This window comes from Leuciscus leuciscus (assembly GCF_965113295.1).
Source record: "Leuciscus leuciscus genome assembly, chromosome: 2".
In the NCBI taxonomy this organism is placed as follows: domain Eukaryota; kingdom Metazoa; phylum Chordata; class Actinopteri; order Cypriniformes; family Leuciscidae; genus Leuciscus; species Leuciscus leuciscus.
In genome coordinates this window covers 31,978,875-32,123,053 of record NC_138726.1, presented here as the reverse complement: position 1 = coordinate 32,123,053, position 144,179 = coordinate 31,978,875, and the positions used below count along the sequence as shown (strand labels likewise).

At 38.8% G+C, this 144,179-nt stretch overlaps 1 protein-coding gene and 1 long non-coding RNA gene across 2 annotated transcripts; both read left to right on the top strand.

Moving 5' to 3' along the window:
• The first annotated feature begins 32,067 nt into the window (after positions 1–32,067).
• Positions 32,068–98,386, top strand: adamts18 (ADAM metallopeptidase with thrombospondin type 1 motif, 18). Its single transcript, XM_082162115.1, has 23 exons — positions 32,068–32,393; positions 32,481–32,553; positions 33,744–34,063; positions 59,328–59,598; positions 59,946–60,145; positions 60,257–60,340; positions 61,042–61,201; positions 61,810–61,915; positions 62,637–62,774; positions 63,115–63,268; positions 64,340–64,435; positions 64,946–65,094; positions 70,711–70,883; positions 73,649–73,779; positions 73,939–74,062; positions 76,549–76,796; positions 81,203–81,323; positions 81,945–82,071; positions 89,928–90,132; positions 91,963–92,157; positions 93,015–93,263; positions 93,360–93,525; positions 95,650–98,386. Exons 1-23 carry the CDS (start codon positions 32,280–32,282, stop codon positions 95,766–95,768), a joined length of 3,723 nt encoding a protein of 1,240 aa, XP_082018241.1. The 5' UTR covers positions 32,068–32,279; the 3' UTR covers positions 95,769–98,386.
• Positions 98,387–129,223: 30,837 nt separating this feature from the next.
• On the top strand, positions 129,224–131,339 carry LOC309493127. Its single transcript, XR_014203807.1, has 2 exons — positions 129,224–129,876; positions 130,870–131,339. It is a non-coding gene; the product is annotated as an uncharacterized lncRNA (long non-coding RNA).
• The last annotated feature ends 12,840 nt before the right edge of the window (positions 131,340–144,179 follow it).

The following is a 144,179-nucleotide window of genomic DNA, read 5'->3' as shown; positions in this document are numbered from 1 at the left end:
TTATCAACTTATGATTTCATTTTCTTCTTGAGATCACATCATCTCTTTGCGCATGTACATAATTAGGAGGACACTTTGAGGACGAAGTCTGCTGTCAAATACCCTATCTGAATTCAGAATAGCATAAAATACGTCTCTTCCTTTGAAAGTTATTAACTAGCAGAGCTACTCCAGCCACTTTATTAACCCCTTTTGTCACAAATCAAATGTTTTTTATAGGTCAAACTGGACACAGTTTTGGAACAATTACAGCATTTGTGTGAATAGTTGCAATATGGATAAAAAAATGGAAGCTTGTGTAAATAGCAGATGTGGTACTGGAAAATGTAATCTGGCAATTTTACTGCAATTTAAATGGATAGTCCATCCAAAATTATATTATAATTCTGTCATCATTTACTCACCCTTATGTCATTCCAAACCGGTTTGACTTTAATTTCTGTAGAACACAAAGGAAGATATTTTGAAGAATTTTGGCCATCGACTTTGATGTCCGTTGACTTCCAACACTGAGACATTTTTCAAAATTTCACAAAAAAAAATTTGATGAAAAAGTCATGTTTGTACTAGTAAATGATGACAGAATATAAATTTTTGGGAGAAATATCCCTTAAATGAGTTTTGACTGCGGAAGTGGCAGTTGAAAGACACTGGAAAGTGTGACACTGGAGCTGGAGCATCTGGTGAGCTGTGTAAAGCTATTTCACCAGAAAACATGATGCTTCAGTAAATATAAATATATTGTTGCAACACACAATTTGCACACACTTTCTTGTACAGTTTTTGTTCTGTTTACTCTGTAGATGTTTATTCTTATTCTCTTCTTGTATATAATATATGTAAGTGCTCAGAGCTCCTGCAAGCCAAAATAAATTCCTTGTGTATGTGAGTACACTTAGCCAATAAAGCTCTTTCTGAATCTTATTCAGATTATTTTGCATTGCAAAGTGGAATGTGTATTTTCCTGTACTTATGCTGTATCTTAAAAAAACCCAAGCTTACTTGAGTGATGCTTACAGATACTGTTCCATCCAGACACACCAGATGTTAATTCATTAAGGTTGCAGATTCAAGAATTAGAGCTCAGGTATCTCACTGACACCATTCTGTTTCCTCCCAACATAGTGTCATCCAATTCTGCCAATCACTGCTTAAGGACTCCTTAGAGGAGCCAATGAATGTTTTGCCACCACAAGACTTGTCTTCTTTCAGGATGCTTATGATCTCTGACCCTTGCTCCATAAAGCGAGCCCCTATCAGCATGTTTTTAAATCTGACAGTGACAACAAGAAGAAAAGAATGTTTACACAGCACACTGTGCACCCATGGGCATATTGAGGAATTTTCACTAGCTGTATGGGATATAATAATATCAGATTTCAGCACTCTAAATCAGTTTTTTTTTTGATCTTCTGCATCATTACTGCAGTCTTCAGTGTCCCATGATCATTCAGAAATCATTCTAATATGCTGATTTGGTGCTCAAGAAACATTTCTGATTATCAATGCTTAACATTTATTCAACTTTTGTCAATCAAATAAAATATTCACGATAAATATGATTTCTGACCGTTCTTGAGAAAAATTGTGCATTATTTTAAACATATATTAATCTCCTTCCTACACAATTTAACAGTCCTAATAATAATACATTTTGAGAAAAAAACAATTCTCTTAAATGTTTCGTGAACCCTCTAGCACCCCCTTGTGGCCCCCTAGTTTGAAAACCACTGCTCTAAATAACAGAAAACATCAATGTCTCCATTTATTTTACAAACCGCTTGTCCTATGCAGGGTCTCTGTAATAGAAAGCATCTTGCTGAGAATATGATGAAATATTAATCCGCATGGCATGATTTCCATATGGTTGTTTGAACCTTAAACTATGATTCTCTTCTGTTGTTTGTGGGGGTGAGTGTTTGTGTGGGTGTATGTAGGTAACCCTTAGCCCCCGGTGTGGCCTCTAATCGATCACGTCTGTTCCTGCCCTTTCATCTGCCGCTTGGCTAGGCTTGACTGGGCACGTGGGCTTTGCAGAGTTCATCCAAACCGAAGCCCTGACTCAGCAAGTGACCAGAGGGCAGGGAATGCGAGGCTGGGAAAGAGCTTTACATTGCGGGATAGAGCCTCAGGATGCACAGACCTGGAGTCTGTGGCTGCCAGCAACCCTGCAACACTGAGGCACTGTTCAGACTCTCCAGGATACTTCTGATTTCTTTGACTGGCTCAGATTTTTAAACCACGATCAGTCTCAGTGAAGCAGGGATGTGTATTAAGGCGTTTCGGAAAAGTTGTTTCCATTATTTGAGAAATTTAAGTCAATATTTGGCTTTGACACTAATGACTCTCATTTGAAAACACTAATGTGGTAAATGGATAAAGGTCGCCTCTATCCGTTAGACTGAGAGACGGTGGAAAGTGAGCTGGCCTGTGCTCTCTCTCACAGTTAGAGGTGTGGTGCAGTACTGTATGTGGCTGGATGGAGGTGGTGGTGTAAACCAGAGCTCCATACTACGGATTCTGTCTGTTACTGGTTCTGCATTCCCCCCTGATTATTCTAAAACCCATCACTCAATTTGGGAAGGATCTCCATTCTTACTCTCATTTGTTTTCTCAACAGCTGTTCCTATAGAGGCCTAATATGAATAAACCTTGCCTTTCTTCTTCACCACTGGCCTAAAACTTTGTGCGTGTATTAATCTTTAAACATTAAAATAGTTGTTGGATGTTATGGCCCAAGATGCTAATAAGTGCCACAATCATACATAGGACAAGCAGTTAAGAGAGTGGACGGATGGATTTATAATAAAATCCTAAAATGTAAAGTGCCCTTTATTTCAAGCTGGCACAAACCTCATATGCGAAACCTCATGCAAGTTTTCAAAAATTACCAATAAGACCACATAATATTCTGAAATGTCATTCTGATATTTTGTATGATGTCATTCAGTGAGCAAGTTATATGGTGGATTAGTATTGATTATAATTTTACTAATTATGTTAATCTGTTGAAAAATGCATAAACGTGTCCTGCTATTTCCCCCGTAATTTATACGCTCATTCTTTACATTGTCTTTACACATTCTTTACAAGCCTTAATGTCCTGATTATTAACAATCAATGTTCATAACAACATGATATCTGAAAATATATAGTCAATTTGATTGAGAACATAATAAAATAAATAAGCTTTGAGGATAAGCCACATATTCAATACTGTAAACGTCATTTTACGGTTGCCTACAAGTAACACAGTATTCGTCGGCTGCATGTAAATATTTACAGAGTATAAGATGATGTCATGTCTCGAGTCCCTTGTTCAAAATGCTGATTGTCTCTGCAGGGAGCAGCAGACGTGGTACAACTCCAGGACTGCACGGCCATATCAAAACAGAGTCACTGCTCATTCTGACCAATCAGGGCGGAAAATTGGAGACAAGGGGCCTACGTGGACTTCTAAAGCTGGACCAACAAACAGCAACCCACACATAGTGTTTCCTTTGCCTAAGAGCCCTTTCAAATGTCCTCACAGATTACACTAACAATCCCTACTGAAACAGATCATTGGGAAACAAATGTCATCCCATCAAAATTATTATTCATGAAGGTGGGGAACGATGGGATATATATGGCTGTTTTCATCATGCCGCTGGGAGGTCTAGTGTGGGACAAACTGCCATGGTAAAGGGAATGACAACTAGTTCTACCTTTAGTTTAGAACAACAAAATAACACAACTAAAGGAATAATCTGGGTTCAGTAGAGTTCAGTTCATGTTAAAGGAATAGTACACCCAAAAATGAAAACTCTGTCATCATTTATTCACCCTCAAGTTGTTCCAAACCTGTATAAATTTCTTTATTCTGCTGAACATAAAATATTATATTTTGAAGAATATGGGTAGCCAAACAGTTGATGAGCCCTTTTGACTTCTATTGACATCTATTTGACAAAATAAAAATAAAAAATAAAAATACTATGGAAGTCAATGGGGCTCATCAACTGTTTGGTCACCGACATTCTTCAAAATATCTTACTTTGTGTTTAGCAGAAGACAGAAATTCATAAAGGTTTGGAACAACCTGATGGTGAGTAAATTATGACAGAATTTTCATTTTTGGGTGCACTAACCCTTTAAACTTAAGCTTGACAGCACTGTGGCCTAATATTGTGGCACAATCAATTTGGGTTATAGTGAGTTAAAGTTAAAATGTCACATGAAATGGAAATTCACGCTATTCTGTAAATTCATGCTATTGACCTTATTGTAAATGATAATTGTCATCCATGTATATCATTTTTTTGACATTTTGCCTTCATCAAATCAACAACTGATGCATCGAACCAAGTCTCTGCCCGTACATTTTTTCTCTTTTTCGAAAAATCTGTTTCAATCAGATGTACCTCAAAATACGGAAGAAAAGACCTGCCAAGACTGTTTCAATAGTAGGCTATAGCCACAAGAAGTAGACAATATGCATGTTAAAAGAGATTGCTTATTAAACTTTTCTGTGTAAGGGTATGTGCCTACAACCTTGATTTTTGCAAGGGACAAGTCAGATTTTTTTTTTTGTGGTTATCAACATTATGCCACACATGCAGCTGATTGAGCTTAACTTGTGTTGAAATTAAATATATTTAAACAAAATAAAAAGATTTGCAATCACTTACTTTAATCTTCACTGAGAACTTTGACTGTAAGAAAAGTACCCCCCCCCTCCTAAATCTTCATTTCCCAGTATTTTCACAAGGAATGATTGAGGTTGCACAGTCAAGAAAACGAATGCTTGATTAGCTCAGCTGTGGGTTTGCTCTGTGACAGACAGTGGATAATGGGTATTTACAGTACTGCAGACAAACATGTCTGAGCGTGCGGCTGAATTGTGCTCGGTCTCCCGCAGTGAATGTGTTTTAACGAGGAACAAATCGTCTGTGGATTTCTTAATTGATGACTCTTATATTTACAGAAATGTATTTCCACTGCTCTTCAGGCTCATTTCAATGTGAAAACAAGATGTGAAGTTTGAGATGCTCTGAGGGTGGAGAGTTTTCAGGACGTATCAGTGTGTTTTGAAAGATCTGCTTCAACACTTCTGTTTAGACAAGAGGGATAAAGGCTTTCAGTGAGAGAAATGAAGCTGATGACAGAGTAATTTACAGCATGTGAGCCAGAGAACCAGTTGCAATCTTCGATGAGGGGAAGGATTTATTGTTGATCTCATGTGCTATTGCGTTAAAAACACCCCTAAAACACAAAAACCGTGCCAGGTGAAATGCCATTATACCCAAAGCTCCTGAAAATTGCAGAAGCAAAATAAACATGCCTGATTTATCACCTGAGAGGAAAGAGCTCACTCTACACGCTGTAGAACAAAGTTGAACAAAACAAAGCCACATTGCTCCTGATGTTTATCTCCTGCTGACTGGTGCAGTGCTGAATGTCTTGATCTGTTTAATTCATTACGTGAGCCTCAGAAGTCACACACCCTGTAGATCAAAAGATTGCAAAGTGAATCAACTATTGTGTAAAAATGTGCTATTGTATGTTTGGAGTTATGTATGCTGCCGCGACGTGTGTGTGCTAACTTTAAAAATGCTGACTGTGTTTATACAAACAAAATCTCATCATATTCAGGGCTCAAAATTAACTTTTTTACTTGGTAGCACTGGTGCTCCCAACTTCAAAAAGTTAGGTGCACCAGCAAAAATTTAGGAGCACCACAACTACAAATTATATATTAACAGATTTCATTTCACTGGGGCTTTACACATCCTGTGGCCAAGATTTGAAATTTGGTCTTCTGGCTCTATATCATCTCACCCCGATGATATTGGCACATGATTTGTCATTTGCAAATCAATATTTTAGGTCGCACAGATTAAATTTCAGGAGCATATGTGACCAAAATGGTCGCAATTTCGAGCCTTGATATTTGTTCTAGTATATGACTTTAGATTTTCTCACATGCATTAACAAAAATGTGCTTTTAATCAGATTTTAAACCACCTGTTTGGATCGGTCTGGTACAAAGTCGTATTTCATGTGTTTCTTCCTGTTCAGACTATAAAAAAGTCTTGCTTTCTGCCTGAACAAGGCCTAAAATGTGCTTGAATTATTTGATAAGAGCCAGATTATGATACCTTTTGAAAGCTATTCGTTAGTGTCAGGGACCAAGCAGTTAAGCAAGAAAAGTCACAAGGGAAATTCAAAAATAAGGGTTTTTATTTCCCAACAATAATGACAACAAAATAAAAAAAGTTTTGGGCCCCAAAAAAAAAAATCTAATAAACAGACAGTAACTAAAGCTCTGAACATAAAAAGACTCAAAAATACAACTGACTTCCTACAAAAGAAACAGGGACTTATATATTGGCTGATCAGACCAATTTTGACACACAGGGGAAGACTAACAACAACACTACTACATAAACTACAAATAACAGCAAAATCTACCTAAAACTTATTCCAAAAGGAATGTACTTTTACTTAACCTTAACTCAACAAAAGTACTCAATATAATATAAATCTAAACCCCAAAATATCTAAGGAGAGAATGAGCTAACCCCCCCGGACATAACAAACAATGGTAGTGTCCAATTAGGCCATCTCCCCTATAAAGCTGCTCCTGCTCCAAGCGCCACCCCTTTAAGCCAGCCGACTTCCTGGATCTCTCCCGGGTGTGGAATCCAACACTGGTAAGCTCAGAAACAAATTATTATACAAACAGAATGACAATCCAAAAGTAACTAATGTTGCGCGCTCCCAAAAATATACTTCTGTATGGTCAACTAAATAAAGTATAATGTATGTGAAATGAACTACGTGTCCTGTGAGTTATTTGTAAATAAATATTTGCAACAAATATATAATGTGTATGGAACAAACGTATATAAACTAATCCTAAAGAAAAACAGCATCAACTCAGGAAAAATATAAGTGCATGAAGTTACCGCTCTTGAACTGGTTGTGAGGCCATGGCTGTGGCCATCACACATCCCCCCCCTTCAGAGCTGCTGCTGGGCCAGCGAGAGAGGTAGTCTGCAGTGGTGTTGAACTTGCCAGGGATGTACTGAACTGTAAACCGGAACGGCTGCATGGCCAGATACCACCTGGTAATCCGCCCATTGGTATATTTCATCCTCTCCAGCCACTGCAGTGCCTTGTGGTCAGACTCTAAGATAAACTCTCTGCCCATCAGGTAATACTTGAAAGAGTCCAGGGCCCATTTAACTGCCAAGGCCTCCTTTTCCACTGTTGAATAGCGGACCTCTCTGGGTAGAAGTTTCCGACTGATATATGCCACAGGATGTCGTTCCTCCTTAGGTCCCTGTAGAAGCACCGCCCCCACACCCCTCTCAGAGGCATCAGTCTGTAATATAAACAGTTTCTCAAAGTTTGGACTATGTAAAACAGGGCTTTTACTCAGAGATTTTTGAATGTCCTTGAAAGCTGCCACTGCCTCCCCCGTCCACTTGACCTGGTTGGGACATCTTGAGCCCGTCTTATCCGTTAGTAGAGCCGCCCTGGCCGAGAAGTTGGGGATGAACCGATGGTAGAAACCAGCCATCCCCAGGAAAGATCTTAGCTGCTTCCTGGTCTGTGGGAGAGGACATGACTCAATTGCATGGATCTTTCGAACCTGAGGTTTAATTAACCCACCTCCAATGGTGAAACCCAGATACTCAGTTTCCTTCTTGGCCAGGGCACATTTAGCTGGATTAATTGTCAAGCCGGCATAACGTAGGCGGTTAAAGACCACTTTAAGATGCTCCACATGTTCCTCCCACGTTGTGCTGTAGATGACAATATCATCAAGGTATGCACAAGAAAACTCAGACAATCCATAGAGAACCTGGTCCATTAATCTTTGAAACACTGCTGGAGCCCCATGCAGCCCAAATGGTAACACCGTAAACTGAAAAAGCCCCCAGAGTGTTCGGAAGGCTGTCAGTTCCTGAGACTGCTGGGTTAGGGGCACTTGCCAGTAACCCTTACAGAGGTCAATGGTGGTTAGATACTTTGCTTTTCCAAGGCGGTCAATGAGATCATCAATTCGTGGGGTGGGGTAAGAGTCAAACTTTGAAATTGAGTTTAGATACCTGAAGTCGATACAAAACCTTATTGTCCCATCCTTCTTCGGAACCAGCACCACGGGATTGCACCACTCACTCTTAGATCGCTGAATTATCCCCAGAGACAGCATAAGGTCAACTTCCTTCTTCAGGGACACCAGGAGGCGCTCTGGTATCCTGTAACTCATCCGTCTCACGGTTGCATCAGGTTTTAATACAATGTCATGTTCAACCAGGTTTGTGCGCCCTGGATATTCTTGAAATATGTCTGAGTGAAGTAGAGTTTGTACCTGAGACTGCTGATCCTTTGACAGATGGCTTACATCAAGCTCTGTGGACACTGGCAAGGGCAGATACTGGTCATCTGCCTCCTCCTCTTCCTTTACGGCCTGAATCAGGAACACCTCAGCTCTTGGGACCCACTCCTTAAGGAGGTTCACATGAAGCACCCGGCTAGAACGCTGATGCCCTGGAGTGGAGACCTGATAGGTGGTGGGCCCCAACTTTTTCTGCACCTCAAAGGGCCCCTGCCATTTTGCAAGGAGCTTACTGTCACTGGTAGGCAACATAACCAAGACTTTCTGGCCCGGTTGAAAGCCTCGCTGTCGAGCTGACTTGTCATACCAAGTCTTTTGGTGCTTTTGGGCTTCCAGCATGTGTGTCTGGGCTAGTTCCCCCATTCGCTGCAGTTTCTCTCTCATCTGGACAACATATGAGATTACATTAATGGTCCCTTCCTTCTTCTGATCTCCTCCCCAAGTGTCCCTCAATAAGGCCAGAGGACCCCTCACCTCATGACCATAGAGTAATTCAAAAGGGGAAAAACCCGTGGAAGCCTGAGGTACCTCCCTATATGCAAAGAGGAGGTAGGGGAGCCAGTGATCCCAGTCAGATCCAGTCTCATTCACAAACTTACGGAGCATTTGCTTGAGGGTCTGATTGAACCGCTCTGTCAGCCCATCTGTTTGCGGGTGGTAGGGCGTAGTGCGCACCCTCTTTATGCCAAGGAGTTGGTAAACCTGTTTCAAAAGTTCAGACATGAAATTAGTGCCTTGGTCCGTTAAAATCTCACAAGGGAAACCAACTCTTGAGAAAAATTGCACCAAGGAAAAAGCCACAGTTTTTGCTTTAACTGATTTCAATGGGAAGACTTCTGGATATTTGGTTGCATAGTCGGTTACTACCAACATGAAGCGATTTCCTGTTTTACTTTTCTCCACCGGACCAACAATGTCCATGCCAAGACGCTCAAAGGGGATACTTGTAACTGGGAGAGGTTGAAGTGGAGCTTTGGAGGGACTTTTCATTGATGTCTTTTGGCACTGAGAGCAGCTTCTACAGAACTGGGCAACATCAATTTGCAAACCTGGCCAGTAGAAATGGCGCTTAATGCGAGCTGTGGTCTTATGTTTCCCTAAGTGGCCCGCCCAGGGAATGGAGTGACCCAAGTTAAGTACTATTTCACGGGCCACCTGTGGGACCACTAGCTGCTTCACCTGGCCATTCTGATGGTAAAGAACACCGTTCTGTAGGACGTACTCATTTTGCTCACCATTAGTATTAGTCTCCTGCTTCCTTCCTCGTGCTCTCTGCAAAAGGGTAGACAAGGTTGGATCATTTTCCTGCATTTGCATTATATCTGTAGGTATTTGAAAACCCAGAGACATGTCTGGAGCAGCCTCAGCTGATGATCGTCCACCTGCTTAGCTTGTGCTCTCGTGACCACATTACAACTTTGCACCGGCTTTATCAAGTCATAGAGTACTGGCAGATCTTCACCCAAAACTACAGGGAAAGGTAAGTGATCCGCCACTGCCACATTTAACAGATACATCTGTCCCTCTATCTCCAGATAAATATCAGCAGTGGGGTAATGCTTCTCATCACCATGTACACAGCAAATAGGGACCGGCTCAATGGTACAGATAGCATTAGCTGGTACATATTTTCTCTGTACAAGGGTCTGAGTACTGCCAGTGTCAATCAGGGCTCTAAGGTTTTCCCCATTGATTTTAACCCAAGTCATTTTCATGGTGTGATTACCTTTGGGTTCAGGGTTAGCACTCTGGCGTGGAATAAAACACATTTGGGTCAGCTTGGCTGGATTCTTCGGGCACATTGGTTTAACGTGACCTTCCTGTCCACACAAGTAGCAAATGGGCGTTCTATTAGGAGCTCTAGGTGGTGTATATTGGTTCTCCCTCATGGGGGGCTTACCCACTCCTGGCGCCGGCCTCTGTTGGTACTGAGGGGATATGGGCCTATGGCCGTCCCTACCAGCTTTCCCACCCATACTACTCCATGGCTGGCCCTTTTTCCGGGCAGCAACAAACACATCAGCAAGTGTAGCAACTTCAGCAGCAGATTTCGGCCCATGCTCCTTTACCCAAACCTGAAGCTCAGGGGACAGCATTCTCAAGAATTGTTCCATGATCAGGATTTCACTAATTTCATTAAGTGTTTTACCTTGCGGTTGAATCCATTTTACATACAGCTCTTTAAGCCTCACATACAGCTCCTTGGGGCTTTCCTCAGGTTCCACATAGAGAGATCTGAACCTCTGCCTGTAGGTCTCAGGGTTAATATCATATTTTTTCAGGATTGCTGTTTTCACTTTATCATATTCGTGAGCATCATCTACATCCATATGCACATAGGCTCCTCTGGCCTTACCCATCAACAATGGGAGGAGACGAAAAACCCAGTCCACTTTTGGCCACTGCAATTCTCTCAAAGGTAATTAGAAAATGTTCAACATCATCATTTTCTGTACATTTTTCCAGTCTAGGCTCATGAAAAGGTCGAGACTGACCTGCTGAAGACATGGTGGGGTGGATCGACTCTATAGAGGGTGAGGCTTGGGCTTTTGGATGACCCCCATTCAAATCATAGTCCTCAGAAGGATCTGGCACTGTGGAAGCAGGCTCTGGTACTGGAGATGTGCGAACCTCTATCTCCTGCTGCAGAAGGCGAAACTGATGCTGTAGTGCTTTGAACTGGTACTCCTGGCGGTTAGCTTCCTCTCTCAATTTTGCTTCCCTGGTCTCCTGTTGACCCATAAATGACCGCATGATCCCAGCCAGGTCACTCAGCGTTGGCTCTCTGCCATCTTCATCCTCACCACCTGATGCTCCCTTTAGTGCTTCTCCCTCCATTGCGTCCTCACCTTCCACCCGGTGTCCTCTCTCTATATGGGTTGACTCAGTCTTCTTATTCCCTGTCTGGCCGCCTCTTGTCACTCTCCCTCCTCGCATGCTTCACCAGAATAAAAAAAAAAAAAAAACTTGCACTCCTCAACTGGATAGTCCCACCGCTGCCACCATAAGTCAGGGACCAAGCAGTTAAGCAAGAGAAGTCACAAGGGAAATTCAAAAATAAGGGTTTTTATTTCCCAACAATAATGACAACAAAATAAAAATAAAGTTTTGGGCCCCAAAAAAAAATCAAATAAACAGAAAGTAACTAAAGCTCTGAACATAAAAAGACTCAAAAATACAACTGACTTCCTACAAAAGAAACAGGGACTTATATATTGGCTGATCAGACCAATTTTGACACACAGGGGAAGACTAACAACAACACTACTACATAAACTACAAATAACAGCAAAATCTACCTAAAACTTATTCCAAAAGGAATGTACTTTTACTTAACCTTAACTCAACAAAAGTACTCAATATAATATAAATCTAAACCCCAAAATATCTAAGGAGAGAATGAGCTAACCCCCCCGGACATAACAAACAATGGTAGTGTCCAATTAGGCCATCTCCCCTATAAAGCTGCTCCTGCTCCAAGCGCCACCCCTTTAAGCCAGCCGACTTCCTGGATCTCTCCCGGGTGTGGAATTCAACACTGGTAAGCTCAGAAACAAATTATTATACAAACAGAATGACAATCCAAAAGTAACTAATGTTGCGCGCTCCCAAAAATATACTTCTGTATGGTCAACTAAATAAAGTATAATGTATGTGAAATGAACTACGTGTCCTGTGAGTTATTTGTAACTAAATAAATATTTGCAACAAATATATAATGTGTATGGAACAAACGTATATAAACTAATCCTAAAGAAAAACAGCATCAACTCAGGAAAAATATAAGTGCATGAAGTTACCGCTCTTGAACTGGTTGTGAGGCCATGGCTGTGGCCATCACAGTTAGCATTCCCATTCATCTTAATGCTGTTTTTTTCTTATGTCCTGCTTTATTCATCTAGGCTCATGTAGTTACAAAATCTACCAACAGGGGCTAACTGGGTCATGCTAACCAGCCATACTTTGACCCCCTGGTCATGAAAAAATTAAATAAATAAATAGCGAAGTTTTACATCTTCCTATTGAGTATCTTATCCACAAGAAAATTACATTGTTCTGTCAGACCTGGGTTTTTTTATTCTCTTGAAAGAGTGCAGAGAGGATGTTCATGACACACCTTGGGGGAAATGAAGACCTCCTTCACACCACTTTTGGCTCACTAAAACCCAGGCGTATATGAGAAGTGAACAAACGACCTTTGTTTCCAATGCTTAGTTGAGTTTTTAAAAGGGAAACACTGTGTCTGTTGTTAGGGGGAGGTTGGCAGAGACCAACCGGAAAAATCAAGAGAAGAAAAAACTGAGTAAAGTTGGTGCAGGTGCTGTGGAGTTATGAAACTATCACCTCAGAAGACTGCACCTGAAATCTCAGGCTCTCGTCATCGAGTCGGTACAGTGCTCTCTCTCCACTGAGCATTGTGGTCAGCAACACTTCATCCTCCAACTTGTAGAACTTGGATAACAATTTCATAGTTTCAGCATGGAGCGCTGGCCCAAGGGAAGCCCACTTTTATTTGAGCAGAGCTACATTTTCAGTAAAAAAGACAAAAGCTTAATTCACCTAAAATCAATAGCAACTTTTAAAATAAAATATGTATTTAATTTATATATATTTATATATTGAAATATTAATATTTATTATATAATACTAATATATTTTAATACTAATATTACATATATAAATATAAATAGACTTATTACATTATAGGATTGTCCATTGCAGGGACTGAAATATACAGTACAGTGACACTTAATATTCAGCAATTTTATTGATTTGACTGCACTGACACTATTAGGCCGCTGTACGTGAGCTGTATCGTTCAGTTTCGTTCCGACAAACGGGGCACTAATTTTTCTTTTGCTCAATATGTTCAACGTTAATAAAAGGTATCCAAGCAAAAAGTTCTCCACGCATTATCCTGCAGTTAATGAGAAATTGTAATTTATTGGCGCACTATATTGACTGCGTATTGAGACATGTAAAACTGTTGAGCTAGATTTTCAACCAATCAGCATCGAAAATGTAAGTAGGTCACAGCCGAAATCAAGCCAATATCACTACGCACATGCAAACATGGAGGAGGACGTAAGCAGCGCATCTTCATCTGATAGCGGCGATCAAGCTCGATTAACACCCGTAAAGTGTATTCTTCATGTCGGAAAAGATGGTGGGAAAGGTCCGCAGCCCTTTACTGAAGTCCGATGGGAAAAAATCAAGCATAGGAATGGCTCAAAACGTCGGACACTACGGAGCTAACGTTAGCTATTGCTAATAAACATGTTGCCCTCCTGGACAAACCGGTCTCTGATGTCCCAACAACTAACGTTACGGGTTTCACCCGGCCTGCTATCGGCGTTTTATAGACGCTTGACTTGTGTGTATGTGTGTGATGGGTAGGTTTAGGGGTCGGGTTAGTGTGTGTGTGTGTGTGTGAGAGAGAGATAGGCCGCTGTCGGTAGCCTAAAAGAGGCCTAGAAATAGGGTTTCGTCCCACCAAGTGGGGCACTATCTACTTTTTTAACATCAGAAATATATAACGTTAGAGATTCCTTAGGAAAAAGTTCTCCACACACAACCTTGCAGTTTTTGATAAAAATGATGCTAAAGGTGCCCATTTAAAAAAAAAGGGAAAACATAGGGAATTTTGCACTTTCAAACCTGTTTATCATATAAACCCAAAAATGCCGAATTACCACTTGAAGTACAAAATAAAACAGTTTGAAATGTGTGATACATGAAGTTGCTATCTAGGGACAGTAAACATGATAAGATTATCAAGAAAACTTCTACTGTAGCATTAACATCCGAATTACTTCTCATGTTCCAATTCAAAGGTAATATTTGAGGTAAAATCTGAATAACAAATAGAATTAAGCCAAAATATAATAACAGAGCTGCCAACTCTCACGCATTCACCGTGAGACTCACGCAATTTACACTTTACACACGCTCTCACGCCACACATCCATTTTCTCACGCACAGAAAAATCGCGAAGCAAAGAGGACACGGAGACCGACAGACTTGACAGAGCAGGTTAGTTATGATATGGAAAAAATCTCAGCTCTCAGATTCTGTCAATTTTATTACGAAATTCAAACAATAAATACCGTTTTGGTGTTTGTAATTGATCCCTAGCGGCACGAGACCCGATCATCTCTACTAGCTAATAGTAAATAAACACGAATGAACAATGTTGAAAGAAACAGTACAGCTTACCGAAATGTATATTCTTCATACATAATATCGATCAATCAATCAAACAAAGGGGTCAATAAAACAGCTGGAGAACAATTATGTCACATAACATTTACCTCAGGAAAGCCATTTAATGACCATAATATAGGCACGTTAGTTGGCTAGAAAAAGTATTTTGCTAAATATGTGTACTATATTACATATTTATTATATTTGTACTTATATCATTAAATAAAGTTGTTATTATAATAAAAAATATTTAATCTGAGTTATTTTTTACCTTAAATAATACTACCAGCTGATAGGGCTGTCTGTATGTAGCCTATGTATATTTTTTTTTTCTTGAGAAAAATTAACCTATCTTGTGTACCTAATATTTATTCAAATGAGTCAATATTAAATCAAATCACAAGAATTGAATTGAAATCGTGAAATTTGTTTCAAGAAATTTGTAAAAAAAAAAAAAAAACCCTAGCTTACCAGAAATTGTACCATATAAACATTGTAACATGTTGTCACTAAACCTAATACAATTCAGTTTAGTTACTAAAATGTTTTGACAATCACAATACACTTATTGTGATGCAAGTTTTTTTTGCAAAAAAATCCTATGCTTGATTTTTTCCCATCGGACTTCAGTAAAGGGCTGCGGACCTTTCCCACCATCTTTTCCGACATGAAGAATACACTTTACGGGTGTTAATCGAGCTTGATCGCCGCTATCAGATGAAGATGCGCTGCTTACGTCCTCCTCCATGTTTACATGTGCGTAGTGATATTGGCTTGATTTCGGCTGTGACCTACTTACATTTTCGATGCTGATTGGTTGAAAATCGAGCTCAACAGTTTTACATGTCTCAATACGCAGTCAATATAGTGCGCCAATAAATTACAATTTCTCATTAACTGCAGGATAATGCGTGGAGAACTTTTTGCTTGGATACCTTTTATTAACGTTGAACATATTGAGCAAAAGAAAAATTAGTGCCCCGTTTGTCGGAACGAAACCCTATTTCTAGGCCTCTTTTAGGCTACCGACAGCGGCCTATATTGAATGAGAACTGATCTGACCTGGACAATGACATCACTGTTTTCTACAGAATTGCTTTATAGATAAAATTAACTAATTTAATAATAGATGATCTTTACAATGGAACTGAATCAACACGGAACTGACTTCAGCTGAACAATGACACTATTTTCTTTTTGAGCTGCTGTACAGCCCAAATGAACTCTGTTTGCATCATTGAATCACTTAAAGCTGCTTTGAAACAATCCATATTGTATAAAGCACTATATAAATGAAGGTGACTTGAACTTTCTATTCATAAAAGAATCCTTAAGAACGTTTTACCATAAAAAAAATAAAAAGATTAAGCAGTACAACTGTTTTCAATATTGATAATAATAAGGAAAGTTTCTTAAACACCAAATCAGAACAAACCAGGGTAATGGCTGCTGAAAATTCAGCTTTCACATTCCAGGAATAAAAAAAACGGTAGTGTATGAAAGGTTCTGTGCATGAGCGTTCTTGGGCTTCAGAACCTTGGTGGATCTTTCCAGTGCTTAGTGTTCCTGTTTCAGATAATTGAGGTTGGTGAATTGCTCCTTGCAATTGGATTTTGAAACCCATAGCTGGAACTTTAGGCTCAAACAGGCCTTCCAACTCTCACAACTCCCTCCTTTATTTACTCTTTTTTAACTTAGTATGGCCTCTACATATCCTCTATCATCTGAAATGTTCTTATTTATTGTTACTGTAAGTGCCCTTTTGGGTTTACATTTACTTTTACATTTAATCATTTAGCAGACACTTTTATCCAAAGCAACTTACAAATAAGGAGAGCAGAGAGAAGCAATCAAACTGACAATAGGATAACAATATAAAGTGCAGTGACCAGTCCCCAGTTAGTCCAGCACCGTACATGTAGCAAATATATATATATTTTTAGATAGATATAGAATAGTAAGTGTTAGTATTAATGGGTCAAGTGTTGCCAAAAAAGATGCGTCTTCAGCCTTTTCTTGAAAATGGCTAAAGACTCAGCAGTACAGGTTGAGTAGGCAAGTCATTCCACTAGCAGGGAACAGTCGAGGTGAAGATCGGTGAAAGTGATTTTGTGCCTCTTTGAGATGGAACCACAAGGTGCCGTTCACTTGCAATAACACAAACTTCTGGATGGCACGTATAGGTCAGGAGTAATGAGTTTAGGAATAGGGGTGCCAGTGGTTGTTATGTAGGCAAACATCAGTGCCTTGAATGTGATGCGAGCGACAATTGGCAACCGGTGCAATTTTGTGAGGAGAGGAGTGACATGTGCTCTCTTCGGCTCATTAAAGACCACTCTAGCTGCAGCATTCTGGATCAGTTGCAGAGGTTTGACAGTGCAAACTGGAAGGCCTGCCAAGAGATCATTACAATAGTCCAGTCTGGATAGAACAAGAGCTTGGACAAGGAGTTGTGTAGAATACTCCGATACGAAGGGCCTGATCCTCCTAATGTTGTATAAGGCAAATCTGCAGGGCTGGGCAGTTCTGTCAATGTGGTCTGTGAAGTTCAACTGGTCATCAATCACAACTCCAAGGTTTCTGGGTGTCCTGGATGGAGTTATGGTTGACGAACCAAGCTGAATGGAGAAGTTGTAATGGAGTGTTGGGTTGGCTGAGACCACAAGCAGTTCTGTCTTCACAAGGTTTGGTTGAAGGTCCTTCATCCAGCAAGAAATGTCTGTCAGGCAGGCTGAGATGCGAGCAGCTAGCGCCGGATCATCTGGCTGGAATGAGAGATTGAGTTGTGTGTTATCAGCATAGTAGTGATAGGAAAAAACATGTTTCTGAATGACAGATCCTAGTGATGACATTTAGATGGAGAAGAGAAGTGGTCCAAGCACTGAGCCCTGAGGCATCCCTGTAGCTAGATGTTGCGACTTAGACACCTCACTCCTCCATGACACCCTAAATGACCTGCCTGAGAGGTAAGACTTGAACCATTGGAGTGCGGTTCCTGAGATGCCCTTTGTCTTGAGGGTTGACTGGAGGATTTAGTAAGTGGTTAACTGTGTCAAAAGCAGCAGACAGATCCAGCAATATCCAGGTTTGAATGTAAAAAAAACAATAAGTGTAGGATAAAATGTTCAGATGGGCCTCTGTTTTAAGTGACATTTGTTCAGAAATGTCTGAAATATGTCTTTTCATAAATTTCCCATTTGCAAAAACTCTCTGACTGAGATTCTGCAAATTACACATAGACACCCAGTTAAAACAGAGTAAAACCTATTGATTAGAGTGTAATTCTGTTCCTCACAGATTCATGTCAGATTAAAGATGGCATCTATTGTGACTAAAGGGTCCTGCAGCCAGGCCAGTCTCTGGACATAAGCCCTAAAATACTCAACCCCTCTTCAATAATATCTTAAAGTACATGTTCCTTTAAGTAAATAATTATAATACAGCTCCCAAATGACATGTTTTTTTTCCTGCTTTGTGGTGGATAAGCAGAATGTTTAAAGAAACATCAAAGGCAATCACTCCACCCATAGACAAGGCACACCACAAAGTAGAGAAATTATCATAATCAGGGATGAAACTTTTCCTATAGAACAATTCTAAAAATACCTCATACCATAAAAGTTTTCCCTTCAGTTTTCTACCTCATGATGTTTACCCTCTAACTTTGGAAATGCTGACATTTTGAGCCCAGACATTGACCAGAAAGAGAGATTTAAAGTGTGTCCTGCCAGTGTGGTGAAAGAGTTAGGCACCCTGAGGTCTGTCACGTCCTCCTGGGTGAGGCACTGACATTTGCCACAGCCGGCTCACTGAGGTTTTATAGATCAACATTTTTAATTTAGTTTTTATTGCTATTTATTTTTCAGTCTTTCTTTCCAGTTTAGTTCTTTTTTTTGTTGTAAATTTTACATTTTAATATATTGTAAAATATAATTTATTCCTGTGATAGCAAAGCTGAATTTTCAGCAGCCATTACTCCAGTCTTCAGTGTCACAATAACAATGGCACAAAAAATGTATACCTCAAATGCACTATAAGCCGCTTTGGATAAAAGCATGTCAAATGCATAAATGTAAAAAAAAAAAAACCTTTTTATGATTTATATCCTGTTATTCACATGTTTCTCAACTACATTGTTGCGATTATGATAGTTTGCATCTGTGTTACATAGACCGCAGTGGTTATTGCACAAACACACACATGAGTATGTATAATCGGGTAAAGCCGATTTGGGTTTGGTCATATTAATCATTTCTATCTGGGAGGTGAAGCTGCTGTATTTGATACAGAGAGCTCAAGCATTGCTCTGTCTGTAGACACACAGCACTAATGAGTGACAGGCAGCTCCCAAAAACACAAAGCCCTGCTTATCCTCTTTAAGGCATAAATCCAAATTCATTTGAGTAATCCCTGGCAAATATTCCCCACAGACCTCATGATCATCAGAGCTTCCGTAGTGATTTCTGGGAGAAAGCCGATGTGTTAGATCTGACCCCACGCCCAACACATGCTGATAGACAAAAGGGGAAAAAGTCACACATCAGATGTATTTGCACAATTAAAACACATGGGTGAAAGTGAGCTCATGCCATTGCCCATTTCAATGGAAAGACTTTCTCCACATGAACCTTTGGTGTGTGTTTGTGTTTATACAGACGTGTGGGAAGTAAATTATCCTGTCTGCTGTCTCCGAAGTGTGTGTGTTTTCTTTGCTTTATTAAGCTTTACAGCCCATAAACCTATAGTTCTCTAGGAGTGCTGGGCTTTGATGGGGTGCTGTTAATTTTCCCTGCTCTCCCTCACTGTTGTGCAGGACTGTGAAATGCCGGTAAAATGACTGGGTTAAGACCTCTCTAATAAAAGCCATTACGTGGCTTGTGAGAACCGGCATGTGATTTACTTTTGGGGTCAGTTTTTTCACTCCTGTTTTCATAGGTATCTGCATGACTGTCCGCTTTGGATGTGTATATTTTGTTCTGAGACATGTATCGTATTTATTTCAGCCAAAGATCAGTGGAAATAAAACACAAAGTGGATGGCTGGATGGTAATTTATAGCTTCGTAAATATAGCAGCAGATCATGATGTGGTCCAGAGGGCACTGTGGAGCCAAGCTGTTGACAGTGAGCGATTGAATTTGCTCTACCCTCCCATTATTCAAAAATGTAGCCTCGCTACATCCCGTGCGCTCTATCAGCTCTGCCTCTACACTTCGGGTCTGTGCTGATGTGGCACGACTGTGTTAGAGAGTCTGCACTCTTTCCAGGCAACATGAGCAACGAGGAGTTTATGACTGTAAACGTTGGCGAAGTCCAATTAATATGAAAGAACATGTAGTGTCATAAACTATTCATTTTCTTAACGTCTCTTAAATCAGCTCATTTTTCATAGTTGACTCCAAATAAAGCTTACTTCAGAATTAATATATCATGGCAAACAAGCTGAAGATTAGCAGCCAAGCAATCAGACAATGTATTAATTGATGAGCGGTTTCCACAGCGCAGGGGAGCCATAACATGGGGAAGGCTGGGAAATTTTAAGGGCCCTTTACAGGCAGTTGGGCCAGCATAACCTTCAACTTTTTCCTACATGATTTTGTGATTTAAACGGCCAGTTTGTGCAAGAAAGCTAAAATGAAGACTATTCCTTTCCTATACGTGATAAGAGCGATCTAATGTGTGGGCTCCCTCTTAAGATGTTTAAGCCCGCACTTCAGACTCATAACACTCCAGCAGGTACTGACAAAGTCAAAATTAAGATATCCGAAGCAGAAAGAGAAACAGGAGAGAGAGGGAGTAACTTGAGCATTGTTACAGCTGAGTTATACGATTTTGTATATATGTTATTTTTTTATTTCGAAAGTCGGTTTCTTTTGCATTACTTTAATACCACTCCACAATCACAAACTCACAGTCACATGCACAACAATCACTTAAGGTTTTTTAAAGGTAATTTATGTTTTGTTTGATCAATATTAGGACTAAAAGAAAATACAGTTATTCATCCACTGTTTATGTTCATGCTTATTCATAATTATAATATTTATTAAAAAAAATTACAGGTTGGACTTACAATAAAACAGGGGCCCAAAATCAAGCACCCGGGCTTCAGCATACTGAACAATCTCCTCCATTGACGTTCTTTTAATAAGAATAGCTTCTGGTAACCCTGTTACATTTTTCTGAGCAGTACCTACATTTTTAATTGTGAGTGTATTTGAGTAAATTTGCTTATAGTTAACTTACATAATGTAACCTCAACCTGGATAATCTACTGACTGCTCTGTACTTTTTTTTCTGCCCATCAACTGAGTCTATGAATTACTCACATGTCCACCTCAGACAAGAATGAAGTAATGCCCTTTTATTCACTAATATAAAGGCTCTCAATGAGAAGAAAAAGGAAGAGGAAAAAAATAGGTCATACAATTTCATTGTAAGATGGGTAACTGGAGCTCTTCACAAAGTCATTGCCAACTTTTTCCTTTATTCGCACACACAAAAATATAAACTTGAATGGCTGATTGTGGTTAACAGCGGTGGCTTTGCTATTGATGGAGCCCTGCTAGCTGTCTCCCATTCACAACTGAGACCATGTCACAACGTGTCCCGTCACGCCTGTCTTGTGCCTCCAAATGTCAATGAAAGTTAAATATTTATCTGCCTAGTCCCTGTTACAGTAACCATATTGTTTAAGAGCATGACTGACTTTTGTATTTTAATGTGGAAGAATCTCTGCACTGTGCATCCTCTGTGGTGGTTTCACTGTGTCAAGGGAGACAGGATGTCAAATCTTCAATGCTTCAGTATGTTGAACTTCAATGGATCCTATGTATTATATATGTTATTATAAATGTTATATATGTTGCTGATATATTAAGTAACTTAAAGGGGTGGTTGATTATGATTTCACTTTTCTAACTTTAGTTAGTGTGTAATGTTGCTGTTTGAGCATAAACAACATCTGCAAAGTTACGACGCTCAAAGTTCAAAGCAAAGGGAGCTTTTCTTTTACAGAAATCACTTTTTAAAGGATAATTCTGGTATTTAACACCTTGAGTCTATTTGTTATGGATGAACTAGAGTGGTGGACACAGAAATTTTGACGATGGGTCCTGTCTCGACTTTTTGACCGCTTTTGACCGCTTCAGAGTGGCTGTCTATGGACATGCACGAACATGTCCTTAAAACAACCCTTAACGTTCGTTTTCAAAACTGTGCAACTCACTGAGTGGTTAGTGGTGTTCGTTCATGATTAAAAACAAGAATATGCTAATCAATGACTTGAAGATAGTTAACTCCAAATCAGCTACATAAATGTATCAACAAACCATTCAGAAACGTTGTCACTTCTTCTTGAGTCTCTTCATCATTGTCCAACTTCGGTTTGAACATAAAAGGCAGAACAGTTTCTGACATTTTAGTGCATGTCTGCAAGCTGGTAACACACAAGCTCTTGAAGCTCCGCTGTCTGAGGCGGCAGCAGCAGCTCATTTGCATTTAAAGGGAGACACACAAAACGACGCGTTTTTGCTCACCCTCAAAAAGGGACAATTTTAACATGCTATAAAACATTATCTGTGGAGTATTTTGAGCTAAAGCTTCACATACAGGGGACATCAGAGACTTATTTTAAATCTTGTAAATTCACACATACTGCATGTGGTGGTGCTCATATGAACAGGTTACTGCATTCACACTGAGAATGTAAACTGTGCTGTGTTGCATTCCAGAAGCATCCCGTTTAACAAAATGCAGACGGATATGTAGTTACTCACTCATAAAGACAGTGGCTACATCTAAAATCGCATACTCTCTGTGTAGGTGCTTCTTTTGAATAAGTAATTACTTTGCGACTGTTATTATAGTAAGAATGTGTATGTGTGTAGTGATGTTAATTTAGACATTTGTTATATTGTCATTGTTGTGTGACTTGCAAGTGTCGGTTGTGTTGCTTCACTTTTATTGCAGCTCCTCTCCAGTGGCTTCATGGGATAGTAAAGGGTCCATTGGATCTTCACTTCAGAATCTCACTAGAAGTGAATCAGTGTTGTTGAATAAATTGTTTAAATTAATGATTCAATGACTTATTAATCAAAACCATCACTTGTTTTGTTTCTAAGTGAAAAAGTGTTGTTGAACAAATCTGTTGAATGAATGATTCAGTGACTCTGTCATAAAGACCATGGCTGCTTCCTAAAGCTGAAAAATGCTGCCTCCGCAGGCCACATTCAGGCACTGTCCCAATGTTTCGTGAGGTGCAACGAATCATTTAAATTAAATTTAAATTCATTTAAAAGGCCTGCATGCGACCAAAAACGTATGCAGCTGACTTGCTGCCTTATCAGGCAATGATTTTGTAGGCAGTGTTTGCATATGAAGGTACAAAATAGAGTGAGCATTGGTGATAACTAAGCAAATATTTAATTACTACAATAGTAATGTCTCGCTAGAAATGACATCAGAAGTGAAAAATATTGGTCAAAAACATACATTTACACAAACTGATCAGCAATTGCAACTTTCAGACACGATCTTTATTTTTTTAGCTGAACTGTCACAGAATGGAAAGCACAGGATTGTGGGATATCAAAGGGAGCAAAGGATACATCTATGCTGCCTTCAAAAAACGATCAGATAAAGGTATCTCAGGAGACAGGAAGTGAAGCTAATATTGGATTTGGATGTGCCTTGATACCTTCCGACCTTGGAATATGTCCTCTGAAGGAAGTATTTTTAAGTTTCTGAACGCAGCTGTTTTGTTCCTAATTGAATCAGTGTTGTTAAATTAACAGGACAGTCACTTGTCGCAACCTACTGGTGTAGCAATTTAACCTGCAGAAAGACTCACTAAAAACCAATGCCTATCTGGATTGAACAAACAGAGAAGTGAAGTGATGCAGTGCAGTGCTGTTGGATATTTTATCCATTAAATATATGGAATATATCAACATGCTTCAACATACTTCTGTTATGCCTACATGTAATTTACTCTCTAACAAAGACAAAACAGAAATGTCCTCTGTAAAAAGGTGCAGACTCAGTGGCTGTTTGAGCAGAGAGTTTCTTTGCGCCGAGGACAGGCATTGACGACTGTGAATGGGTCAGAGTGAATTGGCCTCCTGTTGATGCCCGGAGACGTCTCTTTAGCCTCTCTACATGAGAAGAAAGCCAGAGTGCCACTCGGCCCACAGCTAATACTGCCTGCGGCTATTTGCAAGACCCCATGTGAATGTGAGAAAACAGAGGTGGCAGGGGGCTAATTTGACAAAGTTAAAGCAAATCATCTTAGAGAGTGAAAGGAGCAAGTAAGACAAAAATGTGTGTCTGTCTGTGTGTTTTCATACTATTGACGGGCCGGCCAGCAGGGGGCTACATTGGGAATTCCCAAAGCATGCTGAAACACATCCCCTCCTTTTTCAGTCTCTTTAACCTCAGTTCTGATCACCAGCAATCTTCACACTTTTATGCTCTTTTCTCATTCATTCTCTCCAACTCTCATTTGTGAGAAAACTCTCAACAGATTTCTTCCTCTGAAATGAGGCCTTCCATTGGTGGTAAAATCACATTGCCAATTTGAGTCATGTAAAGGTAAAGTCTTGAATCCTAGCAGGCCTGATAATTACTTCAAATTTATTGGCTTCAATTTAGCCAGATCAAATAAAAATAAATAAATATGGTAAAGTCCTCATTTGTTCCTAAATCTAAAACTCACTGTCCAACATGGGAACTTTAACTCTGATTAACCTTGTACATAGACAGTCAACCAACTCTTACAATGTCCATAACAGAATTCACATACCACAAACCTTTTGGCAGCAGGACATGTGTCATAAATAATGTTTATAGATGGACATTATTTTGCAATCTCCTCTTAATAAAATCTAAAGTGAAATGTATGGGGTTTAAAAGGACATTACACTGGAGAAACGGTAAGCCATCAAGTAGACATGCAACACAAACCGGACGTTTTGTGACGAAAGACAATTAGCATAAGTCTGTTATTAAACCATATGTGAGGCCTTTCTGGCTGAAATGGAATATAAAAGAAAAAATATTGCTGCAGAATAATATACACACCACTATGACGTTTGCCATTTAGAGACGTGGTCAGTCTCCCAGTGAGAAGTTTATTCAGTCTATATTCATGGGTCCACTGACAGCTCATGGAACATCGGGTATTAATTGTTGTTGTTGAACTTGTGATTCATCATGATTGTAAAATAATGCAAGTGTTCTTTCTGATGACCACATGTGTGTGTGTGTGTGTGTGTGTGTGTGTGTGTGTGTGTGTGTGTGTGTGTGTACAGGTTTAACCTACATCTACTTAACCTAACTTCTGAACCTGAACTTTCAGATTTAAACTTGCAATAATATAATATAATATAATATAATATAATATAATATAATATAATATAATATAATATAATATAATATAATATAATATAATTAGCATTCCACAATACTCAATGGAGCTTTAGAACCTGGTAAGATGGATAAATATTGAGTTGTGTTATCTGTTGTGTTGGAAATTCTAATGAAAATCTAAATTTTTGAAAATCACACTTACTTCATTCCAACTTGTCAAGCTATAAACTCAGCAGATGAAAGAGGGACTCCAATAGTTCATTCGATTCCAGAAAGACGCTTCTGTCGTGGATAAGTGTCTTTCCCATTGTTTATTTATCCAGTAATTTTAATGTTCATCTCCGCTCACCTCTCTTATTCTTAACCTCTAGAATGGCTCCCTCAGCAGCCTGCTCGGGGCTGAGATGGGCACTGCCTCCTGGTGTGTTCAAAGGCGAGCATTATCCTCTAGAGGGGTGTAGGTTACAGTGCCATTCACTTTATGGGTGGTCAAAGGGTCAGATGTACATGTAACCACATAGGAGATAAATCTTTAAGTGGCAAGCCCAGGGTCAGAAAAGTTGTGATGTATGAGGCAAAGTGGGGATGATATCAGATCCACTGCTCTCACGGACCACCACGACCCGGACACTCAGTTCATTTGTGACTTATTTAAACTGTGTATGCATTGCCTTGAAATCAGAGCTCAGTGATACAAAACAATGAGATGCTCTTAGTATAAAGACCCAGATGAACTTAAACACTCAGAAACCCAATGTCTCTGTGGCATTGATATAATTTGTATGTCAAGATCATATATGACAAGTAAACCATTCTACATCATATATTTTATGTTTTGTTTCTGAATTATTATGCATTCTAATGTGTAATCTAGTGTAAGTAGTTTTACACACCTGAAAAAAATTCTTGAGTTAAAAACATGTTTTTAGATGTGCATTCATTTACACTAATTCAATGAATAGGTTGCAACAGTTAGGCTTCGCATGTAAAAATCCCATTCCTTTTCTATTTAGAGTTTTTACCAATAACTCATAAACCTTTAAAGATAGACCTACTTTGAGCTCTGGTGTTGTTAATGCTGTAAATATTAAAATCGGGACTGTTCATTCCCTCTGGTTTCTAGCCCCATTGTAAATTATTAATTTGTGCATGCTAAACCTAAAGTAAAAAAATGTTTTTCTTCATAAGAATTTAAGTTATTATAAAGGTAATAACTTGCTCTTCCTCTGAAATGAGGCCATGCAGACTATAATGTTATCAAACAGCCAAATCACTAATTATTTATAATTTTTTCATTAAATCACATCCTGCCTGCATGGTGTGTAACACCATTTTCCTCATCCAGTCAATTATCGATAGTTAAAATTAAGTCCCATCATACATATTTTCCTGCTTAGTGGGACTGTAGCTCATTTCCCTAATTAAAGTGTTGTACCTTTTTCTTTTTGTTTGATTTTCAGATCCTTTTTGGCTTTAAATGAAAGTTTGTAATGTTGTGATTCACCTCAGGGTTGGTTGCTTTAGTTCATAGTTTAGAACTCTTTATCAACTCTTTAAGTTAGTTTAGAACTTATTAACTTATATTATTTAATATGTTTTTATTTAAATCCCTATGGACATAAAAAACTGGGTGTTATATTATCCCTCACTTTAATCCAATTGTTCACTATTTTCTTTTTTCTTCATTTTCAATAAAGGCTGATGATATCTGATGCATTACATAACTTTCTCAGATCCACGCTATAAAATGATGATTTATAAATTACAGAGTTTTATACTACAGTATATCTACTTGACACGTCAGTCTGTTTGAGTAAACTGAGTAAAAATTGAGTAAAATGAGCCATAAGCACTGTATCTTTATCTTGATTATTGTATTTGGAGTGTCCTTGGTGCCACTCCTTATCCCCCGGCTCTCTTTGGTAATTGTGGTAAGTCAAGAAAGAGGCTTCAGAACAAACTTCTGTCTGTTCCTCTAACCTCCTCACTCCTGCAATTTTTATATTTCCACACATGAGGGAAAAAAATAACCCAAACAACAATATTTAGGCTACAATTACGGGAGAGTTAAATTCTATGTCTGACAGCGAATGAAGGATGATGGTTTCGTATGGTCAAACACGCCACTCAGAAGATTCTTCGTGCGCAGACCGCTAAACTAAAAATACATTGGGTCTGATCTGTTTGCTCACTGCAAACAAGAACACAATGGAGACTTGCTGTGAGGTTTACTCTAACTCACTTCAACAAGCATAAATCAGATGCTAATAGGATGTGGAGTTTTTACTGCTTGAGTAGTTTTGTGAGCTTTCATGTACAACAGTAAACATTGATGTTTTAAAGGTTGTGAGCACAGGAACAAATTAAACGAAAGCATGTAGATATGCTCAGTAGGTCTGTCACAGTGAGTATTTGATAGAACAGAGTGATAATCCTTTAAAGAAGAATCGGCAGACTCCCAGGAGCCTCGTCTCCCACAAATGATCTTTCTCTTACCTAAAGCCTGCAGGGCTAAAGCCCACCTGTGGTGATACCTTTCACAGGTACAGTAGCCTACATTCTTTTTCTGTGGATCGGAAGAGAAAGCAGGGTTGTCATATAGAGCGTGTATTTTGTTATCAAACGTTTATTTTTCTTTCTTGTGTTGAACACAAAAGAAGATATATTTTGAAGAATGATGGTAACCAGACAGTTGACGGTAGCCATTGACTTCCATAGTAGGAAAGAAATACTAAGTCATTGGCTCTGGTCTTATTGTGAATGATTCATCTGTGCATGATCTAAAAAAAAAAAAAAGTTTGTCTTTGTAATCTTTAAGATAAGTAATAATTAGCTATTTCTCTGTAAAGACTTTCCTTTTCCGGTGAAATCACTAGCCGCGTTTCCATTACCTTTCAAATTGCGCAAACTAAGCGTTGGAATTGAAAATGCGCCCAATGGAAACACGTAAATTTAGCAAAAACTCCCATATATCGCAAAAACGTTTTTTTCACTCGCATTAGGTGTTTTTTTCAGGCAATTCAAAAAAGGGATATTTCGCAAAACTTCAAAGGAAACAGTTTTTTTTTTTGCATTTACTGGTTACCTGGCCTACGTAAAAGTCGATCATTCTTTAAAGATGACGTGGTATGTTTGGACAGAGGACGAGACAGAGTTCTTCATTAAACTCATAAAAGACAAAATAATTATGGGAATATTGGACTCATATGTGTCATTCCCAAGTATAAGGGGCTTTCCTTGCCATTAATGCTTGGATAACACGCCTACATCTCCTTCAAATAATAATAATAGCTAGTGCAGTGGTTGGTATATATGTAAACCTACCAACATCCATTGCAACGATTTTTAGAATGACTTCTCGCGAGAGGAGAACATATTTTAGTCGCATCACATCGGTTTCCTCAATCAATCAATCAATCAATCAATTATTGATGGTTAAAATTAAGTCTCATACATATTTTCTTGCTTAATTTCCTGTCTGCTTTTCACTTACTTATACAGTAAAGGTAAATAAAATATTTTTAGTACTATATAGGATATATTCAAAAAAGTCCATCATGGAAATGAGACATTACGGTTTTATGGGTCATCACTGATGGCTTTTAAAAGGGAATGGAGGAGGGGGCTTTATCCCAGATTAAGCAGTCATTAACTGCAGTCTTATCAGATGTTAAGGCATTGTTTAATACATATCTGAGTCTTTTTCTTTTGCCCCCTACACCACACAGACTTAAACATATGTGTGTAGGTCTACACACTCTATATTACAAAACAGAGCAGCTACACATATACAAACCTCTCTCCCATGTATTTGTATTTATATGAATGTATTTATATGAGCATTTGACCCTTGTCTAGAGCCCTGTCATGTTGATAGTATTGGAGTTATTTATTTTTATTGCCCTGAACTTCAAGGAGCTTCACTGACGATGTCAAGCTGTTTTTTCTTAAACTAGGCTGCTTCTCAGTGCTAACATCATGAAATGTGCTTGATCATTTATTGAGTGCTGACACGGTTTTGAAGTCTAAATTCTCAGGCCAGGTACACAATATCAGGGAATAAACAGACAGTAAACAACATTAAACAGACAATAAACAGCCACATCAGCGCCAATTTAACCATTATTTGACCCATAACACACGTGGACACAAGCTCTGATCTCTAGTTAACCCTTTAAAATACAAACACTGATAGCTTTTAGAATTTATTATGAATACATACGTATGTAGCCATATTTGCCATGATGTCTTTGAGAATGCAAGTTGGAAGTTTCCCGAGGCCTTCAAGTCATGAGATAACAGATATCAGGGATGTTCTCCAGGGTATGAGCTCAAGTCAAAAGGTCAGGTTTGAAAGGCAGTTATTTCCTAGACTACTTGGAGTTTCAGTGACATAGTCAAATAAATAGTGGCTGCAGCCGCCACTCAAAGGTGTATAGATTCTTGTCATGGATTAAGATTTATGACCTCTCCAGTCAACATCCTAGTCTGGATTCCATTTACTTCCCCCACATAGACTTCATTATGGATTTAAACATTTTGTTGTTGTTGCAGAGCTGAATGGAAATTGGTCCATTCAAGTAGGTTGTGACTTCCACAATTTAGAAGATCTATAGGTTTATGTCCTCCAAAGCAAATTGAATGAGTGTTCTCAAAACTGAAGTTACCAAATACATGTCCATGAGCTGTGCTGTGTTATTCTGCCTAAATTAATTGAAACCCTTAGATCATCATTATTTGTAGATGTGTTTCGACTGACCGTCAGACATTATGGTTCCAGTTTTGCATTCTGTGTTCTAAACGCAGTACGGGGTAGGCTAAATTAGGAGCAGATATGGGCAACCCTGACCTGGCATAGTTCTCCCCAGCTGGAGCCGGTGCTGGAAAAGCCATTTCTCTATAACATGCAAACAAATATAAAACAAATGGTGTACAATCATGTAAAGAGAGGGGGGAACAAATGTTAGCAAATATGAGGTCAGAGGCTGAGTTATGACCTCACTGCCTATTGCATTACGTTAAATTGCGAAAGTTGCTTTAAACGAGAATATGTGCCAATCTTTTGCACAAAGCAAATCTGAACTGATGAAGAAACAGGTTTAAGAGTCATTTCATTTACTCCAGAAGTTTTTACTGGCAAGTATTGTATCTGCGCCCCTCTAAGCTTTAACTGCTCATTGGTTGGTTGTGTGACTGATTTCTGGACAGACATCTATGAGTGAGCCTTTTGACAATTTTGGACACTCCATTTAACATACTGTATAAATAAACCAATATGCAAGTAAATACCATATGGCTTTATGGTATGTTTTTGCATGTTGAGCAATAGTATCTGTGCCCACTCCATTCAGTGGAGTTAGGGCACAGTTTTAAAACCAGAGAGAGAAGTGTTGGCACACAAACATATTGTAAATAACAACACTGTAGTCAAAGCAAAACCATCTTCCTTTGGGGTTTGATGCATTTGGCTTTGACAAGCTGAACCCCCAGCCAACATTTACTAAAACATCTGACAACACTCTTTCTGAGGACTTTTCAAAACGAGGCTGGAAACTAATGGATTGTAAAGCACAATTAAACTCACTGGATGATTCTTTTCACATGGAGACTTTCTTTGAGCTACTTGTCATATGGTTGATATTGTGTAGAGGTAGATAATCTTGGCCTCCTCTGTTAATTAGAGGCAAAATCAGAAACCATAGAAATAAATAAATAAATAAATAAATATCAAACTACTTTTAATCCACCTCTTATGACGTCTTGAGTTGATCTTTATGCTTTGGCTGAACTTTAATTTTAAACTTTTATATGATTCATAAAAAATTAGTATGAAAATCAAGTAGTTTTATGAGATCCTTTAATAAACCAGTAAAGAGGGAAAACAATCAGACAAATGAGAGTGTTCAAGTCGACCCAAACGATAGAGCTCTTGTCTTAATAATATTTTGGAGTCGTTGTGTACTAACAGCTGCCCTCTATTTGGTCATCATATAAGGCTGGTAATCAAGAACCAGTTTTTATCCATACCTGGTTAAATCTTTGAAGTGTGATTGCCCAACAAACGAGTCGGATCTTTTGGAATGATTTTTTACTTTTTGAAAATGCTTTATTGAATGAAAACGAACAATAAGTGTCGTCCGATTTCTGAAAAATGATTCTAAAGTGCAGATTCTTTTTTGTGAATCAAAAACACATAGGAATCTGTCAAAGGGTTCACTGAATTAATCTGACTCATTTATTGAATGTCATTACTTTGAAATGACAAAAAACATATTGTGTTATGTTGTAGGTTACTTATAAACTTGGGACTTTTGTTGTTTATTTGTTTCATTTAACGTTTAGGGCCAATGGATTACTACATGCACGGTATTTCAAAGTAACTACAATCTACACCTATAATAAATTCTCTATAGATCAGTGGTGTAAGCATATTGAAAGAATTGTAGCATACTAAATTTATTTCTAATTTATGTCATTTGACAACAGACTACTTTTTTACTCAAAAGTTGCCAAGTAAGAAGAGTTTATCAATATACAACTAAGGTCATCTAGGTCACAACTAGGTCATCAGGAGATCTTGTTTGCACAGTGTTGAAAAAAGCCTGAATAGATGCAGTAGATGAGCTTTCGCAGTTTTTAGGTTGAAGAACACTCTACAATAATAACTAAAACAAACTGCTGTACAAATGTAACCTACGTGTTAAATATCAGCTGAGCGCTTGCAGAATAGATGACAGTACAGTTTTAGGAACAAGACCTGACGTGAAAGCGCTTCATTATACAGTACAGCGTACATTATCATAAATCATCCCGCAGCCCATTCACAACTCTTCAGTTTCACATTGAACACATAAACTCTTTCGACAGCGTGTGTTTACTTGCTCGGACCGTTCATTTAGAGGGAGTGCTGTGAACATGCTTCCCATTTCAATGAACTCTGTGCTCTTTTTATGGACGGTCGGACAGTGAGGAGCGCCGATGCGCCGAATCACCCGCAGATGGTCGTCGCTGATTGGTGGAAATTTTAACCCCCACCCTTTCCCCATCAGCCGGTGCCATTATTGTCGTATAGTGTACCCCCCCACCCCCCACACGCGCGCGCACACACACACCAGCCGACTGTCAACGCTCAGCAGTTCTCTGTGTACCTGCGCTCGCAAACAGAGGCGGTGCGCGTTACCCAAATGGACCCTTTGGATTTTACTTGAGGAACGACTGAAACAGGGCAGTTTAAACAATTAGCAATGTCTCTATATTGCATTGCATGGATTTACGGATCGTTCCTTTCGCCGTTTTTAAAGAGGTAACAGTTAAGGTGCATGCATGCCAAAATGGATTGCCTTTTCCTTTTGCTTTGGAGTTTACAAGTCCCTCTGGTGAACAGCACATCAGTGAGATTACTGGCGAGTGTGTCTTTTGGGAACTTCATTAAGGCAGGTGACACACTGATAATTAATTATTTACTATATATACTGTACTCATTGTCATTTAGCAAGTTAATTGTGGTGAGCTGTTTGCAGGCTCTGCAGTTCTGTTGCTTCCACTCTGTGACATCGCTCTCATTTACCGGCGACACCGGCGGCCTCTATCAAGGTTCGTGTGTTTACGTACTGCAATTTATTATTGTATTTCTATTCTTTATAATTATGACATGGCAATGATTGATGCCGATGGCGCTCTTGCACTCTGGTTGAGCCGAAAATCCTTACCTGTCCTTATTGGATATACCTGTACAGCTAAATATATAAATACGCGGAAGCATGCTACATAGATTCGGGGAATTAGGGGGTTTACAACATAAATATACTCCCAAGATGTGAGTTTCCTGTGCCGGTGCACGCGTAGGCTACTGTATGTGTGGGCGCATTAAAGGGATTCCCTCATCTCTTATCTGCCCCGTAGGAGCTAGTCACTGAGAGTTTGTCTTTTTAATTAAGATTTACACAACCAGTGGAAAGTTTGGAAACACTTCCTCGTGAGATTATGGTTAATGCTTGACATTAGTTTTGTATATAAATTGTGGCTACATATAACGTTAATTTATAGCCTCTTCATAATTTTCACAGCTTGCACAGGCTACAAAGGGTATTGAAATACTTGTAAGGCTCAAAAAAAAAAAAAAAAAAAAAGCAGAAATATAGTTAGGCTATTATGTATAGCAACATAAAAGTGTAAACAGTGATATACAGATTTTGAGTCAGGAGGTCATTTTACAATTTTAATTTTTTTTAATGGATAAGTTGGACCAGATAGGGAAAGTAAATAAGCCAACAAGTGTTGACAAGACCCCATGAAATGGTTTGACAAATGCAGCTTTCTTACCGGTATTGTATTTCGTTAACAAAGAACGGTGGGACATGAAAGGGCTTATCCCTTAAAGAATAATGATAAAAAATTAATAACCATTAGAATTCCTAGTCTTTGGCAGGTGGTATGGGAGTGACAGTATCATTAGAGATCATTTCATCGGACATAAATGTGTAGTGCAGGATGAGTCATCAGTGTTTTTGCTCTAATTTTCCTGGAAGAGAAAGACTGTACATTTTTAAAGTGTATATCTGGTAAAATTGTCAGCTTTTGGGAGTGTACTAGCATAGAAATAACCACAAAGACAATAGACATGGAATCAAAGCCACAAAACAACCTGTCCTAATTCCTGATGGACAGAAAACTGTTGCTGACATTACAATATCAAGTTATATTAGTAAGACTAATGCTATAATTAACTGGTAATGGATTGGTATTGAGTCAGATGATTTAAACTGTGTTTGTCCCACACACAGATTACGATTTTGCCACACCAGTGCAAGTGGACTCACTTGGAGGCTACATTTCCCATGATGTGTCAAGACATGAACGAAGCAGGAGGTCCCTGTTAGGAGCTGGCGGTTTGGTGCACTATCATGTCTCTGCATTTGGCAAGGAATTGCATTTAGACTTGCAGCCATCCCATGTGCTGGCAGAGGGGTTTACCATACAGACACTGGGTGCAGAGGGCATCAACACAGCGACCCTTGACCCTTCTATTCATAACTGCCTCTATCAGGGTTCCATACGAAACCATTCTGAATCCTCTGTGGCTATATCCACCTGCACAGGTCTGGTAAGTGTCTCCTTTTACACTCAAAGATTACAAAGATTCACTGATTCCAAAACTGAATGAGCTACAATGTCTACTAGTTTTAGAGGAAGCTATGAGGCATCCTATGGAGCCTTCCTAAATTAAATAGAACCTCATAAGTGACTGATTTGAAATGCTTTACATGGGCAGCAATTTCTGTGCTCAAACATTTCTGAACATTTCACCAAACAAATGTTTTGGTAAGAATATTGGGTTTGAAATTATTTGATAAATTGTTTTCAGCATTGAATGATATAAGTATTTTTTTTTAAATCAAACTTTCTTCTGCAATGTTCACCATCTTGGATTTTTTTTTTTGTGATCCTCTGGGATTCTCTTGCAGAGCTGCCTTTGAATTTGGTCAAAACATATCTTAAGAGGCAGAATAATAGAGTGGTGCAGGTTAGACGTCACTTTGTAGGCCAATCGGCAGTTAGCATCATACTTGTTCCCTAAAGAAAAACCCAATGGGATTTTTCCATAGGCTTTTGGATTATCACAATAAAACAAACTCTGTGATCATCAAAAGTTTATGATACTTACACGTTTTGTCCATCGAGATAATTATCACAGATGAACACAACTTTGATACATTTTGAAGCCTAAATGCAGTTGCCAGAAATAAAAAGACTAATAACGAGATTGCCTCTGTAGTCCCATTTAGCCACTTGTTAGCAACCGCCTTTTTCAAGACACCTAACAGCTTCAAAAAATCACGAGTGGGATAATACTGATGTATTTTTTGTCACAGAATAAAACATGGAAGTGTCTTGAGCTTGTGTTCACCACAGACCTCTTTGGAAGCCTCTTGGAAGCCATTTAACAAAAACCAATTGACTCCGAGATGATGGAACAGGACGTGCTAAAATGCTAACTCGTTTCCACGTTTTGGCCTACAAAGTGATGTATTACTTGACCTTTATATTAAGCTGCTAACAAGCTTTGTGTCTTGTGCATGCTTAGACACTGCACTGCCATCTACTGACGTGGATCAGTGTCTCTGAGTTTTGTCAATTACACTGAGACAGGGAGTTTAAGAGAGCGGTCTGCACAATGATGAATTCGCTGGGGAATACAAAAGAAGCAACTTGAGCATCACAACCCAGTCGTCAAATGTTTACCTTTTTTTTTTGTCTTTGTCAGTCTTTCTGTTTCATGGCTTTAGACCTTTTTTGCTTCTTCGTCTGTACAGATATTAATTAAACCGTGATCTCTGCTGGTAAAAGACAATGATAAGTGTGTTCCATTGTCTAATTTAGATATTTTTTTATTTTGCAGCAAAAAACTTTTTAAAATTAGCACGGAACTGCTGAATGCGTTGACTATGAATTTAGCTCACTGATATTTATAAAAAAGGTAATCTGTGCTGCTCCATTGTTGCTTTACTCATTAAGTATATGTTCTTAAGTAGCTGCCAATGTCAAGTAGCAAGTATGCAAACATATTTGAGTTATGGTTAGTGAGGTACATATTGTGACTGCTGGAGCTTCTCAGAAAAAAAGGTACAAAGGTGGTCACTGTGGCGGTACCTTTTCAAAAGGTACACCTTTGTACCTAAAGAGTGCATATTAGTCCCTCAAAGGTACATATTGGTACCAAAAGTGTACATATTAGTACCTAAATGGTACATATTAGAACCCTTTTGAAGGGTAATGTCCCAGTGACAGCTTTTGTTCCTTTTTTTCTGAGAGTGTATGGTGTTTCACTGAGTGAAAAGTGTTGTATATAGTGTGCATGAAGAGCTTAGTAAAACAGGTTCACTGGAGCACTGAAGTATGACGTAAACCAAAGTAGAGACATGGCTTGTGTGGGATGGAGCATTGAGCTTTGCTTGACGTATCTCACGTCTCACCTTGGGTTGTGGGCTACTGTAAAATCATCCCCAGAGTTCTGCTGAAGGACTCTGCCTTCACTCCCTGCTCTTTTGTTCTGTGTTTGCCCTGCTTTCCTGTCTCCCTTGTTCTCTACAATTAAAGACAGAGTGAGGTTTCAGGCGCATGGCTGGCAGCGCTAATCTTTGCATTGTCCTTTTCATTAGTGGTAGCTTCTCCACTATAAAACAGCAGTGACCCATTCTTTTAAAACTGTGTGACAACACAATGTGATTTGGGAGCAATTGCATCTGAATAGACTGCAGGGACTCTTTGATCTACTCCCCCTTTCTTTTGAAGCTCTTTTTTTGAATGATGGCCCGAGCTCTAGGTGATTCTCTTGACGGTCTTAAAGGTGCCCCTATTTCAGATATACAGGGCGCCAAACAAGACCTGTGTGTCCCTTCAGATTTTGTGCTTAAATGTACAGAAGAAAAAGGAAATGGTTGAGAAAAAAGGGGTCTCTCACTCTGTCACTCTGCCTCTTTCACTCTCCCTTTCTTTGTTGGATTGAAAAAGAACGAGTCACAGAAGACTTTAACCCTTCCATGTCATCTCCGCTTGATGAGGAGCTTTGGATTAACTACAAATGAGAACCCATTCATCCCTCTGCTGATCCGCAGCAACCCCTTGTGCTGTGAAAGGCTAAGGAGGCAGTTGCTTAGAGGAAAAGAGGTTTTGTGTGGCGAGAATGCCAGTCCAAAAGTAAAATCAATGCTTATCTGGTTGAGAACCCCCACAGTCGAAACATTCAGAGGTAATGCCGTTCATTAGGTTACTGAGTTGATGAAAGCCTGATTTGCTTGTACTAGTCCTCTTGCTTGCTGTTAAACAGTGCATAACATAGCAGATGGACAGGGATTCTGTTGTTAAATGAAGAACAGGCGGTCCCAGCTTTTAAGTCAGGAACAGAGGGATTTACTAAATCCTGGTTCATTTAAAGTTTTTAATTACGGAGCGCTCTTCAATTGCTGTTATCACTTGCTTCAAATGGATTGTGTGGCCTCAGATTTGATGATATGATCAAACATCGTCCATCCATCCTTTAAACAACAGTCTGCTTCAGTTTTTAAAAGCGGATTAGCAGGTGGAGCTTCTGAAATGGTGCTCTGCTACTTCCTGTTCAGAGGTCAGAACTTCTACCAGATCATGCTTCAGGGTCACATGGTTGAGCAAGTTCAGAGTTGCTTTTCCAGCCTAGGCATAGACAAATCCACATCCTCAGGCTTTCCTTGGGTCACTGTTCCATATGGCTGGTGACAGGTTCAAGCCCATCCCCCTTTCTAGACGTGTTTTGGCTGGCCGGGCCACCATGCCGTCCAGAACTAGTTTAAGGATCACAATGAAAGACTTCGAGATCTTTCACAATACTGTTCAACTTGCATTTTTTATGGATGAACTATTCTGGCAGTGCTGCTATATTTAGTTATGATTTGTTTGACACATGGGCACTCTTTTCTGGCTAGTCCAGTTTAACATATCCTTAGACCTGTCAGATCAAGTTAAAGCAGGTAATGAGACAGTAGACTTGACATGTTCTTATCTGTTTATGTTAATTGGCACCATTGTTTGCAATTAGCATGTTAACAACAATTAGCATGTTAGCCAGCGCTGCTGGGTAGGAAGACAATAGGTTGACTATAGCCTTAGGTTACAGTTGTTGACATTGTGAATCAATTAATTATCTCAGTCAACATACATGGATGGAAAACTTCCCCTTTATCATGATGTACAACTTGATAGAGATGCTGTTTGCTGATGTTTGTTGTTTGTTTGATTAAAACACACCCTAACGAACGTTAGTGCGGTTCATTTGAATAAGTATGAGCACTGCCATCCGAACCCTGGTGCACACCAAACATGGGGACAGAGACCGGTTCGAAGGAAACATGAATGCAACATGGACCAAAGACGTGTAAACGAACCAAAAAAGGGAAGATGAGACCCTAAAAAGGACAGAATTCTCACGCATACCTGTTTTTTCTCATAGTCGTGATGTTGCCCATTACATTTCGCGACAGTGAATTAATGTGTAATTAATTGTGAATGTATCCCTATGCCTTAGGTTCAGTATCTTTAGGTTTGGTGTTAAAAAGGGCAATGTGAAGGCTAAACGGACCAGGACCAGAGGTCGCATTAACCGAAAATGTTACGCCATTGACGGAATTTTTTTTGCAGTGACGGAAAAATCTGAAGGCCATCCATCATTTTGACAGATTACACTGAGAGTGATCTATTGTAACTTGCAACTATACAATTTTTTGGGGGCAAAATCCAGTATGGGACGTGTGTGCCATAGTTATGCACACTTACTAGACCATTTAATTCTAACGTTTAATGCTAAGGAGGATTCTAGCCTATAAGCATAAGAAGGATTGGACTAGGAAGGACGCAGTCTCGGTAGGATGCATCCTTCTGTTTGAGAAGCACCTGAGAAGTCTGTCCAAGCCGATGCATTTGATTACACACAGGCGAGCACCCAGTTTAAAGGGATAGTTCACTTTGAAATTAATTTTTGGTATGTTTTAGCTTACCTCAAGGGCATCCAAGATGTAGGTGTCTTTTTTTCCGCAGTAGTTTCAATTGAGATATTTTTAGGTCAAACCGTTCTTGTCTGTCAGTCATATAATGCAGGTCTATGGTCATTATCTCAAAGAGCATGCACAGAGTCCAAATTAAAACAATTCCCCGTCATCCAAATTAAACAATTCCCCATCGTAAGTACACATTGATGGCCTAAGACACGAAACGAGCGGTTTGTGTGAGAAAACGAACAGTATTTATATCGTTTTTACCTCTTGAACACAGCCATGTCGAAGTGATCTGATCTGACGTGTACGCAGACTGGTGCATAGATATATACACTAGATGTCGCCTTAAAGACATTCGTTCCAATGAACTGCCGTAGACAAGGCGACTTCTAGTGTGTATATATCTATGCACCAGACCTGCATTATATGACTGACAGACAAGAACGGTTTGACCTAAAAATATCAAAATTGAAACTACTGCGGAAAAAAAGACACCTACATCTTGGATGCCCTTGAGGTAAGCTAAAACATACCAAAAAATTATTTCAAAGTGAACTATCCCTTTATCCCTTTAATAATATTTATACTTACATAATTAAGTTTCTAATCCAGTTAGTTTTGTTTTAAATGGTGGCTGTCACAAAAACTTGACGGATTCATTCAAAAATACATTAAATATTTAATTTAAAAAATATTATGTAATATGGTACATATACAGTATTTAGCAAAATGCTCCTCTCTACATTTTTCTTGCTGATTATCAAGTTTATGGTCAACTAATGATTTTTGTAAGGTATAATGTTACGTGACATTGTTTGCAACACTGAATTAGCGATTACATGAGAATACGGATTTAGGTCAACTGTACTGTATCTTTCAACATATTTTCTGATGTTCATTCTTGTTTATTTAGTTCCGAAACGTAGTAAAGAGGAAGGGATGATAGCGTTCATATCACGATCCGCGACAACTGTTCAAGATAAAAACTGATGCAGTGACGCATAGTCTTTGTTCAACTTACTTTTCATAATATAAATAAATGCATAGCCTATATCCTTGTCCTGTAAGTTTGTGAATAAAAATTAAAATGTGAACAGAAACTGAAGCTATTAAATGTCTTATTATCATTAAAATATGAAAATTAAAAGTTAATAATAATTATGACGGAATTTTTACGATCTTGTACACCAAACTGACAGACGGTGCGAAAGTCTAACACAACTTTTTTTTTTGCTCCGGACCAAACAAACCAAGCGAACTGAACTACAAGTGTGAACACACCTTTAGAGATGAACCCAAACTTTTTGTGATAAGGCCAGAAATGTGAAAGTAGGCATGGAGTGTTTTTCAGAGTCTATCAAGCAGACAACTGAGTATAGTTAATTATCCTCCTAGTCTTTTGAATGGTTTGCAAGCAGGTCTTTGTAGGACAGGGGACTCACTAAATTTGCCCTTCACTGAATTCAGCTCTTTCCAAACATGTCCAATCATGCTGAACTTAGACATGACCTTTCCCAAGTCCCAAGTTATATGAGTAACTTATTCAAGCATACTTATTTAAAATGATCTGTTACTCATTTTGAATTAATCAAATTAATGTAAAGCCTTCATAAATGTATTGGTTGATCAGTTGATGTGACATTCAATGAGCAGTTGATGTGACATTCAATGTAAATTCATGTAAATCATACCTTTTGTGTAAACTGTGCAAATGAGTAAAAACAAATGGAAAACTGAATCAATTGTGCACAAGTTATATAAGATCTGATTTTTGCTAAACATGTTTCCCCAGTTTCCCCAAAAGGGGGGTGGGGGGGATGTTTCATGAAGTCTTTTTGGATGGTAAAGTGCTCTTTTATCTTTTATGGACAGCCCGGCCAATAGTCCAACCTCGTGGGTGCTAGACTGTCTGTGAATGTGTGAGGTGTGTGTGTGAATTGCTGCTGAAGCACTTCAGCTGTGTTTATTCAGTACCAGACCTGCTGGTTCAAGCTGATGCGCTAACGTGTGGGATTGCACTTAGGGACAGTTGTGATGCTAATTCACTCTGACTGGAAAGGAGGCAAGCTGTCAGTGTGCTCAAAGCTTGGATATACTGCAGTGAGAGTAGAGCACCGGGCCATTCAAACATCAATGGAAGAGAGAGGCTGGGAATTACCATACACAGACTCCGAGAGCAGATCTGTAGTGCTTGTCTGACTCAGGAAATTGTAAATGCTTTGGGGTTTCCATTAGACATGTTTGTTGTCATGATTGGTACTTATGGATTCTGCCAAAATGGTCGCTGTTTGGGGTCTCCCAGTTTAAGCCCCTTTTCCGGGCATCATAATTATATATTGAGATACTTGATTGTTTTGAAATTGATTACACATAAAAAAGTAAGATCCTTGTGTCATTATTTTTTAAATATATCATTACTTCATGTAAAGGTCATGCAGGTCATGTAAATCAGAGGTTTTTAAACTGTGGTCTGAGCCCGGGTAATTTAGGGCTACATTTCTGAAAATAAATAAATGTTTGAGTCCAAATACGTAAATCAAGAGATTAATCATGATTGTTAACCATAGATATACATACATAGATTCATCATTAGTAGCCGTTTCTATGGAAGTAAAATAATGCCAAATGTTTTTGAAACAAAAAGCCTGTTGAATTGCACTACTTGAAAAAAATATGCATTGCATTAACCATGCTTGCATTTTAATGCATTGTATTTTTAGGGCTTGCATTTTTATGGGCTGAAATTCAGCATGTTTGAATATTTAAGCAGTGCATATTTCAATTCAAAACATCTCAAACAAATTTTTATTATAAAAAATTCAATAATCCATATTCACCTTTCATATTTCACTTCCAAAATATTCAAACTGTTTAAAAATACAACCTATAATATTCAACAGGCAATTTTCTTTCTCTTTGCAAATTCGCTTCCACAAATTCAGTGGTTCAAATTCGACAGAAAATTCTACGTTGACATCCAGGAAAAGCAGTAGATTGCCGAGCATACTCTCCATCTGCTGTTAGTCGACCTCACCAGCAGATGGTGCAAAAACGCGTGTTGTTGACGAAGACAGAGCACCAGTTAGAGCAAGCCATTCATTCATAAAACTCATTTACAGCAATGTAAGTGTATTTGTGATTATTATGACGGCTGTTTTATGTTAAATTCAGTGTCTTCATGGTTACTTTTCCTGTGTAGCCTACATGCATCTTTCTCTACCGTGAACGAAATTATAATGTTATGCCCCCGATGCGGATGTATGGATCCAATGTTACATTTTAGGTTGACATATATTTCTCTTGGTTGTTTAGTGGCCTTAACTTTATATTGCGGCGATACTCAATATACCTCAATACTTCAGGATTCCCCTGCTGGACATATAAAAAGCTTAACGTAGCTTAATGGACTACTACAGTGATATAAAAAAACAAACTCGCATTGGACATTGGACATTCGCACATTTAGGGACCGTCTCTAAAATGACATACGACTTTGGTATACACGTTTCTAACTTCAATAGCATTTGAATAGAACGACTTACAGTCATAAAACCAACTGTAAAGTGTTCATGTAGTGTCAGGCATAATGCACACCCTTTAGATTTGCGATATTTATTCAAATAAATTGAAGTTTGCTATTGAAGTTAGAAACGTGTATGCCAATGTTGTATGCATCTTTAGAGACGGTCCCTAAATGTGCGAATGTCCAGCCAATTTTACATTTAGGCTACATTTAGTCATTTAGCAGACGCTTTTATCCAAAGCGACTTACAGTTAAACTAAACTAACAATAGGACTACAATATTCAAGTGCTATGACTCTTCCCAGTTTAATCTAATGCAGTACATGTAGGCATATATATATATATATATATATATATATAGAGAGAGAGAGAGAGAGAGAGAGAGAGAGAGAGAGAGTTGCAATGTATATACTTATTTGTACATCTAGCAGTACATATAATATTTTTCAGATAATTTTTTTCTCAAGGCTTTAGAACAATGACAAAATAAAATGAAATTATTGTACATTTAACTATTTTGTTTTTATAGTATCACATTTACAGTTTTCTCACACAGTATAAAAGTGTGTTCACATTAGTGAAATTTTATGGGCAAAAAAGGTCCATTGTCAATTGTCAGTAGTGTAGCATATACACATAATGGGTCTCATTCATGAAACATTTGTAAATATTTGAGTAAATATGTGAGTGATTTGCGTGTAAAGAGACATTCCCGAAAATTCTTCTCCTGATTCACAAATACTTCGTAAACGTCAGATTTGATAGTGAAATGTGTGTGTGGGTTAATGAATTCCAATCAGTCGTAAATGGGACGCGCGCGTGCACGCTCATTCTCAATTACCATAAATCCCGCCCATTAAAACCGACTGACAACTATATATGGGCATCATATTATGACACGAAACGAAGGATTTCAACATGTCTTCTCAAAAGCGAATGAAGAAGAGAAATTTCTCAGATGCAGAAATTGAAGTTTTATTATCAGAAGTTCATTCAAAATGCCACATTTTATTTTCAAGCGTACATAGTGGCGTATCAGGTCCTAAAAAAAAGGATTTTTTAGATAATAATGCTTTTACCTAAATGCTTTAGGTAAAAATGCATGGCAGCATATTACAGATGCAGTTAACGGAGTTTCATCTGTTAATCGAACAGTCCCAGAAGTGAAAAGAAAATGGTTCGACATGAAGCTTGACTGCAACACTTGTGACTTGCGGAAAAAAATAAATAAATGAATAAACAGCTTGAATATAAAAACAAAACAAAAAAAGACTTGCGCGGACTTGTGTTCCGTTTGCAGATGCTATTACTGGCTCTCGTAATAAAAGTAAAAAGAAAAACCGTATGTAATTACTATATATAATATTTTTTCAAAATGCTGTGTAAATATGTAACTGATTAAGGTGAATTAAAATGCAGCCTTATTAATGAGCAAAACGTTCGGATGTTAAACGCACTATTTACGCGTGGCTGGGAGCAGGTGTAGATTTCTTTCGTACCAACTAACATTTGGAAAATACGAACATTTTAATGAATCCGAAAATTTACGCCAGAACCACTTTACACACGATTTACACAAAAATTCGTTCTGCTCGTGTTTCATGAATGAGACCCAATACACATATACACATAGTGTAGCACATCTCACACAAAAGTCACTTTCAAACCAAGCTGATTTCTGTTGGTCCAAGCGTGAGCAACTTGGACCCGTTGCAAAATCTTTCGCCATCACACAAAATTCATGTTTGCATGCATTCCTATTGAAATTACTGGATTTTGCCCTCAAAATTTGCTGAACAACAGTAAACGTGGCTTAAAAATATACACTCAAAAAAAATTACATGATTTAATTAATAGTAAAATTCCATCAAATTGATTTGAATAATCCTTACGTAGTTTAATTGAATAACTGATTAAGGATTGTGCATTTGACAGCATTTGTGTCGTGATGTATCATATCATGAAGTATTTAGCGATACCATACACATATCTCTACCGGGGCATGCCTGGGACCAGTCTGGGATTCTTCCTGCCACTATTTTACTCAGTCCCTTGAATTAACCACTCTGAGTCTGCTAGTTGAGAGTCAAATGCTCTGCACCATGGGAGACAATGCTCAGGTGACGTGGTGGACATTTACACTTGTCTGAGTTTTGGGAGGGCAGACAGACAAATTGAAACCAGAGTGAATATATGCTGGGCTTCTTTGTAGTTACAAATGTTCCTCACTCCCCCTTTCATAATTCATGGGGTGTTATGCCATGTTAGCACTATAGAAGTTGCCAGGGGCTATTCCCTGGTGGTCTGTGTGGTGACAGTGATGTAGAGGCTACTTGGGGATGTGAGAGAGAGAGAGAGAGAGAGAGAGAGAGAGAGAGAGAGAGAGAGAGAGAGAGAGAGAGAGAGAGAGAGAGAGAGAGAGAGAGAGAGAGAGAGAGAGAGAGAGAGAGAGAGAGAGAGAGAGAGAGAGAGAGAGACTGACTTTTGGGAGAAAGTAAGGGAGGGGAAAGGCATGCTGTTCCTGTAATAGCTCTTGTTCTCACTCACTTGAAGACCTAAAACTAATGGGCAGTGGTAAAGTGGCTGTCACACCAGCGCTAAGAAGCCATAAATATTATAAGGAATCCCATATCTACTGCCTTGGACCATTTGGGACTGGCATTTTAAAATTCTCATGTCTCCATTGAGGTTTAATTATGTTAGTCAAGCTCATGCATCTTTCTGTGAGTAATAGGGTTATGAAAGGACACCTTTTTGTCATTGACAACTTAGCTGTGCGATATCTGTGGCATGGGCAGTGCTTCATCTTTTTAGTCACTTCTCTTGTTTGGTTTATTTATGTTTACCCACTAGACCAGCTTTCATTGTGGTTTTACTCTAGCTTGCTTAATAGATCTTAGTCAGGGTGGCACCATATTTAATTTCTGTCATATTTAAAAAAAAATAAAAATAAACATTCAGCAGACAAAAACTCCATAATACAAATTTTTTGAGTCTGTATTGAAAATTATGGGATATAGTACCTTTACACAGTACATACCATTGTAATAACTCCAAGTCTATTCCTACGACTGTAACCCTGAAGAGGGAACGAAACGCTGCGTCGATTGACGCTGAGGGAACGTGTGATGCGTGATGACGTCTTGAAGCACATGTGAAATCAATCCAATGGTGTGGCGGAACTTCAGAGGCAGGCAATGTCACAAACCAGGAAACTATAAAGCCTGACCAAATCAAAGCAGCGATAGCTTCGTAAAAGTCTGAAGTAAGTCACTGACAGGCACGTAGGAGATATGACAAGGTGACGCAGTGTCTCGTTCCCTCTTCAGGGACCCGAGGTTACAGTCGTAACTGACCTGTCCCTATGAGCTGGGCCCCCTCAGAGGCCAAGCCCACAGGTTCCACAGTTCTGGACGGGGGTGAACAATCGAGCCCTCTGCTTGGGATAGAAGGTCCCTCCTGACGGGTAACCCCAGAGGAGGCCCGTCAAGGAGAGACACTAGATCGGGGAACCATACTCGGCCCGGCCACTGCGGGGCTACAATAAGATGGCAAATTTGGTCCCTGCGAACTTTCTTCAGAACTCCCGGGAGCAGAGCTCCCTTCGGCAACGTTTGTACCATGGCATCTAGTCCCAGGGGAGCTGGATGCGTGAGGGAGAACCAGAGTGGACAGTGAGATGTCTCTCGAGACGCAAACAGATCCACTTGCGCCTGGCCGAACACCCTCCTTATCTGCTCCACCACCTCGGGGTGGAGCCTCCATTCCCCGGGCCCCCAACCCCTGCCTCGACAGGATGTCTGCTTCTATATTCTGGGACCACAGGAGGATTTGGTGGATGATTTAAATAGGCGACCACCTATGTATTGTCTATGCGGACAAGCACATGATGGCCCCTGAGGTCTGTGAGGAAATTCTTTAGAGCAAGAAATACAGCCAACATCTCCAGGCGGTTGATGTGCCATGAGAGATGATGGTCCATCCACCAGACCCTGAGTCGAGCGTCCATCCAGGATCGCTCCCCAGCCCGTGAGGTAGGCATCTGTCATTAGCATCTTGCGACGACAAGAAGCTCCTAACACGGGGCCCTGGGACAGGAACCAAGGTTTCTTCCACAAAACCAGGGCGTAATCATCACCGCGTGACCCTGATCATGCGAAAGGGGTTGCGCCTCGGGAAACCCACTGCAAGGGTCTCATGTACAACAGGCCAAAAGGTACCATGTGTATCATGTTGGACGCTGCTGCCATCAGACCCAACAGTCTGTGAAACTCATAAAAGACTGTAGACACATCTGAAGACTGTAGAACCCGGTTTCCCTGCAGGAGGAGGGGTACATGTTCTATGGGCCCCTTTCTCCAGCAGAGTTTTCACTTCTTGTTCCATTACCAGAACCTGCTTGGGGCCCACCACGGTGGATAGGACCCCCATAAACCTGGGCGGGTGAGACCCAAAATGTATTTGATAACCCTTTTCTATGGTCTGCAGGACCCAATGAGAAACATTTGGCAGTAGCTTCCACGCTGTCAAAAATTCTACTAGAGGTACCAGCCTCTCGAGACTGGCTTCTGGTTTTTGTTGCACAATCAGTCCGACACCCTGTAACGGCGAACCGGCAGGGAACGACCGAACTGATTGCTCTGGGACCCTCCTCGGAGGGGGTGGGCATCCCAGGACCACTACATTTCCAGGTGGACCCTGAGATGTGTGCTCGCCGGAGACCGCTGTGCCCCGAAACACACGAGGTGGTGCACCGTACAATGAGGTGTTAACTGCTTTACTTCGGGGGAGACTGCCCTCGTTGGCCTGACCCCTCGGGCGTTCTTTTGCTGTTCTTTTGAATTTTCTATTCATCATAGCATCATGAAATAAAAATGTAAATAACTGTTTTCAACATTGATAATAATCATAAATGTTTCTTGAGCATCAAATCATCATATTAGAATGATTTCTGAAGGATCATGTGACACTGAAGACTGGAGTAATGATGCTGAAAATTCAGCTTTGATCACAGGAATAAATTACACTTTACTGTATATTCACATAGAACACAGCTGTTTTAAATTGGAATAATATTTCACAATATTACTGTTTTTGTTTGTATTTTTAATCAAATAAATGCAGCCTTGGTGAGCAGAAGATACTTCTTTTAAAAACATTAAAAATCTTACTGACCCCAAACTTTTGAACGGTAGTGTATATATATATATATATAGATAGATAGATAGATAGATAGATAATACAACACTAAATAGGCAGAGACAGTTTCACACTGAGCACTTACTGAAGACTCAGAAGCTATGCCTGCTTTGCTTTGGGCAGGCTTTATAGTTTCCTGGTTCGTGACGTCACCCGCCTCTGACGTCCGCCACACCATTGGACTGATTTCACATGTGCTCCAAGACATCATCACGCTAAGCGTTCGCAGTGCGAGTTCCCTTGAAAGGGAACTTTCTTTATGAATTTTGACAATGCAAGGTTGCGAGAATGTGATATGCCTTAGTCTGATCATCAAATCGCAATGGCTGTGATGTAATTATTCAGACAGCGCATGATAGGGACAAACACACACACAAAAGCCAAAATTCCTGTTTTGTCAAGTGTCCTTACAAGCACAGTCTTAAATTAGTTAAATGACGTCTTGAATGTAAAGAGTTGTGAGAAAATAGGATGTGTCAGATAAAGTGACAGCAGCTTAGCAGCCTGCTGCTGTCTGTCATTAAGGATAATCAAAGGACAAAAGAAAATGAGAAAATCACGCACTGCTCTTGACTGAATAACTTTTGTAGCTTTAATAAGGATTCATCTATATTTAATTTATAATTTATGCAGTGAAGACTGTGAAGTTTTTGATAACTTTATTCAATTTCTGAATCCTACCTGTTAGACCTACCTAAAAATCGCAAAACACCATTAACAATGTTACATGGTTCAAAAACAATGAAATGGTATTATATGGTAATGCGGAATGGCTATAATTAACAGCTAAAATTGAGGAGAAAAAAATAAATTTCATAGAGACATCAGTAGCAGTATTGGTATTGGTGGTACTTGCCTTCTTTCATAAAAAAGCTACTGTCTTTGTGTTGTTTCTACATTATTATGGTGATTAAATGTGAAATTATTACAATATAAAAATATATAAAAATCTTTAATGTTAGGTGTGATCACGATTAATTACAGAAAACAATTTTTAATCGATTGACAGCACTAATAAACATATACTCTGACGCAATGCATATTTCAGCGTAATGCCAAAGCACAGCATTGTATTCATTTTCAGTGATTCACAGTAAGTTCTACTTTGCAAGTGCTGTGCTGTGTAAGTGCAAGTCACTTATAATTTGCATTTGGGAACCCAATGTGCACCAACCATCTTGACAAATTCATAATAAGTATTGTTAATAAATTAGTTTGTTGTCAACAAAGAGAAGCGTTAAGGTCTCTCTGTGGTTTTCCACCAAAATGGATGCTCAATGGTTTAAAGTTTGAATGCAAAGAAATTAAGGCAAACATAAATGTTAGTATTGTACTTTCACTGTTCTGTAGAAAAAAAAAAGTGCATGGGTGGGGTCAGGTTTTCCTTCTTTTTTGTCTCATGACTAGATGCCTGTTTGCCTCAAATGCAGTTTGAAGACATACTTTTGGGCTTCACAATTCACAATTTAAATAGTTAATCCAGGGTCATTATTAACCCCCAGGCAAACATAGTCTTGTTGCATATATCACACAGATCATAGATTTTTTTATTAATCCTTTGTATTTAGCTATATACAGGGGAACTGTCAGGAGAGGGCTTAAATTATTGTAAATATATTTTTATAAATATTTACAAATTTTTATATAATAGTTTAAAAAGTAAAAACTTTTTTAATAAAAAGTCTTCAGTTCTATTCTAACAAATGTATAATTTGACAATAAACTAAATCTTTTTGAGGAAATAAACCCTTCAAATCTGCCTATTCAGTTTGTGTTGTGTTGTGTAGACGTCCATTTTAGACGTCTCTATTAGGATTTTTTTTGAAAGCCCCTAACGCTTTCAGTTCTGCGATTGGTGGTCCAGCTGTAAAATTACAGAGGGCCAAGTCATAGATCTTATTCAGAGCAGCGCCATGACAGGTATGAAAGCGAGGCTGTGAGGGATAGACTCACCATATTTTCAGTGGCATCTGCTGTAAAATGCTGTATAAAGCTCCTAGATCACTTATAATTTTCCACAGCTCATATTGTGTGGGGTTTTTGTCTACTGTCCACTGAAATTTCTCGGAAAGATATCTTTGCAGTGTTTCGTCAGCGGAATAATCCAAAAACACAATAAATAACAGTACAACCCACTGAAGAGAATTTTGTCTATTCCTCACAGTCTCACTTTCATTGCCGTTAAAAATCAAAGATGGCGCTGCTGTGAATAAGGTCTATTGCAAGCCAATGAGAGACTAATTTCAAATGACAGGAAAATTGACATAATCTCTCTAAATGGGTGAGGCTTGTAATTACTAAGTTTAAGTTTCCACCTGCTGTGGGGAACACCATCAGAAAAAAACAAGCTGATAAAATAGCTTGCGCTGTTCGCTATGAAAACAGCAAGCAACATTAATGAGGAGGACATTGTTGCTAATTTATTATCCACGCCGTTTTCAAGATAAGCTTTTGAAGAAAAGCTGGAGTTAATCGGCAAAGAAAGACCTACACCAGAGCTTAATTTTGTGCAGAAAGCCACAGCAATTATAAGCGATACCACTGGATGACGGCATCAACCAAGAAGCTAAAGCTTTACTGCTAGAATTGTTTGCTGTGTGGGTAAGTGATTTAAATTCTAATAGGTCACGTGACCGCCGCTGCCACTGATTTATATGTTACGCTTTAGTTGAGAAAACAGTTATTATTCCTCTAAAATGCACACAACGATTGTGTGATGATGCAATTCTTTGTAATGATGATTTCCATTTTATTACTTTTTGTTTAATTTTGGTGATAACTCGCATTGCATTTCTTGTCAAAGGAAACTTATGCAGTACTATAGAAGAGGACACAGAAAGCTAGGCTGATTTTAGGCTGAGTTTAATTTTTTCCCAACGAGGGAAGGGGGTGAGAGGGCCAAGGTTCAAGAGTCATGGTTTGATATATATCAAATGTTTAGTTTATGATTGATTATCTGTTGCAAACTTAACATGTAACAGTCTAGCACTGCATCATTTCAGACCTAATACTTACTTTTTAGCTCTGCGAAACCATGCTAGCCCAGTGTTTCAGAAACCAGGGTTAAAAGTAGGGGTTTAAAAAGATCTCAGATATCCCAGTGTTAAGAGCAGTTTGTGAGTTTGTGTAGATATCCAATATACAAATGCCTCTTAATTGTTCATAATTTTTCTGAGCACACAAACACACACTCTCACCCCTATGTAGCCAGTAGAGCCGATGCTCTGGTCAGATGTAACCCAGCAGTGGAATGCAGATGTGTTTTAAAGCTGGGTAATAAGCAGCTTTGGGTTTCTCACTGCTCCCTTCCAGCCTTTAACAGCATGTAAGCACTTACTCATCTAGATTATAATACCATGGTTGGAGGCTTTAAAAACACTCACAGTTTACACAAAGAGAGGCTAATTACGTTTCATAGAATCACAGAGACAGGCAATAAATTATTTCCCATACTTGCACTGAAGACTAGTCAAAGACAGATCTCATGAAACCACATAAAACAGACGATCCCTGTGGTGAAATCATCCATAGAGTACTGCTTTGAGTTTGAGGATAGTGGTTTATTAGTTAATTCCCAACATCTGATATTCCTTTGAATATGTGAAGACTCCGACTCAATGAGGGGAGTGAGAGTTAAAAGAGCTCTCATGGTTTCTGTGTTCACTGTGAAATTGAAACGTGTTTATCTGGCAGCAGACAGTGGCCCTCTAATCTACATCTCTTACAAGTGTTTCTTGAAGGAGAGAAGAAGAAGAGAGTGCGGTTGAGTGTTTCCCTTCGCTCCCTCGAGTGTAATAGGCTTTAAGTAGTCAGGTGTTTTTCTGTAGAAGGCTGTAGTTAGGCACTCGTGTAATTATGTGATCACCTGTCACACGTTTTTACATTAAAACGCATTGCAGCTCAGTAATATCTTCTACAGCAGAAATTCCCCAGCTTGTTTTTGTCTGCCAAACCCCTTTGACCTAAAATGTTTACTTCGAAGTACCCCCTGAGATTTTAAGTGAATATCCATGATTATGAATATCCGTAATTAATCCATTAATTAATTAATTATTTTTTATGTTTTAATTTAATCATCTCATGAACCCCCTGCAGTTCCTTTATGATCACCAGTTCGGAAAACCTTGCTCGATAGAATCAGATTTGAAGACTGAACCTGAATACTGATATTAATTTCCTTTTTTAGAATAAAATTAGAAAAAAAAGAAGAAAAAAGAAAAGAAAATTGATGTTGTGATAATAGGATCCCTGCAGTTCTTCAGTTAGTTTCCTCTGTCATGTCTTCAGCCAGCTCCTTTCTTTCTGCATCCCGTAAGACATAATGGCCAAAAAACAGATGGCCCCAGATGGAATCCATTTACCCCCATTATCGAAGCAAAGCAACTCCATCTGCTAACTGCTGGACTAAGTTGTTAGATATTTGACAGTAAAGTTTGTTATGTCTCTAAAACAAATGGAATACATGTGTGATAATTGTGTTAGTTGGACTGCGGGGCGCTTGCAGAGGTCCTCCAGGATGTTGGTTAAACACATGCTTGCGGGATGCCATGTACGGGGAGGGCTTCACTGCAGGAAGCTATCTCAAATAATGTGCTAACATGGTTTATTCAGAAAATTACAGAATCTGCCAGCTTTTCTGAAAATGCCAGCTTTTGGAGCCAATCATCCCCACTCACTCTTAGGGCAAGTGAAAATTAGTGAAAAGAAATTGTACATTTTTTCTGTCAGTGCGGTTTTAAATGCAAACCCACATCACAGCGTCGGGAGTTGTCCAGTTATTTTTGAAAGTAGTGTTTCATAATTTCTGCAGAACGTGGATCAATGGCATTGGCTTTCTGGTTGTGAGTAAAGTTTTAATGCAAAACTACACTGTAATTCCAATTCACTAATAATAGGTTGATTCTGCGCTATTATCATCAAAAAAGAATCTTAACCCTGTTATTTAAAGAAAGCAAATTACATGCTGCCCTTCTTTGGTAGATTTGTATGTGCCAGACTTTAGCTTGTGTCTTGTGTATAGTCTGTTTGTACATTTGATGTTCTAAATGCTTGAATGCAGATTTCAGTTTTACGGTGGCGCACACTATAACTTCTACATGAATCAAATGAAACCCCCACACATGGGCAGTGTGAATGAGAATGGATGTCCTGAGGCAGTGGAATGCACTTTTACATCCAATATGGTTATGCTCCACAGTGTGCATTACATTTTTACTAGTAGTGGTATATGTAGTAATGGCTCAGCACTAACGGTGTCCTGCTGGCCTGGAGCCGGTGTGAGAGAGTTTCAGACAGAACTGTCATAACCGTCAATGCATAGCTGCAGTGCTACTGACATTTTTACATTCATTGATTTTGTATATCCATTTTTATGCCTTACAAAATTGTTTGATTTTCTGTGATGTATTCTACATTGTTGTCACAAATTCTCCCATTGCCACCCGCCATTTTGCCATTGCCACTAAGATAATCATATCTAGCTAGCTAACATAGCTGAGGTTTTGACGAAATTAAAATCATCATTTGCTCACCCATATGTTGTTTCAAACCCATAAGACGTTTGTTCATCTTCGAAACACAAATGAAGGTTTTTTTTCTATTTTTTCTAAGTCTATTCATCACTCATTGATGCTTCAAAGAGTTCTAAAATATCAATGAACGTACATAAAGCATTCAGCTTGCTTGACATGTGAGAACCAATCAGGTTTATTCTCACTTATCACGCCAGCACATTTGAGCTTCCACCAGAACCATCAAAGTTTGTTCTTGGATGTCAAACAAGTACAGTTGAGCTTCCATTTACCATTTTTGAGTGATCTATGTATGCTCGCTGATCAATGTTTATATATGTTTATAATATTTCATTTTTGGATGGACTATCCCTTTAACATAATTGTTATTTTGAGCAAATATATATATATATATATTTATGTTCAAAATGAAATGCAATGAAAATTGCTGCAATGAACTGATGTACTGATCACTACTTGTGATCACCCTTTTCCCTGAGATCACATTTGTAGATTTGTAGATGTGTCTCACATCAGTCGTTTCAGTTTTGTTGCCTTCAGTTAGTGGAAGAAAGCCATTAGCCGTGAAAGGAGAGGTCAGCATGGCTGGAGAGAGACGAGTGCCCTTGTTGCCCTGTGTTTAATGGTGGGAGCAGATGCCCCAGATCATTGCGGCAGCCTGCCACGGTCTACCGCTGTTTTCACAGCATGGGCTTTTGCGGGGACCGCCTCGGTCCTGGGAGTGGCCTGTGTTTACTTTGCCACCTGCGAGACGGGAGGGGTCGGGGCACACAGGATCAAACACACAGGGGCATGAAGAACACAAGCGGGTTCAATCAGTGATTGAATTCACAGCTATACTGCAAGGATTTGCCTGTTCGTGGAGGGTGGGATTAGGTAGAATTCCAAAGCCAGACGGAATGTGTGAGTTTCAGCAGTTTGGGAGACAGAGGTTAAAGATCTAGTCTTAAACAGGGAAGATGACCTCAGCTCGGTGATGAGAGCACCTCAAGTCATTCAGGAAGATGCATTTTCCCGTGACAAATGGTTTCTTTACGACACCATGGGTCTCTAAATATTATGTTCGAATTTGTGTCAAGCCAGTATTTAAGAAAACATTCAGAATTTAGAGAGGGAGCGAGAAAAAGAGCATGCTAACTTCTCTGAAGTTTGTCTCTTTGTGAATAATGGCTCTGCCAGACTGTATATGGTCCTGGCACTGATGACTGGAGTACTATGAGCAATTTTACAACTGCAACACTTCCCACTTAGCAAAGCCAGATCTGGCAGGAGATAACTTCGAGGTCATATTTTACATGACCATATATAGAGTATGTTTGCAAATATTGAACAGGAAAGAGACAAAAGTCAATAAATGAATAGAGATACACCTATTTTATCATTTATTGCACTCTAACTTGTCTGCGAGAGCAGTAAAGCAGTCACTGATACAAAAAATCACACGTCAACCAACATGTATTGTGTGTTAACCTAAAGAACACAACTCTATACAAAATAAGCATTCTGTAACCTAAAGAACTTAATGTAAATCAAATTAATTATATTATTCATATTAGGACAAACAGCATGATTGTGGCATTTTTATACAATAACAACAACAGAAAACATAATATTGAGGAATTACATCCAATATTGCCTTTATGCACGGTGTTGTCCCTGAATGAATCCTCGTTTCTGAATGAATCGTTTAAATAAGTGGTTCTCAACCTTTTTTACTCCAAGTCTCCCCTCCGAAATAATACTTTTTTTACTCCATGTTAATTTTTTTTTAAACAAAATAACTTCAAGATAGATTTAAACATTCAGTGATCTTTTTTTTGCAAACATTCTTTGCAAAAATGCCACTGCAGACATTTTTTACAACTTAAAAGTACTTACTTTGCTCAGTTATAAGTAACTTAAACAAATAAGCACAAGTCAACCTGCCATAACAAACGAGACCACAGGGAGATGCCAAAGGACTACATATAGCTACTATATGGATCCATTCAGAATTATTAAACGCACCAAAACACAAATGAAAAATAAAATGAATGTGTGGAAACTCAGCGATTTGAAGGTGGGTCGATGTCATCAGCGAACAGTTCTGATGCCCATGTGTACATAAACAAAGATCCTCACAAACTTCTCCAAAACATGCTTTCTTCAGTGAGCATCCATTATAAAACATATATACACACACATTTATATATATACACACACACATAGGCCTACTGTGTATTATAGCGGTCAGTGAGCCAAGAGTGCACATACACGGTTTGCTTTGTTAATTAAAAATAAAAATAAAATGTTTATGTATTAATATTATTAATATAATATTATTATTAATATTAAGTTATTTTGCGGCCCCTGGTTGAGGACCACTAGTTTAAATTAATCATTTAATTATTACTCAATTCCTTTGTCGCCACCTACAAGCAGAACAATGTAACCTGCAGAAAAGTCACTGAGTACTGACTGTTTTCTAAAACACACACACGCACGCATGCACGCACGCACAATATTATTTTGAAAATATTTAGTTTCTATTGTTACATCATTATTATTTTTTTTTTACCATTTTTTATTTATTTTAATCAAGCAGATTATTACATTTAATTAATTATATTTATATTCATCCAATTAATTTATCCTTTATTTTAATCAAAGTTCATTAATTTACTGTTTTAATCAATTATTTAATTGTTTAAATACATTTTTTATGTTTTTATTTTAATCAAATTGATTTAGTTACTTGGTTAGTTTAATATTAATTTATCTATATACATTTTTTTTTTACAATGTTTTTCTTTTACAAACTTTTCCAAGGACCCCTAGCACTCCCTTGTGGTATAGGCAACGCCATCTGAGTCGAGAGCACTTAACAGTAACTGTACTGTCTACTTCTTCACCGTAAATCCTTTCTGGATACATTTTAAGTGCATCATTCTGTATCGAATAATTTAGCCGGATCCTGTGATTTCCTCATATATAAAGCTGGCTAGCTCCATCCAGTCTGAAAAGTGTTTTCGCCGGTAAAGTCTATTCCGGCACAGTGTATTTGGTAACGTCCTAAAACAAATGGTAATGCCATGTTGGTAGATTAGCACCTGTAGAATTTCCTTTTGTTGAAAGCCAAGATAAAAGTAAAAAGCTACTATTATGTTTAGATCCATGTCCGAGGCAGTTCGACTTCACAAGCGCATTTCTTTACTTACTAAAAAAGAAGAAGAACTTCTACTGAAGATTCTCGTAATTTTGACTTTATTCACAAAATATTACGACTTTACTCTCGTAATGTTTCGACTTCAATCTTCTTCAATAAAAGTCTTCTTCACAGAAAAAAAAGATCTGTTTAAAAAAAATCTAAAATTACGAGAATAAAGTCGTATCATTTCGAGATTAAAGTCGAAATGATACGACTTTATTCTCGTAATTTTACATTTTTTTTTAACAGATCTTTTTTTTCTGTGTGTATCTGGTAATAGTGTTATCGAATGAAACGTTAACAGCTAAAACAGCTCTGGAGATGAAGTTCATGTGGAGTTTAGTGTCTCATTTAGAGAGACACTGAAAACGCACGAGTGTCATGCATGCTTTAGTATGTGTAGTAGATTCACACAGTGAAGCGCAGAGTATGCAGAATTCATATGTAAATGGCAGACGTTTGTGGTTTAATATTCACAGACACTAGTTCATATCATGATTTGCCTACAGCCCTACTTTTGATTTATTCTCATAAATTTAGCTGTGGCGTTTTATTTTTATGATGGGATTCCCTCCGCATTTTCCACATTGTGGAAATCACACTGTCCTACTAAATACAATGAAAAGATTCATCATGTTAACCTAAAGAAAGGATTATGCCTGAATGTGTAGTACATGTTTGTTTAATGAAGCTGACATATTGCTTTTCCCATTGGCAATACAGTTCTGAAAAGTGCTTCATTCTGAAACATTGCTATATTTTGCTAGAAACACTGACCCAAACCAAATAAATCTGAAGACACATGTGTATGACTTATAATGAAGCAATTAAGCTTTGACATGTTTTATTAGTAATGGCTAAATATGAGCATGTGTTGGCTTGCTGTGGATGTGTCCCAGGGCACCAATGCATGTCACTATCATAGCAGAGATGATAAGCTTTGTGCTCGCCTTTGACCCCACACCTCATTAATCAACTGCTTGTGAATATCTGACCTCCTCCACCTACCTCTCAAGCATGCCATCTAATTCAGCTCTAAAAGATGCATAAAACTCCACCAAGCAACACACACACACACACACACACACACGGACGAGAGGAGACTGGGTTATGCAATTTCGATCTTTCAATTAATATTAGTATTTTTCTGATAATGTGACTATGTTTGAAATTGAAGTTGTCATGAAATTGAAGTTGCGATAGTCTTTTCTTCCCTATTGCGAGGTAGGACTTTGCCCAGTCAGACTTTGCTTGAAATCGCACCCTATATGCTCATTCACTATTACCTACATTACTCCACTATTATAGTCCACCTTAAAGGGATACTCCACTTTTTTGGGAAATAGGCTCATTTTACAACTCCCCCAGAGTTAAAGAGTTGAGTTTTACCGTTTTCGAATTCATTCAGCCGATCTCCGGGTCTGGCAGTACCACTTTTAGCATAGCTTAGCATAGATCATTGAATCGGACAAGACCATTAGGATCTCTCTCAAAAAAATGACCTAAGAGTTTCGATATTTTTCCTATTTAAAACTTGACTCTTCTGTAGTTACATCGTGTACTAAGACCGACTGAAAATGTAAAGCTGCGATTTTCTAGGCTGATATGGCTAGGAACTATACTCTCATTCCTGCGTAATAATCAAGAAACTTTGCTGCCGTACCATGAGTGCAGCAGGCGTAATGATATGACGCAGCGCCTGAAAATAGTCCCCAGCTCAGTAACAACGTGACCGGGACTAAGTTTGTCTAACCTATTAGACCTATTTTCAGGCGCTGCGTCATATCATTACGCCTGCTGCACTCATGGTACGGCAGCAAAGTTTCTTGATTATTACACAGGAATGAGAGTATAGCCGTTGAGTGTACATCATTTGTACATTCATTATTGCATTAGTGCATTATGGAATTGAATGAGTGCACTCGATAACATCCACAATGGTTTTGGACACTACTACAAATGGATGTCCCCTCAAATAATGCCCTATTTAAGGGAATAGGGGGCGATTTCGGACATAGCCAAAGAGGTTGCTGCAAAAGGGTGGGAACGTTACTATGATTAAAGATTACAAGGGCACACAAATTCTAAAAAAATAAGTAATTTATAATAAATACTGCAATATACCAAAAAACTGTCAATTTTGATTTCATGGTGACTTTAATATTTAGCACACAGCATGGTACTGTACAGTAGGTTTCCGCACTTTAACTTCTCAGGTTTCCTTTTCCTTGGAGAAATGGAGTTAATTAGAGATTTTCAAGGGCTGAGTGTAGTTGAGAGAGGATGTAGATAGTATAGTCTATCATACCTGTCGTGCCTGGCTTGTGGCCATGCTAATCGTCACTGTAAAACAAGCTGCTGAAAAGTTACGCTGCATATGAACTTTCCTCTGCTCTCTGTAATGAAACATTTGATAAATGGGTTGCTCTTTAAGATGGCTTCAGAAGCCCCGGGCTGCTTTACATCCCGCCATGTCATCGTTTGTTTATTGTGTACTGACAGCTGTAACTATGGAGATGCCCGTTTTTTGTGACTCTGCAACAGCTGTTTTTTAACCACTGTTTCAGCTGGAGGGACCATGAATCCCCCACAACCAGGAATGTTAAAGTCGATGGTCTCCTTAAGGGCTTTTCTTTCCCTGACATCAAACTCACATAAATACCTCCATGTCTTTGATTTGATATATTTTCAGTCCCACATCTGTGCGCTCTGATTTTAACTTGGTCTTGAGGGTTATCTCAAGGCTAATGTGTCCTTTTAGGAATATTCCTGGTTAACTAGAAGTTGACCTCCGTTGACAGCATCTGTTGCATGCTGTTGATTACCACTGAGAACAAGCACAAATCAGCCCTCAGTTTGTCAAAACAAAACAATAAACATGATGACAGTTGTGTCAACATGTGATTACAATGGAAATCTTTTGGGCAATTATTTTATAGTGCGCAACAGATGCTGTTGATAGAGCTCAACTTGGAAATGATGCACAATATATCGGTACTATAACAGTTATCAACCTATATTAGAGAACAATATTGTAAATATTGAATATATATATCGGCCAAAATTAGATATTTATTTCTTCATGCTCATTGCCCTTATTTTTAAATTTAGATTACCTTTGCCATCATCCAATGCTCACTTAAAGTTAATTTTTAAAAACACTTATAAAGAAACTGTTAAATGTAATATTTAGAAAATATCAAAATTCTCAAAAAGCTCCTCCGTTCTCTCACGGCTCTCAGCCCCGCCCTGCTTGCCACACAGCATATTATAATCATTTCTGATGGATCATGTGACACTTTACTGTATTTTTGTACATTTTTATACAGTACATTTGACATGGAGTCCGACCTCACTGTTTGTTATTATATGGTTTAACTCATAGCTTCCTCTGTACTCTGCAGTCAGGTCTGATCCGGTTCTCCGGCGAGGAACTTCTCATCACCCCGCTCCCGCAGCATTTGGCTTTACGACACAACTACAGCGCCCCCTCTGGACATCACCCACATGTGATCTACAAGCGATCAGCTGAGCGCAGAGTGCATGCTGAGAAGACTGACTGGACCAGCGGCTTTAAATCAAACAACCCCTATGAGGAACACCACCATCACCGTCACCATGATTACCAGCACGGAAAGCTCCAGAGACAACATTTCTGCGGACGCCGCAAGCAATGTATGTAAGGGAATTTCCTTTGAGCTATTTTTAGATGGAAAGTGCATCACATATGATTTACTTGTAGAATTGGTCAGTCTGCGTATAACAGCAAAGCCCTCTAAGATATGTTGATTGATTCCAAAAGCAAAATGACTGTGTCATTATTATCATCTGTTGTGTGGAATTGAGTGAAAGCTCGGAAACAGCATGTGAAGTTAATGACTGTGCATTTCCTGGTCTGTTGTCGCCTCTCTGGCGCCAAGCTTGGAAACAGGAAAATCAGTTATCTGAGGCAATTTCCAGTTTCTCTCACTCTTTTTCATGAGTTTCCATACTTTTATCTCTCCACCTCATCCTAACTACAGATACTCCCAAGCCTCCTACAGAGGATCATTTTTTCATGCCTGATGAGTTTGAGCAGCAAAGCCGGGTGAAACGCTCCGAGATTACATCGAGCAAAGAGGGTGGCCTGAACGTGGAAACTCTGGTGGTGGCAGACAGGAAGATGCTGGAGAAACATGGAAGAGAGAATGTCACTACTTATGTCCTTACTGTCATGAACATGGTGAGAGAGCTGTCAGCAGTATTGTTATTGAGAAGACACTTTGATCTGGCATATTCAGTGAACATTTACTTCTTCCTATAGTAATATGCAAAGTGTTGTTCTGCTGAACAGGTCTCCAGTCTTTTCAAAGATGGAACGATTGGAAATGACATCAACATTGTTGTGGTCAGTCTCCTTCTACTTGAGAAAGATCCGGTAAGATACATACATATGCAGTATCCATCCATCCATCCATTTATCCATCCATGTGCTCAATTATGATTCTAGCACATCACTTTTATGATATGGACATCAATAAAAACGTGATTCGGTTGTTGATTCAGTAACCATGATGACTCAAACCAGTAATTCGTCTTTTTTAACTATTTACTAAAAAGAACTGACTCTTAAGAGTTTTTCATCAGTTTTCAGTCTTTTTAGTCAAGCTGTTTGTTTTTATTCACTAAAAAGTAATTTCTTTGGCAATCAGAATAACTGGTCACTGTGTCATTAATTAAGGAATCAGACAATACTGGTCATGCTGTATGTTGTTTTTTTTCACTAAAAAGGGCTTACAAAAGTTATTTGTGCATAAATCGGACTATACTGATATGTTGTTTTTGAGTGCAGTCCTGCAACTCAACAGAAAGACATTTCTTGGCATTATTACAAATAATGGATATAAAATATGATTTTTTTTGCTTTTGTGCTAAATAGTGCAGGAAACACAGTAACTTTAGCTCATTTACTCTCAATAAAGATACATTTGATATGTAATATCTTCATTTTTTTAAGGAATCCCAGTCTTTTTTTCCATTTCTTTCATACATGACAGATGTCTGATCATTCATTACTCTCTTATCTCTCTCTCACCACCCCTCTGAACACTTCATCTCTCTCGGTTTCACTGCTGTCAGCTGGGCCTGTCTATCAACCACCACGCAGACCAATCCCTCAACAGCTTCTGCCAGTGGCAATCAGGCCTGATAGGTAAAAATGGCAAGCGGCACGACCATGCAATACTGTTGACGGGGCTGGACATCTGCTCGTGGAAGAATGAACCGTGTGACACCTTGGGTAAGGCACTTGACATTCACCATCCAGCAGCAGAAATGGGTCATGTGTTGTGATGTCAGTGGCTAATAGAGTGACAGGAGGCTGAATTACAGAAAGATTTTGTGGTAGGTGATGTGTGTCCTAGTCTGCCCTCAGGCAGAGAACTTCACCTGATTGAATCCAAGAAAGCTCAAATCCACTTTGCAGTCAGTTGGCAGTTTTTTCGTTTTTTGTTATAGAGGCGTGAGCCAAATGTAATGAATTCAGCTCTGATGCTCCAAACCACAAGTATGCACTGCTTTGAATGTATGGCGAAGGGGAGAGCACTGCTTTTAAATTGCCTCTGTATGATGTGAAACTCAAACCCAAAGCTTTTTCTTAGACCATGCAGTCAGAGAAATAGTCTGAAAGTGTGTTTATGCGTAATGGGATCCTGTATCAAATTCTATAGTTTTGAATACATTGTGGTGTGTTTAGTGATACTTAAATCATATATTACGGTTTTCATCCAGACCTCGTGGATTGTAATGTTTCTGTAAACAATCAATTTGATTCACGTTCCCAACATTCATCAGTCATTCATACAAATATTCTTCCACCCATGTTTTGCTGTTTCTTTCTTTCTGCAGGTTTTGCTCCAATAAGTGGGATGTGTAGCAAATATCGTAGCTGCACGATTAATGAAGACACAGGGCTGGGTCTCGCCTTCACCATCGCCCACGAGTCAGGACATAAGTACGTTCATTCATTCTTTCAGGTCCCACATAATTTCAATTTGGGAAACAATATGCTGTGCAACAGGCAAACATGTTGTTTGTGTTTGCTGGTTGCCACTGTGATAAGGGGAAGTTTATGTTGTACGTCTGAGACTTTGTTTTTATGACAGCCGTATTTTGAGTCCTTTGGTCCGTTGGCGTATTCTCAACATAAACTGGAACAAAATCTCTCCTGGAGAACCACCAGGCTGATAACATGTTGTGGGATTTGTTATTCTCAGTGGTTCAAACATTTTGGTCAAATGAAATGGACACGTGCGTCCAACATGCATGGTGTTTGGGGCAAAATCTTCACCGGCCAACAGTCATTAATCACTCATTTATTGGGGAATGGTCATTTATAAACACATGGCATATCGTGCAACACAGTTCATGTCTGAATTTCATGACCATAGTGCATATGTTTATTTTGATGCATTAATTGTTCTGATTCCCAAAGGGCTGATGAAAGTAAGTATGTAAATGTATGAGTGTGAATCACATGAATTGTTATATTCAGTAGAATACAGAGATTATTGAAGAGGTTTGAGGGATGAAATAGCTTTTAGTTATAGAGGTAATGTCCCACCTGACTCAGGGAGTGGTTTCTGTCCTGAGGTTGTACATTAATAGTCTCACTGGGTAAAACTCACAATCTCCATCTCTCCCTCTTTTGCTCCGTCCTTTTTTTTTTACCCAAGTTTTGGAATGATCCATGACGGAGAGGGGAATCCCTGCCGGAAGACTGAAGGGAACATAATGTCTCCCACATTGGCTGGGAATAATGGTGTTTTCTCATGGTCTGCCTGTAGTCGGCAATACCTGAACCGATTTTTAGGGTAAACTTTCACTTCACATTTCATTATATTCACTATCAGAAAAAAATGGTATATAAATATATTTTAGAAACGTATATATTTTATTGTAATACACACAGTAGATAGATAGATAGATAGATAGATAGATAGATAGATCTATGCAATATATATAAATATATTTTGAAAAATGCATGTAACTATATTATTTATTTAATAATATATTTTGATAAACTATTTATATTTAATATTTTACTTATATACATAATAAAACATTTTCCCCATTTGAGATACATATAATATGGATTTTTTTTAAATATCTGTTTCTATGCTCATGTTTCTTTGTATGCATTTGTGTTCACAGTACAGCTCAGGCTTCGTGTCTAGTGGATGAGCCCAAGCAGATAAGCCAATACAAATACCCTGAGCAGCTTCCTGGTCAGCTGTACGATGCAGATATACAGTGCAAATGGCAGTTTGGCTCAAAGGCCAAACTGTGCAGCCTGGACTTTGTAAAGGTAACCCATAGCTCTTTAAAATATGCTATTAGGCTTCTCTTTCAGAGTTGGATTACATTTTTATGTTAAATTTGTTTGAACTAATGTTGGAATCGTCAAGTGACTCATTTAACAATTCATCTTCAGTCAATCCTTTTGACAAAACACAATGCCACAGTAGAATTCACAGAGATTGAGTTAATTTAGGGTCTCAGATATTTAAATGTGCTTCAACCTGTAATGTTTGTGTGTAGAGACATCATGGTCAACACAAACACATATCTGAGCTTTGGAAAGAAAAGGAACTTCTAAGAGGAAACCCATTGCCTCGAAATCAACTCTAAGTCTTCATTCACAGTCCATGTACAAAGGTTCAACAAAGATGGACAGGGCCCCCTTTGGCATCCGCTGTAGCTTTTAGCGTCTAACACACACATTGATATGCAAATAGTTATGCTTGGGAAATGAACATTGCGAGAGTCTATCTGTGGGATTAGCTCTCATGCTATGGACTTCCTTTTTGAGAGGTCCCTGTTGCTTTTGTGCTCTTCGAAGACCTCGTACGTGCGCTGAAAAGAGTCTTGAACATCGACCTCGATGGAAGGCAGCTGTACATCCTAATTAAGAACGATTGTGGAGATAAAACCCAATGTTTTAGTTTTCTGTCCCCTTAAGCCATCCCGTCCTTGTCACAAAGCCGTAAAGATGTAATTAGCCGTGGGAGCTAGTGGTGTTAGCTACCCGGTGATCCAGAGTCCAGTGTTGCTAGCTTTTGTAAACCATGTCTCTCTCGAACTGTCTGCCAGATGCAATTGGGCCGTCGGCCAGCAGTGGCCGGTCTCCCAACTCCTCATCACCCATTATTATCGTTGTATTGTGGGAAGAAACAAAATGCAATGATAATAGCATGTTTCTTTTGGGCAGCACAGTGATTGATTTTGACAGGCTTTTTTATTTGTTGAGAAAGTTGATTGGCCGTTGCTGTAGAAACAAGAGGTCGGTGTGGCGAGGTGCAAGCCAGAGAGGTTGAAGGGTTCCCAACGGGTGTAGGCTCGTCTTTGACTGTGCTCTCTGTGTGTTTATGCCCACCAGGACATCTGTAAATCATTATGGTGCCACAGAACAGGACACCGGTGTGAGACCAAGTTCATGCCTGCTGCTGAGGGCACCATCTGCGGACCAGACATGGTGAGTGAATGCTTGTCTGTTCACCCTTTCTCCTTCTTAACTCACTGAACCACCATTAAGGATGAATATGGACTGACCGGTCTCTCTCGGCATCTTTCTTCATACACACCTGCGGTATTGTTCTCTGCTTTGTGTAAATGTTCCATAAGGACGGTTAGTCTTTCCACTGGTTGATGGGGATGAGGGTGAGAGGTGCTGATGTGTGGGACTGTGTGGCTTGGCTGGGCCGAGTCCTGCTCTCCAGGTGTAACTCTGGGCTTCATCCCAAACCAGCAGGCTCAAGATCTCCTCAGCAGATACACTCTCTCCTTTACTTCACATCCCCTCAAATACCTTCTCTTTTACATGAAAGAGATCAGTTTGGTTTGTGGCCTTGTTAAATTTAAGCACATTTTTATGGATAAAAAAAAATAAAAATTATAATGAACTTTATTTTTTTTAAAAATTTATCAGAGGAATAAACAGGTTTTCATACGTTACTGATGAATCCTTTTCTTTTCCATTATGCAGTGGTGCCGGAGAGGACAGTGTGTAAAATTTGGTGATCATGGTCCTAGAGCAGTACATGGCCAGTGGTCCGGCTGGTCCGAGTGGTCCGACTGTTCACGTACATGTGGTGGAGGGGTCATGTACCGAGAGAGATCCTGCAACAGCCCCAGGTAACCAACAACTCAAAGATTCAGACACTGTGCTTCAGACTCATTCGGATATTGAGACATCATTATTATCTTTTTTTTTTTTTTTATCAACTATGCGTTTGAAGAATAGGGTGTTAAATTCAGTTTGTGTTTGTGGTAGAGAGGAAATCCAGATAAGCATGACATTTGATTGCAAAATGAGCTTTATTAACACTGTGCTATGGCTATGCTATATGCTATGGTTGTTTATGTTAATTAAAATGGCCACTGCACTGTGAAGTGAATGCCACTTTTTTATCATTAGGCTGCCCTGAATGGTAGATTAGCTGTGAATGGTGGAAGCACATGTGTTTCCTGAACAACTGACCCACTGAGACTCGTAGATTACCCCCCGAACTTTGACACTCTGCATAATCTTGGATTAAGTGTGGTCAGGATTCACCATTTAGCTATGCCCTCTATTGAATGCACAAGGTCAGTGTTTGCACAGAGTACATAGAAAATTACAATATATAATGATTGCAGCACCAGAAAGAATGAAAACAGTAGACATTCAAACAAGTCAAGTCAAGTCACCTTCATTTATATAGCGCTTTTAACAATATGGATTGTTTCAAAGCAGCTTTACAAAGATAATAGGAAATTATTGTAACAAATTATTTAGGCTTTACAACAGCTCTAGGATAAAGTTATTGTCCAGCTAAAGTTAGTTTTGATTGATTGATTCAAACAAACAAACAATACATGAATAAATACATAACTTGAATACATTTGGCATGTGCTTATATCTAGAGCAACTTACATTGCATTAAGGTATAATATAAAGCAGGATTGTTAAAGATGTGAGTGTCTGTCAAATGCAAGATGTAGTTTTTATGTATTTAGGTTCAGGTTCTTCCTCTCTGTATGTGGTGGCAGGATTATTTGAGATTGGGTTTCAATAGACCGCAGGTGGTTTTGTCAAGCTGATGGAACATGGGATTGTGCTTCGTCAACATTTTGCTGTCTAGAGCATCTTAACATATTTCTGTTGGAATAGGAAATACTTATAATGCCTTAGACAGCCAGACCAACATGTCTGACATGAACAGTTCCAGTAAAGAAAGCAAGAAAGAAACTATTCAAAGTGATGTGAAGTGAGGTGGAGAACTTCATTAAAGCACTGCAAATACCCAAGGAGTATATTAAATATTAGATTGGGTACATATGATCTATATTATGCATTGTGATCTCATACAATGTGCTTAGCTAGAATCCTGGTTTTGATTTAAAGATCCTTCGCATAAATGCACACCATTTAGAGATGTTGCAAAATGATTGCTTTTGGAAAGCAAAAAAAAAAAAAAAAAAAAAAAAGAGGAGGCATTCCCCACATTATTGCAGGAAAGCTTATTTTGTTAAAATTGAGATTATACTGTATATAAACCTTTCTATGACCTAAATATTGTTACGTTTTTGATATGTTGGATTTGATAAAAAAAAATCAAAATAAAAAAAGTGACTTTTTTTTTTTACCCCACAAATTTGGATTAAATTAATCTTACTTGTGGGCAGACATTAAAGTGCTTTTTGTGTGAATGTTTTTTTATTTTTTTATTCTGATGGTCTGTATTAGTCCAATGGCGTCTGATCCACTAAGAGAGGTTTAGGTTGAAGTGAATCTGTTAGATGGGTTTGTTTTTAAGGCAGAATTTGCACTATAATCTGAGATTTTGGGGAGGTATTAGCCTCCATTTTCTCTGTTTTTTTTTGCTATCAGTGTGACCCCCTTCATGGTTCAACAAAAATAAGGGGATATTGCAGCTTTTCACTCTGACTTCTCTTCTCATCGACCAGCTGTTTACACATATTTATGAGGTGCACACCACGAACATCTGCCTGCATTCCTTATGAAAATCAGAATCAGACTTCATGTTGATCAGAACATTTTATCTGTATCATTTCACTCGGAAATGAAGTGTTTCAAAAGAGGCATTTTGATGGATAATCTTCCCTTACTGCTTTCAGACAGCACCTGCAGCAGAATAGGTGTTGGTATGTCTTCTGTTTGTGGCGGTGAGGTTCAAGGGGAATCCCCGTACTTATCACTTCAGTATAAGGTCCTCAAGAGACAGCTGTTGAAGCCAGCGGCAAGAGATGTCATCTCACTCAAATAACATTTATCAATAAAAATGATCTGATAAATGTGCTCCCTTGACTGTATCCATACTCAGCAGCCAGATTTACAGGTTCATTCATCTTTGATATGAGTGTTTGAGAAATATCTCTCTTGACAACAGCCTAGTGGAGATAGTTGTTGATGGGATGGCCTTTTTGAAGTTTGTTTGGAAATATTGGTAACTATCAGAGTATGGGTAACATTAATGCACCATTACCAGAGGCCAAAGTTGAAAGAGTAGGATGCATGTACGATCACCCTCAGGACTTCGGTAAAGCCTCTGACAAACAAACGATTAAATTTCATACGTCATTGTTTGGTATTGTTTATTTATATATGGAGGGCTCTGTTTTAATGCCTTGACTTTAAAGTGGATACCTAATGGCTAACAGTGTGGGCATAATGAGGATTTGATTAAAGATGGGGGTCTTTGTTATGGGTGATGTATTGAGAGAGTGGGATAGAGAAGGATGTGGGTCTAGGTGGGGGGTTTTGGGGGAATTCAGGCAAGCAGACAGACAGGGTGACCTTGTTTCCTTGTTTGCACCCAGTGCTGCTGTTCATAGATTTAACATTCTCCAGTTGCAAAACAGTGCTACAAAGTCTTGTCAACAGAGAGAAAGGAAGAACTATATTCCCGTTGCCAACAACTCTTGTGTGGAGTTTAGTATGCAGCACAAAATGAATTTGGGTGCAGTTGTTTGAATGTCTAATCAGAAATCCTACACATATCCTTCTCTTCCGCCTCTTTTCTCCAAATCTCTTTCTTTGCTCTGTGTGTTGTTATAAGTGCTCTACCATATGGAGCCATAGTACACTGTTGCTAAAGCTCTAATAGGATCAGTCTGAAAACCTGCTCCAAAAACAAAAGCAGACATGCACAAACAGCCGTCTGACAGCACTGTTAGACTATCATTGATCTCGTTGACTTCTCCTTACTCTTTTAGTCACATTTTCAGTCTTGAGACTTACCTAAAACATATCAGTGACATAATAGAAAAGAAAACATAATTAAAGTAATTGAAGCCTACATATTTTAGTATTTCCGATCTGGAAGTTAGCATCACACTGGTTCCCTCAACAAAAAGCCAATAGGATTTTCCCATTGGCTTTTGGATTATTGCAAAATAAAAAATAAAAAAAGAGCTCTGTGACCAACAAAAGCTTATGATTCTTACCTATTTTGTTGCTTAAATACAATCACCAGAAGTAAAAAAGCTATAAATTAACTACACCATGGTCATACGTCTACACCACTAAGCTTCTGACAAAATCTTTTTATCTTTATTTTAAATCTACAAGCTAGAAAGTTCTAGTTAGCAAAATTTGAAGAGCGCAAGTATAGACCTTATGTAGCCCCGCCCCTTTTCAGCGCTGCACTCGTTGTGTTCTGTCTTACGGTTTGTATTTCCACAGCATGAAGGTAAGATTTATGAATGAATCTTTCATAAATCACTTCTGACCGGTTTTATGAACCGGTCATTTAAAAAAAACTCCCCAGTCTACTTACATTTGTTATGACATCTGCTTCAAACATTACAATGCTCATGATAACTTTCTATAACTCTACAATATGTAAATCCACTTAACTAGCTAATTACTCTTTGACAGTGATGCCATAGAAATATGCAGAGCTACCGCAAAAATGGAAGTTCAAAGACAAAATTCTAGAGATGAAGCGCGCGCTTGATTCTCGGCACATAAGGTCTATAAACACAACAAGGTTGTAAAAGTGCACTACTGAGTAGATGAGTTTTCCTTTTTGCCATGAGGATGTTTAATGCCCACAACAGTCTCTCAGTTAATAACTGCCTTTTTAAAAAATCATGAGTGGGGTTTTACTGATAATATTGGGGTAATATTTTCAGTTTGTGTTTACCACATATCTTATTTCAGGCATTTAACCAATCACCTATTCGAACAATTCATTAATAATATAAAACAGAGGTAACTCTGTATATTTGTTTCCACTGCAGCTGAACGCACCACCATTCTAGTGACCCACTTATTCCAACTCTTCAACCCACCAGCAGGTCATGACCCACAGTTTGAAAATGGCTGCTCTAGTCTAGACAATAGAAGTATTTTGTCAGTTTTGAGATTAAAAGTTATTAATTTATTTCACTGTGTGTGTTTTCCCCATGCTTACTGTGTTTGATCACTGTACATGCATAAAGATGATGAGGGATTTTTAAGAGCATGAGGAAGACTTATCTGTTCTCTCTGTGAGCGGTTTCCTAACCTCAAGTGTGAACATGCAATAAAAAGCTAAAGGCCAGAGAATAAAAGAACATGCACAGACACACACATTGACAAGCCCATGGCGCAGTCCTTTGCTTTGAGGTTAGGCTACAAGAGGGGACCCAAGAGTCTTCCACTTTAAAGCATGCAGCCATGCCGCAAGCATGCCTCTGCTCTCACAGCCTCAGTTACAGGAGCTGCTGGGCTGCTTTTCCCTCAGGGAAAGATGGTGACTGTCTGCTTCATGTGGCACTCGGAGGCATTCCTGTGGCATTGGGAGGAGGCTGCCGCTCTTCACCAGCCTCCAGCTGCCTCAGCAACACAGCCTGAGAGCTGACCTGATATACAGCCTTGAGTGCAGGAGTCAGCCATTACAGGTTTCAAAGTAATAAAGGTGAATGAATGAATTTTCATACTGGTCCAAGCAGGTTTATGATAATGTGGTGGTTGTTTTTTGTTGGATCAGCAGAGTGATGTTGTTCACCAGAAAAAACTTCATAGTAGTACCTCAAGGGTACATATTACTAGTCTAAGGTACTAAAATGCATCTTTTAGGGGTAGAAAAGGTGTGAGCTTGTCCTTTTAAGGGTACTGCCCCAGTGACAAGCTCTTGTACCCCTAAAGTAAAAAAATGTTCCTCATTTTTTCCACACATTTTTCTGACAGTGTTACCAGCATCCAAAACAAAACATTTTCAACCAGTTTTCCCATTTGACTGCAATGGGGAAGCCAGTTTACTCAGATTACACATAGATCAGCACAGCTGTGTATTGTCTTGTTCTTGCTGAAGTTTATTATTCAAAAATCATTGCTGTTGAAAACAAAGGCGAGTCCAAGTCATGAATGGAATTGCATCCCAAACACTTTATATCTTTTACAGCTGTCAGTTGGGATGTAATTCAGTGAGACACATCACCGATAACACTCAAAGGCATTCTCTTAGTGCAGATGCTAATGCACATCATATGAAATGTATCTCACCAGAACCTCTTCCAAAAAATACTGAATGGCTGTCATTCCTACACGAATGTTGAATGCTTGCTGAGGCACATCTGTTTCTCTCTCTCTCTCTCTCTCTCTCTCTCTCTCTCTCTCTCTCTCTCTCTCTCTCTCTCTCTCTCTCTCTCTCTCTCTCTCTCTCTCTCTCTCTCTCTCTCTCTCTCTCTCTCTCTCTCTCTCTCTCTCTCTCTCTCTGCTTCCATGTTCACTTGTGCTAATTGCTGGTTGTTTCACCCAAGCCCACAGCACAACGGCAAGTTCTGCCAAGGCCCCAGTCGACTGCACCAGCTGTGTAACACCAAGCCATGCCAGCCCAATGGAGTGGACTTCAGAGCTCAGCAGTGCGCCGAGTACAACAGCAAACCCTTCAGGGGATGGTACTACAAATGGAAGCCATACACCAAAGTGGAAGGTATTTGGGAGATATTTGGGCCTTAATGCATTAATTATGTATAAAAGCAAATGTCTCATTAAGTCTGTCCCCGCCAGCTTTTTTGATAATTTTCACAAAACTTTCCTGGCCTCCAGAATATATATATATATATATATATATATATATATATATATATATATATATTTGTATGAATATCTGATCATGCAATATACTGTATCAAAACAAAGAACAGAGCCTCTGCTTTAAAAAAAATGAAATATTCTGGCTTCATGAATTTGTTTTTTCAACACTTGAATGAGGGTAAGTTTAATAAAAAAAGCAACATTTTGAACAAAAAGTCAAAGCCTAGGTCCGTATTGGTTTCAGAACGATGATCAAAACATAGATGAGTATATCGCTTTCATCAACTCCCCCAAAGCTTGCACAGTCTTGTAGCTCTTCCTGGGTCGACATTTCATTTGGTAACGATAGGCAGTTTTGATTTATATGATGTGTAATGTTTGATAATCACGTTATTTTACATTTGCATAATATGCGTAATAGCGCCCCCTACCATAAAACAGTGAAAACATGGATTGCTGGAAATGTCCTTAAGTTGCGGGGAAGTGTTGTGTCATAAATTACGGAAAATTACGTCAATGTTGGGGAATGAGTTAACGGGTGGAAGAGAGCGCAGGAAACCTCTCCTGTGTGAACTCTGTTTTAATTAGCATTTATAATATAATATATTATATATCATATCATATCATATCATATTTTTTTAAAGTCTCTTTGCTTACCAAGGCTGCATTATTTGACCAATAATACAGTAAAAACAGTAATATTGTGAAATTTTATTACAATTTAAAATAACTGTTTTCTTTTTTAATATATTTTCAAATGTAATTTATTCCTGTAATGGGAAAGCTGAATTTTCAGCATCATTACTCCAGTCTTCAGTGTCACATGATCCTTCAGAAATTATTCTAATATGCTGATTTGCTTCTCAAGAAACATTTCTTATTATTTTCAATGTTGAAAATAGTTTTACTGTTTAATATTTTTGAGAAAACGAAATGAATCGAAAGTTCAAAAGAAAAAAACATTTATTTGAATTAGAATTTTAATCTACCATTATAAATGTTCTATAAATCGAATGCATCATTGCTGAATATAAGTACTAATTAAAAATAAATAAATAATAATTCTTATTGACCTCAAACTTTTGAATGATATAATGTAACCTCGTCAGACAAAATCTTACAACAAACCTCTTAAAAACATTCATCCTTGACCTTGCCTACTTTGAGGGTTTTTAATACCCTCTGATATCTGACTCAGCTAGAACAGGTGTGTTTTTAAAATAGTAATCATTCCCATTTGTTTCTGACAATATGTGTTGAGATTGTTACATCGGACAAACATATTCCGCCCAAACGATTTATCTCACCTAATGTGTGTTGACTGAGCAGTGGATGGATTTGGACTGGAAACATGTAGCCACTCGTTCTGTGAGTGCAGTGCACTGATCAACCCTGTAGACAGGTTTGTACCTGAAAAGGACCCATTGAGGCTGTTTATGTATTTGGGCTTCCTTATTAGTTAGTGGGCTGGAAGTGAAAAAGGGAAAGGATAAGAACATTTGGGTACCACCCTGTCAGTTTTTTTTTTTAAACTAAAGAGAAAGCCTAGAGAGGAGATGCTGAGCTGTCTCCTGGTGTATCCAGGCATGTCAGTGGGGTAATTGGAGCTCCATTCTCTTATCAGTAGAACATGTCTGGCCTTGGTGTACTTTCAGTGACTAGTACAGGTGTTAGGAAGAACTTACCTCTTTTTGACTGGGCTTTTGGCATTAGATCAAATTGGATTAAATGCTGACGTCTTCTGTTGATAAGTTTCACTTGGCCTTTACTTTTAGGGACATTAATTTTACTATTGTTTGGTTTCCCTTTCAGCTGCACCTTTAAGCCTGTAACATCATCGTTGTTTTGCAGAATTTAAATGAAGTGATTTACTTCGAAGTAAAAGCACAAGAATTATGATCTAATATGTTCACAATAGAAGGACAAAACAGTTCATACTGTGCTGCTGTATTGAACAAGCCTGGGTCTGTTTCTTCTGACTGGGAAGTGTGGATGCAGATGCATCTCTGATAGGTCCATATTTTTCTCTCGGTGGGAGAGTTGGATAGAGCATTCCCCTCCCGCCCCTCTTGCATTCCAGCTTTATGGGCCCATTTGTAACAGAGTTTAAAATTTTAGTGTAACATATGTTTTGTGGGGATGTTCTGTACAGCATGGCGAGTCTTCTAGTTGCTTCACGGCCAACCATACATAGCTTACACGTGCCCAGTAATTAGTACTAGACAGTATACACACTTGCATTGTGTCTGCTTGGAATAAAAGATGCATGATGGAAAGCAAAGTTCTCTCTTTTGTGTAGCGACTATACAACTACGCAGATAAAAAACATTTTTTTATTATTATTTTTTTTTATATGCAGCAATTTGTGTTTGAGCAATCCAATACTCGAGCTCAAACTACTTGACCTATAAAATGTGATATATGGTAATCATTCATTTTTCTGGGTTTGTGCATGTGTGCCAAATAATTGTTTTCCATTTGACATAAAAGTCCACCTGCATTTTGTATGACATTTTTTTCGTAAGATCATTGCTTCATATGTCTTCATGCATGAAACTTCATAGCAGATTGCTGAGGGTACCGGTGGACAGCTTAAAAAGATCTAACATAAAACCACTCTGAAGCTATAAGATCTAATGACCCTATTCATCTCCTATCTAGAAGAGGACATCTGCAAACTGTACTGCATTGCTGAGGACTTTGATTTTTTCTTCGCTATGTCCAGCAAAGTCAAAGATGGGACGTCTTGCTCTGACTACAAAGGAGGCGTGTGCATCGATGGGATATGTGAGGTATGTGAGGAGATGCAGATTATGAAATAGTCATATTTCTGGCATCACATTTACCACAGATTTTCCATTGGTTTTCATCTTTTTATGTTCAACAGGCCTAATGGGCTAAACTGAGCATGTCAGTTTGAAAATTTCATTTAAAAAACTTTTCTTGTGTAGTCGGTAGGCTGTGACCAGGTGTTGGGATCAAATGCCACTCTAGATGCCTGTGGGGTGTGTAAAGGAGACAACTCCACCTGCAAGTTCTACAGTGGCCAGTACACCCTTCAGCACAGAGCCAATGGTAAGGTGCTTTTAGAGAGTGTTCCCTTCTTACCTTCTGACCTTCTCTGACGAATCAATATTTGGAAGAGAATAACAGGCTTCAAGAGACAGAAACAATGAGTAAATCATTATAAAATAATAGAAATATGTCTAAAGCATTGGTTCTCACCTGAGGGGGTACACAACATGACCCTACAACAAAATATTAAAAATGTATTCTTTATTGAAAATTTATTTTCTAATATCTGCAATTTGAATAAATCTTTATGCATCTATAATAGTCGCTTTCCTATAGCTCAGTGGTAAGAGCATTGCGTTAACAACGCAAGGTTGTGGGTTCGACCCCAGGGGATTGCACATACCTATGTATAAATGTATAGGATAATGCAGTGTAAGTCGCTTTGGATAAAAGCGTCTGCCAAATGCATAAATGTAAATGTAAAATGTAAATCTATAATAGTCTTGCGTTTTTACATTGGCAGTGCAGGTATAAAAAGGTAATGCTGCATCTAATAACTCAAAGTGTACGAAGCCCAGGAAGTCACCTGTAGGAGAAACCAAAACCCGGAAATCCGAAGGCCACTGCTTTGCAGTTTGTTCCCTCAGTTGATAAACCATCCTCACAAATGATTAAATTGTTCCCTCGGTTTCCATGGATTGATAAACCGTACCCACGAGTTTATAATCCGTGCTCTCAGATACCTTTAGTTTTTTAAATCTGTCCCCACAAATTCATAAATTAAAGGTACAGTTTACAAATCTGAGTGCATGGATTATGATCTCATGGGTACGATTTATTATTCCGTGGGCACGATATGTCAAATCAAGGAGACAATTGAAGAATTTGTATAGAATTTGTTATAAACGGAGGGAAAAAGCCATGGCCACGGATTTGCACGGATATTTTTTTTTCTTCTACAGGTGACTTCCCACGCTCCGTACTATGCGTGCCAACCATAATTTTATTGGTCCATGTATATATATGTATAAATTGTTTGGAAACCTTGATACATATTTTTCAGGATTCTTTGACGAATAGAACATTCATAAGAACATAATTTATTTGAAATAGACATTATAAATGGCTTTACTACCATTATTGATCAATTCAATGCATCATTACTCAAAAAAAGTATTAATTTATTTAGTTAATCTTACTGACCCCAAACTTTTGAATGGTAGTAGTATATCCTCCTGAGAGCCAGAAAAAAAAAAGTTGTTTGAATTTAGTTTTTTTCCATGTCATCACACTGTTTAGAGCACAATAAACAAATGGTAAAAAAACATTTTTGAAAAATAATATTTTATTCATACGTTATGCTATGTCCTCTGTAGTGGGACGCCAGGACTAAGTTGTTTAAAAAATAAAATGACAAGAAATTATATGTATAGGCAAAACCAATGGGATTTTTTTTCAATCACCAATACATTTTGGGGTTTCAGGATTATTTCAACCAAAATTTGTATAAAGATTATTCTCAACTATGTTATGAAAGAAATAACGGAATGAATTGATACACCATTTTACTTTATGCAATATGTGGGTAAAATGGCCGTAAATTAATATTCCCATTCAATGCAATGTATCTATACACTGTATCTAATTTGCACATTAAAGTGTTCTTGGAGCAACATTTAATGAAAAAAGAAGTGTAATAATTGGAGTAATAATTGGCAACATTTTAATAATAATATCTAATATTTCATAGGAATATTGATGTATAATTTATTTCCATATTCACTTGCTGTGTCTCCTAAAATGCCTGATAAAGACGATTTAAGTCCTGATGTCCTCTACAGTGGACACGTTTGAAATCAATGCCCTGTTCTGTAACAGAAAGTATTTTTTTTATTTGAAACCCCATAACATTTTCCTGAGATGTTGTTTTATGAAATACAATTTGAAAAGTATTCCAATTTAAATTATAATTACAATATATTATCATATTTCCATAAGAATGCTACATTTGATCACTAAATTAATATCAGACATTTTTAAAGACCAAGGAGAAGTTGTTTTCATGGTGAAACCTCCAAACATTTGGTATCTCTGGGACAGTGAAAGGGACAGTAAAGGGACTGAATTTTGGAGGATTGTAATAATGTGGTTCTTGATTGTTCTGATTTGATCAATATAGTTTTAGAACTAGTGGCCTAGAATGAAATAAAATATGCTGACAGAGACTAAACTAAACTAAACTAAACTAAACTAAACTAAAATAAAATAAAATAAAATAAATCAAATTAAATTCTTGCAGTATAGGCAAGTCTGTGGGCCACTTTAGAGCTCCTCTCCTCAGGCTTAACAGAAAACAGAAATGTATTTTTTAGAGCACTTTACACATCAAGAGCTCTGCAGTCTAGCACCTCTTTGCTCTCTTCTGACTAAAGGAGGTGATAATGCATCAGCTCAAAGATGCCTGTTTTCTGTGGGCCTAAAAAATGCAGAAACTGCAAAAGTGAACAGACATGGCAAACCTATTTCTCTTTTTTCTCTCTCTTCAGAGTATTACCCCATTGTGATGGTTCCTGCTGGAGCGAGGAGCATCAGGGTGCAGGAGATGGAGATCTCTACCAGCTACCTTGCTGTCCGCAGCCTGAAGCGTGGCACCTACTACCTGACGGGGGATTGGACGGTGGACTGGCCGGGCAGATTTCAGTTCGCCGGCACTACGTTCAACTATCAGCGCTCTTTCAACCGGCCTGAGACCTTGTACGCCACAGGCCCCACTAATGAGACCCTGCTCTTTGAAGTGAGTGACCCCCGTCCCCGTCTGGCCTGACACCTGTTAGCGAATTAGCCATGACAGGGTCTTGGCAAGAGTACCGTGGCCATTCGGTCAGATGAAAACAAGGCTGAGGGACAGTGGGCGGGCAAGAGAGACGAGAAACAAATGAGGGAAAGATAGAGAGAGAGACAGAAGAGAAGAATGAGTCAAACGGGCAGACTAACGCCTCTGTTTGGGATTAATTGCAGGCCAGAGCCGACATGGTCATTGTGACTTCCATCTTCAGTATGTTGAGATTCAAGATCAAACGGTGCGACATTGTGAATAGCACTAAGCTTTGAACTTGCTGCACTGTGTGCTCTTGCTAATGGGCAGCACAGGGCACCTCTTACATGATGGCTGACGACTGTGGGTTCAGATGACCATTGAGGTTAAGTCATAGTAAGGGCGCTTCATATATCTGCACAAACTTGAAGTGAAGATGAGAAAGGGATATAATTTGATTTCAGAAGAATCATTTAAACCTTTATGCCATTGTGTCCTGCTGTAATAGATCAGTTCTGTGGGATATGTAATATTATGCTTGTTCTTGGGAAGAGAATTTACTTATCCATGATATAACTGTATATATACTGTACATTACAATTATAAATGGATTTTGTTACCTCCAGACCAAGAAAAAAATGTGAGGAAACAAGTTTTATGTAAAACGTGGGACAACAACTTTGCTTACATTGAGTTTAAGGGAAAATTAAATGAGATCTTGTCAAGATTTCAAGTAGAAGACGTTTGTTATATCGAGATGTAGAGATGTTATGACCATGACAGCCCTAGTGAAAAATACATATACCAAAATGTATTTGAAATACATTTATTTTATGCTAGGTATACTACAAAAACATTTACATATTTATGACCTTAATATAAATAACCTGCAATTATACTTTTGGTATACTAAATTGATATACTGAAAGTCTGCTAAATTGGAACAACTAATTTTGTACCTAATGCACTGTAGTTATTCAGAAATAGAGCTGAGGTCCAACTAAAGATATACTTAAGTATTTGATTGTGCTAAAATGGGACTATTGCAAGTATACTTTAGGAGGTACACTTTAAATATATTGCATTTAAAGATTGATATGTCAGTAAATATGCTAATAGATTTATACTATACTTAGTATGAAATAAATGTATTTTAAATACATTTTGGTATAGGGTTTTTTCACTAGGGAACATAAGACTGAAATAAAGAATAATGCTGTAACACCAAAACAATTCAATTCTGCTAAATATTTTCTGAAATATTTGTTGTAACCATCACAAAATGTTACATCACAGAACATGTTTGAATTTCTTTCTGTTGTTCACTTACCAGTCACAACAAATGCTGATACATTATGTACAGTATACTTACAGTCTTTGCAATCAAACGTCCACATTTCTTTTGTTACCAACACCTCAAACTGTTAAAAATTTATGTGGTCTTGATAGTACTGCAGGTGTTGTGTAAGTGAGTTGTATAAAAGTTAAGCATGCTTCACTTAATACACTTTCATTTTGATCTTATTTTCTGGCCTTTGATCTGCACAGTACTCAACCTGTGTGTTACGTGCATGCAGCATTCCCCTTTATCCTACATGCCCTCTGTTCATTACATTTTCCCCAGGGTGGGCAGTGGCAGCAGAGGTCTGATTTGCAGATGAGTTGGCATTAATCTCTCTAAGTATGCTCTGTAATTTCAAAAAGAAGAGGAGGTTAGAGAGAGATTAAAAGATTAAGATTTCTGCAATTGAACTCAGTAGATCAGAGAGGCTTGGAGTTGTGATTCGAGGGAAGCAGCTGGTCAATTATGCTTGACTGGATCTCTGTATACCCTTCTACTTCAGCTTCAAGACCCTTTTTGAATGCCAAGGAAAATGCACTTCAAGAAATGTGAATGTACGCTTTGACTTGGTTCCAGAACTTGTAATCAGCTCAGCAAGGTGGATTGAGAGGCACTAGACAAGACATATCAGAACGTTCCCTTCAAACTTCAAACTTCTGATTGAAACACTCTTTTCATTTTCATTTAGGTATTGACATTCTTGTAGCATTCCTGTAACAAACATAGCTTGTAGCAAACCCAGACTGAACAGAAGAAATTCCCCAGAGAAGATTTCCACGTCAAAGAAGGTGGAGCCCAAGAGCACATATACCTATTACGTAATCGCCATGGACCAATCATAGTTTGAAGGTGTTTACCAGCTGGTGCAATCTTTTCCAGAAAGTTCAGCATTTTTCAAACTCCCGAAAACAAACTCCAATCGAACTTGAACTCATTGTGGCCTGATTTTGTTCAAAATGACATCACACCATAAACTCTTTGATTTTGCTTAAAGTATATCGGGGCCTTTATATGTGGTATCCATGCTCCCATTCATCAGTCTTTCATCCACTCTTTTTTCTTTATGACGGGAGAAACTTCTACACTTCTAGCCAGGGTACAGATGGATTTTTGTGTAGTAACCCTATACTGGGAGTGCTTGATAATGAACCTGTCCTAGTGGTCCTGTTCAACAGAGTTCAGTAATTGCCCCAGATTTTCCGTCATTATTTAGAATGACTAGGGTGAAAGATAGTAAGGGGATGTCTAGTGCGAGAATGGAGACAGAAGCATGCAATTAAGCTTTTATTGCAACATAAGACAATATAAGACACAAGGAAGCAATATTTGGATAGGGAATGATGTTTGCATGTTGAGTTGATAATCAGAATTGTGATTCATGTTGCATATGTTAAGACTGAAACTCTAGACTTCCTATATCAGAGCACAGACATGGTGCAATGGACTCATGTGGGTCTTGACCCTGGAGCAGAAGAGGTAGAGTTTCTCCATGTGTTGTATCCATAGTCAGATGGCTAGCCGGATCACAGATGGATCAGAGACCTCCTCCTGAGCCTGATTCTGGAATTGTTGCTCTGTGTTCAGTGCCAACTGTAAATCTGGACCTGCCTTGAAAAGGCTAGCGTGCATGGCCTCATGGATCACTTCCAGGGCAATAGATTCAGCCTGGATGCTCGGAAAGAAAGTGAGCCAAAAAGTTTGCTAACTTGCCACTGTCTTTCAATATACTTGTTTTACTTCCTCTGGAAATCATCTATCCTTTGTTTAATTCACACAATACCTTCTGATGTTCTGTTGATAGACTCTTTGCCCCTATACTACAGGTCTCTTGCATCTCATTGAACTAAAAACATGAATGCACACAAACTCATGCCTCTCCATCCTTAATATAAAACATATAGTCACAACACTAAATTGAACCCAATTTTGGCTTGTAAAGAAATGGGATGGTTTTAGCTAACCTGTTAATCTGGCAGAGCACTGAGGCTGGGTGAAGAGTATTTATCGTGTTTATTGTGACTGACTTAAAGATAATCTTCCCATATCAACAGCAGCCTGCCACACTCTTCCTGTTCAAAACATTAACTCACTGAGGGCAAATCCATAGTAATTAGAGGTTGGGTGGCATCTGCCTAATCCACTACTTCAGTTTTCACTCTTACTTACGAGAAATTTGGGCTGCCTTGCAATTACTGTTGGCTTGTGTAAACACTGCTGTAACTCTTCAGTGAGTGCAGTGACCCTTAGTATTCGATCCTTGTTTAGCTGCTTAGTTTGTACTTTCTACATATAGTTTGGTGGTTTACCAGTTCCAGTGAATTTAGTGTCATTGCATTTTTTTATTACAAATAGTCTGAGGAAAATCCCCATGTGGCAAAGCCTAAGTAAAAAAATAAAAAAATAAAAATAAACTCCTCTTCTTGTCTGAGGACTTTTCCACTCCATTAGAGTTATCCTCAGGCCGTCCTCACTGGCCCTGGGCACATACAGTATTTAGTGAGAAACAGGCTGAACTTCCTCTGTGGTCTAGTCTCACATGAATGACTGTAAGATCTTCTCCAGGAACAGCCACCAAAACTATAGCATACAGGCCTAATGAAACATAAACATTGATGTAAATCTTCCTGGGAAGTTAAGTCTCATTGTACACCACTATATGAAAATATTCAGATTCACCCAACCCACAGTTTGGTCCACTTGTGCCGTTTTCCAAGCTGACAAGCTTCATTTCAAACACATAGACAATCTAATTTAAACATCCCTCTAGTGCAGCATCACTAGGAAAACTGTGGTGTCGTCTCTCAGTCCCAATGGAGCTATAGCCACAAAACAGCACCAGACACTCTGGCACCTTCTCCCTTGCTGGAGAAGACATTGACAAGACATTCAGAAACAAGTTCAATTTCAGTTTGACTGAAGGAATAATTTAAGTGTTTGAAAATGTTATGAAAATGACTGAAATCAGTGAACAGTAGTGTGCACTTGGATGGACAGAAACCTGTCACTCGATTATAACTGACCTATGATCATCTCTCCTCCACAGATTCTTCTTCAGGGTAAAAATCCTGGTGTATCATGGGAGTATACTTTTCCCCATCCAGAGAAGAAGCACAACTACACTTGGTCTGTGGTGCGCTCTGACTGCTCAGCGCCTTGTGCTGGGGGTGAGTCGGTGCCAAATGTACTGTACATGTTCGTTTTTTTGACACAAGTGTGAGAGAGCGGAGAGTTTTTGTGCTTGTGTGTTGTTGAGAAAGGAAGTTTATGAGTGTGTTTGTCCAGGTCCATCAAATGCACCTTTGTGAGCAGGACAGAAAGACAAAAGTGTGCCCCTCCTTCCCTTCAGACCTCACAATCTCATTGGCTCATCTCTGTGGTAGTGGCTCCTCCATTCACAGTCAGTTTTCTCTGAGTGTTGGTGGCAGACAGACAGCACTATGACATGCCCAGAGCACAGATCTCTATCTGTGCTCTCACACAGTTTCATTCATGCTTTTCTTTAGAGCAGACCTCTGGGCAGCCCCTCCTGGCCTCTCACACTGACAGAGGCCCAGCTTTGTTTGCCTCAACAGAAGCCACACTACAGTACTGCCATTCATCCTGAGCTCCCATAATCCCCAGAAAGACCATTCATGGACAGTGTGCTCCAAGCTTTCCTTTTCAAAAAGTTTGCTCTGATGATGCATTCGTTTATCTGAGATGGATCTCTACAACATATCCAAGGAGAGTAGATGCAAAGTGTTTGTACTCATCCGCCATCCCATCTGTTTCTAACTCTCTCTCAGGTCGGGTCTCAACGAAAGCCCTTTGTCTGCAAGATCAACACACGCAGGTCAACTCTTCGCTCTGCAACCCTCAGACCAGACCTGTGGTTGGCTCTCACCTGTGTAACACACAGCCCTGCCCTGCCTAGTAAGAGTCTCTCTCTCTCTCTCTCTCTCTCTCTCTCTCTCTCTCTGTGTGTGTGTTGTGTCTGGCTTCCCTGTGCCATACTTGCTTGAGATTTGGCTATCTTTCAGTTCATTAGATCCTGAGGGTGCTGGCTGTGTTCATTGTGGCCAGGCAGCGCTCGCGTCCACACATTGAGAATCGTTTCGACCAAACCCTGCCGGAGAGCCGCTTCAGGGGATCGAGAACGAATCTCGAATAATACCCCAAATCAGTCTTGAGATGCTGGTTCCCTTAGTAGAATATTTCAAGCATGGCAAGACCTGCCAAATATTTCTCCTAGGGTGCTGCGCACAATAGAGAAGGGTTACAGGCTGCAGTTCGATTCCGCCCACCAAAATTTAGCGGGGTGGTGTGGACTGCAGTCGACCCAGTGCAGGGTCGGGTATTGGAACAGGAAGTAAACTCCCTGCTGGTAAAGGAGACCATAGAGCGTTTTCCTCCTCCGGAGAGGGAGTCTGGGTTCTACAGCCGCTACTTCATTGTTCCCAAGAAGGACAGGGGTTTGCGCCAATTTTAGATCTAAGGCACTTGAATTGGTCTCTGAGGAGATTCAGGTTCAAGATGCTCACTATTCCTTTCATCGTGAGTCAGATCAAATCTGAGGATTGGTTTGTCACGATAGATCTAAGAGACGCATACTTACACATATCCGTCCTTCCATCTCACAGGAAGTTCCTGATGTTCGCTTTCGGGGGCGGAGCATTCCAATATTGAGTTCTTCCGTTCGGCCTAGCTCTCTCCCCTCGCACGTTTATCAAATGCATGGATGCAGCTCTAGCTCCTCTGAGGCTTCAGGGTATCAGGGTGCTAAATTATATTGACAACTGGCTTATTATGGCACAGTCACAAGAGCTGTCCCCTGAAAAGGGCACAAGACACTGCGTCCCTCCGCCACACCTTCCCCTGTCTGGGAGCGACTTGCTTCATCGCAGAAGCTAACTTTGTCCCTTTGTCCCTTTGTAGTTTCCGTGTATGCCGCCACATGTTACGTCATGACGCAGCACCAATCAGGATTGGATTAGTTTCAATCATACTTCAGATGCGTTACGCTAAGGGTGTTCCCCAAAGTGTCGTATCGATGCAGTGTCTCGTTCCCTTTTCAGGGAACAAGGGTTACAGTTGTAACCCAAGACGTTTTTTAACTAGGGGATGTAATGGAATTACAGAGATTTATTTTTCCGTATTTTGACATTGACTAAAATGTAGGGTGGGGACTTGGGGAATCGGTTGTTGATTGTATTGAGACAGCTCTGAATGCGAGCTTGCAGTCGATTGTAAGGAAAGAGCAGGAGTTTAAGCAGACAAAATGATTGGAGAAGTCTGGCCGTCACCATATAGAAGTCTGGTTTTTTTGTGTGTTTTTTTTTTTCACTGGAAGATCGAGTTGTGACATTTTGATTAAAAGTGATGAAGTCCAAAAAAAAAAAAAAAAAAAAATGCATGGATTAATCGTTTAGAATAAGATCAATTACATGCATTAAAAAAAGATAGGGGGAATTTTAATTTAATCTCAAATAAGTTTTTTTTTTTTAAGTTTAGTTATTTTAATAAATTGAAATTCTACACCATGTTTGCTACCTCTATTCAAATTTTAAAAGCATTCTTAGTTCAATTCTCAGTGGTGTCCAACCATGCTCTCAATCATTATTGATGGGCACGGTGCTCTGGTATGTCTGTCTGAAATCAGCTGTGGTAGCTTCAGCTTGAACCCAATTTAAAGCTCTGAAAAGTCACGTTCTCTCTCGGGTTCTCCTCTCTGTTTTATTCCTTAAAGAAAACAGGATTAACATAGCCTCCAGACAGGGACTGACTGTTCCCTCACTGTCCAAACTCCAGCTCCAAGCCACAGCCTGCCACACACGCACCTCTTAAATTATACAAACACAAACCCACATACACACATATGCAAACCAGCTTTCTCAATAAGGCATATACACACAAATTCTAGTCTCTCGTTCTGTCTTGTCTTTTTGTTGACTACGGTGAATTACTACTCAAATATTCCAAGAATTGGTGTATTATTTATACATCATATTTATCGAAGACTCCCATTATATTTACAATGAGAGTTATGAGTGAAAAGGATAATGTTATATTTGGAAAGGAGGAGGATAAATGGAAAAAAAGTAACTTAAGAAAAGACACGCTTAAAGATCTTTTACATGGAAAAAAGAGAAAGAAAAGCGGGGACTCTCTCACTAGGGACCCTGGGAAAACATTCTCAGCCTATAGGTGTCAGAAATCTTCTCTGGGCTCTGGAGACTATGAAAGGATCTGCTCAAAACAGCCTTTCTCTGGGTGTCTCAAAGCTAAAGTCAATCTGCCGGTCTATCTTCCTTTTGAGATTCCTGCTACCATTCTCAAAAGAGCAACACTCAACTCGACTTGATTTACTGATCTCTTGCCTTACAGAGGCATCTACATACCCAGCATCCTTCACTTGCAAGAGTGAAAGGCATTGACACACCATTTTGGCACTCAGATAACAAATCACTCCTCCTGGCTTTCCTTCCCCCCTCCATCCTTCTCACTCTCTCTTTCTCTCTGGCCTTACATCGTGTGAAATGTTGGCTGCGACCTATTATAATGTGCAGGCTATGGCGAGGCGATGCTAAAAGGGGAAATCAAGACCATATGATTGTTTCCTTACAGCAACAAGCTCTAACCGATTTGGCTTGTCCCATTCAAAGCCTGACAAATAGTCCAATAACAGTGTAATTGAAAACAACAGTAGGGTTGACGGGAGAGCAGCGTGTCTGCGGCGGTGCTGGATATGTGGAAACAGACTGCACGGGTTCCCATCACTCACCACCAATGTCTGTAACCCAATGACACTTTAACTTGGTGAGCAGAGGTACTTTGATTACCGGTAGAGATTACCAGTGATCCCAGACTCCTTCAGTTGGCGACACACCTTAATGACATCACCCTTCTGTGGGTCACACAATGAGTTAGTTACAGGGATAAGGGAGAGTTTCTCCAACTATGAAAATCCTGTCTTCATTTACTCTCCCCTGTGCTGTTTTTAAACCTGTATTACTTTTTTCTTGTGTAGAACGCTTGTGTAGAAGATTTTTTTTTTTTTTTTTTTTTGTCCATACAATGAAAGTCAATGAGGTCTAATATTGTTTTGGACCACATTTACTTTCATATAAAATATCTTATTTTGTGTTCTGCAGAAGAAAAAAAGTCATACAGGTTTGGAACAACATGAGGGTGAGTAATTGATGTCAGAATTAAAATTTTCATCCATTTAAGAGCTTTTAAAATGAAGGTACAATGGGGTATTATGTGAAATCTTAAATGGCCAATGCTTTTTCTTTTCTCTTCATGAGATTCCCACTATTCAAGATGGATTTTTTTTCACTGCGTCTAGGTCATACTGTAAGGATGTTTATTGTTCAGACAGACAGGTCCTAAATCCCACAGTTACTAATGACCTCCCCCACTGTATGCCGAGCAGAGTCTGTTTCACTCCATTCTGAATTACATCACAGCCTTAGGATATCGACTTTAGACTCCTGAAACATTATTTGTTTGAGGCATTATGTACTTTGATTTATGACCGCCGAAAAGAGGAAAACTAAAAACAGGGTGCAGGAAAGGGAAAATAAATAGACCTTTGGAAACACTTCCAGAAAAAGTATTGGCCTGCATTCAAAACAGGAGAAAAAGACAGAAGCTTCTGCTTATCTTTCCAGCAAATATCTTCAGTGTTGACAGGTCTGCCCATGTTTTATTATGGAGCAAGAGAGACGGCATCCCTGTGGGGATTGAGCGAATCTAGTCGACCAGGAATGGTGCGCTAATCTCCAGACTACGGCCTACAGGACTCAGTCTGACAACTTACTCCCAGCTGCAAACGCTGCCTTGCTGCTTCTGTGAAGCGAGGAGCACGGTGACTTCAAACATGGGCCGGGCCCAGAAGCGGCCAGCTTCATTTGTTCCCTAAAATGTCATGAAAAGATTAATGCACATGACTTAAAGACTTTTGCAGTGCTTTTCTTTTAGTTTCTTAGCCGTGTTGCATGATTATATGTTTGCTTTTGTCTTCAACTGACACTCTTCAAGCCTTTACATTGATACAAAAGATTCAATGAAAATAATCTATCACGGTTTCCACAAAATGTTTCTTGAACAGCAAATCAGCATATTAGAATGGTTTCTGAAGGATCATGTGACACTGAAGCTTAGGAATAAATTACATTTTAAAACATATTCACATGGAAAACAGTTATTTTAAATTGTGCAATCCTACCGTAAAATTGCAATAATACTATAACACAACCAATGTTTCAAGTGGTTTCTCCAAATTCAACTGAAAATGCAACTTTTAATGACTTCTGCAGTCTCAAAATTATTCAACCCCCTTAATAGAATCCCTCGCAACAGCACAAATCTGCAAAACAGGTGTTGTCTCAAGTACACCTGATGCAACTAATCAAGGTCTTCATTAGTTGCACCAGGTTTGCTTGAGCTAGAACACATGAATTACATAAACTGGCTAGGTTTTTTTAAGTGTCACATTTAACTGCATGTTAGAAATATGTCTAAGTCAAAAGAATGGTCAAAAATGTTAAGAGAAAATATCATCACCCTTTACAAACAAGGAACAGGATACAAAAAGATAGCGAAGGCACTAAATGTTTCTACAGACACCGTTGGAAGCATAGTTCGCAAGTTCAAAGTTAAAGGAACAGTGGTTACACTACCTGGATCGGGCAAAAAAAGGAAGCTATCAATGGCTGCAACCAGATTTCTGAGCAGGTTCAGAAAAAACATTGAATGACTGCAAAAGACATACAGCAAGACTTGGTGTGAACAGTGACACTGAGTTTTCAGCTTGCACTGGCTCTTACTAAGCGCATGCTGTTTCCATGCCAGAACTCCAAGACGTACACCACTACTGACCCAAAAGCACAAGAAAAGTGCTCAAAATCATATAAATAAGCAACAGAAGTTTTGGGATTCTGTTCTGTGAAGCGATAAAACAAAACTGGAACTTTTTGGCCCTATGGATCAGTGGTATGTCTGAAAGAAGAAGAATGAAGCATATGCTGAAAAGAACCCTCAGTCTACAGTTAAGCATGGTGCTGATGCTCTGGGGATGCTTTGCATCCTCTGGCACTGGAAACCTGCAGCGTGTGGAAGGCAAGATGGATTCATTGAAGTATCAGGAGAAGACGTCATGTCATCAGTGAGGAAGCTGAAGCTTGGGTGACATTGGACCTTCCAACAGGACAATGATCAAGCATACCTCAAACTCCACTTGGTTGCAGACGAAGTCCTGGAATATTCTACATTGGCCATCACAGTCACCTGACTTGAACCCTATAGAAAATCCCTGGTGGGATTTGAAGAGGGCGGTTGCAGCATGCAAGAATATTACTGAACTGGAGGCCATTGCTCATGAGGAATGGGCTAAGATTCTTCAGAAACACTGTCAGAAGCTGGTGTCTGGTTATACATCTCGTTTGCTGCAGGTCATAACAGCAAAATGTGTTCTACTAAGTACTAAAGATGCTTGCCATGAAGGGGTTGAATAATTTTGAGACTGCAGAAGTCATTAAAAGTCGCATTTTCAGTTGAGATTGGGGAAACCACTTGAAACATTAGTGTTGAGCTATTTGTTTGATTTGTTCGTTACAAAAAGCTGGAAGTCTGTACATTTTGCCAATAAATCTGCTTTGCAATAGGGGTTGAATAATTTAAATTACAACTGTACATGATCACTGAAAAAAACAAAGACTATTGTAATGAATAACAATAAAGACCAATTTCTATATAATACAACTAAACATACCTAAAGTTTTTAATGCACAAGCTTTGGTTTGCTTAAAGTGATATTTTTAGCAAAGGAATTCACAAAGTTGCGTGGGTTTAGGAAAATACATGGTTCTCTTAGAGCTCTTAAACTGACAAATGCTTCCAAACCAAAAGCATTCCACAGAGAATGCTAAAAAGTGATTTTGAATAAGTATGAATTATGGGTGCATCGTTTTGGGCAGACATGGAGAAAATGCCAGCAAAATCAGACTGTATCCGTAAATGTGAAGCAGTCCACAGTATTGTCCCCAAAGATATGTCTCCTTTAATTGTATGGCTTGAAATATGCAAGTTATTGAAAGATTCCAGAAATACAAAATTAAAACAAGAGCCAGCAGTGGTTTGCAGTGAGGCACGGCATGTCAACTCTTTGACCAATGACACATTGTCATTTATGTGGCGAGGAGAGCACGAGGGGGAGTGAAAAGGCAAATTGTGCTATGGATCGTGTTTCTTCCCTCAATTAAAATAGCAGTTTAACCATCTCCCTCCAATTTGTCAGATGGCTGGAGAGAAAATTAAAGGATTTTTCTCAGCTCCGCGGCTCAGGTCTGTGTGAGTGGTTGGGTGGAACCGGGTCTTCTAAGAACTCGACCCGGGGCGTCTGTCCGGTGTTGTGGCCACGGCTCTTGTCATAGCTGTCATTTGCTCTAATCTCTCCCTGGCCTGCCCAGCTCTATTTTAAAAGCCTCTTTTCATCCACAGCCAAGAGAAGCAAGGACAGAGTTGCAATCTGAGAACTGGAAGAGAGCTGCTGTGGCATCAGTTTTGATTTTTACATTTTGCTTTTTGTCTTTTAGACATAACTACCCTTTGAATTTAGCCAGTATTTTGTCATGTCATATCCTTTAAGTAAATTTCAGTTCACAAAAATAACTTTTTTTCTTAGATGGAAAACTGCAAAATGAAATGTACACATTTTACAAATTTTAGTCAGATTTATTTTTTTTTGTTGGAAGAAATTAATACTTTTTTTCAGCAAGGATGCATTAAATTAAACAAAAGTCACAGTTAAGGCACCTCAAATTTTACAAAAGATTTCTATTTCAAATAAATGCTGTTCTTTTGAACTTTCTATTTATCACCAAATCCTGAAAAAAAAGTATCACAGTTTCCAAAAAATACTAATCAGCAGAACTGTTTTCAAAATTGTTAATAATAAGAATGTTTCTTGAGCAGCAAATCAGCATATTAGAATGATTTAGGATCATGTGACACTGAAGACTGGAGTGATGCTTCAACCTGTGCACTTATCAAAAACATTAACAATTCAGAGCAGAAAAAACTCTGAGTACATTACTGAAATACAATATTCTGTCAATTCTCTATGCTTTAGTTATTAATTGTTTAGTGTGCTACGGAAAAAGTGCATTTGCAACGTGACTTGCACATTTATTATTATTTTTTTACTGAATGATTGGCCATAGGAGGGCACTATTGCATTACCACAAATATTGCCCAAAAGCAAATTTGACATATTGAGCATTCAGAAAGAAGCCATTGATTAATTCCAGCTTTTGTTCATCATATTGCTGCAATGAAATGGATTAATCTATTACAGAATCTTGGAATGTCTCATTTACTTGCCAGATCTGTGTTTTGAAATATTTTGTCATGTGAAAATTTCATAATTAGAAATCATATTTATGAACTCAGGATTTTTGCATCCTTTGATAACGTTTAAACTCTTAAGCTGGAAATGTAAATGCATGTGTGGTGTATATGCCCATGTGAGCCCACAGGGAGAGGGTGGGTGCAGACAGATCTATGTGGTTTTTTATTTGTCTTTCCATCATGTCGTTTACAGAGAAATCAGATCATAATCTAAACAAAATCGACCTAATGTGATGATCATTAATGAAGCCCTTGTGTGTGTCTAAGTGTGTCAAGTACCTGTACCATATGGGTGTAAAGTGTCTTCCATGTTAAAATATGCTGAAATGTTCAAACATAAGGCTCGCATCTGAAGGTCAATTTGTTTGTCTCGACAGTTGGACAACAGGCAAATGGGGAGTGTGCAGTAGAACATGTGGAGGCGGGCAGCAGACACGAAACATCCGTTGCATGAGGAAGGTGACATACCAGCGTGAGGAGGTGACGGCTCACTCCTTATGTCCAGTAATGGCTCCGGCTCAACTACAGCCCTGCAACACACAGGCATGTCCTCCAGAGTGGAGCACTGGCTCCTGGTCACAGGTATGTGTACATGCACATGCAACCTACATAACAGGATGTCATCGTGGGGTGCACGACTAAAGTAAAAAGACAAATAAATACAATTTTAATACATTTTTAATTACAAATGTTACAAACATTTTAAATTTTAATACAGCAAAATAAATAAATAAATGTTTACTTTAAATGTACTGTTCAAAAGTTTGGGGACAGATAGATTTAAAAAAAAGAAATAAAACCAATTAATCGTTTTATTGAGCAGGGATGCATTAAATTGATCAGAAGTGACATAATCAGAAACTTTTGTAACATTATACAAAAATACTGTCCTTTTGAACTGTCTATTCATCAAAGAACCCTGAATTATTAATTTTTTTATCAAGCAGCTCAACCTCTCAAGCTCAAGGTTTCCACATTGATAATAATAAGAAATGTTTCTTGAGCACCAAATCAGACTATTAGAATGATTTCTGAAGGACCATGTGACACTGAAGACTGGAGTAATGATGCTGAAAATTTAGCTTTGCCATCACAGGAATAAATTACATTTGAAAATATATTCAAATAGAAAATAACTATTTTAAATATTTCACAATATTACTGTTTGTACTGTATTTGTGATCAAATAAATTTCAAAATCCCTAACTAACAAAAGTCAGGTCCTGACATTAGCAGTGGATTGTTGATGTATGTGATGTTCTGTGGAATTAGTAGGTTTGTCTCGCTTTAAAACATTCCATCCTGTTAGATAAAGTTACAGATGTTAGTATGATATTATAAAAAAAAATAAAAGATGGTTATAAAATATTAAAATTAACTTCTGGTCTCATGCACAATAAACCGCATGTAATCTTACTCTCATTCCTTCCAAGAGGCTAACAGTGAGCAATTTTAGCTCTTTAATTTGATCCTGTTCATTTTCTTGCCTTTGTGTAAGCAATCAAGTTATAATGAATAAAGTTGAGTTGTTTGAGCTTAACCAGAACATGTCTCTGAAATTCTGCTCTACCCTTTTATAGAAATAAATTGCTCTACCCTTTTATAGAAATAAATTGCAACACAAGTGTATTCAGTTAAAAAGGGCTAAAAAAAGGGCTAAAAAAAAGTACCGTATAACAGCAATGACCCAAATATGAGGTGAAGATTTGAGATGCCCTGAATAAATATGAGGTGAAGATTTGAGATGCCCTGAACAATGTCACATCAGTGCTGAAACACTACTGCCCCCTGCTGTTATTGCACATGTAGCACATGCCTCTCACTGTTGCATTGCTCACATTAAGAATCTATTCTGGACTTAATAAATGACCATGCAAATCGCCTCTCTGAAACTTTAGTGATGCTTGGAAGTGTTTCTTTAGATAAATGAGTACTTTAAACACGGTATATTTTGTGATATCTTTTCTTGTTTTTGTTTTTTTGCCTGTGTGTGTATATTTGCAATAATATATTTGTGTACCCTGAACTTGATCTTCCCGTTTACACACACACCAGCCACAGAGAATGTTGAAACACATCACTTTTTTCATTTCGTCATCAGCAATGTTGAATTATTTCACCTTTTTTTTCTTCAGTCGAATCTTACTCAATATGTTAAATCATGAATCCGTGTTTTGAATAAACAGTTTGAGATCTTTGAGAAGTTTTTGCAGTAGTAGTTGATATTGACTAAATTCCTTCTAAAGGTCAGAATGAGTTCACACCGCCTGTCTCAAGAGTTCATTTCAACTCTTGTTTGAGGTGAACAGCATGCCACTGTGACCTTTACAATGTTTAAACTAACATCACTCAAAGACCACATGAGGGTAACTCTCTCTCTCTGTTTATCTTTCTTTCTTTCATTCTCTCTAGTGCTCTAAGACCTGTGGGCGAGGGTTGAAAAAGCGCAGTATTTTCTGCAGGAGCACTGATCCAGGTGCCAGGGCTGTGGTGGTGCCTGACAGCATGTGTAAATTACACCTGAAGCCCAAAGCCCAAGAGACCTGTGTGCTGAGCCGCTGCCCCAAGAATGAGCGTCTGCAGTGGATAACTACCGCCTGGGGAGAGGTAAAGCCCCTCATAGGAATATCAAAGGTTACGTTGAAGCGCTCACACAAACGGTTCATATGTAGCATGAGCAAATAGTCACCAGATACATTAGAACATGGCGTTTTTGTTTCAAAACGCTCTCTGTTCACACTAGCATTTTCAAGCGCTTTATAAAAGTTGCTTGTCCACACTGAAACAGATTTACTGTTACCAAATATTCCACCACTTACTGGTGTGTCCAGGTCACACTCAATCGACATTATGGGTTACATGTATGCTTAAAAACACAATCCCTCATGTTTTGACGGTTTCATCTTTGCAAGGACGTAATATGAAGATTGTAGAAAATAAAATGTATCTTTAGTAACAATGTGGAATTGAATTGCACATAGCTGGCAAATATATGTAAAACCATAGATATCCATATGTACAATATGTGTTACATTTTGTGTCACTAAAAATGCATCATATTTTTAAAATCTCTCCGAAAACAGCATTTTCAAATTTATCCACTTTGGAGGGTGTCTTCAAAAAGCTGTCTCAGTGTGGACAGAAGGCCAAAACGTACAGAAAAAGATTTGTTTTCAAATGTATCCGGATTAATGTAGACGTAGCCTTGGATGCACGCTATCATGTGTGCAAGTGGTTAGAGCAACATCTGTGCATGAATATTTAAAACACACATTTGATTCCATACAGCTAAGTGGCACTTTCCTTTCTGGATTTGTACTTAAGTGTCTCACTCTTCTCCAGACTATAGCAGCATTGTTAACCGTTGCTATGGAGGCATGAGTTGTCCTAGTAGAAAGGGGTCAGAGGAGTATTTACGTGTATATACCTTATTATCTGATTATCTGTCTGGATGTCTTATGCAGTGTTCGGCCTCCTGTGGAGCAGGAGTAAGGAGAAGAGAGCTGCATTGTGGAGAGAAAGACTCCCAAGGAGGCTACACTGAGTTCCCTTCAAGGAGGTGCAGGAACCTACGGAAGCCCCAAGCAGACCTTAAGCAAGCTTGTAGTAACGGCCCCTGCCCAGAGCCCCCGCCACCCCAGCTCCTTCAGCCTGGCCCAGACAGGGGCAGCACTTCTGTGACTCTGGGCTGGTATTCCTCCCCTTGGCTGCAGGTATGCACAACTAGCTCTTTATAACCAATCAGGGATCTGTTCCGTTAATATTCTGCCAGATTTCTAAGCTTCCTGTCCTGTTCATGTGTCTTTCAGTGCACAGTGTCCTGTGGCGGTGGGGTGCAGACACGGAGCGTTCAGTGTCTGAGACAGGGGCGTCCGTCAGTGGGCTGTTTACCTCATCAGAGACCCATAAGCTCACGAGCCTGCAATACACACTTCTGTCCTGGTCCAGTCCCACCTCTCTCACCCACACTTAAAGGTACAAGCTAGTTGGCCTTTAAAGGGATACTCCACCGTTTTTTCATATTAAACAATGTTATTCCCTTAACTAAGACGAGTTGATACATACCTCTCTCATCTCAGTGCATGCACTCAATCGCTCTGACGCGCGGTGACACTCTGATAGTACTTAGCTCAGCCCAGTATATTCAATGGTATCTGACAGCAATGAATTTAGAAGTGACCAAACACATCAACGTTTTCCCTATTTAAAAACAGTTACACGAGTAGTTATACGATCAAGTATGGTGACACAAAATAAAACGTGGCGCTTTTCTAAGCGGGTTAAAAAGGATAACTATAATGTATGGCGGAATAGCACTTTCGGGAGTAATTCGACTCGGCGCAGTAAAAAGTCACGCCTGATCCTCTTCCCACTATTGACAGAAGTGAGAGGAAGAGGATCAGGCGTGACTTTTTACTGCGCCGAGTCGAATTACTCCCGAAAGTGCTATTCCGCCATACATTATAGTTATCCTTTTTAACGATTAAGTGCACACACTGAGATGAGAGAGGTATGTATCAACTCGTCTTAGTTAAGGGAATAACATAGTTTAATATGAAAAAACGGTGGAGTATCCCTTTAAATGTAAATGTATTAATTTAGAAGGCACTTAAATCTAAAAGCGACTTCAGTACACACTACCGTTCAAAAGTTTGGGACCAGTAAGACTTTTTTAAAGAAATGAATACTTATATTCAGCAAGGATGCATTAAATTGATCAAAATTGACAGTAAAGACATTTATCATTTTACAAAAGATTTCTATTTCAAATCATAGTCTGGACGTTTTTATTCATCAAAGAATCCTGAAAGAAATTTCATGTTTTCCACAAATTCTTTTTTTCAACATTGATAATAATAATAAGAAATGTTTCTTGAGCAGTAAATCAGCATACAGTATTAGAATGATTTCTAAAGGATCACGTGACACTGAAGACTGGAGTAATGATGCTGAAAAGTCAGCTTTGTCATCATGGGAATACATTACATTTTAAAATATATTCAAATAGAAAAACTTGCATTTTAGAATTTACAAGAGCCTAGATAGGGCTTGTGCTGCAGACTGAAATAGAAACAGCCTCATGACCAGACTGTTTACACAATGTAAAGCGAAAGTAGTTAATCTACTCCCATTGTTAGTTCTCTTCCTTCCTTGCAGTTTTAGAATAGTACACAACCAGGAAATTGATTTCCACGACATTTATGTGATGCAACCACAGAACATACAGGGAGGTTCTCACCTTCGGTTGCCACCTTGAACACCACCCCAACTTTTAGCTCAACTGTTATCTCACTCAACAGTACCTGCAATGCCTGAGTGGACATACTTCTGAATTTGTTATGAACTCTCATATCTTGTTCTGTAGCTCAACTGGCAGAGCGTGATGTTAGTAATGTCATGGGTTGGATTCTCAGGAAACATATACTGATAAAATGTATACCATGAATTTACTTTACGTTGCTTTGGATGAAGCATCTGCCAAATGCATAAATGCATGTATATTTTCCATAGTGTTAAGTGTCATTGTTGCCTTGATTACATATGTATCATAATCAATTATCAAGCTTGATAAACATCACTGGTGTTTACATTTATTCATTATGTAGTGGTAAAACAATGTGCTTTTTATTTGTTGATTTAAGACCACATAGTAGGTCAAATGACATTGTGCGCCACTATTTAACAATAAGAAACTGACATACATTGTGTGATTAAAACAATATCATTTAAATTAACAAATCATAATTGTTATGTTTAAATATTATGACAATTAGAATGTAGAGATCTCTTTCTCTGGTAATACATGGCACATACCACAGAGAGCCATATGTGTGTGTGTGTGTGTGTGTGTGTGTGTGTGTGTGTGTGTGTGTGTGTATAATTGTTTATTCTCATGGGATAACTGAGTGAGGGCCTTCAGAGAGCAGGTCAGGTCCTTATCAGTATGCTGGTGCAGTAATTCCAAGTGGTTTGCAACATCACCACAATGTATCTATTCAGAGTAAACAGTACTTACAAAAACACTGAGTGCTTGTGTGCGCACTGTTGTTTTTAAGGCTCAAAATAAATAATAGTCATTATGTGTCTTCCCATTAACAGAAGGCCAGCCTTGCATCGACTTCTTCAGCTGGTGTCATCTGGTGCCTCAGCATGGTGTTTGTAATCACAAATTCTACGGTCAACAATGCTGCAAGTCCTGCTCCGCCAAAAGACAGTAAATCAGAAGATCTTCACATCCCACAAGCCTCCTCACGACTCTTTGAGATCTGTAAATCATTGTGATAAAGATGACCACTACGGACAAAGTTGACATTTGCGAGATGTGGCACAGAAAGAGGCATTCCAGTGGACCTTGTCTTGGACTGATGAGAGATAATGAGAGCTTGGTATCCGAGGAACTCGAGAAACTCTGTACATCGATGGTGTATCAAAACTAGAATTGTGGTTCTTTAATAACCAATCTGCAGAACATTTATTTTGTAAATAATTTATGTTTGTTCTCTTAAGATTGGAGATGTGACCATTGGTTAAAGCCATTAAGAGACTTCCATCATCAGTTGATTTATATGCTACATTGAAGAGCACCAAATGAGCGTTGGAGTCACTCTGGTTAATGTGCACACCTGAAGTACTCTATTATTTGGGTTTGCTCTTTGAGCTCCAGTCGAACTCATAAGCAGAAGATCTGGTCAGAAGTGAGACTACATCTCTACAGTGTTTTTGTGTTCCACTGCACTGCTTTTTAAATAGTTTTTCTATGTAACACGTACTTGATGAACATCTTTGACCGTTACTCCACGTTTTTTTTTTCTTCTTTTTTTCGGCTCACACATTAGCGCTTCATTTTTAAGACAACGTGTCAAGTTCAGAGAAGTTCAACGTTTTACGCACAGCAGAACTTATCAATGTCAATTTCAAAATAGTGGACCAATCAGAAAAAGCCAGGGGTGGGGCTAGCATCAAGTGTGTATACAGTACAATCATTTGTCGGAGGAAGAGTTTAGCTATAGCTAGGGTGATTTTATTAATATTATTTTCATTTAAAAAATAGGATTCTGCTTTTCAGATATTTTCGGTTTTGGTTGCACCGTTGCCGCATATTCCATAAAAGGCTGTTTTGAGATGTTCTGCTGTGTGCTTTTTTGTTTGTTTTGTTTTTTACTCTTCGTCCGCGCTGCATCTCACATTTTTCTCACGTCTGCATCTAACGACTCCTTAGCCTGTAATCATTTAGTCTAAAGGTGTGGTCACAGTAGTGAATTTTCAAAAAAAAAAATTGCAGCAAAAATCCATTGTCATATTTAAAACAAGCAGCGTTTCTGTTGGTAAACGCATTGAATCCATGTGACCGGTTGCAAAATCTGCATGGGAAAATCGTTTGCCCTCACGCCGAATTCCCGATCGCATGAATTCCTATTGAAACTACTAGATTCTGCCTGCGAAAATTTGCCGAACAATGGTAAATGTGACCACACCCTAATACTGCCTGCTTGACTGCTTATCAATGAATTAATGTTTTTGGTGCTATAAGAAGTGAAGTGCTCATTCTCATTCCATTGTTAATTTTGTTTGTGATTCAGTGAATTCAACTTACCGTACATTACAATCTTATGTTTACTTCAGTATAAAACCCCTCTACTCTTGTATATTTACAAAGTAACTTAAACTTTTACATTGGTCAAAATCCTGTAGTCAAGAGAGCATACAGGCTTCTGATTTTAACAAACATTAACATGCTCAATTTCCTCTGTAGAACTGGTCTGACCTGTAAGGTTGAGTCACAATCCCGTCTGATCGCCACAGAAGACTAAAACAGACAAGATAGATTTATCATTAATGAAGTTCAGTGCTTCTGCTGAAATATGTAGTGGGTCCATTGGCAGATGAACTATGTGTATGAGTGCCAGTATGTGTGTGTAATTTGTGTGCAGTCCATGCAGTGCTGTCTCCCACAAGGCGTACGAGAGGACTGAGCTCGTCCCGGACGAGTGTCAGAGAGCGTACAGAAGGTTGCACTCAGTCACTTTGGAGGGACCAATTAGTGTGCAGGAGTGAGTGTCATGTTCAGGAGGAGGAGGAGGAGGAGGAGCAGCTAACAAACCCAAGCCTCTCAGGACTTGGGAACTCATCTCAGTTTACTTTGTTAGTGCTCTTCATCTCTTTTATTTTTCTATCTCTCTGTGTGCTGTAGTTGTTGGGCTACTGTTTTGAGCTTGACAGAAGAGTGGAGTCTCAGCTTAGTAACAGGATTCAGGAATGACGGTCCTGCTCTAACAATAAACATTGGAGCAGATGGCACATGGGGTATAGCACCAGCACTCATTCTGTCCTCATTTCATTCCAAACACTTCATTACCAACCCCCAATCCCTGGAAGGGATATTTGCATACACTAATAAGTGCAAAAGGTCACTTTTAAAAGTAGATGTTGCACTGCAGGTTGCTCTGTCCTCTTCTTTTTTTGTTGTTGCCTGAACCATTTTAAAGGGTACTTTCATTTAGTTGTATAACCTCTGGATCTCCATAAATCAACTCTTGTTCTTTTACAGTATGTTTAAATTTTTCCTTACTTGACTATAAACATGTTCCTAATCACAAACAAATGGAAAACTACATTGTTTAGCCTTGTTTTGACATTATGTATGTTGTACAAATGATGAGTCGTGTCTTTCTTCAATGTCTGAATTGAATTTTTTTGTAATTTATTGCTATGTCTAAATAGTTCCTGGGCTACAGTGTTGTCTCGAGAGGAGCTGACGGTATAATAGCACACTGTAAGTGTGAAATTTAATACTTCCACTGAAAGTTTTATAATAAAAAGTCTCTGATTTACTGTATTCCTCTAGTGAGGCTTTTTTCCACTAGTGCTCTTGCAATGGCGAGTACAGAAAGCCCTTGAATGATGAAAATGCTGCAATATTTAAGGAATGAAAAATGATATGCTGTCATCACAACAAATTACTATGAACATCAAGCCAGAAGCAAAGTGGAGTTTAGACAAAATACTCCCTAGCATATTATCGACAAGGAAAACAGACTTGTTCTTGTGCAAATATAAAACGTTATTTAAAATGTGCCACTAAGGGACAGACTGCATGCATAGTAATAATAAGCTATAAACACATGAAAAAAAACCTCTAAAACAGATAGCAATGTGTCCCAGCCAACCGTAACGTTAAATACCCCAAACATTCATATTCCTCACTTCTCTTTTTGTGTTCCAGGCGAAATGTTCCTGTGTGTACTAAATGCCCTAGTAAATCACACAGAGTTTGCTTAAGTCCTCCCTTGACACTCTTGAATATCTATTCCTCCTCATAATATGCATTCATTTGTCATTTTTGTCATATTTCTTAATTTCCTGTGTGTACAATTATTTGTGATAATTTCTGACAGCATCGAGAGACTCGTAAAAGAAAGGAGCAATTTCTCATCCGTGTCACTGGATGCACAGACACTGATTATGAAGACTGAATACCAAGCATGTCTGTGGCATTTCTCTATCCTCTTGTGCATGGTGCAAAACTCTCTTTGTTCTCTCTCTCTCTCTCTCTCTCTCTCTCTCTCTCTCTCTCTCTCTCCTTGCCTGCTCACACAAACATGCACACAGTCTCTTCACTCTCTGGAATTCTATGTCACTGTGTCACTTCAGCTCCGGCAGTATGATGCTTCTTTGGAGTACCCCTGACTTCTGACAGGCTTTCTTAACAGGGCACTGGCCATATAAGCACACTCTCTTTCTCTCTTTTGCAGCCCTTAGATGAAGTGAGAGCTGTCATCTCTTTAAGACATATCTCCAATCATCAGCTAAAGGGTATCATCCAGAATTCACTCTGTGCCCTTGCAGACAATAGATCACTCAGAATGCACATTTACAGGATACATAACTGTAACTGTGTATAGTTGATAAAGTTTTTAAAGGTTCCACTTCCCATTTCCAGTTTTGTTGTTTGAGTTCATTATCCAAACAGACTCTACAGTTTCCTGGCAAAAATGTATCTGTCAATAGCCAAAGCTAGCCAAATTAAAAACAAAACAAAAAACATGGTAGTGTCAGGAAGCCCCACCCAAACTAAATTTTCATTGGATCCCTCCTCATGTATATTAATAATGAAATATTGACAAGGAGACACTTGCAAAAGTTTTGAATCAGATATTATTTGAAACATCTCATCAAGTTCTTATATTTGGTGTTGGAGGAGTGAAAATGTGCCAAAACAGAGAACTGGCCCTTGTGCTGTTCTGTTTGGCTGTTTGTGATTGACTGTGTAAGTAAGGTCTCGTAGCAAGTCCAGCTTGATGCTTGTGGCATCGCATGTTTTGTCACATAGGTGTCAAGTACTTTGCATTTTGTTGGACATTATGCAGTTTAGTTCACTATTTTGGTACTATGATGATGCACAGTTTGTGTCCAATTAGGGTTTGGCATTATGGAGATATATATAACGGTATATGTTACACACTTTTCTTCTTCTCTGTCACCGATGGAGTTTGGGTTCCTTGCCACTGTTGCCTCTGGCTTGCTTAGTTGGGGACACTTAATATTAAGCAATATTAATTTGATTGCACTGACAATATTGTATGAGATCTGAACAGAGCGGGACGTCACTGTTTTCAATGGAGCTCATTTTATATTTGATGGTCTTTGCAGATAAACAGAGCTGAATCAACCCTGAACAGACCTCATCAGAATAATGACACTATTTTCTTTTTAGAGCTACTATGTATCATCATTGAATCATTATTTTCCTGTTTTTCCCTGTAAAGCTGCTTTCAAACAATCTATATTGTATAAAGGGGTATAAAAGCAACTTTAATTGATAGAGAGAATCGACATATCCGCACAGTTTTTGCACATCTTGGGCTCGTGCAAGTTGAAACAGTTGATTAATAAATCGACTATTCGTGTAAAGTGAATGTAAACAGTTGGGGGAAAATCGATTATCAACATGTGTCAATATATTGACTCTGTACATTAGATCTTAAAGTGACAGCAACCTGCTAAGTCACCATAAAATAAAAATCGACAATTCTTTTTTTTTATTTTTTTTTATATTGCAGTATGTATTAGCCTACAAATGATTTATCAGTGCACATGCATTATTATTTTTTTAATTCAATGTAATTTTAAAATCAAAATAAATTCCCCTCCCTGTCCCAGACAATCTCTGATGATAAGTTTTTTCGGTTCGAGGGTGGGTAAACCTGTCACTCACATGAGATCGCAGCATTAGCAAACATCAGCAATCCAACAATACAATCAATTCCCGATGGACAAAATCATGTCCCGCCCTAAATTTATTCTTGTTTGAGAAGCAGTTTCACTTGGATACATGTTAAAATAGGGAAGAAAAGACTATCATAAGTTCCGTTATAAACTCACGGCTCTTGATGAATAACTTTTTTAACTTTAATCAAATTAAAGCATTTTAATTGTAATTTATGTTTTTTTTTTTTTTTTTTTTTACACTTGATTACTTCATTAAGTAGTATTTCTTATTTGAACACTACTGTAAGATAGACCTATACAACCTAAATCCCTGTTTATTAGAATTAGTTTTTGCTGTAGTATTGAAATTGATTCAGATAATTTTGAATATTCATTGCTATCCAAAATGTTGATATTGTAACAAGTTGATTTCCAGAAAAGTTACCTATAATGTGATGTAGGCCTATATCATTATTGTGAAATGAAATGACACATATAACAATATAAACTTTTGGTCATATCACCCATTCCCATGTGCATTGTAAAGTCTGGATCCTGAAGCAAAACCAGTTGAGAACCACTGATCTAGAATCACAGTTGCTATTCACACAAGCATCCCTCTCAATGTCTTCTCTTCCCATTTCTTGATTTTTACACACACACACACACACACACACACGCACACGCACACGCACACGCACACGCACGCACACGCACACACACACACACACACGCACACGCACACGCACGCACACGCACACGCACACGCGCACACGCACACGCACACGAGCGCACACTCACACACCATTTCTCATTGCCTCTGTGGGAGAATTTCAGCGTAGGTTATTTCGGGAGGATTAAAACGTCAGTGTGGGTTTAGATGGCTGTGATTGTGTCTAGGCTCAGGAGCGGGGCTCATTTGTAGCTGTCAGTCGGCATTGGCCTTTTCTCAGTAATGTAAAGATGGCAGTCTCCGTTGCCCCGTTTGTCGCTGCAAGAGCGATCTCGCAGATTATCATCTCAAAGGGACTGATAGTGGCTTGCTCCACCTTTGTGTGGCTGCCTCTCCAGCTGAGCGGAAGACCCCTGACCCCCACAGTCTCGACTCCTGGAAGCTCTGCGACTTTGAAAAGTTTTACTGGTGGCATTAAAACCCTGTCAGAGAGTCTATTTAGGGCAGATTTGAGGAATGCCACCCACGTTTTACAGGCTTTTGGGGGGAAAATAGGGCTGTATTATAGAACTTGACATTTCTCATAAAACCTGCACTGTGAAGCTGGTTTTGTGGTAACATCTCGATTAAGTAGTTTTACTCAAGGCAGAAATATTATTTAATAGGTGTAAATCAACCCAACTACATTGGATTACACCAACAACAATATTTTAAGGGTCAGTTCAGATAGAAATACAGTTGTTCCTTAAAGGGAAATTTTTTATTTCTTTCATCTTTTACTGGCTTTCTTGTCATTTCATACCAATATTACTTTATTTCTTCTGCAGAGCACAAAAGGAAAAATTGAAGGCTGTTTTCTATGCTCTTTTCCATCCATTATACAAAGAATAGAGACTGAATCTTTCAAACTTCAAAAAGGATGCAAAAGTGCCATAATAAGTCCATATAGAAGTCCATATATATTATGCTATATACAAAGTTTTCTGTTTTACATACTATTTCTTTGTGCCAGAAACAGACCAAAATACACACACACACACACACACACACACACACACACACACACACACACACACACACACACACACACACACACACACACACACACACACACACACACACACACACACACACACACACACACACACACACACACACACACACACACTTTCTCACTCGAAATCACTAAAATGGGGACATCCTCCCTAACATTTCTCGGCCAACTAGAAGAAGTAGCGGTGTCTTAATCTTTTGAGTCCTATCATTGCAATAAATCAATGCACTGACTCATACTGTAGCAGTTTAAGGGGTACTTCAATGCTGCCAAAAAGGGTTTTCAAAAAAACTAGTCTGCTTATACTGTAGAAAGGCAAAAAATAAAACAAAATCTGTGCTATGCTACCTGACCAGAAAAAGGCTGTTGTTTTCCTCTTTAGGGAGGACACATAATGTTGATCTATAAAGGCCACTCCCACCAGTCTGCTATGGTGTTATGCTTACTAGAGTCAAATACTCTCTTGCTTTAGTAGAAAATACTTCTTAGCAAACGTTTTAGTCATAATGGTATTGTTCCCAGGAGCAATAATTTAAAGAGTAAACATTTAGCGGGAGTGAGTTACTTTCGGTTTCCAGTGAAGGATCCATCCAGATGTAGGCAGTAAGGCTGTAAAGAATCATAAATACAGAGAGAACACCGTGACGGAAAATCTGAAATATCTTTGTGTTTGTAGACAACATTTCAAACTGGAAGACCACAAACACGAGATTGTAGAGCAAGCGGAAGAGAAAAACTCACAGAAACTGTTGCAATTATGCCCAAACCCAAACCATACTGTTCTATTTTTACCATAGTGCTGTTTAAAGAGTATACAACGTACGATACATTTTTTTTGTGACCCACTCTTACAATAAATGTTCCATTAATAACCCTCTGTCGACATTGTAACAATATAAAGTAGGTTGAAAATCAGTGAAGTTACACTTTAACATCTTACTGGAGAGAAAGGCTGTCGTTGAAAAACAATCAAAATTTTGGTGTTTCTCACTCAATGCTATTGTATGATGCACAAGGACCACTTTTATGATGCTTTTATCTTGGTGTTTTTTTTTCTTCTATGATGGTTTTGTGGGGGTTTTTTTTTCTATGCTTAAAAGCTCGAGTTTATTCAAATTGCATGGAAAAGATCATTGAAACAAATTGTATTCACATTTTCTCCTTTTGTGTTTCACGGAAGAAAGCAAGTCATACGGGTTTGGAACAACATGAGAGTGAGTAAATGATGACAGAACTATCCCTTTAAGATAACAACCACACATTTTCACATAATTTGCACAGTCAGAGATGAAGGAGCTTAATGTTTTGTGGCACTGAGATTGTATTGTCACCTTATCAAATTCTAAAGCACTGGGATCAGAAGATGTAGCCGGTCACGTTGACTAAAATGAAAAGGACTATTTCTAAAATTTCCTTTCAGCTTTGCCTTTTTTTGTGTGCCTCGTATTCCATTGTGAGACTCCAGTCGGAGATGCTCAGACACAGCATGATAAAACACAATTATGATTATTATTTATCTTATTAGCTTTTAATTGGACATCCACACGTCTATTTGAAAATTTACATTGTCCTAATATATTCCTCTCTATGCTCACTTACTTTCACATCCCACCTACACACATAGATAGATAAACAGTGAAGCAATGGAAGCACAATGTTGGCACTTCAAACTGAGAAATCCACAAACACCCCCTTTCCCTTGCTTTTCTGAATAATGCATTTTGCAATGGTTAAGGGCAAATTTACTGCAGCATGTCTCTGTACATCTCCTCCACAGATCATTGATTAAAATTGTAATTTATTGGTTTTTTTTCCTGTACGCTATGAATATTATTGATCTGAGTGTTTGTGGCTGTGCTCTCTCATCTATCTTCCTTTGAGCGACTTGTTCAGATTTTGCTCCCCTTGAAATGTAAGAATTGATTACAATTCCTATAGCAGCAGACAGCCGCTGCCTCCTCTTCAGCCTCACTGACCTTGGCACAGAGAAAAGATGCTTGTACATGACGAGAGGAGCGTTCATTCCTGTATTCTCTTTCTCTCTCTCCTCCACTTTAACCTCTCCACTTCAAGGCTATTGCGATGCATTTCATGACTCTTAAACTGTTGTAGCATATTACCTTAAAAACCACTGGCAATCTGAAGTCCTTCCTTTTGACACTCCAGAATTAATCAATTTACTGCCGAAAGCAGATCCATTTCTTGTCAGTGTATTTCAATATTTCATATTGTGAAACAGCCTCATACCTGAACACACACACACACACACACACACACTCACACACGCACACGCACATACACCTACAGACTGACCCTCTTCTCTCTTCTCGCCTCCCCTGAGATGCTGTGTTGGAGGACATCGATTTATTTTACATAGTAATACAAACAGTGGGAGGGAACAGGTCACCTCAGCTATTGCCACCTGTGCGTTGGTATGAAGCACATGGCACAGGTCAGTGAAGCCCTTTCTGCTTGAGTGGCTGCTGCATATTTCATTGTACGCATGAAGAATGCCAGACGTCCCTTTAGAACAGGGACGTTCGAGAGGAAGCGGCAAGTGAAGCAGCACTGTTCCGCTTGACTCCGGTAGAGGGAGGTGCTCACCTGCTGTTGAGCTCCAGGCTTTGTCTCCGAGGACAAGGAAACAGAATTAGATTCTTTCAGGGATGAACTTCAGAAGTGATCACATGAGCATTTAAGGAGGATCTGCACTTGCAAACGTGTAGATGCAGAGTATAGCTTTCTTTTCTGATGCAAAATCTGGGGACTGATGTATTCCTGTTTGACCACAACATTTGTTTAGATGCATCAAATGGATTTAGATCATGTCATTGTTATACTCTTTTATGGATTCTGGTCAATGGCACAAAAGAGTGTCCACGATAATGAAAAGCAGAATTCTAAATTAAACACAAATGCTTTCAAAGTTACTTTGAATTCTTGTTGGTTTCATACAGTTTTCATTTTTTTGTATTCATTATTCAAGAGTTCACACGTACATAATCAGATTAATCAGATTCATTTTTAATTAATAATAAAAAAATAAAAAAATGGTGGTTGATCATAAATGACAATCCCCATTACTGAATATGTGATGATTATTCTGGAGTACTCAGGCTTTTCTTTTATTATAATATTTTTAGGACAGTTATATCATTGACATTTTTGACTTTATGTCTTAAAAAAAAAACTTTAATTCAGGTAGTCGCTATAGAACAAGTGTATTGCTATTTCATTTTTAATGTGTTTTGAATAAACTATATAGTTCAATAATATTTTTTTACTATCTCACAATCATCCAAAAATAAATGAAAAATCACTAGGGCTGTCACGATTCCTCGATTAATTTATGTCCTCAGTTGCAATTTACCATGTCAAGTAACTGGCAAAATACCAGAACTCCATTATTAGACCATTCTTTACATGCGTGTAGATTACGTGCATCTGAGAGCGTCTTCGTTCTCCACATAAACTGTTAACATTTACATGCGTAGAGAGCGTCACAAAGTCTATCTCTTCATATGCTGTGAGTTTGGGTTGCTTATAACATTCATCTGGGTACGCAATGTGCACCATTTCATCAGATTTTTAAGGCAAATCATTTATAAACCTATGCCAACACAAGAGAATACATCAATATGTTTCTAAATATGAAAACTGTTGTTCATTGCGATTTAAAATTTTAAACACTCTATATTCTTGTTTCAAGAAATTACAGTGGCTGTAGCATTTCTATCGTAAAGAAGTGGCCAAAAATGAAAGATTAAGTAAATATTTGAACTAAATGTCCTTTGGCCAATATTAAACAAGGATTTGATCTGCTGTAAAGTGTAACAACACCAGGCCGTTGGCGTCCTCTGCAGGCATGTTATAATACATAAGGTGACTATTTATATGATGTATGTATTTTACAGCCCGATCTCATCCCAAGTCGTCATATACTGACACTTTTGACATTTCGTCTACATCCAACGCACATGGCACCATTTAGCGTCAATATGAGACGCAGATAGATATGGGCCAAAAGGCGCCTCCTAGCGGTCTAACCCTAACCCTACCCCAGACCTAAACCTACCCATAACTGAACAAAGCTCTGTGCGTGTCATATTGACGCTAAAGGGTGCCATGTGCGTTGGATGTAGACGAAATGTCAAAAGCATCAGTATATGATGCCCTAGGATGAGAATGCGTTGGTATTTTAAGAGTGTTGTTCTATAAAACCAAATGATTACTTGCTTTTGATACTTTATTTGAACCAAATATTGTTGCCTCATTGTTATTGTATATGTATTTTAAGTCATTTTAAAGGCTTAGGCCTATTTTTATTACCAGAGAAAATATACGATTACTCAATTAATCATCAAAATAATCGACACAGCCCAAATACTTGTATTACATTTTAGCATTATTGGACATAGAACAAAGCTTCAGTAATCAAAAAGAGGTTCAGGTTTTCACATGTGAGCCTTAACCATTTGTGAAATGTATATGAAAAATCACAGTTTTCAGTTTTCAGTATGTATACAGGAGCTGTCACACTTCCTTTACTTTAGTTGGTGGTAACTGCTGTGCATCTTTGTTTAAGTATCTGTTTGGTGGAGCTGACATTGTGCATAGTTTGTCTAAAAAAACTCATAGAAATTGACAGAGACGGTGTTCAGCACTCTAAAGGCGAGCTATTTTTACACGGCTGTCTCTGAAGATCCCTCTAAAAGACAAGTGACAGGCAGGTATAACTCAAAACTGGCCTGCCATCTCCAAAGATAACGCCACTATCTCAGCTACCTGCAACTGTTTTGCTTCAGAGCTGTCAAATTTGTCAGCAGGAGACAGGGGAGTGTCGATGACAGTTACAGCTCGCACTTAAGTCGTGTTCTTTCTTTCTTTTAGTTTATTTTTTTTCAACTCGTCGCCTCTGGTAAAGTGAGCATGAAAGTGGTGAGTTGTGGCAGCGTTGCTACCCGTTGTCGTTATTAAAGCACAAAACAAGCTGTCACTGAAAGCCAAGCCACGCTCCTGACGGGCTCGGGAGCCTTCGCATGACGTGCTCAAACACAAAACAAATAAAGCGTGTGCGCCTCTAATAACTTTCAAATAAATAAATCATATTTACAAATCACTCCATTATTAAGGGGAGCGACAGCGAGCGCCACGAGCGCACTTTCCTTCTCTGCATGTGCCCAAAGCCCAAGGCACAGCTGTCAAACACGGTAACAATTACAATAGATATCACAGCAAATGAAGCAAATCAATCACCTCTCCAACCCCCCTCCCTCCCCCATCACCTTCTCAAAGAAAGAATAAACAATCATTAGCATTCTCCAGCGCCAATAAGGTCTGTTTTGCTCTGGGAGGCTCACATTCTCATTTGGGATCCACAATCGGGGGTGGAGAGGGGGATGATTGCATTCCCATAAGCCCTTGCTGTGGGAAGTTTACTCTTTTCTCTACAGTCTGCCAGATCCCCCCCTAAGAGCCCACCGTCTACCTGTTCACATCCCTGGCATCACATCAGTTAGGGGAGATTTAAAGAATCGTTTCGCCAGAACCTGTTCAGGGGGCTGGGGGGCTTAATTAGTCCAGAGCGGTGCATGCTGGTGGAGAAGTGATTACCAGACCAACCCTCAGAAAAAGAGCTGTGAAGTGTAGTTTTGGAGAACAGCGGGACACAACGATTAGTTCCAGCACAGATGCAACAAGAGGAGAAACAGAGACAGTTGTTTTGACTCCTTAATACCTTCCCACTGTTCCAGGCTGGAGCCTGAACAAGGCACACTCAATAAAGAGGACTTCTCTCGTCGAGTGAATACTGCATCACAGCTGTTGTTATCAGAACCAGAAGTGTGGAAAATCACAAGATCAGGCTCCTTCCCATGTTTCTAATGATGTTAATAAAGCATATAAAACAATAGTGAGAAAAAGAAAAGATGGTAACACTTTATTTTACGGTGTCCTTGTTACATATGTTACATGTCATTACCGTAGTAATAACAGTAAATTATGCATAATTACATGCAACTAACCCTCAATCAAACCCTAATCTTACCCTAACTCTATAGTAAGTACATGTAGTTGCTTAATATTACTCAGTACTTAAATATATAATTACACTGTAACAATGACACCTTAAAATAAAGTGTAACCAAAAAGATAATGTAATTATTAATTATAATATTGTTTTTTAACATTGGCAGAAAAGTTACTTGAGTCAATTAGTTTTCCTTGATAAATTGATGAATTTTCATATGACTATAATTTGTTTTAAAGATATTTTTAAACGTACTTTTACTTTTTACTAGAAATCAAACTGAATAAAAACAATTTATTGACAAGCAAAAAATCTCATTGTCTATATTTTGGTCTTCTGCCATTCAATAGCTTTGGGTGATGACTACACTGAAATTAAAGTTATTATCCGCTGATCTTATTAGCTTTCATGTATAAACAAATCTGTTATGTCAAGAAGTGTTATGTTTGTTGTCATGATGGCAAAAACGTATCCTCCTTTTTAACTGATCACAATACATGCACCAAATTTGAATAGGCATGTATTCAAAGTGCAGAAATAAAATTTGAGAGCTTCAGTGATGGGGACGATCTTCAGTGATTAATGACTTTTGGGTCTGTTTTTTTTTTTTTTTTTTTACTTTAGCGTTGGACAGTGCTTCTTTCCCCTTTACTTTAATTGTATGAAAGAGCAGTGTAAACATCCTGCTAAACATCTCTTCTTGTGTTCTGTGGAAGAAAGAAAGGAGTAAATGACAACACAAACAAAGACTCAAAGACTTCTTTTCTTACCCCATTGGCAATTTTTTCTGTCTTTCTTATTTTTTAAGCAAGAATCTAACAACATTTAATGAGATTTATGCTGAACGCGGGAAAATAATTTGCCAGCGGGGAAGGAGAATAATTTTTTTTACACTTAATTCAAGAGAGACGTGAAAACAAAGTCTTACTACATTACACCCTTTTACTCGTCAAGTAAATGTATCTTGTTTTAATGATAGTTCGTTTTACAGGAAAAGCAGCCAGAATTCTGATTAGGAAAATGATGTTCAGTAGTATCGAGATTTCACTGCTATTTTAGTCTATTATTATAGAGCCCGTTCTCAGAAATCTGAGTATAAGCTTTTAAAGATGAGGGATGATAATGCAGCTCTGTTCTCCCTGCTGCTCTTCAGAACAGAACATTAAACCCAAAGCGCTACTCGGCTTATTTTCAGCCACGCTTTTAGCTTGGAAGTGCTAGATATTGCCGCAGAGTGTCTGCTGCCTGAATACTCGAGAGCGTCTGTGGCCACTGCAGTCCTCTCACCCAGCATAGGTTATTTATGTCTGTGCCGTGAGAGGGGTCAGTGCACAACACGGGCCAAAGCCGTGCAGGAGGACTGAATCCGGAGATGAGGATGTTGGTTTATCCAGAGACACACGAGCCCGCTCATTCCCTGCTGACTAGTAAGATGACAGGTGAGGCGGAGGGGTTTAATTTGTCAAAGACATCTCACTGGCAGTGTTTGTGCCCAGCTGTGCATGTTTGTGTGTATGCATATAGGTGAGGGGGTGTGTTTTCAACAGAAACACGCATCCTAGTCCAAATATATCCTGGCATATTTAGTCTCAGGTGCATAGGCAGATCCAAACAAGCACATTTTGGTTTGGTTTGCAGAGACGAACATGCGCACGTATACATGGCAACACGTGTGCACACAAATGAACACTCAGCGAACGGAAAAGAGGAATGGAAGTGTTCCTGTAAACATGGAGGGGGATTCGTGGAGGGTGACGGTATATCAAAGCCAGCTCTCTGTTTCTAGGTAGATCAGAGATGATGTTCCCTCCTCCATCCCTGCACTCTTATGGAAGCCTTTTTTCCACCACGGGAATTTGACTTTTTTCTCACAATTGCGAGTTTATCTCTCGCAATTGCAAGTCATACCGTATACCCATAATTGTGAGTTTACATCTCGCAATTAAAATTTTTTTCCTGAGAATGCAGTTTACATCTCGCATTTTTGACTTTTTTTTCTCCGAATTTTGAGTCAATTCTGTAGTCTCGTAATCACCTACTTTATTTTCTTATTCTGTGGTGGAAACAAGCTTCCATAATTATGCTCTCTGATATATGCAGCTATGAAATTAATAGCATGCTCTAGTACAACTCTCCTTCTTCTTTCTTCCACTGTGCGTGTGCGGGGGAGTTTTACTTTTCGGATTAAGGAAAGGCTTCACAGCAGGCAGCTGAAAAGGCCTCTAATGGGGGTATATCTAGAGAGAATGACAGCAAAAGCGAGTGTTTTTTTGTGTTTATTATGCGTTTTAATGGCTTTGGGTGTCCGGTGAGCTGCTAGAGTTGTGTTTTCCATGCACGCCATGTCCCCATCTCCTAGTCTGCCCTCCCCTCTGGCCCTGTGGGATTTGGAAAAGCACTCTGTTGAGGGCTCATCAGCCGCCTGGCATTTGATCAATTCGGAGGTCCCTTTGTGCAGGTAACCCGCAGATAAAAGACATTGTTATCAGCAGAGGATCGCAGGCAGATAACAGGGTCTGAGAGAAAGAAAAGGAGAGGATGGGAGAGAGAGAGAGAGGCGGAGAGGGAGACGAAGAGGGACAAGGAGAGATGCGGATAATGAAAAAGGGAGTGACACATTGGAGGTCAACACCTTGATTTGAGCTGTTACAGCTGTCAGAGGTTTGAGAGTGAAAAGAGAAGGCGAGATAATGCTGATGGTCTGGTAAGTGGTAAAATACTAGTTAGGGAGGGTCATTTTTATCAGACAGGTGTAAAAAGCAAAAGGTTCCCTTTCCAATCTTGAATGTATTTCAAGTATCTAACTGTAACAACCCTGGAAATTATTATTATTATAATAATTTTTTTGTGCTGTTAATCTTTTTTGTTGTTGTTGTTCTGAATCGCTCTAACGGAACTTCACAGTTGCTTTCAATTAAAAATAAAAAATAAATAAAAAAAAAGTTTTTTGAATTCTAAGGTCATGCATTGAGTCATGGTCATGCATGAGTCTAAGGTCATGCATTGAGTCATGGTCATGCATGAGTCTAAGGTCATGCATGAGTCTAAGGTCATGCATATGACTGTAAAATGGCTGAGTTCCATCGAGACGAGAGATGGAGATAAATTATAAGCATATGACAAACAGCATGTTGACATCCTGCACACTTGGTTCGATGTGCATTACTCACTGTGTCAAAGACATCTGAGGACAAGCAAAAAGCGTGAGCTGCCTGTAATATAAAACACTAAACTATGACAGACGCACAAAAATCTACATTCTTTGCTTTGTGTGTTATCACTGCATTCTTTCTATACTTCTCTCCTTTTTAATTTTGTTTTACTTGAAATATTTACTAAGGCTAGTGTCAGTTCTGTTGTATTTGTAAAAAACAACAGAATGCTTCTGCTTTGCCCCATCACACCCTGAAACTCCACAGCAGCGATGATGGACAGAAATGTCTGCTGATAGAAGAGTGGTTGAGAGAGATAGAGGGAGACAAAGACAGAAGCAGGGAGAGGTGGTCCAGGCAGAGCTGCCCTGCATGCGTTCTGGATGGGACAGGGCTGTGCTCTAATTGGACGAGAGCTTTTTGCATCATGGCTGAATCCCCAGATACTGAATCCTGCAGCCACAATCCACTTTGAGTTACTCCACCTGTACATTCAGCGGGACAGAGAGAGCTTTCTGTCTCTCTTTCTTACATCCTTCATTGTCTTCTTTTTCATTTGAGAGCTTCCTTCCTTCCTTCCTTCCTATGTTCATTCGTTCATTCCTTTCTTCCTTCATTTCTTCCTTTGTTCACATGTTCACTCTTTTCTTTTCTCTCTTTCTCCTTCCTCCCTTCATTCTTTCGTTCATTCATTCACTCTTTTCATCCTCTCTTCCTTCCTTCGTTTATTTGTTCACTTTCCTTCCACTCATCCATCCATCATTGATCCTTTTCTTTGTTCATACATTCACTATTTTCTTACTCTCATCCTTTCTTCATTATGTTTTGCCTCATCCTTTCTTCTTTCTTTCTTTCTTTCTTTCTTTCTTTCTTTCTTTCTTTCTTTCTTTCTTTCTTTCTTTCTTTCTTTCTTTCTTTCTTTCATTCCTCTCATCTTTCAGTCACTCCCTTCTTCTTCTCATCCTTACATTCTTCTTTATTTACTCTTTTCATTCCCTCATTCTTCCTTCCTTCCTTCCTTCCTTCCTTTGTTCAGTTTTCTTCATCTCTGTATCCTTCATTCACTCTTTTCTTCTGCTCATCCCTTTTTCTATTATACCTTTCTTCCTTCTTTCCTTCATTCACTCTTTTCTTCCTGTCATTCTTCCTTCTGTCCTTCATTTGTTTAATATTTTCTTCCTCTTTCCTTTGTTCATTCATTCACTCTTTCTTTTCACTCATCTTCCTTACCTCCTCCCTCCCTCCCTCCCTCCCTCCCTCCCTTCATTCATTTTTTTGTTTCTTCTTTTCTTAGTTCCTATAGTTTTATTTGTTCACTTTCCTTCCACTCATCTATCCTTCCATCCTTCTTTCCTTTGTTCATTCGTTCACTCATTTCTTCCTTCATTTCTTAATTTCTTCCTTTGTTCACTTGTTCACTCTTTTCTTTGCTCTCTTCCTTCCTTCCTTCCTCCCTTCATTAATTAATCAATCAATTAATTAATCAATTAATTAATTAATTAATTAATTAATTAATTAATTAATTAATTAATTAATTAATTAATTCACTCTTCCCATCCTCTCTTCCTTCCTTCGTTTATTTGTTCACTTTCCTTCCACTCATCCATCCGTCATTCATCTTTTTATTTTGTTCATACGTTCACTCTTTTCTTACTCTCATCCTTCCTTCCTTATGTTTTGCCTCATCCTTTGTTCTTTCTTTCTTTCTTTCTTTCTTTCTTTCTTTCTTTCTTTCTTTCTTTCTTTCTTTCTTTCCATTTGTTTATTCTTTCCTTTTTCTCATCCTTCATTCTCTCTCTTCTTCCTCTCATCCTTCCTACCATTCATATTAATTGACTCTTTTCCCACCTCATTCTTTCTTCCATTCGATCACTGTTTTCTTCCTCCCTTCCTTCGTTCATCTTTTTCTTTTGTTCATATGTTGACTCTTTTCTTAGGCCCCGTCCACACTACTGCGTTTTAGTTTAGAAATGGAGAATTAAAACGAATACGATCTCCGTCCACACCAGCGTTTTAGCTGCGTATTAGAATTGATCTCCGTCCACATTAAAACGACTGAAAACGCGGATCACGTGACCATTCACCAACACTGGGCATGCGCGTGCCGGTGTAAACACAACTTCATTGATAAAAATGATCCCACCATGCGCTGGTTCTTCCCGGGTTAACCCAAAACCGACGCTCCATGTACGGTCGGTACCGCCGCTGCACGCGGGAATTGTCACAGATCGCTCGAATAATAGCTTGCCTCCGGCGCATGTAGGCAGTTATAGCATTGTAAAATGCAGAATTTACTTGGCACAACAGCTGCTAGCAAAGCTATACGCCATGACTGATGATACCCAATCATAGAGCCGAGCGTGAGCCTCTACTACGTCATCGTTTCTAAAGTCCTCCGTTTTGACCCGTCCACACTAAAACGCCCTCCGGAGATTCAAAACGAAAAACGGGTCAGCAGCGTTTCTAAACTTCTCCGTTTTGGGTCTCCGTTTTTGTCGTTTTAGTGTGGACGGGAGGTGCAAACGTAGCAAAAGGTCTCCGTTTTTAAACGAAAACGCAGTAGTGTGGACGGGGTCTTACTCTCATCCTTTTTCCTTATGCTTTGCCTCATCCTTTGTTCCATATACTTCCTTAATTCTTTCCTTAATTCTTTCCTTAATTCTTTCCATTCCTACCATTCTTCATTTAGTCTTTTCATTCCCTCATTCTTCCTTCCCTCTTCCATTCATTCACTCTTTTCTTCCTCTCTTCCTTCCTTTGTTAATTTGTTTACTTTGTTCTTCCTCTCAACCTTCCTTCCTTGCTTAAGGCGTTCACTCTTTCCTTCCTCCTATCCTTCTCTCCTATCTTCCTTCCTTTGTTTAAGGCGTTCACTCTTTCTTTCCACTCATGCTTCCTCTCATCTGTATTTCTTTCATTTATTCATTCTTTCCTTCCTCTCATCCTCCCTTCTCTCTTTTGTTTGTTTATTTATTCCTTTGTTGTTATCTCAGTCTCAATCTCTTTCCTCTGCTTTTTCTTATCCTTTACTCAAATGGAAATGTGTGTGTGTGTGTGTTTTGTTGGAGGGGCAGGGCTATTCATGGCACAGTGACAGGCCATCAGCTCAGCACGACACATCCAGATTTGCAGGAGTCCTCCACACATTCAAGACTATTACCCATGACCTTTTACTGTAGGAGAGACACCCCCCTCCACTGTCTAAAACAAACACACACACACACACACAAACAGAGAGACACAGACATGCACACACTGCCCAAGCGCTGTGTTCAGATTCACCATATATCAACTGCAAAGCAATGTTCAGAATTGCTTTTATGGCCAGAGGAGATGCTGGTTTATCAGGCTAACCAGCTGTTGGTTATCATAAGCTCAGTGCAGGTGGAGACTCTGAAATGGCAATGGCCGGACAGCTGTAGATGCCTTTCTCATCAGCGTTGGAAGTTGGGAAAAGTGACAGAGTTTATCACCTCCTGCCCAGCCCACACCCGCCACACACTGCTTGTGTGACACCGCCTGTCACAGCTCTGTCCATCAAACAGGACTTACCGCCCATATAGAGTCACAGATTCCCCGTCCCAGGAGGCTCAGAGGCAAAATATCTGCTGGGTGATATATATCGCTGCTACCACCCTGTCCCCTCTGGCAACACAAACCTTTATTTAACCCACACAGTTTGCTTTGACTTCTTTTTTTGCAGCTATAGCGATTGCGTGTTTTCAACAGGACAACTTTGTTCTGTGATGTATATCCCAGCTGCACATGGTGATCACAGCTTGCTCTCTTGTTTTTATCTCTCTGGATAATATCTATAATCACAACACTGTTTCAATAGGAGCATACCATCCAGTGCGTTTGTTCTCCCCTGCTTCATCCTCGGAAAAGGGATGCGTCTAATTTAGTCTGAAGTGTGATGCACTCTTGTGCTGTTGCTTAGTTGTGCATATTGTGTGCTGGAGGACTACATCGAGAGGTTTCGTTAAATGACTGGATACAGATGCGGGATGAGTGATGTTTGCATAGGTGGACGAGAGTGAGATTGCTGTTGAGAGTCTTGGGCTTAGTAGGTCGGCCTTGGCTTAACCTTTTCGACATGATAAGATCAATTGGAAGAAATGTTAGTTCAGTACTCTTGTGATATGCTTTACAGCTGTAGTAGTTGCAGATACTCACATTCAGTTCTCCCCAAAATGTATAATGTGGTATTTACTGTCAAGCAATATAGCACAAGCACACTCTAAATATTTCACAGTTTGGAAAATTTCAAAACATGAAATAGATATATTGTTCAAAATGAAGACAGTCTTGGACATGTTCTGATTGTCAAACTTTGTGTAATATGTTCATATGATGAACTGCACAAGTGATTATTCCAAAAGGACACATATGCGAATTCAAGAGGAACTGACCTCATGCATCCATCAAAAAAGACAGAGATCAGTTGGTTAAAAATAATTGAACAAAAAGGTGTATTAGAAAAGGAATTTAGTGAAAAAAAAAAAATTTGTATTTGTTTGCAGATACCATTTGGGTTGATATTTTGTATCCAATACAATTAATCATGTATTGTCTACAATACATTTAGCAGACGCTTTTATCCAAAAAGAGTTACAAATGAGGAGAGCAATAGAAGCAATTAAACTAACAATAGTGCAACAATATGCAAGTGCTGTGATCAGTCCCAGTTTAGACTAATTTAATATAGATATAGAAAAGAAAAGACAAGACAAGACAAGACAAGACAAGAAAAGACAAGAAAAGAAAAGAAAAGAAAAGAAAAAAGACAAGAAAAGAAAAGAAAAGAAAAGAAAAGAAAAGAAAAGAAAAGACAAGAAAAGACAAGAAAAGAAAAGACAAGAAAAGAAAAGAAAAGAAAAGAAAAGAAAAGAAAAGAAAAGAAAAGAAAAGAAAAGAAAAGAAAAGACAAGACAAGACAAGACAAGACAAAAAGAAAGTGTTTTAAGTTGCCGAAAAATATGCATCTTCAGCCGTTTCTTGAAAATGGCTATGGACTCAGCAGCTCGGGTTGAGTTAGGCAGAGCATTTCACCAGCAGGGAACAGTCCAGGTGAAGGTCCGTGAAAGTGATTTTGTGCGTACAATAATATTGCAATTTTTGTTTTAACAATGTGTGAGCTGATATTATTGATTATCTCACTCACTGTGCAAAAACAAAACAAAAACAAGCCATAAAGGGTTAGTTCACTCAAGAATGAGCATTCTGATATTAATCTCTCATTGTTCCACACCCATAAGGCCTTCGTTCTTCTGAACACAAACAAAGATATTTTTAGCTTTCAGTCCCTCCATTAGTAGCAACACAATTTACTCATTCAAGGTTTTTTTTTTTTAAATAAATAATAATTTACCTCTATATTTACATAATAATATTATCCAAAGCACGTTCACGGAACAACTTCCGGTCTCAAGTCAACCCAACGCACATGTGTCGTGGTGTTCCCCCCTACTGGATTGCAGGTCATTATTATTTTTTGTACAAACAAAACACCCGTGTCGCTTCATAAAATTGAGGATTGCAAATGGATTACTTTAATGATGTCTTTCCTATTGTTCTGGACCTTGAATGTGTAAATTGTGTTGCTCCCAATGGAGGGATTAAAAGCTCTCAGATTTCATCAAAAATATCTTCATTTGTGTTCCGAAGATGAATGAAGCTTGGAACAACATGAGGGTGAATAATTAATGAAAGAATTTTGCATGGTTTCACTGTGTGATGTAGCCTACCATGCAGTTATGCCCTCAGAATTCTCGAAAATGAATTAGGTGAGTCAATGATTCAGTGGCTCATTTATAAAGTCGGTCATTTGTTTTGTTCCTGAATGAATCAACCGTTCAAATCATTTGATTACATTAATGACTTAATGACTCATTAATTAAGTGACTAGCCACCACCCACTGGCAATTTTAGTTCATATTTAAAGTATCATTACATGTTTGTGTGTGTGTGGGGGGCCACTGTATCTTGTAAATGGATGAACAACAATCTGCTGTTCTCATACTCAAACACACACCTCACCGATCTCCTCACCACCAACCCGGTGTCATCCCTGTGACCTCTAAAGCTCCTGAGCCGTTCTACACTAGATCTAAAGAGAGCCACTCTCCACCACCAACAAAATGAAGCAATATAAATGATAATTTGTAATATTTCAACAGGGCCTGGCTTGACTCTCACTTATGTAGATGAATAAAACATCATTGGTAGTGCTTATTGCATATATGAGGTGGCAATGAAATGAGAACATTTTAAACCAATGTTCTTTAAACACACTCTCTCTGTGTGCACACTTTCTTCATTATATTTACATTTAGGTTTGCCGGGCAAATAGACCCCATTCTGCCGTCTGCTTATTGCATCTACCGCCGCTGTAGCTATATGATCAGTCAATGTTTAAAAGACACATTATGAAATGGATCATTTTCACAATTGTATTGTCTTATGCCCGGGCAACTCACTTTCCCACCCACAATCCTCAGCCGGCAGCCTTCAGCACTGGACCATAAGCATCAATTTGCAAAGCTGCCACACAAATGCTTATCAGGCAATGCCCCGACCTTGGTCTTCTCATCCCTTAACAATTACAGATAACAAGATGAACACTAGAAATGAAAAGGCAGCAGCGCTGAGTGGGCCTAGATTGAAGCTGTGTATCACCAACTCCTCTTCAAATTAACCTTGAGTTGATGATCTCGTCGCGGTCGTTCCTTTCATGATCTGAAGCAAAAACAAAACGGCTAAATTTTAGAGTGCAAGAAAACTGCGACGCCTTGGCGAGATTCTTCACTTCTTCCTAATTTTGTCTTGATGGTTTGGATCCGTTTGATATTGGGCCCTGCCAAGGAGTGAATTTGTTGTAAGGCGTAAATATTTACGCGGGCGCAGTAAATGTGACCTGTCTCTGGCAGGATGAGGCTGTTCATGTAAACGGCCCTGTAGTCGCAGCATTAAGTACGGTGGAGAGTGTAATCCTGTGTAAAAGTGTGTGCAGGCCTGTGATAATATTTTGATAGAGTCCATCAGTGACGTGACTCCTTAAGCCTGATTTACGAAGGTGCTGTTCTGCAGATGCAGGGCAGAGAGAGAGAGAGAGAGAGAGAGAGAGTGAGAAAGAGAGAGAGAGAGAGAGAGAGAGAGAGAGAGAGAGAGAGAGAGAGAGAGAGAGAGAGAGAGAGAGGAGTGGATGGAGGGAAGATGGAAAGGGTCGGAAATGTTTAAGCCATAACATCCCCTCGTTTCCTGTTGAATGGAACCTGATAACTCCGGATCTAATTCCAGTTGGGTTTTTCCCCGCTCTTGATTTACAAGGAAACGCAATACATCTTATTTATCACCACACATAGACACTACGGCATAATGATTGGGAAACACCGCCCTGAAAGAACAAGCCAAACATGTGCACTGTATAACCACAGCACTAATGTATGCTTTCGCTCCTTATCTTCTCATTTCCTAGCCACAGCTATTGCCATTTCTGCAAAACACGTAGAAGCTCTAGTGTTTCTCTCATAAAAACCTCATAATGCAGTATCGAATCAGGAGGAGAGAATGGGGGCAAGATTAGAGGAAAATCACAAAATGTTTGATGTCTCGAGATGAGATAAAAAAGAAACCAGCACTACGAAAAAACTCCAAATGTTTGATGTTTCCCGCATCGTTCAGCCTATTGTGAGGTTTCAGGTTTTAGACATCTAGAGCAGTTAGAATGGCACTTAAGAGGTGAACTGCATGTTCTACACAAGATGGCACTGCATCGCCTCGGTGAGAGAGATGACTGCTCCAGGCAGAGATCCTATCTGCAAGGGATCAGCTAAGGGGAAAGAAGTCGGCTTTGATGAATACAATGACTTTAAAGACACAATAACTAACTTCAGCCATTTCATGGCACATTTATCAAGAATATCTTTCTTTTGCACGCATTACCTGAACATTGCAAAGAAAGCCAGACCAAAAATGAAAATTCTGTCATCATTTACTCTTGTTACAAATCGATATGACGTTCTTTCTTCTGCTGAACATAAAAGAAGGTGAGTAAATGACAGAATTTCCATTTTGGGTGACCTGTACTTTTAATGATAGTTTAAAAAAAATAAAAAATAAAATTATTAAAACAAAACTATTTGAGAAAATTAGCTGCTACAATAAAAAATAAATAATAATAAATGTTTTGGACCTGACATTTTTACATGTAAATACATTACACTGTAAAAAAATTCTAACCCTCCCAAATCAAAAATTTCAAGTGACCGATAACATCTAAATTTTTCAATTGGCCCAAGTGAAATTCTTGTTGCAATAGTCTGTTAACATTGGCTCAATGAGAAATAATACGTCAGACTAATTGAAAAATGTAGATGTTATTGGTCACTTAAAATTTTTACAGTGTAGGAAAATGGCATATAGAAGTGAAAATAAAGCTTGCATGCACATATCAATATAATATAAAAGGATTCATGCCAGGGCTTAACAGGGTCATACATGCAGGTCATCAATAGTACGTAGGAGCTGATAAAGTTGCCTAAATGCTGAAAGCATGAAAATGTATGAAGAGTTAACAATTTTCATCTGTTCATGGTGTTCCCCGCCTTTGGCGGAGAGGCTGTCACCCTACAGAGGATTGGCGGTTTGAAGAATGGATGGATGGATAGATGGACTTAACAACCTACTTTGTCAATGTCACATTTTATAGGGTAATTATGAGACCAACAACTTCCTTTGGCATAACATGCAATTCTCTGCGACTGTGCATCATGGCAAGTGTACTGGACAATTCTTAGACATCTTCATATGTCCAGTTTATTTGACCCTGTGGTGCATCCTCAGGCTTGGGTTGGGTTCCTTAAGCATTTCTTCTAAGTCTAAAATATCTTCCTCTCACTCTCTCAGTTGTCCTCCCCTGCTTTGAAACCCCCCACTGTTTCTTGCCCCATAACTGATACATTGCTCATAGGGTGTTGTTTTTGATGTCAAAGGCATTCATTTTATCCAGGCAGTGATGCTGTCTTTGGTAACTACAAGTCTTTCAGCATTGTTTGAAAAGACCAGAGACTGTTCTTGATCAGAAAAACATTGAGCATCGCAGCTAAAAACGGCATGATGTTATGTGTCAAAATGTATTTTCAGAAACATATTTTTCCTTGACTCAGCATAGTTTAAAAGACATCAAATAACAATGACAGAGAGATCAGGTGAGATGAGTCTTTGACCAGGAATATGAGAGAACAAAGACAAGGCCATGTTTTTGAGGTCAGCTTATTCAGTCGAGCACTGTTTTAGGATAATGATCTGTCAGCTTGTAGTTTTTACCTCGTCATGTGCTAAAAATAGGACATATGCTCTTGGCTTAAAACTCAACATGCAAAATGACATGTCCAAATAATGCAGACTTCATATATCATTGGAAAACAACAACAGCTTATCTTATCTTATCTTATCTTATCTTATCTTATCTTATCTTAGTCACTGGTACAGCTGAGGCAAAACTCTCTATGTACTGTACATACCCCAAATTCATTGTTTTATGAACATACCCTCATTTTGTTACAAACGAGGAACATATTCAAAATATCTTCCTTTGTGTTCCACAGAAGAAAGTCATACAGGTTTGAGGTTAAATAAAACATGACAGAATTTTCATTTTTGATGAACTTAATGGGGCACAAAATAAAAACAAAACAATGCAATACATTGAATTACAAAGTTACATCAGTTTACCTGCAGTAAATTTCGACAAAACTCTTCATATTATTCTGGCACATACCCACTGACACAAATAATGTCTTTAGGCAGCATTCACTGCAGAAGAATACTCTTGCATCTAAAAGTCTTGAGAAAAGTATATTTACATTTATATTTATGCATTTGGCAGACGCTTTTATCCAAAGTGACCTAAATTGCATTCAGGGTACACATTTTATCAGTATTTGTTTTCCCAGGGAATAAAATCCATGACCTTGGCATTGCTAGCGCCTTGCTCTAGTGATTGAGATACAGGAAGGCTATCACCATTATTTAATCGAAACAAACAGAAAAAAACGGTTAAAATGTAAAAGTATACCCCTTGAGCCATATGAGTTTAATCCCCTATGAAGTATTGAATTGTCCTGACAAAATTACCTTTTTATTTTTTATTTTTTTTACATTTCTCAGTTAAGTAAATTGCGGTGTTGGTTTCTATTTGAGAGCTACTCAAGAGCATTGATGTCTGCAACTTGCCCAATACGGCCCATGGGTTTGAAAGATAATACACCTAAATGGAGAAAGTCAATCTGTCCCCTGCTTCACTTGTGGTGTTAAAGTGATTCCGTGGTGGATTTCTCAATGCTAGTTTGTTGGTGACACTCACACCGGTTAGTTCCGGTAACTCTTCATTTTTCATATGGGGTCATTTTGTCATTTGAACACATCGACTTTGTCTTTCCTGAAATTTTGCACTGCGGTTTGACTTGAAAAGGCGAAAGACAATTCTAGTAAGTACTGCAACACTCAATTAGAGTGAAGATAGTTGTAACAGCCTGTTTCGTTACTGATGTTGGTTTCTTTGACTGTATATGTCATATTTGAAATTCAGGTTGGGCTTTTACCTATTAATTCAGCAAGGGCATTTCTGCATGGCTGATCTATCACCCTGTGGAATTTACTGAGACACAATCTAATGAAAGTCATGATGAAGAGACAAGACTCATATCCCTTTAAAACTAGATTATTATGGCTTTCTGTACTGCTGCTTGGTAAATGTTAGAGCGTAGCCCAACAAAATTATTTAGAGATGCTCCTAAACTGACATTTTTATCTGCAGACCAAGTGTTGCATTGTGCCTTTACCTCCTACAGTGATGATATATACATTTGAACATACTAGAGTTCGCCTTAACCGCATATTTTCAATCACTGACATTGTCGGAAAAATCTGAAGGCCGTCCATCATTTTGACAGATTACATTGAGAGTGATCTACTGTAACTTGTAACTGTAATTCCAGACCTGTCCAGTTGGTGGCAAGTGCGCTCCAGTGCAGAGCGTGAACAACATTCAGCTTCCAGAACAAAATTAAAACAGCCTCGAGAAGTTGGCTGCATCCGAAAACTTAGGCAGCATTTGCGCATTAAGGTACCTCACAGTCTTCTGAGGCAGTGAAACGGTTTAACTGATATACAGCAAAATAGAGTGAGCTTTAGTGATAACTAAGCAAATATTTAATTTATTGCTAACAATAGTAATTTCTTGCTAGAAATCACATCAGAAGTGGAAAACCTTGGCCAAAAACATACATTTACACACAAACTGACCACCAACCGCAACTTTCAGACGCCATCTTTATTTTTTAGCTCAACTGTCACAAATGGAAAGCACAGGATTGTGGGATATCAAAGCATCTTCCGAAGGCAGCATTTTTAAGCTTTCGGGCACAAAATCTAATGTCAGTTGTCTTTGCATCAGTCTCCCTTGATGTGTTTGATTACACACAGAGGCATCATTCGAAAATTTAAATGACAGGTAATAATAGATTATGACGGAATGTTTACAATCCTGTTCAGGGACAATGAGAAAGTCTAACGCGACACATGTATGACAAAACTGGTTAAAGATTCATGTTTAGCTTTAATAGTTTTAAAAAATAAATCAAAGAATGAGACTGTATCTTCTCTTGGTGTGCCACGTTAATTCTAGCATCACGTTGTTGTAGAACCGGATACATTGGGTCCAATGTGGGTCAGTGTTACAAATAGGATATACGGGATAACGTCTTTATATACGTCGTGCCAGAATGCATCACTGAGATTTGGTTCTGCTGAACAGATTTAAAGCTTTCCATATGCATGCAGAAACAATCAAGACAACAATAACATATGCCTGGCATTCTGAGGGCTAATGCTTTGTGTATTTTTTCCTCCCCCCCCCCACGCTAAGTAGGTTTTAAGAGCCTTTAGTGAAATGAGTATAACACAGGCCTTTTAGAGCAACACGCTCGCTTTGATCATTGCTTTCTCTTGTGTGTATGTTTGTGTGGGTGACTGCAACCCATTCGTTGTTGTATAGTTATAATTAGGCAGCGTGAATATATACGTATATGTTAAATTTGAAGGAGAAAATGCATTCTCATGGAAAAGATTAAATGGGAGACTTTTGGAAAGTCCCCAGCTCGCTAAGTCTTTAAATGGGCTCTAGCTGCGCTCAGTAAAGTACTGCAAAACGCCCATAATTAATCCTCTATTCTGAGCTCCGTTTCTCAACTGCTAATAATGACGTACAAGCACAAAATGGTTCAAACCAAGAACTACTTATGCAGGAAAACAAGTTTGCATCCAAACGCAAATATGTCTGAAAGCAACGGCGAGGAGAGGAAAGAATAGAATGAAATACATGAAAGGGAGTGTGTTAAAAAATCAGGTAGCAAAGCCAGGGAGACAAGGGAGTCCAAAATATGCCACAGAAAAAGGTCAGATGTAGCAAGATCCTCCTGTCTAATCGGTTATCATCTTCTTTCATTCCAGATGTTCGACTCCTGACGTGCTTTAATGAATGGCTGAGCTCTTTTAGTCCTGTATCACCAGCACTGGTCAGTTACAATCAATCACACCTGCAGCGAGAGGAACATCTATTGACCTTTCCCTGTCACATTTTTCAGATGCATGCAGGTTTTTTCAGCCAAAATATTTTAGCCTGTAGTCATGAGCTGGGTGGGTTTTATTGATTAAACATTAAAGGGCAAGAGAGGCTCTTGGCCTCCTCTCCATGTGGGGCAGCAGAGGGACTGACCTAAAATCCACTGATGTTTTTTCTGGATACCTCCAAAGCTCTGGTCCACGATCAAGTGCTTGCAGCCCTATAACTGACTCTTTTCGGTGAGATCATGTGGGATACAGTTGTGCTGTGGGCCATCTCTCTGCTCAAACACACAGTGCAGGTCTGCAAATTAACACATTTAAGCCGTGCAGCTGGGAGCAAACACAAACGCTACTCGTTTTTTGTTGCTTATAGGTCAAATTGCTGTGGTGGATGGTTTCATAGTCCTCTGCAGTTTGAAATAGGGCCAATTTTAGCAAAAGCGATGAAATACATTTTTATTTATTTTTTTGTTGTTGAAAATAACGCTTTAGCAAACTGTCTTTTTCAACCTTTCAGTGCTTTCAAAATCGGTTTGGCCACACATTTGACAGCAATCTCATACCTGAAGAGTCTGCACTGGAAATGAACAAATAGCTTATGTGATGGACATGCAAAACCACAATCAATCCTTTTCAACGTAGGATAGTGTGCATTTGCCACACTTTTGAAGAAATAGAGGTGCTAACCTCTGCTGTCTATCAGACTGCAGCCTTATTTTTGGCTGTCACTTGGTAGATGCAATCAGCCAACAGTTTTTCATCTAGTCACCTCCTCTATTTCTGTCAAATCACAGTAGAGAATGGGAGCATGGGTAAAGGTCAGAGATCATTGTCTCTCATTATTTTTTTCTTTCGCAAAAGTGTTGAACTAATTTGAAAACTTTGAAGTCTTCCTTAAGGGAAGCACTTACTGTTTTCTCTGTGTTATTATTGAAATGACCTACAGATGCACACCGGGGGGCTGAGTTTGTTGTGCAGTTTAACACACTAAATCGTCTGTGCTGTCACTCGGCATCTGTTCAATCGGAGGGAATCTGGTGCAGTGCGAATTCGAGTTTTAAATGTCTGCTTAAAGCGGTTGTCTGAAGTGAAGTGGGCGTTCTACGTCGCTATGGCTGCCATCTCATCATCTGGGTGGATGCGGGACATGCTGGTGGTGGTTAAAGAGATTTCCCCCAATCTCTCTGTAAAGCATGCTAAAAAATACATTTAAAAAACTTGACACTTTACACTATGGTACCTATGTTTGTCTTCACAAGTAGGAGATAAAATAATGTCTCCATTTCAAGGTTTTTAACATTACAGTATGTTGTGAAGCAGTACTTTTCCATTGTTTTCCCCTTGGTATAATAACACTTGGAAATGTACTGGTCACACAAAGTCAGTTTAGTGAGTAGTGTAATATCTAGACAAAGTCTGCACATTGAAACATACGCAACTAAGATTATTCAATAAACTCTGCTCTTTTTATTATCATCACTTCGTCTCCTGCTTCTACTCTTCCCTGGTTTTCAACCTCTCTGGCTGATAGAAGACTTGGTCACACTTTAGTTGAGGGTCCAATTCTCACTACTAACAAACTATTAACTACGACTTTTGCCTTGATAAACTGCTAATTACTGCTTATTAATAGTTAGCAAGGTATTGTTAAGTTTTGGTATTGGGTAGGATTAAGGGATGTAGAATATGGTCATGCAGAATAAGGCATTGATATGTTCTTCATAAGTACTAATAAACAGCCAATATCCTAGTATGCGAATAAGCAACTATTGAAAAGTGAGAACTGGAACCTAAACTAATGTGTTACCTAAAAATTATATCTTCTGGCAGGGATTCAGCTTCCGGGGTCAAATCTATATTTGATATTTCTGATATGGAGATCCATCCGATCTAACATTTTGGCACAAACTAACATATCTGAGCTAAAATTTAACTAAAAATAAACAGTTGTATTTATATTTAATTTAATTTAATTTAATTTAATTTAACTAACATTAACAATGTAGATAAGATAAATAAATACTGTAACAAATGTCTTGCTCATTGTTAGGTAATGTTAGTTGATGCATTAACTAATGCTAACAAATGGGACCTTATTGTAAAATGTTACCAAAAACAAATAAATATCAAATTAGGTTTGAGGATGGCCCTTTTATGTCAGTGCAAAAGTGAAAAAGGCAGAGCTTTAATTAGGCAAAACAAGAGAAAACACCACGTTCTGCCTGAATCAGTCTCTGTATGTGGTGATATCACACACTTTAATTTTAACGCGTGCAAAAGCGAGGAGTCTGTCGCATCAAATTGCATTTTGTACCATTCCCCCTTTGATCATGTTAAACAGAGAGGTCCCCGGAGGAGCATTGCATGTGTTTACAGGGTACAGTGGCGTCGGAGAGGCATTGCTGCAGCTTAGTAACAGCAGAAATGACAGCCATACGCTCCCACTGTACTGCTATAAATGCATGACATGCCTGCGCCAGACTGTCCCCCCACCTCATCCTCCCATCCCCTCTGATTAAAAAAGTACATCTGAGACATGCACACAGGCATGAAGAATGGAGTAGCACACATGAGATGTAGAAATTATGGTATGCATTTGTTATTAGGCATTGCAGCAATTTATGCTGGGTGGGAAATGAGAGAACAGTTTCTGTGGTAACCTGCAGAATACAATTTAGTGGTCATTGAGTGCTCTGGGTCAACTAATAGTTTCGCCAGTAATGAGCTCCAGGCTAACAGAGATAAATAAATATAAAACTCGAATTCTACTCATTTTGCAGTGATCAAAACAGATGACCTATTTTCTCTTCTGGCCGGCAATAGTTTGACGAAGAACCCTGCGGCAGGGGATTTTTTTTTTTTCAGGTAAGCGCCAGTAGACATGCAGCTATAAATTTATACATTTTGAGAACAGACAAGTCAACAAAGCAAAAATAAAAGAGCAAAAAAGAACAACAATCACTGCTAAGTAATTTTGACTGAACTCATTAAAAATGTACTATGTAGATGGATGCAATGGCATGACTGCAGTGTTTAGAGAATACAAGTGATGAAGAGACCAAAAATTCATCTGACAAGTGTAAATATTCACAGATAAACAAACCAACTGCAGAATACCAAAACAAGGACAGTGGCTCTGCCATATTGAACAAGTAATCTGCACATTTTAACTTCAAAATAAAACACTTTCAAAGGATTATTGAGTGATAAAAATGATTTTTTTTCTGATTTAGTCATTTGTGGTTGTGAATGAAGACCAGAGTGAGTTTTACTGTACTTGGGCAGATTTGAGCAGATTTGTAATTTCCATAGAAAAGTATGTGATATTACCTTGTTCTAATGACTCTTAAAAGGTCAAAGAGAGCAAAGCTTAATTTCCAGCTGCCTCGCCTACTGTGATATCCGACAGTCAAGAGGAAACCGAGACTAAAAACTGAGAGAGCTCTGACACACAATCAGTCGTTTCGACATTAATTCAGCATAGAGGTAAAAGACAGACTAAATGAAGATGTTAAACACTTTGACCCCTTGTTAATAAGTGTTCATTACACAAGGAAAATGGCCCATCTGTTCAAGGTTCTTGCGGAAGATAAGACGTAACGAATCCTCGAATAGCACATTTAACCTTCATAAATTCTAATACCGTACATAAATGTCTCATATAGGCACATCCCTCAGAATCATGGCAGCACTCCGCCACTTTCATAACCTCACTATGCTAAACAGAATCACTCAAAGGTGAAGAAAAACGTCGGTTTGAGGTGATGAGGTTGCAGTGAAAGGTTGTGATGACAGAGCAGGTATATTACTATTCATGTGACTGTAAAATTCCTCCTTTAGTACTGAAAAAGCTCCTATTTGTAATCCAACTCTGGTCCACCTTCACTATCGCCTGCATATATCTATGTTGATGAGTCGCTCCATAGGGTCTTAAACTGTTTGAGATCTGCCAAGCTGACTTTGTGATCTCCATCCAGCCTCCTCGGGCGCTCCCTTCTCCCAATGGCAGTGATTAACGAATACGCGATCATCTCCATCATTAGTCCTACCCCCCTCTGAGAATATGCCACAAGCAAACCAACCAGAACCTGAATGACCTGCTCTCTCCTCCCACTCCTGCCCTGGCTCCCAGTCAGACTCCTCCGGTTCATCCAAGACCAAGACATCACCATCAGGGTAGTGACAGCAGACGGCCCGGCCCAGAGCCCATGATCCCAGCTGCACTGGCTGAAGAAAAGTAAAAAAGAAAAGAAAAAAGGACACAATGCAGAGGGACAGAATAAAGTAACTAAGCTTAGTCACTAAAGACAGGCTGAACATTTATAGACAGTGAAACAAAACTATATCCCTCTGATATCCTTTGTTTTTAGGTATGCATGATATATTTGTACCATTTCGGTTATTGGCTGATTTATTATTATTATTATTATTATTATTGACAATAATTATCATTATTATTTTGTATTTTATTATATTTATAATAATACTACTACTAATAATAATAATTTACAGCCAATATTGTATCATCAATATGCTTATTTCTCTTGTTTTTACATTTAGATTAACTGTGCCATCATCTAACGCTCACTTAAAGGTATAAATAAAACAGGAATCATTTGATCATTTTACTTAATATATTATATAAAATATATAATAATATATTTTGAATATTTATATATTCAAATTTTAATGAATATCCATTTGTTAATGCACCTAAATTCACTTATAGCATTTACAACGTTTTAATGTTTGTATTTTAGTTTTTATTATTTATGTATTTAAACAAAACCATAGAGAATTTAATATTGGACATTTATCGTTATTTAAAAACGATTGCCTTGTTGGCCACAATTTTTCACTTCGTGCATCCCTAGATTTTGAATGCTGATAAAACACTCACTTTGTCTACAACCTTAAAAGACTAGACCCTGTTATTATTTTAGCCGCGTTTCCACCGAAATTACCCGGAACAATTTGTCCCAGGAACTTTTTTCCCAGGAACTTTTTTTGCCCCAGACCGGTTGCTTTCTGCGTTTACACCGCGGTCTAAAGTACCGGGAAGGTAAACTGCGCGCAACTGCTCCTCCCAGTCTGCGACGGACAGTAATCAGTTTTGAGCGCCACATTTATAATAAGTATGGAGGAGATTCAAACTGTGCTGCAGTTATGTATTGGTTTACTAACGAGGTAATTAACAAAACAAAATAGACGAGCACTGATACTAAAGCGTGTTCAGAAAGCTCGTATGCGTATACAATTAGACAACGTATGTTATCAGTTATTGTGAGATGCCTGGGACGAACACGCAAAAATGTCCTCTTTCACAAATACGCTTAAAAAAAAGCCTGAACCCCGTCTATCAATCATAAATAGTGAATAGTCTTGTAAATAGTTGTTTGTTACTAACCTCAAAGCGCTATTTCAATCCTGTTACAGTAAATTTGTAACATGGTTTGGAGTGCCTTGCAATAGATGACAATGTGTAAACATAATGACTTAATAATAAAAGCTGTGGCAGAAAAGAGACGAGCACTGATAAAGCGTGTTCAGTAAGCTCGTAATGCTAACGTTAGATATAACATTTGTATGTTATCAGTAGGGGTGTAACGATACGCGTATTCGTATCGAACCGTTCGGTACGAGGCTTTCGGTTCGGTTTTCGGTACGCATTACGTACCGAACGGTTATTTCAAATGAAGGCGCGTCGCGGGTGGCAAGCGCGCTCATAGAGTCTGGCGCGACCACAACATCAACTGGCAAATGCAATGTAAGGAACGAAACTGAGCTACTCTTATTGTGTTTGTGTGGACCGTTTATCAGTTTTGACCTGTGAAGCGGGACTCGCGAGCCCTATGCGCGAGCCTGATAAAGCAATACCACACAGCTAAGAGATCCAGACCAGTAAAGAAAGCATTTACATTTCAAATGCTTTTTGAATTCGCCACTGAAGTAATAACATCGCTGCGAGATCTAGTGAGAAACATGCACATTTCTCTGTTATTAACGGATCAAACAGCGCTGACGTGGAAACCAGGAATAAACATCGTGCCATGAATGAACTATCCCGTGTCCACAGATCAGCAACATACACCGTGGAATGGATTTGCTGTAGTAACACTAACTGCAAGGTATGGAAGTTTGTCAGGAATAGTGGGCTATAATGCTTTCAAGTAACATTACGTCTGTTTTATTTTGACATTATGAATACAATTGCTGCCCTCAAATGTTAATCTGAACTAAAATAAACCTTTGTTTATAACTAGCCTACTACTACAATATTACATTTCATTTTGTCCAAGGAGCTGTTTTGTTTTATACGCTCATAAGAAGAGTCAAGTATAGCTCCATTATTGCTCAGTAAAAAAAAAAAAAAAAAAAAAAAAATCATACTTTATGATGTTAGTTTCATTAAATAAAAAAATAATAATAAAAAAAATAATTCAAGGAAATTTTTCTGCCATTTATTTATTTTTGCTGTAGCCTATGGAAAACGTACCGAACCGAACCGTACCGAACCGTGACACAAGTGTATCGTATTGAACCGAACCGTGAATTTTGTGAACCGTTACACCCCTAGTTATCAGCTATTGCGGACATTGACCGTGAGATGGCTGGGACGAACGCGCAGAGAGTTTCCTCTTCCACAAATACCCTTAATAAAGCCTGAAACTCGTCGCCAGTCCACCAGTTATTTTTTTATTAAATTCCATATTTGCAGACAGACAACTCTTACTGCATGAAGCCACGACACGAACCACAATAGATTTTGTAAAAAGGGAGGTTAAAAATAAATAAATGCTGCGTGGAGTCATCCAACCAAAATACGGCGTGAACACAACCAATCAGCTTGTGCAGCGCACAAGTCCCACCCCTGAAAGTTCCTGAACTTTGAAAAAGTACTACCTCATGAGCAGGGACTATCGGAGGGGGAAATATTTACCCGGAACTTCATTTAGACCCTGGTTCCTGCGGTGTAAACACATCGAGTACCAGCCCAAAGTTCCTAGTTCCTGGGGAAAGTTCCTGCGGTGGAAACGCGGCTTTTGTCTCACTTTTGTTGTAAATTGTTGTTTATCTGATGCAAGCCAGCATAAAACATCCATAGCATACTTCAGTGTAGACTGAGGTTATAACAGTTTGCCTTCTCTTGCCCTCTATAGCCATGTCTGAAAGCAATCCACTTGCGTCAGCCATGAGAAAACATACCGTCACCCCTCGCTGGCCAAATAATTACGGACTTTGATTATTCCCATTTTTGTCTGGAGAGCATGTGGCCATTGCTAACAGGCGCACACGCATAAAGACTGGTGCCACTGATGCTCTCGGTTTCAGCTGTAATTGAACCAAATGGGAATCAGCAGTGCCATAGTTCATACACCGTCAGTGTTTACATGCTGATACACAAGAGACCGTCTCATTAGCGCCTCCTTCAAACGGCCCTACCAAAAAAAAACCCACACTAGGCCTGGGATGTTGAGATGTGTTGGACTTGGCTAAGGGATGTTCTTGTGGGATGAAAGCACATGTGGAATGCCAACAGCACCGAGGCAACATTCTTTGGATTTATAGTCGTCAATTGTGAGGAACCGATTGGTCATGAAGAAAAAAAGGGAGAGCCTGTAAATTGGACACTGAGCTTCAATAGACCATCTGTGAAAGGATTACAAACTGTTCCTGCATAAATAATGCTTGACAAACAAATTAGGACAGATATTGTAGCCAGCCAGTTTGTTGATTGAGTTCTTTTATGAGACTTTTCCAGTTTTTTTTGGTTGCAAGAAATGGTGATCTTGACATATCAACTCTAAATATTAAAGAAGGGTTACTGCATATTGCTAAATAAATCAGTTTCATAAATTTGAATGGAATGTCATATAAAAGTTTCCATTCATCTTAGGTTTCTCTCGTTACAGTAAACTTCGATCCTGATTCTGCAAGTGTGTTTTAATGTGAAAGAGCAGGCTGTTCAACACATAAGACTGTCTGTTTGCTAAAGGTTTAGTTTTTGTGCTGTGGCCCCCACAGTTTTTCTTTCAAGGCCAATCACCATCTATCAGTGTTCATATTGATGTGGTCTAATTGTAGAGCACACTTGATCCTGATCTTTAAGAATCCCCACAGGGAGAGTAAGCGAGACCATTTATTTCAGTGGTGCCTTCCCTCTTACAGGTCCAACCATATGGAGGAGCCAGACATGGTATTCAGAAATCCTTAAAGGACGGGGCTGTGTGTTGTTGTGGAATAAAAATAGCCGAGATGTTAATGAATGGTTTATGATTGTAGCTCTCTCTCTCTCTCCACATGAAGACAATCTATAGATGATGGTAGATACAATAATCCCTTTTAAAGGAAGTGGCACAGCCCTTAGGGGGCTTATTGTGTTTATTTAGCCTTCTCTTTGTCAGAGAGTTATCTGCCACAATGAGGTGGCTAGAAGTGTAATTCCTTCATGGCTTACAAACATCTCAGTGACATGACTTTTGTTTCTGTAAGCTCTGTAATGCTTTCCCTGCAGCTAAATATTTGGAGATAAATGGGTAAATGGGTAATGCAAATGTAACTGTTTCTAAATAATTAAGGATTCTGAATGAGTGCAGTATAACATACATTAATTGAATTGTTTAGATTAATTACGCATCATGAGTTTATACTTCATTATAGATTGTGTACCATCATTATACAATATCATTACAGAAATGAGACATCATTTCTTTATCCACGCCAGGTTTGCAGTACCTATATACAATTCTTTGTATTTATTGCTGCTGTAAACATTAGTTGTTATTTTTGTGATTATTATCATTATTATTTCTACACAAACAGCAAGTTTATACTTCATTATGTACCATCATTATGCTACTGTCATTATAGAAATAAGACGATCACGTGTGTTTGTGTGTGTGTGTGTGTATGTATGTGTGTATATACCTGGCATGTATAAAGGCATGTTTATTATTATTATTATTATTATTATGTAAAAATGTAAAACCACTATGTAAAAATCATGGTAAGTGACAACTTTTGTAAGAATGTTTAATACATATTGATACATAATGCAACACCTTTCTCATAGAACAAAGAAACAGCAATGTTATATTGCTCATCAAAAATTTTTTTTTTTAAATTAAAAAAATAAACTGCATCCTCGTTGTACGACATGTACAGAGATGTTGAATTATGAACATCAGGCTAACATTTGGGCCATCCTTTTATACCTTTGAGAATCAAAGAGACACTTGTTTGTTTTACTTTGGGAAGCCATCTTGTAAATGTCAAACTAAAACAGGAGGGAGTGCAGGAAAAAAAAAATGTTGTTGAGCCTGGTAATTGGAGAGGAACAAGGCACTGCTTCACTGTCAATTCAGCAAGCCAGTCCCCAGACGGTAAAACAACATCCCTGACAGAGAACAATAAACACTTCTTGTGTAACAATTCGTAAACGTGTCCTGAGGGTCATACTTTATTTTGAGGGCCTTTTTCTGCAGTTGTTGAACTGCTAATATAGACAGCAGGGTTCCTGCTGAAGCCTCAAGCCACAAGAAATAGACAAATCAACTCTTTCTATACACAACCATCATTGCTCAGGCCATAGCAGTGATCACAGCAAATTTTCATTAATCACAAAGCCTTGTGCCTGCTAGACAAGAAAGATGAGTGAACAGAAAACACTCTCCTTACACTTCCAGGAGTGCTAAATCATCCTTTGAAAAACAATACAACTATTTTTCTTTCGCCACTTTCTTTGCTGCCACTTTTTTATTTATTTATCAAAACCACTGTTTTGTTCAATTACTTTAACAATATTAAAGGGTAACTCTCGCCAAAATTTAACCTAGGCTCTTTTTGTTAATTTACCCGAGTCAAAGTAGTCGATCTCCGAATACAACGTAACATGAGGAGAGTAAAGATGGAAAGCTCCTAAAGCTTCCATATAAATTCACAGATAATTTTTTATCTAAGTTATCATGCTTTTCATTGAAATTACAAGTTCATGACATTTCCTCATATGAAGTCAGTTCATTACGTTGCATTCGGAGATCGACTACTTTTGACTGACAAAATTCCAGCCACCGGAAACACTAACTGATAAAGTGAGTCGTACAAAACCTTTCTTTCTAGTTAACTTTGTGTACACAAACAATGTAGTCAATGATCATGTTCATGTGTAGAGCCCCTGGTGATACTTCGAGCAAAGTTTCATGTTGTGTCGAGCCTTCTTAGTGTTTTAAAAATAGCAATTTTGATGCTATCATAGAAGTGCCCCATGCACTCCCATTCAAAAGGCATTTTGACCTAAAACGAAAATACGGTCAATCTTAAAAGTGGCGTTTCCATTCTAATTATGCTTTTACACGAAAGTTCTCTACTCAGGTAGATTAACAAAAAGAGCCTAGGTTCAATTTTGCCGAGAGTTACCCTTTAATATGAACAAAACACAAGATGCATGCATTATTCCAATCCTGCTATTTTTCGTATTCATGCTCCAGCCTGCTGTTCTTTCACCTCACTCGAGGGCAAAGGCAGAAAGCGGGCATGCCCCTCCACCGATCACCTCCGTCCTTCATGTGAAAACGCAGCCCTACAAGTGTTTACCCAGACACTCCTGAATGCTTTCCATCACAAACTCTCTGACTCCAATCCATCAAGCCAACATTTAGACATCACCAAGTGTAGTTGGCAGGGCCGAGTCGGGGAAATTCAATAGGGACTGTCCAACGGCTTGACATTCTCCTTAAAGGACAACACATTCAATCATTTAATGTAAATAGGAGGGGCCATTGACGCTGTATTTCATGTCCTTAGCGTTGTCGGGCATGATGGATGCAGATTGTGCAGTGTGTTTTATCACATCAATAGGATTTCCTCCCGTCAAAACGAAGACGTTTTATTCCCCTGACACATATCCCAGTGACAATTCTGGGAAGAGACACCACTGAAATCCACAATTAAGGTAATAAAACTTCATTGTAACCCCACAGCAAAATTACAAATGCTTCCAATGTGCCACCGCAGCAAGTCTGTCTATGATGATTTTTTTTCATCATAATTTTCGTCGTTTTTAAATGTGAAGTGTCTTGTTTTTCTGATCCCCTAAATGCAGAATAGGGACTCGTTCAGATAACAGCCGGGAAGAGGGCAAGGATTCACTAAATGCAGCCTCTAATTACTCATGAATTCCTTCGCTCAGCAAACCACAGGCTTAGTTGCAGCAGTTCTCTCTTCACTTTCCGATTATGGCCTCTACTTTCCCTATGGGACCAATAGCAGCTCCAACTCTATTAGGTCCGACAGCACTTACCAATATGAACCACTCAATAACAACAGGAGGAAACACAGCGTGCTCTGTTAGAAAAAAATGAAAGAAAGAAAGAAAGAAAGAAAGAAAGAAGAAAAAACTCCAGTCTTCTTTCTATTACTCATGTTCTTCTCTCTAATATGTCTGTGCTAGTATGAAGGCACCCCAGTGTAACACTTTGGATAATGATATGAGATGAATCAGTGCTTTATGACCCCTTCGGTCAGGTAAATCACACCACCCTTCCATTTTATTTTATTTTATTATATTAGTCATGTACTTCTGTACACACATCAATATTGGTTATGTGATTGGTGAGATGAATAAGTTTAAATGAGCTTCACTGGTCTCCCAGGGAGGGACAGTAACATATGGAAGTCGGTTTGAGCTGGAAAAAGTTGATGTTGTGAAACCACTCTGTTGCTGTGGAAACCTGCCGCAAAGCCAGGGAGACCTTCCTGCAACTTTATAAACTCAACAAGCGAGAGGCCGCAAGACTTGTGTACACACATGCATAACAAGCTGACAGTGCCGCTGTCTGTGTCCGCCATGTTTAATTGATGCCTTGTCTGTGTGATAATAGAAAGCCAGACAGAGTGGACAGGTGCCATCTGAATCCTCTCCTGCCCGCTGTTTGCAAAATTCTCAGGGCTCAGGTGCTAATTTATGCTGCCACACCACTTTTCACCCTGACTGCACTATCAGAGACCCTAAGGCACTCTATGGGACAATCTCATTTACTGGTGAGAATATATAACATCACTCTCAGTCTTCGCCTGCAAGTGAGGGGAGAACAATGAGAAGATTCTAGAATAGCACACGTCACGGCAACATAATTCATGTCTCTATATAAAAAAAATCGCCATATAAAAGAAGCTAAACTGTCTCAGATAAATTATAAAACTTATTTTCAGAGAATATAAGAAGTTAGTTTTTCTTATCTCATTGATGAATTGTTTATCTTGTTTTATGCATCAACCACAACATTGTATTAGATTCATGCTTAAAAAACAAAACAAAAAAACAAATTACAAATTTAATATAATATACTGAATAATGTATTTTTGCAAGTGGTTTTGCAATTTGGCTTCTCCTGTAAATTTGTCTTGTTTCACGAATGTTTAGATGTTTTACTGGAAAACAAAATACTGATTAAATGTGTGTGTGTGTGTGTGCGTGTGTATGTGTTTTTTTTCCAGTGTATGGCGATTTAAAGCAGTAGTCGAAAGTTCAGTCATTATTTACTCGACCAGCATGACTTTCTGTCTTCTGTGGAACAAAAAGTGGAAACTTAATTCAAGCTCCAGTCCGTAACTTTTTGGGGTTAAAATTTTCCAAAATATTTTTTTTTTAGCAAGTACATAACCAGCCAGTGTTCAAAACTATCTGCTTGCCTTAGCTAGATTCAAAACGGTAAGCTTTTAATAATGTTTTTAAATCCAGTGGTACTGGTGGATTTCCACAGGAAATTCGAGCATGTCTTTGCGTCATTACGTCACATCTGTCCACATAAAGAAGGAGTCCCGGCTAGTATAGGCTATGTTGCGTGTGAGGATGTTGGAGGTGGAGATTTATAGCCTTTTCTCACAGCACTTGATATAATTAAACTTATCAATTTGATGGCGGATCCAGAAAGGTTCAAACGACAATCACCAGTGACAACTGGAGATTCACCCGTTGTAAAATACAAAAGACTTTGGACTTCGGAGTGGCTACAGAAAAAAAAAGAGACTGCAACCGGGCCCATGCGAAAACAAGGATTAATATCGGAAGGGCATTAACTGTATTCACGCAATGCTGATGTTGTTAATATTAACAACTTGAGAACACAGTATCATTTGCACGGTTTGACGTGATATGATAAGCGATCGTTAGATTTAATCATCGCGATTTACTGCAATGCTTTTTTCCCCTTCAAACAAAAGTGGATGTTATTTACTTGTTCAGACGACATTTTCCGTTGAAAATTCTTATGTTGGTCATACTTTCAAAAAGTAGAATATGTGATTGCGAATGACATTATCAACACCGGCGCAGTGACTGACAGCTGCACATTCTCCTCAAAACATTGGATTCATCCGCACTGTGCCGTGCCGAGGCACAACCCACGTAAAGTTGATAATTCCGCAAATAACTGCAATTGCAGATTTTGAACAGAGATGGCAACAAAGAGGAAAAACTGCAGACTGCAGCTTTAAATAATGATTTAAATAGATGTTTTTACATATGGTAAATGCTTTATCTAGGTATACATTGCAGGTACACATTGCACTCACTGGAAATCGAATCCATGATCTTGGCGATGCCTGCTATGCTCTACTGTTTGAGCAACAGCAACAGAAAATGTCAGTTTGCATCTTACCAGAACCTGTACGGCTTCAGAAAACTTTGAATTTAGAACAGGAGTTGAATGTATAGTTTCATGAGATGTTTAATGTGCTTTTTGAAACATTTTTATCCGTCCACCACCTTTGTATGGGTAAGAGTGCCCTGGTACATTAAACAAAGTGTCCTTTTGTGTTCTGCATAACATAATAAAGTCATACAGGTTTGGAATGACATGAGAGTGAGTAAATGATGACAGAATTGACATTTTTGGGTCGTTTGCTTGGTTGAATTATTATTACTATATATATATATATATATATTTTTTTTTTTTACAATAATTACTTTGCAACAGTTATTTTTATCTCTAGTTGGAGAATGTGGACAGTGAAGCATGCAGTTTAGGTAAAAACTGGTGCAAGTTAACTTCCAGTGATGGAATATTAAGGTTTGTGGCTGTGGGAGTTCCTCTTGAGTTGTTGTTGTTGATGTTGTCTGGATGACAGTTGATAGCACTGTGAGCACTGGGACTCCCATTTATTATTAATGGCCTGTGTGTCATGGCTGTCACTTCACATTGTTTTTGCGTTACCTCGAGGAAGAGCACACAATGATGCATTCACTCACACAAGGACTCAAACACACCTGTTTCCCAAACTGACCTCACAGCATTTTCTGGCTTCCTTTTAGTGATGTGTGGGTACTTTCAAGATGTCCCTCTCTGATGTGTGGAGGCAGAGAGACTGAAGGATGCTGGTTCAAAAGCTTTCCACACCATGTGAAAGGCCAGACACTTTGCTCAAAAAGACCACGTTTTCCACAAATGAATCCAACAGCAGCTTGAAAGACAGATAAAAGTAGAGCAGAAAAATATGACCTGATATGAAATGACTTTTTAATTCAGATTCACTGGCAAAGGAGAAATTAGGATAGTCTACAGTTAGATTGTCTCATGTTTGAATAGCACTTTAATCATTATACAGCTTCAAGAAAGATTTTGTTTTAACTTTCTCTCATGCTGAGCTTATGAACATGCCGTTGTCACTGAGTGCTAGTCAATTTATAAGGTGAAATTGAGAAATCGCTCTCCAAATAAATAAAAAACTCACTCTAATATTTGATTTTTGATCTTCAAAGTTGTGAATGGCCGTTATTGGCTTTTTGTTGCGATGAACGCTGGCCTCCTGTGGTGCACAAATATATTTTGGGAACAAACTCAACGTTAGTATGCGAGACCAAATTAGCCTTACTGCTGAGCGAATCGATAATGCTAGCAGAGGAGATTAACTTATAAAAGTCAAGATGAGTTTTGAGTTTCAAGTTTCAAGTTTACTTTATTTATAAAGCACATTTAAAACAACCTTGGTTGACCAAAGTGCTGTACAAGATATATCTAGATCCATCCCAAAAAATTTTAATCATAAGACATCACTAAAATCACTTTCACAAGACATTAAACGCACAAGAGTACAAATAGGTTTTTAAAAGACTTCTAAACTCAGACACTGTGGACGCTGTTTTGATGTGTAATGGAAATTTGTTCCATAACCTGGGGCCAGCTATCGCAAAGGCTCTGTCACCCCTGCATTTCAATCTGGATCTGGGTACTCGTAACAGATAATTGGTCTGTGATCTGAGCAATCTGACTGGTTTGTGTTCCATAACCAACTCAGTAAGGTATTGAGGAGCGAGATTATTTAATGCTTTATACACAAACAACAAGACTTTAAATTCGATTTAAAGAACACTGAACAGGTAGCCAGTGCAGTGAACGTAGTGTAGGCGTGATGTGATCCCGTTTGCAAATGCCTGTAAGCAGACGGGCAGCTGCATTTTGGACCAGTTGAAGCCGATGGATAGATGAAGCAGGTAGCCCTTGATATAGCGAATTACAGGTATCAAGCCGTGATGAAATAAAAGCATGAATTACAATCTCAAAACTGTTCCTGCTTAGGAATGGTTTAACTTTCGCTAGTCTCCTGAGGTGGTAAAAACTGGAACTGACAACTGTATTCATTTGTTTGTTAAATTTTAGTCCACTATCCATTCCAATATAACACCCAGATTCTTTGCAGCAAACGAACGATATGAAGTGAGAGAACCCAAGTCAACATTGCTCAAATCACTGTTCTCGGTTGGCCCAAACAGGACTATTTGAGTTTTGTCGTCATTCAAATGGAGAAAGTTATTATTGAGCCATGCTTTCAATTCTTGAAGATGAGCAACCAGTGGCAGCTCTGAATGATTTTTCTATTGAAATATTCCTTTCAGTTCACTGAGTGAGCCATTTTGAGCACTATCCAGGTGTCCAGGGCGAAAAGCAAATTGATAAAACACTATTAGAACATGCTGTATCAGGTGGATGCACCCAAGTGATTAGAGGATGGTAGAGTGGTTAGGGGTCCAGATGAATGTCCAATAGATAAAAATGTGCTTTGACTGTCATTTGTGCTTGCTGAAGTTTATTAGCCACTCTTAATCACAACGCAAACAGTAGAACATTACTTGATTGCCTGTGAAATTGCATTTATTCACGTTTGTAGCGCTACAATCAATTAGCTTTCGCTAGTACGTTGTAATACCGTATGATATTGAGTGACTCGCATGCAAGATGCATTGATCAAATACAACCAAACTTATTGGACTACTACTTATTGGTGGTGAGACTACTGACACGTGATGGGCACATAAATGTTGTAAATAGTGAGGTGACCTTTAATCTTATGTCTGGGTTTTAATCTGTGATGTGTTGTTAATAATCAGGTTGGGGGACTACCAATGATATCCCATTGTCCTCATGGCACAGGAAAGTGGACAACTAGGAAAAATGTTTCCTGAAAATGAGCAGTGGCATCTAATTAGATTGAATGCTGCTGGGGTTGAGTTGTTGCCAAATGCACTGATTTTGAATGGGAAAAAAATTGGGGGTTGGCATGGAAGACAAGGTAGAGTTTGCGGTCAAGGAGAGACCAGACAAAAGCCCCTCATCAGGTAAATCAGGACTGACTTTTATTTCTTCAGGTGACAAAGCTGGGTGGCCTTCTCAGGCCAGAGAACAGTAAAGCGTCCTGACAGAATGACTTGCAAGGGCACACAGGGGGCGGGGGAATGGCACTCTCTCAGCCTTTGCAATGAAACTTGAGTGTGTGTGTGTGTGTGTGTGTGTGTGAGTGTGAGTGTGTGTGTGTGTGTGTGTGTGAGAGTGTGTGTGTCTGAGAGAGAGAGAGAGAGAGAGAGAGAGAGAGAGAGAGAGAGAGAGAGAGAGAGAGAGAGAGAGAGAGAGAGAGAGAGAGAGAGAGAGAGAGAGAGAGAGAGAGAGAGAGAGAGAGAGATGAATATGTTCAGCTCTAACCTGGAGAAATCTTAAAACTGTTTCAAATAAAAAATGTCAACATATTTTTATCAATAACATACAAGAGTGTCCAGACGAAGGATCTTTTAATCATGTGCCAAGTTCTTAGAAATGTATTCATTAATTTGTTTATATTGATTTCATATACTGGAAGAAATACAAACACAAATAACCTTATATACTAAACTATGATTCATTGATATTTATTGAAGGGCAAAAACTACCAAAACGTCATTATTGTGACTAATATTTTGGATCTGCCCAATTTTTTATGTCATGAGACAAGAATTTTTATAATTTTTTATTACAGTAGTTATCATTATTTTATCATTATATTTGAAGGACTTATTTTGTAAGATACACCCAGAAAAAAAACAAGAACTTTTAATTGAATTAAATGTTTGATTTAAAAAAAAATTATATTGTACTTTTGTATGTTGAATCTGTATCTGCCATTACATAGATTATGAAGCTGATAGCACCGCTTTTGCAGTGTTAACCCACATTGCGGTGCCAAACTTGTCCAGTTTGAAACAAAGCGGTGTTAGAATGTTATGACTAGATGCTTAGCAACAGACAGACCAATCGTGTGCCTCATATTCGAGTACGTTGTATAAACATTCGTTTCAGTTTTTGATGAGGAAACATTTCAAATGGTGATGGAAAACATCAATTGGAGTGAAGAAGATGAACAATGTGAAACATGAAGCAAGATAACCCAGGATTCTGTTTACCCAGGGTTTAGAATGAACCAGGGTTAACTATTTCAAGACTGAAAAGCCCTATGACTCATATAGTTTTATTTATTACCTTCATTTGATAGCTCAAAAGGAGAAGAGAGAGAAGCTGTGTCTCCCTTTATAACCAAACAGTGGACCTTTCTTATGGAGTAATATTCTCTATATGATATTTAAATGTCACGTGCTGCCCTGACTTCCTCTGGGGCACTGCAGGCCCACCAAAGAAACATACAATTTTCTGGTGAAAGCCATGGTCTGAAATGTGTAAACAGCTAAATTACTTCCAGACTATATGATTTGCTTTGTTGGTTTGGTTGTTTGTTTGGAGTCCGGTAACCAAGCATGGCTTCATTAGGTGGTGGAAGCTGTGAGGTTTCGCGTCCCCTGTGCATTCTGCAGATGTCTGCAGATGCCCGCTGATGGGCCACTGCTGGTAGAGGTGTTAGCATCACATTTGCCTCCATCAGGGACACAAATATCACAGTATCAGTCACACTTCACTTCACATTAAGTCTGTCTAATTAAGGCTGAAAAAAGGAGGAGTTGTGGGAGTTAAGGCACACATGCAGACAGTGCAGCTTTCTTATAACTGCCCATCAGTGCCATTTTGTAAAACAACCCAGTCAGCAACTGCGTCTGCATATCTCTTTTAGGCAGGGATGTACAGTGCGACATATATGTTGCACGTGCTATGGAAAAAATCTGTCTGTACGATGAATACATTTACCACAGTAGCACGCGTAATAGTAGTGCGATACAGTTAAGCATGTGAGAGAGTTTGTTTGTGTGAAGTGAGAATATGTTTTGTGCTTATGTGAGGTTAATTTAGGGCTGCACAATTGACTGAAATTAAACCAAAATCACTATTTGTGATTTCTGAGTGAAATTATGAAATAATTGATTTCTGAGTGAAATAATGAAATAATTGAAAAATAAATAAATGTTCACAGTAAATGCTGGTCTATCCCTTCAAGCGCTGTGAAATTGAGTAATTTACAGTATAATGTGCATTTGAAAAAGGAACTGGTGCCAAACAGATTTCCAAACTTGCAATGAGAAGTGTTTACAAACCTGTCGTCCAACAAAAGAGAACATTTAATTGAGTGTTTGAAATAACATTCTTTGTGATCTGACATGCTTCACATCACAGAATTAAGAAGAAATGAATATTATTTTATAAAACTCTGTACAGTGATAAAGGCGGTCAATTAGCATTGCATTGTAAATATACTTTCATGTTTCATTAGTCAAAACGTCTCTATCTGTTACAGCGATAGCTGAATGCTTTTTTTTCACACAAGAGATTTCCTGGAACTTCATTCGATTTATTACTCTGTCTCTTATTACTAGTCTCACTTTTGGACTTTTGAGTATGAAACAGACATTATTGCGTGTGAACTCACTAATGCTCTCAACACCTTATTTTGGGTTTAAAAAATAGGAAAGAAAGACATTATAATAATTATTATATAATAAATATAATAGTAAATAATAGTAAATAAATATATAGCAATAATAATATTTTTTATTTTTATATGTATTATTAAATATTTTGTTCTGTATTTTATAGCATATTTTTTTGTATTTTATGCTTGTGGTTGTTTTCAGAGATGGTAACAGGAGTTTTATACATGTGCTGCAATTCTGTGGCCTGTGCTACACAACTTTCAACCTCTGTAGTAGCAGTTCTATACTGCATGCACATTTTTTTTTACATACAGCCCTGCTTTTAGGCCATTTCAATTTCTGTTTTTTTACACTTTGTGCCACCATTTCCTCATTTCTATTCTTCTAATGTTTTAGCGTCGTAAAAAAAAAGGGCCACTGTGGAGCAGAGACCAACCATGACTTTTCGATTTATGTTTGCGAAAGCCGGCGGACCACAGGGGTTAATTAAAAGCGTAATTGCTGTTATTAAAGTCCTCTTCCCATTTCTCCTGTCTTTCCATTTTCTGACACCGCTTGCAGAACTCACTCTTTTTGGCATCTGGAGCTCCTATTAAAAGATGTGGGCTTGATTCTCCTCCAGATGTTCCAGTTAATCATCTGTCCAAAAAGGAAACACTTTATAAGCATTCCAAATATTTACACACCCGAACACTCACGGTGCAGGTTTTAGCCCCTTGGGTCAGGCCCAAGCTCACAGAATCTGTGAAGTCTTAATACAGTCAGCC

Excerpts from the sequence above, each read along its gene's own strand:
- adamts18 (XM_082162115.1), top strand. The coding sequence starts at position 32,280 with ATGCATGCCAAAATGGATTGCCTTTTCCTTTTGCTTTGGAGTTTACAA. Across the intron at positions 64,436-64,945 it reads CCATCTGCGGACCAGACATG|TGGTGCCGGAGAGGACAGTG; the intron begins GTGAGTGAATGC and ends TCCATTATGCAG. Across the intron at positions 93,264-93,359 it reads ATTCCTCCCCTTGGCTGCAG|TGCACAGTGTCCTGTGGCGG; the intron begins GTATGCACAACT and ends TGTGTCTTTCAG.